The 144,179-nt window shown below is 38.3% G+C and overlaps 1 protein-coding gene across 1 annotated transcript; it reads left to right on the top strand.

The window, feature by feature from the left end:
* Positions 1-6,569: 6,569 nt before the first annotated feature.
* Positions 6,570-67,502, top strand: LOC138064654 (fibroblast growth factor 10-like). Its single transcript, XM_068928234.1, has 4 exons — positions 6,570-7,188; positions 7,310-8,040; positions 62,854-62,957; positions 66,847-67,502. Exons 2-4 carry the CDS (start codon positions 7,707-7,709, stop codon positions 67,042-67,044), a joined length of 636 nt encoding a protein of 211 aa, XP_068784335.1. The 5' UTR covers positions 6,570-7,188; positions 7,310-7,706; the 3' UTR covers positions 67,045-67,502.
* Positions 67,503-144,179: the final 76,677 nt, after the last annotated feature.

Consider the following 144,179-nt stretch of genomic DNA (forward strand, 5'->3'; position numbering starts at 1 on the left):
TAAATCTAATTAAGCTGCATTTCCAAAACCATATTCAGCTGCTAGAGAGTACATTCTAACATAAGAAAGTCATCTTTAAAAAGATCACAACTCCACAATAAGCTCTCTTTGAGGAACTTAGTCTTTGATAGAGAGCCTAGCACAGCAATAAAGCCTTACTTGTTCTTCCTGAAATCCAAGACTAAATAATAAGAAGGTTGTATCTAGGTGAGCAATTATAGTCATGTGTCATGATGTTCTTAGTAATAATATTAAGGGTACTAGTCTACCGCAAGCTGTAAAGTACTTAGAAAAAAAAACAAACAAACACATATTTCAACAGTCCATTCACTTTTTTTTTTCTTCAAGGTATCCCCCATGAAACATGTTTGTTTTATATAAATGCAAAAAGGCATAGTTAAAGTCTTTGGAAAGGTGGTGGTCAACCCTGTACAGCACTCCTGTAGAGACACGAATAGAATGCGTTGTACTAAGACATAATATGCTACATATCTCAAGGCGTATGACTGTATAGAAGAAGGCTGACAGGTGCCTAGCCTGCCCTGCAGGGACTTCCGAGGTGCATGCTCAGCACAGGCTAAATAGGGAGCTGTCCGATGCTTACCGACTCTTAGGCACGTTTCTTAGCTCGCAAAGGGCTCAGTTCCATTACCCGTCCTGTTGCTGAGAGGTGCTTCCTCACAGAAGTAATTTTAGTGACTGTGACAAATTAAGTGACAAAGAAGAGGCAATGTGTGAGCTATTAACCAGCTCAGAGGGAGCCCAGCTGGCTACCCTGGTTGCCTGTGGTGAGGCGAGCATGTTCAGCTGTTGGGCTGATGTTCCTAGCTGTCAGCTCAGTTTCAAATAGCTCCACAAGTAATGCCTAGAAGTGACTTCTTCGCCCCCTTCCAGTAGCACTCAAGAAGGACAGAGCCTCACAGAGCTGTAGCTTTTTGGTTTGGCTTTGTTGCCTTTGTAAAAGGGATCTTGCTTGGATCCAGAAAGCGTATTGAATAGTTAGCACCTATTACGGTATGCGCCCCCACTTATAAAAAAGCCTGTGTAACTGTTCTGTTTTTGTCTAAGTTGCACCCCATTACAAACACTTTTCCCAACAATTTAATAGATACAATTCAAAGATATAAAGATAATTGTATACATTTAAGTATCAAATTATCTCTGCTTCTGGGAAAGCCTCATCCAGGGAACAGGAGTTTTGATGTCACTAATGCACCAACTGCTTCTTTCAGTGGAAGATTTGATTCTTGGGAATGATTAGAGAAAATCTTTACAGTGGAGCTTCAGAAGTTATAAACAGTTGGAATAACCAAAATGAAGGGAAAAAAAAAAGAATTTACTGCCATCACACCTTCTATCAGAAAGGGTCAGTTTGTCTTTTTCAAGTATTAGCATGGCACACAAGCTCATTTCAAATGATAATTCAAGACCAGATCCACCAAATCAGTTGAGTTCTCAAGACAGTGTGAGAGAAACCCATCAGTAAAAGGATACATATTCACAAAGAGCTTCAGTGGATGACAGCATTAGCATTATCCATTTCAAAGAAAACCCACAGGTGTATTGGCTTATGTGGCAGGAGATGTCTCTGAGAATGCACAAAGTATTCCCCCTGCAGCCCTGATAGGTTCCTCTGTGAGAAGTGTAGCTCAGATTAGATAGGATGGGAAAAAAGTAGGAATCCTGAAAAGACCTAACTGACATTTGCTCCTTCCTGGCAGTTCCTGGCAGTTTTATTCTCACGTGCTCATATTAGTAGAAGGTATTTAAGTGACCTGTATTCATGGTTGTTCTGTATGAAATGAGGAAGAAAAACAGATCTTCTAAGATTAAAGTAACTCCTTGAAAATATTGCCTTTTAATTTTTTTTTGTGCCATAGAGTATGCAAAACTGCCTGCCAGCAGACCATTACTAAACGTTGTCAGAGTCTAACCCATGCACAAAGCTATTTATGGGACTCCGGTTCAATATCTGGAGGTCTGTAGTCTCCGCTAGCTGACCTCTGTAGAAAGCTTTTTTTTTACCAATTTCTTTTTCTTTTGTAACTAGCTCTATTTATCAAACAAAAATCATATAGATATTTTTGAATTTGGCATGCATACATTATTTACAAATCTTTTCTTAATTTCTTTCCAGACATAGCATATCCATAAACATATCCTAAGAGAGTAGACATAATTAGCATTTTAAGAAGAATAAACTATTTTCTTAATTGTCTGTTTGAAGTGCAGCATTCAAACAGCTTTGCCAATACATCCACAACAAATAAACATGCCCTACTAATCTAAGTAATGGGGCAAATCCTGATGACCAAATCCTGCCTAGTCCTACAAGGTATATGTCTATTCACAAGAAGATGATCTGCGTAGTCCTAAGAGCTGCAATACTTTGCGTTTGTTTCTTAAAAGGAAAACATAAAACACAATATATGCCAGGTAATCATTATTTATCTCCAGTGGAAGTAGTAACCCAGCCAAACCTTTATTCTTCCACCAGATCTCAGAGCGTAGAAAACATTTTACTCTTCCTGAGGACTAGGCTCTCTCTGGGCAAGGCACACAGCCACTCTCACTAGCAGGGTGCAGCAAGGTCTGGCCAAATTAAATTTTGTTTATTTCAGAATCGGTTTCCACGTGTGTGTTGTTATGTCTGACCTAGAAAGGCAAGTGGTTTTGAAGTAAAAAAAGAAACATTGAAACAAACATTTTATTAACTTTTACTAAACTCTGATTTTTAAAGGGCAGTATTGGTCTACTGGAGTCACCATGAAAATCAAAATACTTGAATTCTTTTCCAGTTTTGCACAGTTAGTTTGAAAGGAATGTGCAGAGAGGAGCTAGGAACATGTTTCATACACTGCTAAATCCCATTACAGGCACTAAAATAGTACTCTGGGTTTATATGTCTTATTCCAGGCTTATATAGCATAAGGATGAGTTTCACTTCTTTCAGTCTTGATCTTTGACAACTTAAGGGCTTGTTTAATACCTCTTTCTATATGTAAAATGTGAATAATAGCAGTATTTGGACTTTTTTAAAAATGACATGGAGGTCCATGAAAAGGTAATAGATAAAGACAAATGCAGTGGTGGTGATTTTGCAGATTACTCGAAAGAGAACCAAAGTAATGAAGCTTTTTCAAGCTTTAAGCCATGCTTAATTCAGATAAAATTCAGTGGCTTTCAGTCCCTACTCTTCATTTGCCCAGACTCCAGAGTGCAGAAATTTCAGCAAACAGTATTTCACCTTCAGTCAAATGGCTTGTGTCATTGCTGGCTGGTATTTGTGGACATTATGTGCCATACCATCTTTTTTTCAGAACCAAGATTAGTGTTTTACAACACTGCCAAATTCTGCACTTTGTAACTGACATATAGATGGAGGCATCTGAGCCATCACTGTCATCTAGCATTCCCTGCCTCCTTTCTGGCAGCACTGCCTCTCTGACAGTGACATTCCCAGCCCAAGTCTCTCTCAATCAAATCACTGGCAAATTTCCCAACACCTTGAATAGGAACAGAATTGGGTCCCATGACCACAAGATGCATGTGCATCTCTAATCACACTGTAATCAGCAAGTGGTCATGATTACTATCTAGCAATCCAAACTGAGGGGCTGGTGACATCTGAGAGAGAGCTGATTATATTAACACTCAAAGGCGAAGACAGAACTTATGTACACCACCCGAAAAGATAATGCGTTGCCTAAGGGAAATCATACAAGGCAAAATCTATGCCAACTACCCTGAAATACTCCTCTGATTCAAGTCATCTGTTTACCAAGGAAAAGAAAACAGAAGATCCGTCCTTGCTGATCAAATGACAAAAATATGATACAAGCAATTGCTTATATCATATCGTTTGGACTATTTTTCATTAAAACTTACCTAAGCAATTCATTTCCCTGAACATTCCTTGCAAAGAAAATAGCCCCCAAAGAATCCTTAAAATATATTCTTGACTCTTTGCACATTTTTTAGAAAGGTTTTTGTTTATTTCATTGTGGATGGGTCAATGTTATTCAGCACTTATAAGACCCCAGTGAAAGAAGCCTCTCACAAAATCTTAGAGCAGTAAGAGGCAAAACAGAAACACTGTTTTAGAAGCAGCAGGTACCATTTCTGGTCTAGGACCTGTACTGAAGGTAGTCGCTTTTCAAACTTAGCAATGGAACAATTAATAAAGGAACCCATTAAGGTCTGATTGTTGCTGCTAAAAAGGAAGGTTGAATTTCAGTCCTTTGAAGTAACTGAGAATGATTCAGGCCTCATTACAGAGATATAATCTACATTCATACATTTATGTTAGTGATTCAAATCTATTGGGACAGATTGAATTCCGTTAAATAGTGCATCTTTCCTGCGGAACTTTTCTCAGGCTTTCTCAGGCTAACCTAAGAGGTGACCTAACAATACAAAGTAGTGGGGTATTTAGGGATTCAACTGTGCTATAAAAGAAAGGCTATACAGAAAGTAGAAAAAAGAATGAGATATAATCTAAAAAGCTATGTCAGCTTTTCATTCGGACTCTGTTTTGTAAATGCCCTCCCTGTCATCACATGGGATAGAAAAGGACTCTGTGTTGTAGCAGCTTTAAGTACTGCACTGATTATTGCACCTGCCAGAACCAGATTTAATATGAAATTCAGGAGATCTAGCCTTTGTTCTTAACTCATACAACCAACCAGAAGCTAAAATTAGGTCTAAGCAGAACTCTTTGAGAAGAGTAAATTCAAGAGGCTTTTTTTTTTAAGCAGTAGGGGTTAAATATATATGTTTGAGCTCTGACTGCTATTTTCTCTTGCCACTACAGAGAACCTAAAACGTCAGTTTACTGTATTATCCAACATTTGACAGGAAAAAGAGCAAAAACAAAAGGTTTCTTCAAATGTACAAATTTAAGACATATTGTGATTGCTTATGGTTTAAGATGTTGGAATTGAAAGAACCTGAGTTTCAGAAATCTTACATTGTACCCTTCATGACCTAGACAGCAAGCAAACATTGAAATTAGCTTTGTAGACACTCACGTAAGCTCTCCGGCATTCACCACAGAGTAGGCTTTTGCTTTTCATTTTGTTTTTATTTCTTTTTTTATTAGTTGCCACAAAAGGAAAGCCTAAATCACAGTCACCAAAATTTTTTCTGAAATGCTTTGCACTCAGTGCAAATACATGCAGAATAAATACTCTGAAGTACCATAAACAACATCATAAAACATATTGATTCTAACATTAAATGGTTACATTTTTAAGGCTGTTTAAATGTCACCCCCAGAAGCTGAACACATAAATTTAAGAGCCAACTCTTTCCAGAATAAACACCATAATTGGAGAAAATCATTTCTAATTTCTGTTGTGAAGTTAACAATATATTTAACATCCTAATCTAATGAATCAGCCTAATTTTAGAACTATTTGTCTTTTTCTGCGTTCTCTGTTGTTTAAATTAAGATTGACTCCAAATGGCAAATGTAATTGCATAGGCAGTTTTCCATTGCATTCCACTGATCTGCATTATTAAACTGTGTCTATTTCTAAACGTTCTGGTTTTACCTTTTCAGGAACTCACTTTGTTTCTGCGTCACTTCACTTCTCCGCTACTCCCTTCTCTCAGCCACTGTTCCACCTACTTGCATTCCAGTCCCGTTATTTTACAATAGTAAATGGTGACCCAAAATCAAATGTTTTGCATGCTGCCCAGATCCTGTCAGTCCTGGATCCCTTATTGTGGCGTTAAAACATAGTACATCATATGGAAGATGCCTGTTAATTACTGGCTAGGTTGACAGTTCAGTGCTGGGATGGAAATATGAATCTGTTATAGCGTTCAGTATGTGAAATGACAAATCTATTAGGAGAGATGGAATCAAAGGAAAACCTAACAACATATTCCTCTCCACGAAAACAATAGCTTGAAAAATCGCTTTAAAATAGCCTTGAAAATAGAGAATTTGTTTCTTTCCGGCAAAGGAAACTGCATTAGTTTAAAAAAAAAAAAAGAAAGCAAAACATTCAGACAGATTTTATGGGGAAACCTTTGCAATCCTAATAAAGCCCCTTTTGCTTTGAAGTCAGATGCTGATTCAGTAAATGACTCATGTTAGCAATTAGAAAATGGTCATTTAGGGCCCTGATTTCATTTGAGACAAGGAGGGTGAGGGTGGGGAAAGAGACACAATAAATCTTGAGAGGCTTAAAAGGAAGAGCAGGCTAAAGTGTGAACTTTTTATTTCAGCAACGGAAGCGAGAAATCAGTGATTCATTAAAGGAGGGAGAAAGACCTCCATGGAAGCTGGCAAAGAAGAAGGAAAAGGAGCTAATTATGTTTCTTCCCTTTTTACTCTCTCTGACCAGCATATAATCTGCTTTTCCAGGGTCTGCCTGTAGTATATACTTCTTTCCAGCCTCCCCACCCAACCCCTCCTCCAGCGGGGGGGAGGGGGAGTTCTAGCAGGCAACAAGCTCCAGGTGGCTTTCTCAAGCACTTCACTGCCAAAAAAATAAAATAAAATCCTGCGCTAGAAAACAAGTTTATTGGGGGGGGGGGGGGGGGGGGGAGAAGGAAAAGAAGGAAGGCCTCCCTTGAAGGGATTGGTTCGGTCGGGAAGACAGGGAAATTAGTAAAGCATGAGTCTCCAAGCCATGCTGGTGGCCAGCGCTCCGAGGAGAAGGACGCTTTAGGAGCAATTAGCAGCGAGCTGAAGGCGGCGGCGGCTGCCGCTGCTGCCGCCGCCCGGGAGGAAGCCAGGGCAGCTCCTGGGGCTCCCTCCGCAGCAGGCATTTGCTCACTCCAACTGCAAAAGGGTTTCAGATGTCCCACCGCTGCTTGACCCCCTGCAAATAAGGGTTGACCACCAGAGGCACATCCCACCTCTGACTTGTAATCGCTGACATTTAGGCTACAGCTTCCAACCTGTTTACAACCAAAGGGGGAGGGAGAGTGAAGGGAAAGGGGGGGAGACAAGTTGGGATTTTTCCCCTCTCTCTCTCTCTCTCTCTCTTTCTTTCTCCTCTCTCTCTCTCTCTCTCTGGATTTTTTTTAATACTGTTCTGGAGAATTCAAAGCAAAACAAAGAAACTGCCTCCTCTGGGGTTGTCAGTGAGAAAGGACGAGTTGTGCAACTGGTTTGGGATTTGCAAAAAAGCAAGGGGGTGGGGATCAGAAGAAGGTGCAAAGCCACAAAGTGTGAGTGCGTGTGTGTGTATGTGTGTGTAAAGGGGGGTGTGTGTGAAAAATCCCTTCCAGCACCCCTTTCTGCTGGTTATTATTGCTGTTGTTGTTCACTTTGCTGTCATCTATTTTTCAGACCTTTCTGCATCTAAGATGGTGAAGAAAGGAGTGAGGAAGAGAACAAAATAACTACTGGGAAGTCTCAAACCAGGTTGGGGAGTGTGTGTGTATGTGGGGGGGGTGGGGTGGGGAAGAGAAAAAGGAAAGAGGATTAACCACAGCAACCCCCCCAAAAAAAACCAACAGCTCTTTTTTCTGAGGGAGGACTCGAAGGATTAAAAGGCAGCAACTTCTGAGGCGATTTGTCCCCTGAGTTATGGATGTTGGTGCACTTACTTCAGGTCAGATCAGAGCTCAGAGGGATCTAACCAGAAGCAGCAACCACCGGCTCTCCACTTGCCTTTTACCAGGTTTTACCCTTCCAGTATGTTTCTTTCGATAAGACATTTTCCAGCGCCCAGAGTTTCAGTACAATGTGCAAATGGATACTGACAAATGGTGCCTCAGCCTTTTCCCACCTGCCTTGTTGCTGCTTGCTGCTGCTCTTCTTGGTGTCTTCTGTGCCTGTCACCTGCCATGACCTCGGCCAGGACATGCTGTCCCCGGAGGCCACCAACTCTTCTTCATCATCCTCCTCCTTCCCCTCGTCCTTCTCCTCTCCTTCCAGTGCGGGGAGACACGTGCGGAGCTACAATCACCTCCAAGGAGACGTGCGCAAGAGGAAGCTCTACTCTTACAACAAGTACTTTCTCAAGATCGAGAAGAACGGCAAGGTCAGCGGCACCAAGAAGGAGAACTGCCCCTTCAGTAAGTACGGCTCTGCCGCCCCGGCGCCCCGCCGCCGCCGCCCAAACCTCCGGGCGCCCGAGCCCCCGTGCTGGGGAGGGACGGCGACGCCTCACCGGGCAGAGGGAGAGGGCAAGAGGTGGGGTGGGTGCCTCTCTGACGCGGCTCCCTGCAATCCCGTATCTGCAAATCTCTCCGGATAAATTTGTTTTGCAAATGGCTTCGCCGAGCACAGTTTGTTTCTTTGCCTGGCAGAAGAGCAAATTAGAAAGATTTGTAAGGATGTGGCGCGGAGTGTGTGTCTGGGGCGGGGGGGGGGGGGGGCATTGTCTCCCGAATCTGAAAATAATTATCCCCTGTCATTAAAGTGCCTTGATGAGAACGCTATATTAAAACAATGCATCGGCTTCCCCCCACGCGCACGCTCTTCTCTCTGAGCCGCACAAGAGCTCCGGGCACCCCGAGCCCTAAAAAGCGCGTTTTGCTCTGGGCTGGGTTTTGTTCCTGGGTTTCCTCCGTGCCATGGGGATGCCCCCCGCCCCCGGGGGCCGGCCGGCGGCCGCTGGCAGCCGGTGCGCGGCCGCGCTGCCGCGCCGCCGCCCGCCGGTGCGCGGCCGCGCTGCCGCCCGCCCGCCCGGCCGCCCGCGGTAACGCGATGCTCGTGCCTGCCGCGTCCCTGGCATATGTGCTGCGCCCTGCCGCCGCGGAGCTCTCGGGTTGCAGCGCCGCTATACTACTACTCACTCCATTGTAAACATCTGGGGCTGGGGATTCGCACAGACCTCACACACATTTCATTGTCCCTTTTTTTTTTTTTTTAAGAAATAATTTCAAAGTAAAAGTCATAAGGCTGTTTCCATGGCTGTAGTTTTGAGCTTTTTTGTAGTACTAATTAGGCTTCTAGTAACAGCAGGCTTCTGGTAATGCATTTTTGGCTGTCAGTGCTAGAAATGTAACCTTTATTTGATTTTTCCTGCCTGTGCAATCTCAAATTGAAGTAACTGTAGTAAATCACGATATATTGCGTTGTAACTCTTCAGTGACTGCATCCCACTATAGCAGCATGCTGAAAAAGTAAGCTCCGTTATGCAAGTGTTTGAGTAAGCTTTCTTGTTTCACTGGTGGAGAACAGCTCTTTTGGTTCTTGGGTTGTTTTTTGCAAATCCAGATAAACCTAGGGACATATCCGCTGTTAAATTAAGACAAATTAAAGAGATATAAGTAGCTCCCTTATTAGCTGATACGTAAAGTATGGAATACTTTAGCAGGTTGCCATGCTGTATAATAAATATTACCGTTAATTCCTCTGTATTTCTATTAAATACCCATAATATGCGCTTACAAACAGGGAGGAGAGGGCTGCTGTATCATATGTCACTATTTCACTTGCTCCACCTTGCAACTTCACACTTTATCACGCGCTTAATGTTTATAAAGGCTTTAGATGTCAAAGCAGCTGAATCTTACCACCTCACTTTTATATTTCATAGAAAGCCAGTTTCTGGAAAAACAGAGCCATAATGAAGGCTTCATTTTGATGAATTTGTGTTTAACTAGGTCTTTGCACTGTATGTCTTACATTACCTTTGTTTATAGAGCAGTATAGTGAGATTCCCCTAAAATGGGATTCTGAAAGCTTTGCATGCATCTCCAAAAAGAGCAAGCCATTTGGTTCAGAATATTGCTGCAGAAAAGGATATAAGGAGCCCGATCCTTCAGTAGTGCATTCCGATAAGTAACTACTTATCCGAGCAGCCCCACTTAGCCAGCAAAACAGTTCAGTAAGTAAAGCTGTGTACAAGCATGAATTCCTGCAGAATCTTGCCGTGAGGAGGTAGAATAAACTGAGATGCCTATATACATCTTTCAAGGCCCAATCTGTCAGTCTGCACTCAAGAAGAATTCCCTTTAACTATAGGGTATGATTCTTTCTCCTAGTTTTCTAGTTGGCGCATCAGAAAGAGAACCGACATTATATCATGGTTATTTTCACATCTGCAGAATATCTACTGAAAGAGAGAAGAATTCTTTTGCATATAATACAAACCAATGGCTTTATTATACATAATTGTATCCTGTCCCTCAAGTTTATGTGCAATGGAGAAAGGAGTCCCATCTTCTCAAAACTACTAGCTTGCTCGCTAGCTCCATTTGCATCACTAAATCAGGCACAGTGTAAAACATCTTTAAAATGCAAGCGATCAGGATTTTGCTAGCAGAAGAAGAGTCAAAGTTATATGCTCTTCTTTACTGCTCATTATAATTGGTGGAATGATTCTTTTTATGTAAAAGCACATAGGCTGAGACTATTTGAATACTGTTACTGCCTCTTAGTTTCAAAGGTGTCAGTATCAAAATGTTGCAAGTGATTTGCAAAATCTATGCTTTTTGTAACTTCACATGTAACTGATCAGAATGCCGCCATAATCCCCAGCTAGACTGATTCCATGCAAATACATGGTATTATTAAGATATTCTAAAATGTGTAGTTACATGCGAACAAATTTCTGCCATGCGTAAAGAGTTAGCAAGCCGGTCCATTAAATTGTAGCCTGTTAAACATTAAAACTATTCAATCTCTAATATATGTTCCTCTTTCATATTAAGTTCCTCTTTCAAAACCACACTTTCCTAAGCAAATAATAATTACTATTGTTACATAAGACTCTGTTTGAAATATTCTAATTTAGGGATTAATTTTCTTTTCTCATATGATAATGTTTAAAATCCATTTATGCTGCAGTAAAACCTTATCTGTAGGGCTGTAAGATCATGATATGTTGTGTAATTAGACAACAGCTTTCATGGCTGGCTGCCAGTTAAGCGCTGTCAAGCATGGGGAACAGTTGGAGAGAGTCAGAATAAACATTCAGAAAACGCAGTTTAGTCCCTAGCCTTTAAAATGGCTCACGCAGCATTCATAGATTTTCTCTATAAATATTGTGTAGCGTGCACTAAATAAAAGTTTACTTTGGCAGATGTTTTCCAACTTGATTGCATGTAATTATTACATCAGCCTTACTCTACCTATAGGATAATGGGAACAGAGGTGGCTTCTGACTGTTTTGTCAGAAGGCTGGGGAGCTTGCATAATTTAGCAGAGCTGGAGTGCGTCTGTCACTAGATATATATATGCTAGACAGTTTAGGTTTTGTTTTATTATTCCTTACATACAGAGTTTTGTCCTTGAAATGCAACCACTCAATACTAGCTCATACCTCAGCACCACGGCTGTGAAGCCCCTTGCCACCGCATAGGTCCGTTTGCATATGTGAATAAGGACAGCTGTACTGCTTTCTGGTTACTTAAGTACTTGCAGTGGAAAACAAAACCAAAAAAAACTCCAAAGATTAGTTGCAAAAGCATTAGCTATAACTTGACATCGGAGATGACCAAGAGGAGCTTCCACCATATGTAAAAATGGAGAAACAACTGCAAGCGGGCAGATTCTGACCTTACCTGTGCCCAGAAAACTTTTCTGAAGTCAGTGAATCTCTTTGGGTTTAGTGGGCAGTATGGTTTGGCCTACAAGATATATGATAAGCTGGTTCACAAAAGCTTGAACTTATTTTGGAGTGTTATGCTGTCAAAATACATTTTTAGTTGAATTGTAAGGCAACCATTAACCGTGCTATGAAGAAGTACCTGGACTTCAAACATAGTTACAGCAGAGAAACTGTGATACAATATGTAATGCTTAATTAGCATTAACCTGCATTTTGTAGTAGGAGTTCTGCCTGAGCAAGGACTGCAGGATAAGGCCAACAATTAGGTGCATGTTTATGGAGAGGAGTCTATGTTAATATACGACCAGATGTTAGTAGGAAGAACTAATGGGGCGATTCTTACAGGCTTTGGACCAAGCCCTGCTTGCAGTGCTATGCAAAACCTACAGTAGATGGCGGCACAGCCACTGTCTGGTGTCACCTCCACTCAAAGTAGGTGGACAAGAAGGGACCAGATCCTCAGCTGTATGAGCCTATTTTGTTCCAGTAAAGCTGCAAGGGCTTACGCTAGCTAGCCAAGAGGCTATTAATTGACCTTCTGAACGTTCAAAATGGATTAATCCAAACAGTAGAAAGGCACTGTAAGTGCAGAATAAGAGTGTTCACTGGTAGCTAGCATGAAATAATTAGCTACTCTTCACAAGCTAACCTATTCCAGGCTTTTCCCCTGAGTACGCAATTGTCTTTAATACACATCTTTAGAATCTGCTGAAGTCTCTGGTAGTTCTTGGTTATGCTGTAGTGAGTGTGGGATCAGATTAGCAACATAGTGACTCATAGCAAGAAAGTTTCTAGTCTAAATTCTGTAGCCCAAATGATTATAATTGAACTAACTGTTAGAAACAACAAATATTACTATTGAGGGTTTTAAGTGTGTGCATGTATATGTAACATATAAATACATTTGCATGTTGATTTGTATGCATGCAAATAGCATTAAAGGGTAGTGTTCTGATTAAGTATGTGTAGTTTGATACTTAGTTTTGGAACATAAACTAAATCTCAAGCCATAAACAGTCTGCATCATTAGCATATAGATTTAACTGTCTACAAATCAAAGTTTTCACCTATTCAGGAGTTATTTCCTGTGACTGAATTTGTACCTATAATCAATGTTCTCTGGTGTAATAAAATCATAAAGCTTGATAGCTATCTTAACTTCAGAGACACAGCTTCAAACAAATTAGAATATTTGCTAAAATAGATTCTCTTGCTCTTGAACTCTTTTTCAATTGGCTGTTTGAGGTTATGAGCTCTTCACGTGCTGGTGTTTGTAAATTAATGTGAGACTTTTCTTTATTTTTCTAAAGGCTGCTTACTAGGCATATGTGCTTCATTGTTTTACTCTCTATAGCAATCTATTATATTTGTTACCAATTAAAAAGACTGAAATAGGAAATAATACTGTTTCAGTGAACTATTTGAATCTTGGGGGTTTAACAGGGAGTGTATATGTTCTTATGTAGATAGTTTCTCATTTTTAGTCTTGATTTTATTGATTTATTTTTTTTCTCCAGAACTCAGTTACATAATTTATAACCAGCAGTGTACACATCAGGCACGTAGGATTTATGACTGTGGAAAGAATTGTACTATTTAATGTCTACATGACACTCTCCTGTTGCCCTTACTGCATTCCTGCCTTGTGGACCCTCTGTGCTGATACTGTAGCCCTGTCATAAATCTGTTTAAAATATACAGTTGTAAGAAGTCTTTTTGTCTTCATAAATCTAACTTATAACCACTTGCACAAAAGAAAGAATTAGGGACATTTGAAGGTTCTTTCTTCTGAAAACCTCAGAAGAACGAGACCAAGGGGCGTACAAGCTTGTGGATTCCACGCTGCTGTTACAACAGGATGATTCTCAGGTATTGGCTTGGCCAAAACCTCCACTGAAACTGGTGTCAGCTGAGTGAGCGCTACAGAATGTGCTTACGGTTTTGAAACATCTTGCATGCATTCAGTTGTAGGATAAGATCCTCTGTTTTGAAATAAGTCATTTTAAGATGACTTTCAGATGTCTTTGGGCTGTGTGTGTGAATAGGGGCCTTTTCACTTCAAATGGGTGTTAGGTCAGATTCTGCAACAGGAGAGTTCTCATTTCTTCAACAGAGCCTTTCGTTTTGGAAAAGGACAAGCCCTTGTATGAGCAAATCTTGTTAACTTGTGTGTCTCGAGGGAAAAACAGCAGGTACCTGTATGAATAGTGCAACATTTCCTCTCATGGAGGATTCCTGACTTTTTCTCTGAGTGAATAATATAACCACACAGGGAGGGTTCTTAATAGGAAAAACATCTTTGTAAACAATACTCTATTTTTATTCATAAGCTTAGTGCTTGGGATGATAGAAATTGTGTCAATAAAGTAGAGAAACAATTCAGTCAACGAGGGGTTTGTTATAATGCTCTCTTTGTGGATTGTCTTTGTTAGTCTGTTTTCTCAGTTTTCTGAAGAGTTTTGTGAATCAAGCTCTTATCGTCCTCACCTCCCCAAAATAGCAGAGTTGAAATTTCAGTTTGCACATATTGAATACTTGCTGCCTTTGCATATATTGAACGCTTGTGACCATTCCTTATAGCTGCCATAAAACACTGAAATACTTTATTCTAATATTCTAGGTTTTGTCTTCTAGTGGTTTCTTTGCCACTTTAAACAGCACAACTGCAAAGAAATACTTCCAACATTCATCAGCGTTAACAACCAGTGTCAGCTTGATAAGACTGAATAGAAAAGTAAGCTTTGCTTTCTTCAGGCTAAGAAAACCAAGCTAGCAGATCAGAAATGGAGGATGCATTTAGTAATGTGAGCACACATACGTTTTTTGACTGATGTGTTTACTAGTACTAGTCTGACTGTATGTACGTACCAAAAGATTTTCCCTCTTTTGCTTCAACAGTTTATTTTGATGCAATATTTTAATATCTTATAGCCTTTCATTGTTCAGATGCTTTGGACACAAAAAAAGTAGTTGATGGTACTTAGGACCATTAGTTCTGTGAACTGGAAAGATCCTTTCTTAACAGTATTAATTGCTTTTCTTGCAAGTGCCAACTTGTTGTAAAACATCTCTATTAGCTACAACATAGTAAAAATGAGACAGGAAATACTGTTACATGACATTTTCAAAAAGTCAGCCTGGGAAAGTTCTCTGTGTGTATGAAGAAAATCAAAATCTTAAGGGGAGGGCTGAGGAAGAAGAGACCTGCTCTTTAATCATTGGATGAATATTAAAACTGAATTGATTAGCTGAATAGATTATTAAAACTGATTGTGCTACTTCATGAGTACAGTGCAACAAATGGAAGTTGCAGGGGAAAGAAATGGTTACAAGTGAGCCAGGTCACACGCTAAATAATGGCTTTAAAGGCACTCTTTGCTTTTAAATTAGGTCACTTGTGTTCTTTCTTTGAACATTCAGTTCTAATTGCGACAGTAAATCATAGAATACACTCAAAGTAGATTCCCATGTAAGGTGGACAACTGGACAGTGCCTTTTTACTGCTACTAACACGTGCATCCAATTACTGGGTTGATATACTCACAGTGTCAGCTGTAAAGCATTCTCCTATTTTATAGTTAGCCTAAAGAATTATTAGCCTGTCCCCTTTCACATTTACCTCTAAATAATCTGTCAGTAGTGTATATCTTCTACAGTTAAAGAGGAATTTTCACACGCATTGAGGCTGACTTTCAAGAAAAAGGAAATGCTGAAACTTATAGCAAAAAGTTTCATTCCTTTTCTCTCTCTCCCCTTGCATAGTTTCTGATGTTGTGCAAGAGAGGAAAAAGCTACAAATGCTAGAAACATGAATGCTCGTGAACTTTATGTAAAAGCAAAGATCAGATCTTTCATATACCTTCATTTAGTAAAACAATATAGTGCCTACTCCTTTCATGGTGAAAAACTTGGTTTTTGCAGTTCCTGACTCCTCCTACATGGGGAGCAGAGGTGAAAATGGGGGACCTGAGGAGTCCAGTTGCTTTCTTCTGCTGCTGGTATTAGAGGTTCAAAAGATAGCATAGAAATAAAGGAATAAGCTTTCTTTTTGGTTCTTAATGCACATCGGTGCAGCTGTAGTCAGTGTATGTGGGAGTTGGGGAAAGGCTGCTGAAGCATTTTGGAAGCATTCAGGATGTTGCTTAATCAAGGTATGGTGCTAAGCAGGAGCTGGGAATAAATGAGTGATACTATGCCCACATTAGAGGAAGGGGATGGGAAGTGTGACGAGTGCCAGAGCAACACTAGAAAGGATGACAAGAAAGAAATAGGGGAAGCATGTGTGACAAGTGGGAGAGAAGTGGTGAGAGGGGGAGCATGGCCTACCCGTTTTGGCAGCAGTGAACTGCTAGTGACAGTGATTTATCCTATCTGATCTGATTGTATCCTCGGTTTGCTCACAGCCTGAACCTATGAAACCATGGATTCATTAAGGTACCTAATAATTTTCCCTAGAAGTATATAATCAGTGTTGGGATGTTAAGTCACCCATGTCCCCCATCCCCAACTGCCAGCTTCACTGTACCTTGTCTGACCCCATTCTGTAGATAGTACTCAGTACCTGCTCCGGGATTCTCTTCTTCAGCTTATCTTGCTCTCCAAGAGGCTTAATAACATGCTTTATTCCTCATGTCAAAGTTGGTGCTGACTACTTGCAAGCTGAAAGGTGGGGGGAAAAAATCACATCAAGATAACCCCAGACTTCTAAGTTTCTTACTCTTTAGGGGTTGGAATAGGGTGTTTTTTTATGACCGATATGTTTATTATTATCAAATATGTCATATTTTACAAGCTTATCTTTAAGATTTGAAGCAGTTATACAGCTACAAGCTCATCTATTAACTGTTTGTTACTATAGTGAGAGAAGGAATTTACGCTCTAGAATAGAATATGGGATGGCTGCATTACTTTAATATGAAGTGGATTTCATAAGACTGCAGTTTTAGTGCCTCCTTTTCATATGTTTTTGAAAAACATTCCCCCCTACTCAGTCCTGGTGAGGCCTCACTGGGAGTACTGTGCCCAGTGCTGGGCTCCCCAGTACAAGAGAGACATGCCACTACTGGAGAGAGTCCAGCGGAGGGCTACAAAGATGATGAGGACATTGGAGCATCTCTCCTATGAAGAAAGATTGCGAGAGCTGGGCCTCTTTAGCCTGGAGAAGAGAAGATTGAGAGGGGATCTCATCAACGTGTACAAGTATCTGAAGGGGGAGTGTCAAGAGGATGAGGCCAGACTCTTCTCCGTGGTGCCCAGCAACAGGACAAGAGGCAATGGGCAGAAACTGAAGCACAGGCAGTTCCATCTGAACCTCAGGCAAAACTTCACTGTGAGGGTGACAGAGCATTGGAACAGGTTGCCCAGAGGGGTAGTGGAGTCTCCTTCGCTGGAGATATTCAAAACCCGCCTGGATGTGATCCTGGGCAATATGCTCTAGAGGACCCTGCCTTGAGCAGGAGGGTTGGACTAGATGATCTCCAGAGGTCCCTTCCAAACTCAACCATTCTGTGCTTTTGTGAAAATTTTAGAATATGCTGTCAAAGCTCCTCACTGAAATAATCTTTTGACTTTGATAAAACAAAATTTATTCCCATGTATTTCCCAGATACTTATTCTCTCCCACCATGGCTTCCATGGAGGTAAACACTAAAAGTGCAGATCATGTTGATCTGGAAGTTCTTCTTTCATCTTTATTGTGGTACTTGTGGCACCTGTCTTTTGGAGGTAGAACAAGTAACAAAAACCTTCCCCTGAAATTCATCCTCAACTAATTTCACTGAATTTTTCTCCCCTATTTTAGGGGAAACAGAATGGTACCCATGACTCACATCCTGATGATGGGACACCTTTCCTTTCTCAGAAAGCTAATGCTTATAATTACAGTACAGAAATGAATTCTGTTGTGTATTCACTGAGAACCCAGAGCTGCAAAACTGACTGTAATATGAAAAGAAGATGACTTATGGCCACTTTTTGCTACTCTGCTTCAAAGCCTGAGCCTGGATGCTCAGCTGGATGTTTATATGCTGAAAAGGTAGCCTCCTTGCACAAGAGGTGCACGTGTGGTTTTGGTGGTACCCTTATTGGTGAATCTGGGTCAGCAGTAGACTATTTGGCCAGGGGCTGGGCTAAGACACAACTATATGTAAATTGGAGCACAAAGTTAGCACGAGCTGCAATTTCACTAGATGCTCTGAGCTGCAACCAGGCATGAAAACCATTGCAAACTCTTTAAACTGACAGTTTACATGGGTTCTCAGAGAAATAGCTTGACAGTGAGTAGTATATAAGATATGGAAGGAAATGATAAATTGTTTCGGCTTTTTTTGCTTATAGGTGAAGATGCTGGGTGAAAGCATATATTTTGGAAGTATGTTGAATTTTGCAAACAGTAATATTTCCTGCTCAAGTGTCTCTCTTAGATTGATTCACAGAAGACCATCACCTCTGCTTCCATAGAGCCATGAGTCCACACAAGCAATGATTTGCTTCCTGGGGCAGTGCATGTTTTAAACCACTTAAGCGGTCAAACCCAGATTTACTGAAGTTAGCAGTGGAAGGTGCAAATGGTGCCCCTTCTAAGTCCCAGAAGTGGGTTCAAGCAGTTTTGCTACTTCCCCTGGGTTTTGCTTTGTGGGTAGCCCTCCTCCTGGGCTAAGGAAGATGGAGCGTGATGCTGAGATCATGCAGGCTGGTAGTCTGTCTATCCTGGCAATGATGATGTTTCCTATTGCCAACATACTGTGGGACGTTTCTCTCACAGCTTCCCATGCCCAAATGTTCTGAGTGGGAATTAGAATCCTATACATCCTGTGGCATTTAGACTATGTGACAACTGTATATGGATTTGTGGTACTTCTGTGATAGTTTCTTCTCTCGCATGGCATAAACCAATCAAGAACATTGATTGTCATTTGCTTTAAGGCTGATAATAATTGTGTATTAAGCAGCTACAAGAATTGAACCCACTGACATAACTAAAAACATTTTAAGATCACTATGTGGAAGACAGAAAGATTATTATTAGTACATGGAGTGTGTAAAATGCATTTCTATAGTGCTTTGGATGAGGAAATGCATTTCAGCTAGGTGCTATACCTTACAACAGCTACTCCTTCAAGGTTACAACTAAATGGGTTGGGAAAGAAAAGGTCCAACACCAGCATTTTTTGTAGAAGTACTTTTAAATTAAACTTTAAAAAGGCTCTTAAAGACTATGATGGAATTTTTGATCAAAATAGGCTGAAATGCGCAAGGGCTGGAATAATAAATAACCTAGGAATGTGCAGAAATAAAGGGTCATGTCCTTTGTCACAGATAAGCTGTGAAGAAGATACAGAGAGCACAAAAGGGTTGGGGTACAAGCTTTTTTGAGTCCCCAGTGCTCCTCCTGCTGAAAGTTAAGCAACACAGAGGAAGAATCTGCCTACTTCACAGGGAGAGGGAAGAAGACTGAACAACTTGGCACAAGGATAGTCTGTGGGAACTAAACTTTGAGTGTATGAAGTGCCATAAAGTATTAGGTACTGTGAAATATCAGGCCCTATATATGTTTGTTATCCACTGTACCCCAAAATTTATAAATGTATTTGACTCTAATCTCTGTTTGGCTCCTTGCTGTGTATAAAACCAGGATAATAATACTGGCTACATTAGCAAGGGTGTTGTGAAAACAAATTATTTGTGAAACACGCCAGTAACACTGTGATGAGTGCCAGAAAAAAAGCCCACCAGGAAGGTAATAATTCTCTTCTTACAGTAAAGTTTGTTATAAGGAATAGTGAGGGCAGTATGCTGTAGGACCATTATAAACATGAGAGATGTCAAACTTGATTTTACTTAAAAGGCCTGAACGTTAGGATGTTTCATCTCAAGGATCTGTATCATTTCCATGATTATTATTAAAACAGTTAAAATGTAGATGACATTTCACTCTCCTCTCTGAACCTTTATGCCTTTCATTTACAGGAATTTGAGCATGATCTCTGCCTAATATTTTTAGCATTTGGCATCATTATACATTTTTGGGACTGCCTTCACTTCCCTGAAATGCTGTGTATGTGTTGGAGTTAAGCTACCGGAATTTTATTTGTTTTTTTTCTTTTCCTAACATTTTTTTCATTCTTGGTACCTCCCCTTTGGTGTCACAGGCATTATTCTTTCAGATTAATTTATTACAGTTACTTTTACATGTCACAGCTTCTCTTTGAAATGACAGCCATCCAAGTTAAAGTCTTTTCAACTTTAGTGAAAATGCATATAATGAGGCTGACACTTGGCTCATGTGGTATTAATCTGGTCCCTTGGTCATTTCTTCTGTGTCTCCCGCTGCAGTCTGCTCTGGAAAAGACATATCTGCAGCTGGGGAGTACATAAGATTAACTTCCGCCTCTCTGTGGCTTCTTGCCTCAGACCACACACCAAATAATTCCTCAAAGCATTATCCAGATTTGCTCAAAATTCACCATGCTTGCTTTATTCCTTCAGTTCTGCCACACATGCATTTGTGGACTCTGCTTGCAGCTGATTCTGCTTATGAAACAGGAAACATTTTGCAAAGATGAGGATTTGGAGACAAACGCTTTGTAAAATATCTATAATAATCTTTCTGTGGAACTCTTCCCCTTTTGGTTTTGCTGATTTTATAAATGTACACAATAGGCCATAAGGATCAGCAAGATGTAACCTTTTTGTTTTCAATTGTGCTATGGGCATAACAAAGCCTGATCCAGCTTTTCAATACAGATTAAGTTGCAATAACTCCTGTGCTCCAAAGGAAACAAATAAATAACCTCACAGTGCTTATATTCAGAAAGATCTTTAGTGCTGTCTGAATTATTTAATTCAATAATGCAACAAAAATATTGCTGCTCTGCTGATGAAGGGAGCGTTAGCTCAGCTCTCTTATCCAAAGACCTCCAAACGTTAACCACAGTTTAAAGTCCTTGAAAAGGGAGCCACAGATGTGGTGTATGAACACCTGTGCTCATACACCAATGCAGACTCAAAAAATATATTTTAATGATGAATGGGAAAACCACTACATATGAACATCTCACTACTCCCTGTTACTTTGTGGTTAATGCAGGATGTTAGAGCTGAGGTTGCCAGACACTTTCTATTAAGTGCCTGATGGGGATGGGAACATATTTTTGCTAGTTGAGTAATATTTGTAATGTTGGCTTTTCAATTAAACGTTTTGTAATTATAGTTTCAGAATCTTTCTTTTCCTCAGTGCATGACATCTAATTGTTATAAGAAACATTTCAGGGTGAGACCACCGGTTGGATCACACTTTCTGCCTTTCACAGCAGTCTGTTGAATGCATCTAACTACATGTAACCTCTTTGTTTTTAGATGTGTTTTGTGTGTCAAACTATGGAAGTTCTGAATGCAGAACTCCTGTTACCCACTCACAGAAATGTACTGGTGATGCACCAATAGATTGCACACTGATGCAACCAGTGTTCCTCATATAAGATGAAATTTCCAAAGAATCTCTAAAGGCCCTAACAACTGATGAGCACACTTGTATTTTCAGGTGTAATCCTTGTGTAGTTATTGCTGTGAGTACCTCTCTGAGAGTTTTCTCTATCAAGCTTGTGATATAAAACCTCTTGTGATATAAACCGTTCTGAGAATAAGTAGAAATCCGTAATATTATTCCGTTATTTGTGTCCATTAGATTAATGCCTTCAAAAGGACCATTGTATATGCTTTTCTCTGCCCAGCAAAGGGTGACAAATGTTGCAAAAACTTCTGTATATCTAGTAATAATCCTAAAGTTTAGTCAGTTAAAGAATTTATCTCATTCTCCTGTTCCAGTAAATACCTTGATAATGAATTCTAGTTACCATGACCTTGTAGCAGGGGGGTTGAGTGGTTTTTTGTTGTTTTTGTTGGGTTTTTTTTCCCATTCCTCATCCAAATGCTAGATTTGTTTTCTGATTTTTGAAGGAGAGCTGATATTCACAAGTCATATGTCACAAGCCACTAAAAGTGTCAAAATCTTACAGCGGGCCCTTGGTGGCTTGTTAAGCTCTCCTTTTTTTTTCCCCCTTCTTTTTTTAAAGGAAACAGACTAATTCACTTAAATATAATGAGAGCCATGCCTGCCATAGCCTAGTTTTTAAACAGTGTCAGCCCAAGTAAGATCTGTCTTATTTCTTCACCTTCTTTTCTTGACTCCGACAATTAAATGCAAAGCTGAAAAACACAGGTTTTTATGGCTGAGCTATTTCATATGTCAAGTGAGAAATGAAGGCTGCAGTTCTCATAACAGAAAAATATACAAATGCTAGGGTGGGGAAGTGTTTTTCTCTTCTGTTGTGCCCCCTCGCTTCCAAATTATTTTCAGCAACATGCAAAAGATAAACCTCTATGTTAAGTTGAGAGACCAGATGCATGTCTAACCTCTTGCCCTCATTATTCTAATTGGCTTCCATTAGGAGCAAAAAGTTAAAATACCTCTAAACAAAAATAACTGATATGGTAAGGTGACCTTTTCAACTGGATAAGAGGTCTTTATATCAAGAGAGTACCACAAGTCCTGTGTTAGGGCCAACAGATTGTTTTACCATAGTGATACTTCTGTACTTGGGAATGTTTACTTTTTTGATAGGTAGTGGTGGAAAGTTCCCCAGTTGCAGTAAAAATGAAGGATATCGGAAAAGTAGGCAAAATATCCACTTGTTAAAGAAGATCTAGAAAGATCATACTATAGATCTTTGAGCTTTCCTGTATGTTTGCTGTTCTGTGTTAGACTCTCTCATCCCTACAAACATTAGCTGACTAAGCCTCAAAATAGGATTGTGTTATTTCCCTTATTTCCCCTTTTTCAGAAAGAGTAACTAAGGAAGAGAGTTTAAAGACTTGGATTCTATCTTTTACATTTATTCAGCCTTATTCCACATACATCCTAGTGATTAGCTTTTGAAAATCCTTGATGAGTCTCGTCTGTTCCCTATTTTGTGTTCACAGTTCAAGCAATGGCATTCATGTTTTTGATAGAAATGAGAATTGAAGTATAAGGTGTTATTATACTTAGTTTATATGGCAAATCTATCTAAAGACAGAAGTATCAGAAGGTGGATCCTGCATCTAAAGCAAGTGTATACTGGAGTGTTTGGAGAGCAGCTAAGCCCAATCTGAGAACAGTGATCAGCAGCTGCAGACAGGAGGCTTTTCTGCCAGCACTGGAAAGGATATCTTTTATCCTGCTGAAATCAGTGATGTTCGAATTTCTGGATTTCTTAGCAATCCAGACCTACAAGTTTCTAGAGACACTGCAATCAGACCATATCCAAGGTCTAGGTAGGAAAAATTTTACAGCAGACTTTATCATTCCGTTCTCTGAAATATCTGGTACGGCCATTGGCAGAAGTAGGACTTGAAATCACGTAATGACTGGCTTGTATAGAACTTTTTTCTTCCTTAATTGTGATTCATAACAGAGATGCAGGTTGTTGTAGAAGGAAAAAGTAACTCTGCTAAGAGGAGTTCTGTTTGATATAAGCTCACTAGATTCAGTCTCTTTGAACAGAGAGGACAGAGTTTTGGCCGTATCTATAAGTGCAGCAGTCCAGGATCTCAGTTATGCATTCCTCATATTCCTTTCAAGTTGGCAATATTAAGTAGCCAGTTTTTTTCACACCGTGATTTCAATTTCTATCAATCAAGAGTATCATTCCAGCACCTTATAAAAGTAATAATGCCCTAGTATTACGGAGAGAGACCAGGAGAAAATACCAATTGATTTTATGGGTTGTGCCAATCCTGGGAAAGGTTGCAGATGTCAGCTTTACAAACAGCTGAAGTAGCCAAAGGAAAAGGTCAGTCATGGGATAAAGAGGAAAAGGAAATTAAAAAAGAATTCTTTGTACTGAAAACTTCAGAATAGCTGGTGCGGAGGCAGGAGCACTCTGAATTCACACAATAAGCTTCTCATCGTTTGTGCCCTGCAACTACCTTAGAACCTCTATCTTCTCTTTTTCTGCGTAAATTTCAAAGTTGAACTCCTAATACTGGAACCATTCCTACTGGATAGCTTCAGCAGACAGTTTCTATGAAACAACAGTCTATAAGCTGTATCAACAGTATTTTAACTGTATTTACCTCCAGATTGCTCCCTCATCCACAAGATCGGTACCTTCCAGATGGCTTCTCCCACCTACAAATATCCAGTGTGGGTAGAAGTTTGAGAGCTGTAGTCAGGCAGGGAGTGGTTTGTGAACAGGGAAGTCCTGCAAAGCAAGGTAATATGTAATCAGTGAACTTACAGTGTCAAAAAAATCTCTGCTTTTCTTTCTCTAGCTTCATTTTTTTACATGAGCTTTTGGTAGGTCACTTTAAAAGTGGTCAGACAGGCCACGTGTCCTAGTATCAGGAGGCAGTCAATGCTGTTGTGTGGCTTGCAGTGACTGGGGAGTCCTGCTGTGTGCACAGCCTAGCCGTGGGCGTTCATTAGTTAGTGCATCTCCATTAATTAAAAACGTGTTAAGGCACAGAAGGAAACCTCCTGCAAATCCTAGTCTAGCCCCTGTTATCACAAGCATTCATATCACGCAATTTTGTTCAGAAGTTTATACAAGGTAGGTCTTGCTCATGTTACTCCTGAGCTCCGGGTTGTTCCAGAATCTCACTCCTCTAAAGGTTACAAACACCTCCCATTTTCAGTCAAAATACATACATAGCCAGTGGTACTCCTCCCATTCTTATGCCAACAGTGTTTTTCATTGTCCCACCATTCACCTCCACAATGTACGCATGGGGAGCAGTAGCATCTCTGGTTTTCCTCTGCTAAGCTTACTATGCCAAAAGCATTGCTGAACGGACAACAGCGTACTGAGACCTAGCCTCACCAGCCTCCTGCTAATTCTGGGCAGGAAGCAGGATAGCTACATCCTCACAGGCTGCTAAGCTATGTGTTTCATCCATCTGTGTGTGGTGCCCTGTAAAAAGCTGTCTTGTTTTCCAGATCTGAGTTAGTATCTTTCGTGGGGCAGTTTATTTTGAAGTATTTTTGCTGGATTTTCCAGCTCTGGGTGGTTCTGTGTAGGCACGACCTTCTCTTGTAAGATAATGCTTTCATTCTCCTGTGTTTCTAGAACCACTTCTATATGCCTGGTCTCGAGCACACACAACCAAAATTGCACACCATGTGCCAGGTGAGGTTCTACCCTCCGTGCTCAGTACTGGCAATAATAATTTCCCACCTCTAGAGGAAATACCTCATAAGAAGAACTGTAAGACTGCCAAAACCAACAAACCCCGCGAGCAAACCCTACATCTGTCACTTGGCAAAGGCTGCCCTAGTGCCCAATAGTTAAAGGAGACGTGGGCTAGAGAAACTGAACTTGTTTACAGTGTATTTAGCAGCTCAGAGGGCTGCAGTGGTAGAAGCACTGTATAAAGAGTGGTGGTCAGAGGAGACCTGGTGTAGACAAAGGTGAACTGAGACAATTTATCACAGAACATACTATTCTAATTGATGTGGTTGGTATATGAGGCTTCTCCCTAAATTTGAAATTAGTGTATTGGTTTATGGCTGATTTTAGGAAGGAACTCATGTTTCCCTCTTTCTGAAAGATATTTGAAATGCCAAAGTATTTTCCATTCTGAGTGAATATGGAGTAGTAAAACAAACTTTTTTTTTCAAAATTTAAGTCCAAAATAATGTCAGTTTAGATTAGGCATGGCATTCTATTGAAATTTTTTAGAAATATATCATGAAAACTGCCAATATTGAAATAGTTTTTCCTATAGTAAGCTTAAATTAGAAATAAAATGCTTCTATTTTTCTTTTAGAAGTGTAATAATTATTTTACTATAATTTCTAGAATATTTGATTGGAAATGTCGTTGAAACCTATTCTTTCTATGGGAAAAATGAAATGAATTTAGTGGTATTTTCAGATTAAATAATGTTTGGTCAGAAAACTCCCATGCGAATTCTATAAATAGCTACTAATTTCAAAATAAGAAAGGAATTGGAAAGTAACAAAATAAATGCTCAGAAGAGAGTTGTAGTTTTCTTTGCCAAAAATAATCAGGCTCTTCATTGAACTTACGTTAAACACAGAGAATGAGTATGCTGTATTTCACATAGGCCTGTGCCCAAGGCTTTGGTCCAGCAAGCAGTTTGACCTCCTGTAAAATGTCTGAGTTATTCCTCGAGGCTTGCTGCACTCATGTCCATACAACTGAAGGAAGAGGCAATTCGAGCCAGTCCTTCAGTAGCTTCCGTCCCTAACAGCAGCACCTATAACAGCTTATTGAAGGAAATACTACAGAATTAGGGGAGCTACAAGTAACAGCTTAATGCTGCACGCAGAACTATTGCTTTCCATGTAGAAACCAGTGCATAGGTACTTGTCTGTGTCACACACACACTCAAGGGAACAGGTAGAGCTGTACCTTCACTTCTTTAGCCTCATCCCTATTACTATCAGTGGTTTTGGGCTAAACATCAGCAAATAGGCTTGTTTACTCCCTCCCAAACAAAGCATTGCCTCCCCTCACTTTTTTCAGGAGTAGCAAAACAACTGACATTTGTTGTCAGTTGTGGATACAAAGCAAGCTGAGGAACCAAGACTTTATTTCATGAAGTTATCTGTTTTCCATGGTGCGTACACATTTGTATTCAAAACATCCCTCTAGGAAACAGTGTGCTTTATGTTGCTATGTATTTGCATTTGATATAACCCATATTGGTCTCTTGCTTCTGTGTTGGGGAGGGGTGAGGAGGATGTGTTGATGGGGTTTTTTTTCATATTGTGACAGATCTTTTCAATATAGTGTTTCCTGAAGCCATTAGATATAATTTCACTTGTTCCTGACGTTCCAAGATAGATATATCAACCAAAGCTATTCTTAGCGCTCCCCTGATGCTTCAGGATGTCACAGAAGAAGTGTGGACCATTGCAGCTGATATATGGAGATAATGGGCACCACATGACAATTTTTTTTTGTTTTCCTTTTCTTTTACTGTCTGTATGTCTGGCTTTAATCAGTGACTTCTCTGTGAAATGTTGCAATTGGGCCTGAACAAGCTCCTTGCTCTTCTCTGATATGGAACTGTGGATTATAGGTGAAACTGCATTAAGAGGCTACAAAGGTTAATTATGCCTGAAAGTTTCCAGCACTACCCACATCAGTTGCCACTCTCAGCACACTACATAAACAATCTGGGAGAAACTATCATTAGCAAAGCAGGCGAACTGCAGTTGCCCATCCCCTGCACTATATGCTTGGATTTTGAAGCTTTCACACATGGCTGTGTACTTTCGATTGGCCAGTTTTGCATCCAAAAAAGTTTGTTGGTCAGCTCCACCTACTGTGTGTGGTATTTCTTTCGTATGTACAAGGGAAAAGATTCCTACCTATCCTCAAAATATTTAAACCTAAATAACTTTCCAAAAGTTTTCTTTTTATTTGAAGTGCCTAACCTTTTTTTCTTTTAATAATAGTTTGAATTGATTTTGGTAGAACACCTGCACATCCTGTGCTTATCAACAATTTTTGAGGTGCCGTGATCACATTCACTAGTTTAAAGATCACTTATTCTCTGTTGTTCCATGAAAATTTCACATCAACTCAGAAACTAACTTATATAGGGAAAATATTAAAACTGATTAAACAAAAAGTGTTAAGAGTGCAGTGTGAACAGACTGATACATCGTTGTTAACTTTTGAACAGAATCATTTTAGGTGTCAGTTTAAAAAGAGAAATATGAGCTTTTCAGACAAAGAGGGCAATTCTCTGAACAATCATATCTCATTGAAGATTGTTTTATTTCAGTCCAAACTCCAGTGAAATCATTTATCTCCTGTGTAAGACAGAGAAATAAATGTGCAAGTACCTGCTCCCCTCTAATATATTACTCCATCTCTTGTTAAGGAGTTTTCTTACATTCTAACACCATTTTCTTTATTCCTTTTTAAGAGAAGAGGCAGCTTTATGCCTTGGAGTATGGAGGAACAAGTTGAGGAAGGGTTGGAAGGTCAGCCAGTGAGCTTAAAGTGTGGCAATTCACTTCTGTCTCACCTCATTCCTGCTTCTTCAGAGCAGCAGCTCAATAATCTTTTAAATCTGTTTGATATGGCTCGTATGCTTGAAGCAACTTGGACCCTGCTTGCATGGGAGCTGTCTTGAATTTGCCTATATGAGATCACAGCAAAAAAAATCATGGGACACTCAAGGAATTCTCCAGGTTGCTAGATTTAATTACTAGAATTTCTAAGGAATTCTTTTGTACCAAAAATAATTGGATCATCATTTTTTTAAAGTGGATTAGATACAAAAATATAATGTAAAACAGCCATTACATTGAGATATGATGTGGGACATTTTTAGCTGTCAAAATGTGCTTAGAAATGTATAACAAATGCCAGCATGATACTGTGAATTGTGAAAAGGAAAAGACACAAGTTCTGTTGTTTGCTGTTGCCAGTAAATGTCTACTTTTGTTTAGACATCGTTACTACAAAAGCCAAGATAAGACTGTCATTTGCCAAATGTTGTATTGTGCTGTCCAACTCAGTTTTTGAATTAAAATGCACATATGCCAAAAATTATGTTTATATCATCTAGTGTGTTGTGTAATAAAGGAGTGTTAGGTAGTCCAGTTAATGAAATTATTAAATTTTGGCAGAGTGGTATTAAACTGAGTTTATATTTAATATTGTTCATGGGGAGAGTGGGTGGAAGAACAGTTGAATTCTACATTTTAACTGAAATGGACTAAGCTGTTGTTGATACAATAATGCCTGTAAATAGCAATTAGCTGCTATTTGATGGTTGGCTCTTCTATGAAGACAGCTTGGAAAGAGTTTGCTTTATAAGAGAAGTGTCTAAAGCGGAGCTATGGAACTCTGTAAGCGGTAATGTGTGTAGGCATTTTCCCTTTCGTACAGAGGAGAAAGTTGCTGGTCCCAGGAGAACAGTGCACTGAGTAAAGGGTCTTTTAGCACACGGTGCATGTTAAAAAATAAAAGTATTCAGTGGTACAAGCGTACCCATGGGAGTTAATGCATATATTATCTTTTGTCAAATGAGATCTTGGTCCTCAGAATGGGTGCCACCTTCTCCATAAATTAGAGTACATGTACAATTTAAAGGGTCATCATTATTTATATCACAGCCCTATTGTAACCCCTTGGAAAATTCTCATGACTATGGAAGAGTTTGCGGGATCAGCTTTGGTCTCCTTGCAAGTTGCCAAAACACTTTCAGTTGAGCAAAATCTGCACACTCCAGCTTTTATGAGTTATGTTTATTGTTTATTTTTCCATTATCAAGATGACCAGGCATACGTTTCATAAGTAGTTTTTTGATTAAGAGTGTGGTAAACAAGCTCCATTCGTCCCTTGTTTGGTTTGACACCCTTCCTGGATGCTAACACTTAATTATTCATTCTCCGATCTGGGGAATTTGAGTAGCTTGCTGGTTTTGTGTGTTTATTCCATCCCATCAGTAAGTAGGGTAGCGTAAGATGTATCCTGAAATGGAACATGATGTGAAATGTCCATGTTGAAAAATTACTCCTCATGGGTAAAAGAAGTGACACCATTGCACTATTATTACATTCATACCGATTGTGCAATGACAGACAACAGCTTTCTAAACAGCATATCAGAAAAAGAGATGGTCAGACTAGAATTGTAGCTAGGAATGTCTTTGAGGTTTGAAGGTAAAATTAAACTCTCTCTTCTACAAAAATAGTAAGTATGTCAAAATTTAAGAAGACAATGCGTTTTAGCCAGTTTCAAAGAAAGCCATCCGAAAATCAAGAACTGCAGTTGTAAAGGGCTCATGTAACTGTTTCCTGTAATTCTGGTCTAGGTGTATGCTGCCTGTTTTAAGCATTAGCTTTTTATTTTGGGTTTCACTGAATACAAATGTAAAATGAAGATTCAAGTTTTGGTAAGATTTCCCCATAAATAAGAATACTGCCCCTGTTCCCTTTTGAATGATTTGTATAAATGTTTGCTCAGTCCTAAAATGTTCATTAAAGTCAATGTCTGGTAAGCGTCACAATTTCTAATTTTGCTGTGAATATTTCCAGTTGTTGCAAACTAGATAATGTTTTTTTCCCTTTCACTTAGCATATTTTGCTGTAGCATAAGCAAGGAGGTAGTTAAAGATGTTTAAAGCAGTATTTAGTTTAGACCTATCCAAGTAAAATCTTGACTGCTTGTGTTTTTATTAAATCTTACCTTTTATATTTACTTTAAATTAAAAGAACTTTAAAATCTTTCACAGTGGAAGCTAAGCCTCTGGGTATCCACTAAAAGTGTCCAAACGCGCATAGTTTTTCACACATTCAAGCATTCATAGCTGCCGTCTGGAAAGATACACCAAATAATTTCACTCTGCTCACATATATTGTAACAAAGTAGGAGTAGATAAGAAAGGGAAGACAAGGAAAGAACAATAAGATAAGAGATGAGAGATCTGGTTGTTTAAAATTATAAACAAAAATGTCATTGTTGACATACTTTTCATGAGTGTTTTCTTAGTTCTTCATTTATACAAGATGACCAGGTCTGACTGCCCAGCTGTAAAAGGATAGTAGGTGTCTTGTAGTATTACGGGTGTAGTGAAACCACAAGAATTAGAAAGAGGATGTGTGTGCGCACGCTCATACATGAAATTACAGAAAGAATAGGTCAAGCAGCAGCTATTACCTTACTCAAGGTGGTTTGCTGCAAAATAGCTTTCTTCATTTTTTCTTAACTAACCCTTTGGCTTATTATCTAGCTGCATGGTTGTTCTTATGGCTGCACTTGTTTTGCCTAGATACATAGATGCATTAATAGATATTGCAGGTGATTTGTGGAACAAGGACTTACAGTAATTTACAGAAGTTAGCCGCATGAAATAAGAGGAAGGGCACTCCTGTTAGAAACCTGGCTGCAGCTAGTGTCTGCCTAAACGCGGTTGCGTCTAATGATTAGCAGTGGAGCCTGGTATTACGAAGTGCAGGGAATCATCAAAGGTAATAAAACTGAGATCAGACCAAAGCACTATCTGGGAGTGAAGTTTTAAGTAGCAGACAGGAATGTGTACTAATTATTGGATTGTTAATATGTTGCATGTGTTGGCTGAGTAGAGATGGTGTGACTAAGGGCAAGCAGTAGCATAGCCAGTAGCCCTGGATTTTATCCATCACAGATTCTGTATTAAATCTCCAGCTGCTTTATAACTTTCCTCATACGACATATTCCCATGCAAAACCTGTCTGTCCAACTGAGCACACCACTTCTTTCAGATGTCACCAAATTTATGTAACAGCCTAGGACCGTTTGGCTTCCTGCTAAACTGGATTGAAAGCTTAGAAGAGACAGCTGGACAATGTTTCACTGCTACTAAAGTATTTGCATTGTATACATCAGACACTGTGGGGTACTCAAGTTCATCAGTGTGCTTTGATGGCTTCTCTCCTATATACACAGGAGGAACGTTTAGTTGAGTCGACGGTGCGCTATTGCCTTCAAACACAGCATTCCAAGGTGTCTTTTGGCCTTGGAGAAGACTGTCAATCTGTTCTGCCTTTTTACAGATAAAGAAGCTATGGAGCAAGGATTGCTTAGTTCTGTACAAAGGGAGCCAGAGAAATACAGGGCAAGCACTGCACACTTCCTCAGCTTAAAAAAGAAAGAAAACTTCTTTATCCTGAATTTTACATATATTTTATTCAAAGCATGAAAGCTGTAAAGTTAAATGTAATACTAATCACCCTGTTGAACAGAAGAATATTTAGCCCTTGTATTTTACATTTTCAAAGCTGTAGCAACATAAGCTAATTAATGTTCTGGAAGCACAGGAAGCAATAAAAGTCTTGCAGTGCTTTGCATGTGATGGAGCAGGATAACAGAATCAGCTTACATGTCTGTGTGAGAAATAAACTTGATTATTAGCTGGACTAGTAGTGTGGTAAGTGAAGGTATCTTTTTTTTTCCCTACGCAATGTTCGTAGTTTCAGTATTTTGCCATTAACAACTGTTCAAAAACACAAAAAATTCACCTGTTATCATCACTGAGGTTAGCGTTGTTCTAAACTTATCTTCTCCTTCTGTTCTCCTCCCAAACTTCCTCAGGCTATCCATGAAAAGTCATAGGATTGTGCTAGATGTTAAGAGAATTTCTCTCTCACACCTAGTAGTCTTGTGAAGCTTTTATGGAAAACTTACATTTCTCATGTCAGTCTGAATGCTATCTTCATCTCAGGGGAACATTTCAATGGTTTTTCGGTATCTCTGAGTTTTATGCCGTTGTAGATTTTCTAGGCTGTAAGTGATTTTTTTCCGTCAAGAGTATTTGCTAGGATGCAGTATCAAATACTTCACGGGCAGTCTGCTAATGTGGTTGTCAGTCCACTGAAAACTTTCGGTTGAGTGAGTCAAAAGTATAGGGGCACTGAGGGCCTTCACATCACAATCCCTTTGCCATGGGAGTGGAATTAGATCTATGCTTTAATCAAGATCATGCTTTTTGTTGCTTTTTGTTTTTGTGACAGGGTTTCTCCTGTCACGGTGCCATTAAAAAAACAAAAAGGCAGCAGGGAGAAGGCCACCAGCTGGATTCTGGTGGTCTCTGGATCAAGGCTATGCACTAGGGGTTGTCTCATCCCACTCTTAAACTGTCTGACGACCAGATATTATCACACTAAAGAATTCACCTTTGAAAACAGAAAGGGGAAGTGTGTCGCAGCTCTTCCAGGCTTTGTCTGTTCTCCTGTACATTATTCTTAACCGTACCAACAGGATCTGATTAGGTTTTTCCTATTCTCAGTTTGGTCTCAGACTCCAGTGGTAAGAAAATCCAATTTTTTTCCCAGCGCTGTTGATTTTGAAGCATATCCTGTTCCTGTCTGTTCTGCTTTGTAACATAGCTTACTTTGAACACAAATGTGCTCACCTATCTGATTCCAGTGGTAGCAGCAGCTTGGTCAGCCTGCATGATGCAGAATGAGAACACTTTTGCAATCTTGAAATATTTCCTGGGCTAGGGAAATGGTTTCCCACCCAGCTCTTGCTAGCAAACACATATTTATCCATGGAATCCCCATATGGCTTTGTGGGTGGTAATGTGTAGAGGACAGCTTCCCACCACAGCAGTTTTCCTCAACAGAGATTTATTTCTCTTTGCACTGCAGAGTTTTCGATCTTAATCACCGTTAAACTTAGGCCTGGTGTGTGTAGGCCAATATCAACTATATGAGGAAATAGCCTATGTTGAGCCTTACAGCCCCTTGGATACTCATTTGTTACTTTTTGTCTTTAAAATTGGATAATTACTTTTAAAGGTTTCCTCATCCTGACTAGAGGCAGAATAGAATGTACAAAATCCTGGCACCAAGACTTTCATTACAAACTCCAGCCTGGAGGCAAATTGGTGACTCTCTAAGGGTTGAAAACCTCAGCCGTGCAGAAAGCAGAGAAGAACCAACAAAAGCAGAGTCCTCTGGCTGACTCCTGTAGATGAGAGCACCGCAGTGCTCTGTGTACATAGCAGGGGGGAGGTAGCAGTCAACATCCAGCATCTTTGTCATCTCTGAAGTCTGAACTCCTCAGAAACTCATGGCACAAAAGTATCAGAGCAGCAGGGTCATCCAGATATTGATAAATACCAGTTTGAAAGTGTCTTCCGTTACATAAATATTGGCCTGAGCTGGACTGAGCATCTTGCATCTTGCCTTGTTAGCTTGTGAGTATGAATCCAGGAATTTGAGCTGTGTGCCTGCCTTTTGTTATTAATATGCACCAAGAGTTTGAAAAGTCTTTTGGTCCTGGTCCAGTAGATATGGATCTTACCTTAGTTAGGAGATACTTCTCTGGCAAAATACCACATATTCTCTTACTCTGAGGAAATACTGTCTTTGTTATATTGGAGGGGAAGAAGGGAAAGAATAAAGCATGATATACACATCCTATCCCCCCTGGGAATTCTCAAAATGAGACTTAAGGTGTGAAAAGCATTTGTGCCTACTGAGGGCTTCCATTAAGGCCTGGTACAATGGCAAATGCCGTGGCTGGAGATAGCCAGCAATCACGTTTTCGTCTCTTTGCAAAGTGCATAAAGCATTGCTACCCCGCTCCCATCACACTCATGGGTCCTAAGTAGGCTACAGGCAGCACCGTGTAAAAAGCTACCCTTTATTTCATGAAGCTCATTGGATGTCTCCTCCCTGCAGGCCAAAATGCTTTCTAAAGCAGTAGTTTTTAACAAAACTATATGAAGAGCTCACCTGATATGTGAAACCTGTTAGAGGTGTGGGTGTCCATGCAAAATCCTCACAATGGCATGCCAGTTTATATGATCTGCCTCAAGTTGGCTTTTATTTTTAATTTCAGGAATACTTTCAAAATATTTTTAACTATTTAAAATTACATGGTCATCTATCTACCTTGAGGATGGACCTAAGTTGCCATCTCAACATGTTTTATTATTTCATAAATGCTACTGCCTAGCATAACGAAAGTGCAAACAAAACAAGAGGAAGTATTATTTAAGTCTAGACTCTGTAAGGAAGTGATAAACATTGTCATTCACATAGTGCCATTCATTCATCTTTCTCTAACGGATACTGTTTCAGCAAAAAAGCAAATAAATAGGGCCGGTTACAAATACATACTGAAGCAAGTAAATCAGTTCATAATCACTTTTACTTGGTTCAAGTCAGTAGGCTATCCCTACATTTCCAACCATACGAATAATCAAAGTTGTGAATTAGAACTAAGTGCGAGTATGTATGTAAACAAGCACGTAATGAATGAGACTTCCTTTTCCCTAGTAAAATACCCGGTAAGAGTTTCGTTTTGCACTGCTTCAATCAAAAGAAAAATTGCCCTAAATTGTGTATATTGTTTGCAAGCTAGGGACCCCAGACAGGTTCTCTTTTGCAGTAGTTGTCCTGATTTAGTCTTCTCATAAAAAGAAGTATTGAATATCTTTAAAAGATCACCTAAAAGACGTCAAGCTGTTCTTTCATTGTTGCTAGTTGTTAGCTGGTTTTTTTAGATTTTTTTTTTTTAATTAAGGAATTGGATTTCAGTACTACAAGGGTCATTTTGCCAGGAGCTGTGCAAGCACTTAACAAAGCATTATCTGAACTCCAGAAGCCTTTCACTTCTGTCTTAGGGAGCAGTGAGCAAAAAAGGGGCAGAAAGAGGGAATGTGAGGAACTGTCATCCAACCAGGAATTTCAGGATTTCTTGTAATCACTGTAAGGACCTTCACGTTGCAAAATGAGACATTTGCTCCTGGGTGAAGAATCACAAAATGTTTCCTTGTCTAGTTGTGCCTGTAGTTTGAGAGAAGATTAGGTAGAACAATGGGAATGTGTTCTGGGGCAAGCTGTGCTCTGGGCACGTTTGCCGAGTTGAATGAAAGGAATGAGAGGAGACAGACTATCTTGGTGCAGACTCATAGAATTAGAATGAACTCAGGGAGCTGAGCACTGAAAAGCACTAGAAAGGGCCCTTGCCCCATATTTGCGAGAATAGCTTAGTGGCAATAGACTAGAAACAACTTTGATGACCAAGGAGACCGAATGTTCAAGGGTTAATATTTGAATACCTGCTGATCACTCTTCTTTAGAAGGAAAACTCTCAGACTAAACCTTAAAAGAGAACAAGTTTCTTTGATTTCAAACAGTTTACAAAGTTCTGATTTACCCTCTTGCTTCTTCGGTGGAAAGCATCAAAGAACTCTTGCTTAAATCCAAGGCAAACTTTTTCTTTAGAGGCTAAATTAATATTAACTTCCCATGACACTGTGATGCAATCTCTTATCAGTGATAGGTACATAGTAACAAAATACACTGCTTTCATTTTCTTTCCAAAATTGGTGAAAGTTAATTTTCTGACAAAGACAGCCAGTATCCTCAGGGGATTTTGTGCAGCTGTTCATTGTATTACACCAGAGAAAGAAAGCAGCAGCTGGAATTGCAGGAGTTGATGTTGCTCTCTTTCAAGTCAGCAGTAGTTTTGCCATTGACTTCATTAGGAGTCAAGCCAGGAGCATGGGTTGTATCGCACTAAAATGTAAACCCCTGATTTCTGAAAAGGAATGGCACTTCGAAAGGAACCTTGAACTAGCTTTCACGGTCTTCAGGTGTTGAGGTCCATACAAACCTGATGTCATACAAAATACTCCGCTGAAAAAATACTGCCCTAGATAGAAGTCACCGACAGAGACATTCCCAAAGGTCTTCCTGGTATGAAACAAAACTTAGTAGAGAGATTACCTCATTTGCAGCAGGGCAAACCTTCACCTTTTTGTCTTACAGTGTCATTATATTTTATGCAGTCATAGTAATAGCATTGCGGTATACAAACTAACAGTAATTTGGGGCAGATTCTTGGGTACTATAGCTCCATTGCAATTGCTGAGATCTTTTTTTAATGTGATGTTGCCTCTTAATTTGTTGTTATAGATAGAGACAGAGAAGAAAAACATTTTCTGGGCATTAGTTCTTTGGGGACTATGAGCAAGTGTTCAGTGGGTGACAAAAGCTCTGAGCATCCCCATTTGAAAGACACTAAATCACTGAAATTCCAGAAACCAAAACCTCATTAGGCTGTTATGTGACACTGGTGCCTTTACCTATCATCCTGCTTGCAAAATCCAAACAATTTGATTTCCGAGAAACTAATTAAAAGCTTGTATGCTGCCCAAATAATCAGTATGGGTACACAGAATAAGACAGAATAATATTGAGGGGTAAAAGCAGGTACTGTGTTGACTTCAGTGAGCAGCTTTGATTTTAAGTGGGTGAGGATTTGATCCTTTTGTTTTACTGAATTACACAAGTTTTTGTTTGTCTTTGAGAGTGGGAAAGGCTTGGTAGTGTTTTTGCTATTTTGATTTTGGTATTCAAATATTTCCCTTTCAAAGGTCAAATAGGAAATGCCCCCTTACATATGTTTGCTGAGAGCTGTTGATAGAGTGATTGTAACTACTGTTTTTTGAAGAAAAATCCATCCTTCATTGTAGAGTGATTAAAAAACAACTATTGGCTGTATCTGGCACAGACGTAGCTGATCAGCAAGAGACATTAACATGAACTTTTGGTACATTTTATTTTACAGAAGTTTTCTGCTTTGTGTGTATATTTTCAGACTTGATAACATAATATTTATTCTGATTGAGAGTTGAGTTTGAGCTGTGAGGAAATGGACTTCACTGAGACATGTGCAATTAAAAGGCCCAGACTAAAGTTAAAGGAATATTACCCTGCACTTCTGGTTCATAATTGGAGGATAACAATGGTTAATTTCAACACAGGAATTTCAGTTCTTACACGTAGATTCTTTCGTAAAAGAGAGGTCAGTCCCTAAATTGTTAAAATGCAGTGTTAAAAAGCGGGTACGTCTTTGTGCCTAGCTGTAACCTTTATGAGAAGGAAAACCTTGTCAAACATGCAGTTGATTTTTCTATTTTGTTTTTAAATTGCTTGTCTTCGAGAGCTACTCTCTACCTTAACTTTTAAATGGAGTTTTTGAATCAGGTTTTTAACTGCAGTTCCAGATAAATCAACTTCTAACATGGCTGTCTTGGCAGAATATTTGTTAGAAGTAGAGCTAAGAATTAAAATGTGTTTTAGCTTAGATAAAAAGGTTGGAAAGGCCAGAGACTGTTGTATTCCTGCTTCTCAGAGTACTCTAGAAGATTTCCATTCTGTGTTTCCAAACTTTAATGATCCATAAAAATTATTGTATGCTTGGGATGGATGATAAAGGGTCAAATTTCTTCCTTTGCCTCAGAGACAAGCATATATCCTCCTGAAAAATGATCCTGGATAGCAATTGCAACGTGACTTTGAACTCGTCCTTGACAGCATCTTATTCTGAATACAGTCTTGTCTCTAAGGGCCTTACTGGGCACATGGCTGCCCTCAAAGATTTAGGTCTCATTGACATCTGGAGATGATCTCACTGTGATTGCTCTCTCTCATCTCCCACCAATCTCCCTCAAACAATTTCCAACTCATTTTTCTCACACAGGCATTATTATGCCTAGAGTTTATCTTTGGAATATTTTTATCTGCACAAAGAAATAGTCTTAGTACGAAGCTATGAGTCATTGAGCAAAGTCCATTGATACGAATTCTGAAGACTGTTATCTCCAGAAAGCTTTATCTGGGCTTTGCTAGCCTTGTTAGTCTTTATTGACCATTATTGCAACTGTTGCAACTGCTATCGCTATTTCTCATCTGCTCCTTCTCACCTAGGAGAAGAGGTCTTCTTTTTAAAAGTCTGTAGAAACCAATATACCACAACACACACAGAAAACTGTTCCTAATTGACCTCCTCACACTATCACAATGTTATGTGCTCACTTTGGTGCTCGCTTTGGTATTTGCTGCATCTTGTCAATGCATGTTTAGGGTGGAAACCCTTCAGACAAATAAGAGTCATTTCAATAATGAGTGTGAATACAAAGCTCTGCAGGATGAGACATTAGATCCTGAATGAGATCCTGAAGTGCCATTGCAGCTAAGTGGAAATACTAAATAAATAATTTGTTTTCTTATCTTGACAAGAAAAAACGAAATTAATTAAATATAATTAGTAATGCCCTAGTCTCTTTCTGCACACACACACCTACACACACATGCAGCCTTAGCTTTCCATACTAGGAAAACTCTTCTTGTAATTGTAAAGTAGCAAGGCACATGCTTTTGATGGTTTGTATAAGACCACATACAGATATGGTCATAGACAAAGGGCTGGTATAATTCACTCCTCTGTACAGAGCCTTGTGTAAATGTGTATAATAATTTCAGTTTAAGCACGTTTACAAACCAAGAGTAATCATGTTATCTGATTTTTCCCTTACTTTTCTCATCCCCTACTTGTATGTGCTTTCACTCCTTGCAATTGCATGAAGAGAGCAAGGTTGTATTTTCACTTCCATTTGTCCATAAAGGAGAAGAGACTGTGATTCTTTACAGTGCCATACTGTTTGATTAGGATATAAACCTTTTTTTCAAAGAGGTTGATTCAAGCATTTTTTAAGATAAACACCATTTGGTGAGGCATTTTTCAAAGGACATAAGGTGTTAAAAAAGGATTTTAGTAAAAAAGGAGAGCAGTTCTCATAAGATGAAACATTTCAGTCCGTCACACAGACTTCTATCCCCTGGCAGTTGGCCACACTGGTCCATTACTACTCCTTACTCAGTAGCATTAAAAAGGGAATGGGATGCTTCGCCACTGGCCATTAACAGGCAGAAAAATTCAGTAGTCGTGGGATCTGTTCATGATTGAGGAAGAGGTAGAATGCTCTTAGTGATCAGACTCTTTTGCTCTTTCCTTTCAGATTTTTCGTTTGTTCTATCCACATAACTAAAAATCAGATTATCTAAAAATTGTAAAATATTCTCTTATTCAACATGAGTTCTAAATGAATGAAAATAAATGGAAAATGGGATAACATTCAAAATGGATTTTTCAAAGGGGCGTCATGTCAGGGTGATATCTTTCCCTGATGATTGTTTTTTCTGGACAGGGGAAATAGATTAGATCTCATTTATCTGGCTGGACTTCAGCAGAGTCAGTATATTTTCAGTGCTTTCAGTAGTAACTTGGACAACAAAACAAATTAAATGTGGTGGTGTGACACTGGGAAGTCTTGTTAATATAAAGCAGTAGTATATATTGGAAATACTTGATGAGCTAGATGAGTGGAGAGGTGGAAGGAAATGTAATAGCATAAAGAACAAGATATGCCCATGCAGACTAATAACAAGAATATGTATTATAGGGCAACTATAAATCATCCAGAAAGAAGGATTTCAGTGTACTGCCTCATCACAGAATGAATAAGAATTGCTAATGTGATGCAGCTATGAAAAATATAAATGCAAGCCTCCAGTGCTCTATATTAGAAATTTCCTATAGAGGAGGAGAAATTGCAATTCATTGTACAAAGCACTTTTAAGACATAATCTGAAATAAAATGTACAATTCTCATAAAATAAAAAAAAATTGAAATGGGAGGTGGTGCAGACAAGAATCTTTGGATAGTCCTGTAATGCAGAGCCACAAGTTTTACTAGGGAGACTGACAAAACCTGACTTGTTTAACCAAGCAAAAAGACTGAAAGAGGATGTAAGTGTTCTCTATTCACACATCGAAGCAGGAAGATATAGAGCAGTAACACTACAGATATGAAAAAACGCAAGATGCCTGCTTACACTGAGAGAGTAATGATACAGAAACAAATAGGCTGGAATTTATGTGTTTAAACTATACAATAAGGGAGATTTTTGAAATGCACTTTTAACAGAAATTTAAACCGATATTAAGGCTTATCAGTTTTTGAATAGAGTATATGATGTGGTTGCTTGACATACGAAGTAGCTTAAGTCAGCTTCACTTCCCAACTTAACATTATCATGATGTAAAGCATCCAATAGAAAAATTTAATTTGAAAATAATCATTTTGCATCTTAATTTTTTCCTCTTTTGTTTGCTAGAAAATGGTGGATGATAAGTTAGTTATTTACAAGCTAATCATTTGCATATGGCTTTTATCAAGCCACATTTGGAAAGAAATTAGCATGTAACTAAGAGAATTCAAAACCAACAATTTTATATTGTTTTGTTAGTTACATTACATTAAATATGTTGGATAGATAAAGAATAATTTGTCAAAACATGCTTTGCATTTAGTCTGGACTAATTTATTAAGCAAAAGAAGTATATGCGGTTAGTGAACTGCACTGATTGTTTCTGGTTGCCATGCCCTTTAGGTTTTTAACATAGTAGATCTGATCTTCTGACACCTTATTTGTCACCACTGATTTTTTCCTTTTGCAAATGTTACTTTCTTACAAAATCGCAAACATTTCTTAGCTTTGAATGAATGAGTTGCTCACATGAATAAGTTGAATAAATCATAATGAAGAAGTCATTTTCTCTGTTCAAACTCTGACGCAAGGGGCTTCATCAATGTCCTTTACTATTTCAGTAGTTTAACATCATTAGGATTCATTAGCATGCATTAGCAAATGTACTGTTTCACTTAATTTGCATGATTTTAGTGTCAGCCTTAGTATATGTTGTCACACACCTGAACTTTCTCATTAAATATTTGTGAAATGAAAAATAAAGTAGATATTTAAATTAGATTTGTTTTAATTAAAAATAATCAGTGTTAAAGTGCCACATATTTGTGTGTTTCCAACTACATAATATAAAGAAGTAGTGAACACTTAATAATGGGGAGTGCTGTAACGTTGTTTAAGCAAATTCCCTGATGCAAAGTGAATATTGAATTCAGATTTCTGTACAGCCCAATGAAATCAAAAGAGTGTCTGTTTATATAGCTAAAAGATCCACAGTATATGGATGGCATGGATGTCCGAGTAGCTTGAATATATTTGAAAGTCACAGCAAATTCTTTATAAAGTTGTATCTGAGAGAGGCAGCTGCTCCCATCCTTAGTTCACAGCATTTTGAACTTGCGCAGAGACAAGATACTGGCAATAAGGTGAGCTGGAGCTGAGAGCCCTTGTCTTATATCAGTGAAAAATAGCATCTGCTTGTTGTTACTGATGGCGTGCTTAGCCCCTAATCTGGCAAAGCGAAATAGGATGACTACAAACCACCCTTCAAAAGTTACTTAGTGCTTGATACACGCATTGAGTCCTTCAAGGCCAAACCTTCAATAAACGGACACTGACGAAACTATGTTATACGTAGCAGGTGAGGGGTTGAAAGAAAGTCAACAGGGAACTTTAATGGGAGCAGAGCTAGCACAGAAAAGAACTTTTTAGGTTGATGCCAATCCTATGTGTTACTGTGCATTTCTCACTTACCAACTCTACTACAAAAAAATAAAATGTTACTGCAATGAACACAGCAAAGTAATGTTGCTTTGGAAGTTGTATGACGGGCTGTAAATGTCCATGGGTATTGCAATATCTACTACTAATTCTGCAATGTCTGCTAAGTTCTGATCTTTATTATTCATGATATTTTAAGAGACCTACCTAAGCCTTTTTTCAGGTGGTAGATTGTTTCCAATGTTGGCCAGACTTGCAGGCTATAAAGAGAATATATTTCATGTGGCGAAGTAGGAGAGCAAACTTGAAACTCAACTATGGTAGACATACATCTATGAAAACCGCTATCTCTACTGTATTTGCCACCCTTGAACATGGCTCACAGGAAGAAAAAACTATAAACTCTAGCCATTTCATAGACTCATTTTCAGACATGACATTTCATAATTACATTTCACAATTGCTTTTCAGCAAAGCCAGCCAAATGTTTCATTGTGATCTCCTTTTTATTAATGAAGTGTCCACGTACAGACCAATTTTTTGATGATGCATTTTTGATGTACCTGCAGTAAGTCTGCGAACATGTTACATGAACACATTTCAGCCCCGTGCTGAGCTAGCAATCTAGAGCCTCAATTTCAGTTTTCGTCATTTATTCTCTATTTTTGTCACTTGATGATGATGTTTCTGCTTAGTGATGAGATGGCTGAAAAATCATGCATTGGGATAGCTGACGAAGAATATTTCTGTAGCATTGAAAATGAAACAAACCGGTATTAGTGAGCCTAATACTAATTAATTAGCTTATTATAAATAGATATTAGTATCTTTAAGGATATATGGATTTAAGCATATGTGCTATCTGTTACCAAAACATCTTTTTCATGTTTGTTTGCTGAAAGTTAAACACAGCTGAGCTGAAAAGAATTGCTAATCCTAATTGCTGAAAACCTTCATATACTTTTTAAAAGGCATCCTCCTCTGGTTCTAGCTGTTACTTCTTTTGTTTGGCCTGCCTCCAGATGGGAAATAGCTTAGATCTATCCATTAGACAACATTGACATGTGTCTTGTGAGTAGAAATATGAGAAGGGAAGATGAATGGTGCCTCTCGCCTGTGCAGAAATATGTCAAATTTTAAGAGAAGCAAATTCAGTCTGACTACATGAAGTATTTAGAAGAGGTCATTGTAATTTTGTCTGCATGGGTGATGTAACTTTTCTCTTTCTTTGTCATTTTCAGTATCAGAAATATTCATTGCTAGCTAGTGTGCTTTATAAGTGTTCAGAATAATTTGAAAGCATGAAAAAATTGGTAGCTATGTAGTGATTTGACTTCTAATGTGAAATATACCAGGGATTTCACAGCCAGTTGTATAGACTTGTGATTTTAGGAACACATTTCTAAATAGTTATAGAATTTATGTGAAATATTTCCTGTGTGAAATAATGTGAAGGATTTCTAAAAGTGTTCATGAACTGAATTTCAGTAGCTAACACTGACATTGTTAGAGATATATTTTTACATCACAAATATAGTAATGTACATGTATACAGTGATATATTTAACACATATGCACCAATATACATGTGAAAGAGCTCATACTTTAATGTTATGAACAAGATGAATGAAGATATTTGAAGGTTCAAAGTTAGATAAAAGTTTGACTTCCAACCGTTCACTTTTGCTGTTGAACCTAAAAGTCATTTGGGTTTGGGGCTGCTTTTAAGTAAAAGGACATGTAAAACTGTTCATGGCAGGTGTTTACAAGCACATACCAGTTTCTAAATACCATCTGAAGACACAATAACACAGGAATGAAAACGGAAAGACCACTGGTCACCCAAACCAGTGGACCGCATAAAGATAGGATGCAACAGAATGCATAGCACAGAGCACATAGATAATGCAGCAGAATGACTAAGCACAGAGGAGCAGAAAGACTCAGACAGAATGGGTGGTTTTTATTCTGGAGTAGAGACAATATATTTCTTCACCACAGTGTTTCAGAGCTGTTCAGAGTAGCTTCAAACCAGCTAGCCTGAGCACCAGTAGCAGTGGAGCCACCGGGCTGAATCACCCTGCTGAGCTAACTCCAGAACATCTAACAGGAAATGGAGGGTACAGGAAGCCAGTGAAGTCCAGAGGTTAATGCCCTGGAACTATCCAGCAGGAATTGCCAGTGATGTGCTGTTTCTCAAGACAGTGTGGCTTTGGGACAAATTGTGTGCATTTTACTTATCCTATGTATCACATTGGAATATTAGTGGAATATATTGGAATATTAGCTGAGCATTTAAATTACAAGAATATCAATTTTGTAGCTTACTTAAGCAATAATCTCTAGCAAAATGATTGGCAGTTATCTATCTGTATTGTGGCAGCTCCTAGAAATCTCTGATGCTAATCCCACTTTGCTAAGCACTGTGCAAATACAAAAGAGGAGACAGTTCCTGTGAAGAATGTGGTGGCAGTAATCACCATATTTGTTTAGGGTTTTTCTATCAGATACAGTTTTATTAAGTAGAGAAAGTGTAAAGTAGGCTAAGTGGAAAGAGTAACTAAGGAAAAGCAGTCCCTCTTAGAAAAGAAAATCAGAAAAAAGGCAGAGAAAGGAAAGGCATGGAATCGAGTGAGATGGAATAGACAGAGGGTCTGCAAAAGGAAATTAAGGACAATCTGGCCTTATCTGCAGAGGCAACCTCCAAAGGTGTTATATTCGAATCAAATGATTTAGATGAATCAGTGCAATCTCCTAGCCTGCTCAGGAATTCATCACACAAACAGTGCTGCTTTCTCAGATTCTTAGCTGTTCTAAGATGATAAATCATGTTTCCCTTTCTAAAAGTCTTTGCACTCTCTCAAAACCTTTACAGTGCTGTTTCAGTTGTTCTGGTAAGTGATATTTCTGAAGTTTCTCTACTCATAAGCACTAGTGGATTCTAAGGATTTCAGAAGAGCTGTTTTGAGTTTACACTGCAGTATTTTTCCTTCCTCTCTAGCATTCAAATTTCTACCTCCGGTACCTATACATGCAATTTTACATGTTGTTTCTGCACATCATACATATGTAGCACGTTGAATTTTATTGTCACAGATGTTCAAAATCTGTATTTCAATCAGCTGCTTGTTGGAAGGAAATTAACGCCAAGGTTACTTTAAACATAAGTCACTATTCACTATTTTAGCCACATGCACCTGAACTAATTGTAGACTGGCTCTTTTTGTCGGTTTAGGGTATAATGCTGTTTTATCCTGTAGTTCCAGGCAAAGCAACACGGTAAGGATGAAGGAGAATCTTGATGGGTAAAGATGGCAGAACTGGACCCACTTTATCTTGAAATGAAAAATATGCTAACTTTTGATATTAAAGTTTAACACAGCATGTACTGACTGCCTAGTTAAATCTGGTAATTTATCAAAAGTTCCATAAATTAATTTAAAAATAAGTATACTTTGGGAAGGAGACTGTGAAAATGCCATATTCCTTGGATTTTGCAGGTTGTGTTCCTCCTTCCCCCTCCACCTCCTTTTTGGGGTGTGATATTTGCCAGTGGCTTCTGTGTGTCTACATTTACCCTTTCTAGAGAGTTACCTATATTTAGTAGTACCTTCATACATAGGTGGATACATGTGTATCACTTTTGTGAGGAGCAATGATTTTCAAATCTGGCGTTAGGTAAAATCATTATTTTTATCTTGACACAAATTCCTTGATGCTTAGGGTTTTCTACTTTTTACTGGCTGAACTTGCTCGTTACACATGATTTATATAGCTGAATTTTTCACAATAAATCCTATAGCCAGTATACAGGCTATATAGTCCTGATGTCGCCCAAGCAGATATATTTTGTTTCCACTACCCTCAATTATTTTGTCTGCAGTAGATAAACGGTCAAAAATTAACAAAAAATGATAGTGTATTTGACTTAGATATTATAGCAATTCTGATCAATAAAGTTACACTAAAACTTCATGTTGCAGTTCAAAGCTGTTAGGAAGCTTTTGTTACAATTCAGCCTTTTCATAATATCTTTTTCTTTGAACTTGCACTGCAAAGGGGAAGGTGAGGAGAAGACTCTACTGATATTTGAAACACATCAAAGGCTTAAGAAACTAAACATGTAGGACAGATGCTGTTGTTAACCTCTGCTGTATCTCATTTCACCATCTTTAACAGCATATACAGCTTCATGATTTAAGAGAACTATTATTTTTCTATTTATTGTTGGGAAAATTTGATACAGTAGGAAACACTTGTTTCTGAAGGGAAATTTCATTTTCACAATAACTCTAACCTGAAGGTGCAGCTTTGAAGAGAAGGAGCAAAGAAATAAACAGACTATAAATTGGTAATACACAGCAGATTTTTAGAATACTTAACTATATGAAAAGGCCAAAAAGGTGTCAGTCTTTGTTTAGACACATCAAGATAAGGAGAATCTTCAGTTTACTTTGATAGCTGGTACCAAAGGCTGATCAACATTTTTCATTAAAATGTTGTTCTTTATATCCTGATGAATTTTCCTGACTTCAGGTCCCATAGATTGATCTCTGCTCAGTCTTTATGTATTTTACATTAGGCAGTCATTGCTTTTTAAAAAAAATGAACAGAAGCCCTAACACAGAAATAATCCTGGAAGTAAGGAAGGTTTGCCAGTATTACCCTAACAGCAAATTTTTCCTAACATAGGCCCAGCCTTGGATCTGAGATCTAAGGATTGATTTGGAAGTGGAAGGGGAAAGGAAGTTTGGAATCTCCCTGTTCCTGCAAGTGGATATCCCCAGCTCCCTAAAGTTTAAGGTCACCTTAAACTCCTGTATGTACCAATATCTGACTTTCAGTATTTTTTCTTGAAATAAAACAATAATGATGGTGATCATGGCCTAAGAAATTGGCTGATGAATATGAAATAAATTGGTTAATGAGTGCTGCCCTCTACAGCAGAGACTTTAGAGTATGCCTAGAGTATGCCAGGTCTAGCCTGTTTACAGTTAAAGACAATTCTTGTTAAGTTCAAGTGATAGAGGGGCCTGTTATAGCAGGAAGATCTGGGTCCTATCCCCACTTCTGCTGGGTAACCATAAATTTGTTACAGTACTTTACAAATACTGCTTTTCATTTGTAGACCTCATGGAAAATACTCATCTTTAAATACTCCCAGCTTTCCCCCTCTTTCAGAATATGATATACCCCACTGGAATTTCCTTGTCTTGTTTCAACTTAAAATGGGCATGGACTAAGACTGTCAGTTTTGGTTTATCCCATTATAGTAAAAGTAGCGGCCTTTAATCATTACCAGTAATATTAGTGCCACAACAGTGTTTACATCTCAAATATGCTTCTAATTTTCCCAGTCAAAGGCAAATTGTTGGTGATATCTTAATGTTTTTTTAGGTAGCTAATGCCAAAATGCAAGGTTATGATCTTGATCTGAATATTTCCCAGATGTGTGGTAAGGTGAAAGGTGGAACAGCTAACAGAACTTGACTTCCTATGTGCGTTAGTCTAAGTTAAGTGAATTCTAAGTCAGACATAATTAGAGAATGAGACCCCCAGAAGCCTTCACCTTCACAACTGTTTGAGATGAAAGCTTAGTGCTTGGGTGGACGTAACCTAATCCACATGTTGGAAGAGAAATCAGAATCAGCTGTCACTGTCTTCTTGCGTATGTTTTACAGTGCCCATTAGCCACCTTCTTGTCAAAAGTCCGTGATCTTCTCCAAGCTTAATGCTTCTAATTCATTTACAGTGGAATCAGGACCAGATTCTGAATCTGATGCCAGTTCTATCCTGTGACTTCCATTGGTTTCAGTTTGCACATGGCAGATCCAGTTTTGGAAGAGATTGTTGATGAAGATGGATTCTAAGGATCCTCAGTCATGCAATTCACTTCACTCTTTTCTGGGATAGCTGCATGAGAGATGACATAGATACCAAAAAGAAGAAACTGAGCAACTTAATAGAACTCTGAAGTTGTCCCTGTTGAGCAGGGGGTTTGGACCAGATGACTTCCAAAGGCCTTTTCCGACCTAAATTATTGTACGGTTTCATGAATCAAAAAGGGATCTGGAAATCTTTTATATGTTCCATAACACTTCGTTTATTATGGTGGAAATCAGAGTTTGATATTTAAATCAGTTACGATCAATTAGAAAAGTTTGCTCTTAATGAACATTGTGGCCTAAATGGATAAAACATTGAAGTGGAACTCAGAGTGACTACTGCAAAATTATCAGTTCCCTTAAGCAATGAGACTCACTAGCTTGTAAAAATGATCCTACTGGCTGTTACCTGGCCATGCCAGAATGAGGGTCACACTCCTTCAGGGCATTCTGATATATTGCAATATGTATAGAAACATATTCTACATATAGTATGTATATAAAGGGAAATGGCATTCAGAGGTAGGTCTATTAATAGTAAATAGGTGAGAGTCTTATTTTAAAGTACACCGTAATAAATGTTAGGGTTAAGTAGGAAGACAATATAGAATGGTTCTGTGACAAATCCACCAGAGATTTGCCTTAGCCCAGTTGCTATTTCTTAGTCAGATTTCTTAAGGAAGCAAGGTTTATGCACTCATGCTAGTTGTCTTCTCCTTTTACATCTTCTGGAAATTTTCATTCAGGTCTGATAACAAATGGCTTGGAGATGTTATGTAAACTAAGCTCTAGCAGTTTTGAGATACTAGGCAAGCAAGCAGAACAGAGACAAATTATTAGTTCCTATGCTAGGACAAATGCTAGATTTAATCCACCACAGGACACAGATCTGTAAGAATTCTTTTTGTTAATTTTCAGATCTATGTATATTTGGTTAGAGGCAGCATAACAATAAGGAATTGCTGAAGTATCAACTGATGTTTACAGTATATTATGGGACAGTGCTGATTGCTGGCTCTACAAATGTCATGTTAACTAAGAAGACGAGATGAGGCTTCATCAATTAGAACATACTGCTCATGAGATTTTTCTATTTCCGAGCATTGGATTCGGAGTGTTTTCAAAGAAATAACGGTGAACCAGCAGAGAATTGTGCCAGTCTGGTCAAGTATAGACTGACCTGACATCTCCTGTAGAAATGGGATTTGAGGAGGAAGGACAGATTTTAGATAAACTAGGTCAGTCTTTGGAATCTTACAATCCGCTTGACTGTGTTTGGGAACTGCCTCAATTTGGGAATGTGGCCATGAATCTCTCTTTCATATGTCCCACAACACTGGAATTGTTATGATGGAAATCACAGATTGATATTCAAAAGTTTAGGTCATATAGAAAACTCCAAGTGATTGTTGAGGGCAGCGTGCACTGGGTCTTGTCAGCTGACATTTGCAGTAGCGGCACTGACAGCTTTGAGATATTTGGGTCAAAGTACTAGAATTTCTTGTATCATTCTATTTTGATACTAGAGAACTGAGAAGATGATTTGTCAAACCAGGATTTCTTCGTCTCTGTCTTACTAAGGATTCTACAGAGTACAAGCTGTTGTTCAGTATGTACATGAAACATAAGGAACATGAAAATTACTAATAACTTGTAAATAGTTTCTGTAGTATATCGGTGTTGCTCTGTTGTCATAAAGAAGGAAATATTGGCAATATAATTTCTATGCTGGTACGGAGTTTTCCCCTCTCCTTTTATAATCAGAGGCTAGATTTGTTACTTTCTGCTTTAGGGGCTCTCATTTTTTCATAGACACTTGATAACACAACTCGTTGGTCTGAGTGGGGTCAGGCAGTCCTATTGCTTTGTAGTGCCATGGAAGTGAATTATGATTGTGCAGATGCATGACAAGACATTTAGCGGTGTCTTGTAACTCTTGATTACTGTGTGATTTTATACACAGCAAGGAGCTCCCAGAGCATGGTCTTTGCACACACAGATTTCAAAACAGCAAAATAAATAAAGTAAATAAATAGACTGACATTTTAAAGGCAGCCACTGTGATTCTTAGTCGTATGTTTCAACTTGTTCTTTTTCTATGAAACTGTTTTGTTGGTGGCAACCAGAAGGAGAGAGGAGGGAGATTACAATGCTGGTTTGAGGGAAGAAGAGGCAGGCCACAAAAATGATGACTAGAAAGAAAATAATTCACCAGAGGGGAGAAAAAAGACATGGACATTGAGAACCGTATTTTCAGAAGTGGTTCTGAAATCTTTGTGTAGGACACTTGCTCTCGCTGAGCCTGCTTTGTGAAAGGAGCCCTACACATTTGTAAGTCTTGTATGAAGTACAGATGGGAGTCCAGCTTTCAGAGATGCTGAATGCCCAACTTCCATAGGATTTACAAGTAGAACAGAGAAGAGCAGAACAAGCATATCGTCATGACTCCCTCTTATATTTTCCTAGTGTCCATTAGTATGCAATTCAGAAACTGAAGATATCTTTTTATTTACTTGTCCTAGGAAGATATTTTTTGCCATAACTGCTCTAGCTATTTTTCAGTCTGTTTGAACTGACAGCCACAATGTCCCATCTGCAATCTAACAAGCGGAAGGTGAAAAAATATCTTCTTTTGTTTTATAAATCTTGCTGAATAATTTCACTTGAGAGACAATGTATAGTTGTTCCTTCTTCATTTTCTCAAGGTTGCGCACAGTTTTATAGATTTTTCTCTTCCCCAAGTCATTTCTGTTACACCCTGAAAAGGCCTAGATTTTAGTCATTCCACAAAAAATAGCTGCTCCTTATTTTTGATCATGCACATTGTCTTTTCCTGAAGCTTTTCCAGTTCTGCTCTGTCCTTTTTGATATGACCGACTAGAGGAGTCCATGGTGTTCAAAGTGCAAGCACAGATGGATTTAAATATTGTTGATACATTTTCCTTTTCCTAAATGTTCTCTGTTCCTTTCCTGTGCGTTTGTAACTTCAATTTTGCTTTTTTGACCACTGCTTAGTAGTGATCTGAAGGACTATTTATTATTATAAGACTAAGAAGTGATAGCTAGGCCATAGGCCATTCCATGTTTATAAAATTGTCATTACTCTTCCTCATATGCACCACTTTACATTCATCTACCTTGAATTTCACCCAGTATTTTATCGCCCTATTAGCTGGTATCCTGATATTCTTCTGCATTCTTCCCAGTTCCCTTTCAAATTTACTACCCTGAGTAGTTTAGTATAATCAGCAGGCTTTGTCATGTCAGGATTTATCCGTTCATGTGGATCATTAATGGGTATGTTGAACATAGACATCTCTAGAACTATACTGGTTACTTTCATGATAAAACTAGTTACTTTTGTTTCCTATTTTTAGCCTGTTATTTATTTTATTTACTGCTCTCTGTACATCAGCTACGCAGCATGGGTACTATAAAGCTGGTATAGAGTTGATTCATACACAAGCAGTAAGTCACTGTGCATAGAAAGTGTTAAATTTGTTGTATGTGCACAGATTGCATGTGCAGCACATGCATTGTAGCTCTGAAATTTCTCAGGAGCCTCTGTCTCCACATGCAAAATCCCAGACAGAAACATGACAGCTCTGCTCTTCAACTGCTCATCTCCATAGTTGTCTAAGGCTAAGTCTACGCTGTCAAATGACTTAGCTCCCCAAGTGGCTTTTGGATACGGCGCTGCTGATCATTCACACTGCACATATGTTAGTTTACTCTTAGCTTCTTTTGGGATGAGCTATTTCCTTCTGGGACAAAACCTCCACAAAATTCTGGGGATAGTTCACTGCAGACACCACTCCTGGGAGGCACTGCGGACAAGAGCAACCCAGCTGCCGACAAAGGCAATGTTTCTTTTGTCTTAGACACCTTAATGCCAGGATCTGCAAGAGGATGTACCCATGCCCTTGGCATGAAACTATAGAGACAGCACACTGGCAGGCTGCCACATAGTCTTTGCAGTGTGTCAGACACTTAGAACTGAAAAATGACAAAGCAAGTCTTACAGCCATGGGGTAAAGTCTGTAGAGGCAATAATCAGAGGAAACTTGAACCGAGAGCCAGGTACCAGCCCATCTCACAAGGTGTGAATGTGACTGTTAGCCAGTTTTCACCAGCTGGCCTCAGGGCTAGATGTCTTGTACAGTGTTGCACAGTAGCCTAAGTGAAGTTATCACCGAGTCTGACATAAAAGTAGATAGAGAAGAGAGAAGGTTCTGTGCATGCCTGCCCTCTACGTATTCCCTAATAAGGATTCTGCTGGGATCACAACAGAGATTACACTCCATTTAAGGTTTGGTTGGTTGATTAGGATTTCTTGCCCCATTTTAAATATGGAAGATTGACTAGAAAAGGTGGAAAGACTATATGAAACCTTCTTTATCATATTGTCCCTTAATTGTGTCCCAAGCATAGTTTTGTGAGTATTGTGCAAAAGAATCATATATTTTGAGCAAAGGGAGAGAAAAGAAAAGACTTCAGGAACCCAGGCTAGGGAGCAGAGTTTGCATAAAAAGACAACATGTGAGGCACAGGCATGTGCAATTAGATCACATAATCCTGCGTGCAAAACATGCTTGTTAGCTGCTATCTGAGGATGTCGGCAGGCAAGATGGGCAACAATGAAGAAGGAGATGAGGATAATGAAAGCAGAAGGGTGTGAAGTGATTGTCCTCTGCAGATCAGCCTTTTAAGTTTCTGTGCAAGATCGACGATTTTGTCATCCTGCTTTTTGATGAGGTGTTGAATAAATGTTTAAGAAGACAGCACTTACCACTGCTCATCAGAGTTTAAAAAAAAACTGTTTGTACTAGAAGACTGAAGATACCAGGCCCAGCCAGGTTAGGAGGCAGTCAAGTATTAAAGATGAAAACACTGTGAAAGACATACGTCAGGTGCTCACACTATAGCAGGCAATAGTTTACATCTGTGTGCAAGAATACAGATCTTGTTACTTGCTTTAGTGTTTCTGCATACCTTTGATGATGAAGAAAGCATACAGGATATGTTTGACAAAGTACAAATCTAGAATTAAAAAATGAGAAGCTGATCATAAGGCAGTATAACAAGAATAATATATGCAGTTATTGAATGGTGTCTTTTTGGTAGGTTATAACATAGGATGAATTAAGTACATAGATTTATTTGTGACAGAGAAAACAAGGAATGGAGGGGGAAAGAGATGAACTGATAATCAGAGGTCATCTAGTTCTTTTCAGTTACTAAACTGTTGGCCTTAACATCTTATGAAATAACAACTCACAATTTCTTACTCACTCACTTTATCTTTTTATTTACTCCAAGATGATCCAACAACAAGTGCTGATATTGGTTGTCTCTTTCAATAAATATTTTGTCTGAAAAAGTTTAGACAGTAGTTTGCAAGGTACCCATCAGGGTTATTAACACTCTATGACTGGTCATCTTAACTCATACACAGCACTGATCCAAACACTGTAAATAAAGCAAGTATCAGAATCAAAACCACCTGCCTTTTGTTTGATTAGATCCATGTTAGTCAAGAAAATGGGTGTTTAGGGGGTGGTGGGAGGAAGCTGCAAAGGATAACCAACCAGTTAGGAATCTTAAGATATACTGAAAGGCTGTTTGCAGTCATTTTCTTAATATTGATTACCCTTAATGTAAATCTGCCCTAATCTATGCTTCTAAACTATTCATTCTGTGCCCACAATCATTATGAAGTTTCCTTTCAAAAAATTGTTATGATTGAGCAATAGTAGGAATAGTTGTGGCATTGTAGAAGAAAAATGCTGAAAGTGCTGGTGAGTACCTGCTGCCTAAGATAATCATGCAAAGAAGAGTGACCGTTATGGCTGTCCAGTGGTTGTTGGTCTTGTATTATAAACACGTGGATCCCATATTTTAAAATGTCATGGATTCCTTTTTCCTGTGTGAGGCAGAGACGAATAAAAACCGTTAGAACCAAAAATTAATTGATGCAGTGGAGAGCGTGTCTGGCAAGTTTCTGATTGCATGGAAAACAATATCATATCCTTTTCAGAGAAAGCCGGGAGTAGCAGGATAGTGCCAGGAACTGTACCTAGCCACAGTACCTAGCCACAGTCCCTTCAAGAGGAGCCTACAACACTTTGAGATTTTCTGTTTTACCTCACAGCTTTTTACAGCAGTTCAGCTGAACTTACCTCCATATAGGTAACTGCTGCTATGCAGGATGAAAACACTATCATAATTGCAAACAAGAGACTCTACCTATAGGTGAAGAAATACCTGCATTGGACCCTGCTGTGTGTAATTATGCAGTATGTACTTTTTGCCCCTAAAGTGTGAATACCAGTCCACAGGCCATGAGCTGAGCCTATTTGTAAAAATAGGCACTTATTTTCTGTGCAACTATCATACAAGCACGCTTGATTAACAGTAGCAAATGTAGAAGAGGAGGAGGATAACACGGATGAAGCCTCCAACCATTAAGCTGGTTGGTACCAGCTTATTTATATGGTCTTTTGTGAAACCTTCTGGCAATGATCTTCCTTTCCCACACTTAATCTTTCTTTTCTGAATAACTTTTGCCTGCCTATAAGACAAAGTTATCATGCAAAGTTCTATATTTCTTCATTTTCTGTATGAGATACGAACATTTTCACAACATTTGATTCGCACACACTCAGATGCTGATTCTCAAACATCTTTTTGCGTTTATCTAATCTGTTTTATTTGTTTGCTATTTTCAGAAAGAGAGTCCAGAGAAAAGCAATGAGGAAGAGAAGAGGTTTGAAAAACATGACCTGTTAGGATAGATTAAAAAGGGGATCTGTTAGTCTTGAAAAGATAAAATGTTGAGGAACATAATAAAAGTCTTTGGGGTGAGAAAGAATTTATGAAAATAATATGATGATCTGTTTTGTTTGTTTCTCTCCTCCAGGAGAAAGAAGTGTACTCCATGCAGTACGTTTAGTGTCTGCAGAAAGGAAAACTTTCCAGCTATAAGGATAATGGAGTATTCTGTCAGAAGCTATCTTACAGAATTTCAAGAATAAATTGTCTAAAGTGCTCAGTAGAGAAGGTCTAGCATCCTACGTACAAGAGTAGATAATATCTGGAAATATATTCTGGCTTTTTACATCCAGGATTCCATGATTTATTTCTCGTGCATTACTTGTCAGTTTCCAGTTCTGAGTTTATCTATCGCTAATTGCCATTAATTGCTATGAGAGAAGATTTTGTTTTTAACTAAAAACTTTTTATCCTGATGTTTTCAAAATCGGTTTCAAACCTTCCAACTTTTGTTAAGTAATTACAGTATGACGTAAGAACATTTTCCTTAAAATTTCAAAATCTGTTTTGAACAGGTATGGAATTCAGTTTTCTTTGACAAACAAATCTGAAAGCATACTGGCTCTTATACCTAGAGTGAGTTACTGGCAGATAACACAGACATGCTCTACCTGCAGTGCCACTGTCTGTTTCAGTCTGCAGCCTTTGCCTAGGTTATTTTTCTCACACAGATTTACCAGAGGACCTAGCTGGCACAGGCAGTGCAGTGCACATTCACAGCTTTGTGGTGCAACGAGTCTCCCTCTGACTCCCACCTCCCACAATATTGCAAGCATTTGAGACTAGCAAATGAGAGACTGTATTTTCACAGTGCTGTTGTTTTACAGAGGAGGAACTCAAGTTGAGATCCATCATAAGAATACATGAGACCTAAAATTAAACAGAACTGCTGAATGAAACTCTTGTCTCATTTTGACAGGCAGTTGAGCAGCCCTAGCCACAGTATGTGTCAGATATTTGCAGGAGGAGGCAACAGACCTGTCATTTGGATAAAGACTGTTGAGAGACAAGCAGCAGAGGCTATCTGCAGCACACTGAGTTTCATAAGTTATGTACCTTCCTTACAACATCCCATAAGGATGCTTTTTTTTCATCTGTTTGTACATACTCTCTCTGACTACTGTAGCATCCAGGCTCCCTTCACTCTGCTCGTACCTGTTAGCGCCTCTCTGACAACTGACTCCATTTAATTCTAATTTGGGCCCTGTTTGCGAATGTATGTACCGCATCTGCTAGGAACTGCTGACAACCCTATAGTCCTCCAGACTGCCCTGTCACAGCAGTGAAGGCCTGTCTTTCCTGAGATTGCAGATGATGGACAGGTACTTCCAGCAGTCTCTATGCCTTTTGACTGTTTATTGTGCAGTGCTACTGCCTATATGTTATCCCTTCATTGTGTGTTAGGATGGGCAATAAATGGCATAGCCTTAACTCCATCCAGTTATTTTCAATTTGCTGTCTTATTCATATTGAAACTTATACAAATAATAAAATGCAGGGGGGTGAACACAATGATCATGAATGTGAAAGATGACTCAGGATTCCACCCAGGTTACAAATAGGCAGCTCCATACCCCCCTGGGAAAACTTACTGAGCTCTACTGATCTCTTATAAGGTCTACACTCCCCTGTGTATTTCTGTGGAGACCTAGAAATTTAAGATTTGGCAGAAATCCTGAATGCATGGCCCTGTATACTAAATGGAAATATATATGAGCTGCCAAGTTTCGATTAGGGTTTGGATTGGGATCCAATTTTCCTTATAAACACATGAAGTAATCTTTCTGCTCTATTCGGTACCCATCAGGCCTTAGTTAGAATACTGGTCCAGTCTTGGGCACCTCACTTCAACAAAATCAGCCAATTGGAAATAATCCATAAAGAGAGCAACAGGAGGTCTAGCAAACATATACCACTAGGAATGACTGCAAAAACTTGGATTGTTTAGTCCTTAGTGTTTTACGTTGATTTGTTTTCTATTGAGAGTTATTTCCAAGCCAGCTCGTTCCAATGATTTTGTTTATAGTGCTGCTCCACAAACAGTTGTATTTGAAGGGCTGGTGAACTTCATCACAGGGACAGGAAGAGCAGGGAGGCTGAGAAGCCTTCAGCCATCTTTGTCACCAGACCTGACAAATCAGGTACCTACAGCCCTGTATCTAATTACATATATCAGGTGTGGGGTGGTTGTTTGGTTTCCTTTTTTTTCTCTTGGCTTGTGAATAGCTATCATGCCTTGGCTTAGTATAAATTGTCAGTTATAACTCCTGTGTCCCAATAACAATTCACATAATGAATTCTGACACTCTCTCTGTGTCTGTTCCACAAGGTACCTAATCCTGCAATATTGGGGTCAAGCATGCTGAGATTTTCAGATCCTTATATTTTCCATCAACGTTCATGCAGCAATTGTTTGTGTTAGTTCAGTACTTTCACTTCTGATCTAGAACAGGATGGGTGAAGGTCTAGGCAAATATTAAATAGTAATGAAAATAAAAAGCACTGAACAGATTTCAACTTTACATAAAGCTTTAGTTTTAAGTCAAAGATCAGGCTGTGGTTCAGGATGGTTCTTATTTGGGATTTCTGTCCATATTTATGGCATAGTGGGTTTTACTGGATACGTCAGGTTGTAGGGAAGTACATTTGATATGAGATTTGTGTTTGAAGTTGCCTTACAAAGACTACCTCAAAATCAGTAAGTTTATAAATCAGTGAAACTGCTTTGATTTATTAAAAATGCTTCCAAAAGGCAAGTCTTCCTCACCTCAGTTTCAGTTTCCTAGGTTTGTTCCGTCTTCTAAGCCACCACCTTCCTTTATCTTGTCAGCAGCTTTTGTGTAAAACGAATTAAAAATGGGAATAGTGGCATTCCTTCCAGTTTGGGGATGTTTTTCAACTTACTTTGCACAGGCATAAATGATGAAGCAGAAAGGCAACAGACTCAGTGGCCTCGGTAGCTTCTCTTTTCTCTTTCATGACAATATCCAACCAATCTTCTCACTTCCTCAGACCAGCCTCTTTTTAAGCCATCTACTAAGAACAGCTTTTTGGACTATCACATCCTTAATGTTACGTGTTATCACCAACTGCATTTGACCTAAGCCACTGCCAGTCAAAGGAACCCCTCCAGAGAAGCTCACTGGAGGGTAAACAAATCAAAGTTCTGAAAACTTAGCTTGGAGGAATGCTACCCAAGTTCTCCCTCTCCAATTATCCAAGAGTAGCAGCTGCCTTCACAGGCCCAGCAGCTTCTTGTCACCATTTGGGAAACTGGAAGGTTTCAGAAGCTCTCAGTCATCACATTCCATCCAACTGAACTCGCTCTTCATCTGTGGTATTTCTGCAGGCAGAAGAAAAGGCAAAGGAAGGAGAGACTGCCTGTGCATTGCCACATCTATCTAGATTGGATCATCTCTGAAAGCAGAAGGCTTTCAGAGGGGAGAGGAAGATGGAAAGTGGTCCTGTTCCTCTACATTAAGTCTAGGGTTTCAGGCATTTAAAGTCCGTTCTAAGAACTCATTATACAAATGACAGCTACAGCTGAATAGGTCGCTGTTTCACAATGCAAAGAAATTGAATTTGGTCCCAGTATCAAATGGTTCTTCTTGCAGGGCATGTTTGGATCCATTGTAGTAGTTTCTTGACAAAATATCTGATACTGTGTCAAGTTGTCTGTTTTCTAACAACTTGCTTGACATAATTTCACACAAGTTGCAGGATTTTCTGTAAATTTTTTTGCCTCATATTACCATTATATGTATAACAACCTAAGACATTTGGAAAGAGTGTACAGAATTATGTAAGAGCTTTTTTTTTTCACTTTTATATTTTTTATAACCCCTCTGTGTGAAGTGAGACAGCCAGTCAGTTTTCTGTTGCCTTGTCATTTATATAATGATCACTTTTATAAACTATAAAAATACAGTTTATTTAAGTTAAATATATTTGGTTTCTATGGGGAACATGTTTCTAGCCTTTGGGACCTGTAAAGAGAACACATGCATGGCTACAGGGCACATCTCAAGCTGATATTTAAAATGTTTCTAATTATAATGAGTTGGAAATGGTTTGGGTATTGAAAACCATGCTTATACAGTGGATGTGGTCAAAGGGGATTAGCTGTAATTGTTAAAGTTTACAGAGTTGTGACTGTAAAATAATAGTGTGCTATCTATCTTAAAACCATAATGGAGGCCACAGCATTTTTGTTTTTTATTATTTTATTATCCTTTCCAAGTTTCTAAAGAACATGGAAACATGGAACAGGAATGAGCAGCTACTAATGGGAATTTCCCCCCTGCAGAATATTAATTTTTTGTAGTGCTCATTATCAAGCCTAATTACAAGTCAAATTATTCCATGGAAATTATTTTTTTTACATATTTTGTTAGACTGATGAAGCTGAAGCCATGAAAATGCTAGAGCTCAAGCCATGGCATAAAATTACATACAAGGAAAATACAAGGTAGTATTTTATCAGTACATTAATGTAAAGAGAAGAGCAAGGACAAAGTGGTCCAATACTCAAAAGAAGGAAAGAAACAGGTGATGCTGAGAGGACCAAAGTTTGACATGTCTTTGGTGCTTCATTCTTCAGAGAGAAGTAACACAAGCTCCAAAGAGGAGCTAACATAGAATAGGAAAAGAGCAAGATGAGAATTAGTTGGATGATTTATCTTTTTTTTTTTTCACTAGATAAAATTTACTCTCTGTACTGAGTGGGTTCGCCAAGTCTCTAGAGATTCATTTTGAAAATGTGAAGAAAAGAATGACTCCCCAGATGACTGAGGAAGCAGTAAATGTAATGCCTATTTTTAAAAAGGGGAAAACCAAAGAACTAGAGACAAGTCATTCTATCATGAATTTTTGGAAAAAAACACGGGAAAAGTAATTTTTAAATATATTTATAAACACCTACCCAGGAAATTAGTAACCAGATGAATTTATCAAAGATAAGGAATGGCACACCAACCTTATTTTCATCTGTGACAGGATAAAAAGCTTCATGTATAGGAAAGAAGCAGCAGATATCATAGATTTTGAAAAGATTTTTAAACCAATTTTTCTAATGACAGTCTCTTAGCGACGATAAGCAAGCAGAATCTAAGTGAAAATATTACAGTATGGAAAGCCATATATAGGAATTATCAGTTTTTTGCTGCCAATTGAACAGAGGCATCAAGTTCCTCAAGAGTCTCTTTGAGGTATCCCCTAATGAATAATTCACTATTAACTTGGATGAAAGAATAGAAAATATGGTTATAAAACTTGCAGACAATATCAAACTTGGAATAGTTGCAGGTGTTTTGAGGACTAAATAAGAACTCAAAGTGACCTTGATAAATTAGAGAAATAATTAAAAAATAAATAAGAGGCCACTCAGCTGAAGCAGGTGTAGAGCATGATAAAATGAAATTATATAAATGAAATTTAATTAGGAGTAATCAACTTCACAAATAGAGGATAAGGAATGGTTGGTTACATTTCTTTCAGGCATCCCAGGATGATGGATTAGAAATGGAACATGAATCAATATTATCACATTATTGTGAAAAAATAAAGTATTCATAAGTCTATGCATATATGTATGAGTATGTGTATGTCCTCTGTAGGAAATATGAAATATGAAATGTTCCTTCCTGTTTCAACACTGATAAGGCTTTGTTAAGAGTATTATGTTCCGGGGACACAGAACAGGAGTGTTCAAAGGTCTAGAAACTCTGAAAGTTTTAAGGCACGCTTTGAAAACTGAGCTTGTTTAAAAAGTTGGTAGGTACACGTGATAATAGTCCTTGATCATGTAAAACGTCTCTATAGAGAAAAATAATCTTTTTCATTACACTTGTAGTTAGAACAAGAGTTAATGGGCTAAAATTACTGCAAGGTCATTTAACTTAACTCTTAGGAAAATCTTTCTATGGTAGATAGTGGAATAGGGTAGCTGGGAGGTTGTAGAAGCTCAGTTTTTGCAAGTCCCTAAGAACAGCTATCTGTCAAGAACAGTTACCCTAACTCAGGCAATGGAATAGACTTGATGATCTCCTGGCATCCTTTCAGACATACGGTCTGTGATTATGTATAAGCCCTTATCTTCAAGCCCATAGCACCTGAAGAATATGAAACTACTTTAATTTATGGAGTCTTATCCTCTGAGCCCAATACAAATTATCTATTATTCTTATTGCAGTAGTAAGCCCAATCATGGCCCATGGCTCTACTATATAAAACTTAGGTAAATAAAGCATAATTTCTTCTGCCCTCAAAGAAGTCAGTTTCATCAGATGGTAAAAACACTATTTACAGCTTTGAGCTTCATAGTGTAGGCCTCAATCTATTTTCTTTATATTTTCTTGGTGAATTTAATTATAACTGAAGTGTAACAGAAACGTATTTTCACCCTTACATCGAAGACTCTTGATTTAAATCCAATCTGGTTCAAAGTTCTGGAAAGATGTTAGGGCTTCTGCTTGTAGATCCATGTCAAATGAGTTGGTGCCCTCATTCTAAACTCTGGAACTTGTGCCTACATCCCGGCCCCCCTGAAAAGATTTCCATTGCCTTCGATAGATTTCTGTCAAACTCATGAGCAAATCTCCTCCAGAGTGAAATCTATAACTAATGCTGGATAATTTGCAAACTAGACAAAAGCTGTAGTTCCATGCTTGTAACAAGCATGTAACTCCAGTAAAGTCTCTGGGGTTTATAGTAGCAGGGTAGATAAGTACCAAATTAGATCCCTTGCACCCAGGGGTAATAGATCAAGAGTATTACCTTTATTTGGAATGAAAACATCAGTTGAAATCCCCTTCTCCCCGAAAAGATTGCAGAGGTTAGAATTTGCATAGTTATCTCTGAAAGTTACATAACATTTTTCAACTACAATTCCAAATACATGAAACAGTGAAAATATATCCAGGATCATTGGTGATGAGATCAAACTGATAATAGTTCTGAAGAACGCAGCTACATTTGGCTCCAGTAAAACAGCGTAACAGGGTATAACCAGACTAATTCCTGTGGTATATAACGTAAATGCAACAACATTTCTCCTCATGATCTCCTCTCAGCTGGCCATTGGGGATATAATGGAGTATGAGATTGTGACCAAAGTATACTAGAAGAGTTTCATGCATTTTCATGAATTATACAGATACTTTTGTTGCATTGACTTAGGTATTATATTGAGAAGCAGTATATCAAGATCATTCAAGCACAAAACATTCAAAACAGTTTAACTCAGTGACAGTTTCCTATTTAAGCATTGTTCTACTTCAGCTGCACTCAAAATTTTCACAAGTGCATTATTCAGTGGAATTGGTCTAAAATAGTGTTATTGTTACAAGGATAATATGACAAAATATAACTCCATTTAATCTGTTTCCACATAAAACAAATGATAAGGCCCCATGTAATGCCAGTATCAGATTTTTTTTGGTTGCTGTTGTTGTTAGAGAAGGACCCAGCCTAGTTTTACTGGTGTCACAGTTAGTTAGGATTGCAGCAATTAATTTCATGTAGAAGGAATTGACTGAATTCTTCTCGTCATTTTTTACCATGGAAAAGAGAAAAAACATCAGTCGCACAAAAAGAAGGGGTTGTTGTGGTAATGTTCACCCCACATTTTCACCTTCCAATAGCTTGTAATCCACTTAAGGCATTCCACTTAACTGTGCTTGATTTTGAGCACAAATACTTTAGGGCATGACTGAACGCTCCTGCAGAAAATCAAGGAAGACAAAAGCCGTAGCACATATTTGGAAGGAAATTACTATGGATACTATTTTTTTAAACTTGCTGGCAATTTATCACTGTTCCAACTGATCTATTCCTCGTATTATTTGTTGGCCTTGTCTAGGGTGTTTTTCTCTAAAATTTCTCACAAGTTCTACCTCTCCTGTAATTTCTCCAGTGGTAAAAACTGTGTGACCACGGGGTTAGATGGGCTATTATTCTGACTACTACAACTTTAATATCAGGAGAAAAGGTGGAGCCAGGCATCCCATCTGGATAAACCATTTTGGAAGTTATTTGGTTGGAGCTATATTTATCCTATATTAAACATGGTGCCCAAACAACATAGCCCTGCAGTTGCTCTACTTATAACTGAAAAGGGAGCTCTAAAGTCACTGTATAAGTTATAAGTGGTCATGACTTCCACTGCTCCCAAAGCACTGTGCACTTGGACTGAAAACAGAGATGAAAAGTTCTGTCTCCCATTACTGGCCCCTTGAGCCATCCAGTATCCCAGAAGGAGTTTGTTTTCAAGAAAAAAGCTTAATCATATTTATTACAAACAGAGCAAAATGTTTCTGATATCTGAAAGACAAAGATAATGTGGCCGTTAGGGTTAGTCTTACTATATCCCAAAACGTCAACACACTTGCCAAAAATGAATTTATCAGCACAACTCAGCCAAGAGATTTAGTTTATCTAAATGCCCTACAAGGAATAAATAGTTTACCACTGGTTTTGAAGACTGAGATAAATCTAACATTCTATTGACATATGCTATAGATTTAATTTAATGCTGTGGTTCAGATGTCTCTTCTGATAAATTTTAGTAAAATCTATGCTAAGAAGAATGGAGCTGTTTCAGTATTTATGGGGTTTAAAATGCGGGGTTAGCAAAGGAAACATGTTAATTAAAACAATGTTTGTGTATGTTCTTGTAATGTTTTGCAGAAGAATGTTGCTAAAGTTTGTTGGTCAGTTTATTAGAAGTTCAGTATTTTTCAGGTTTATTACTCTTTTTCTATGGTGAAAAAATCCTTTAAGGGATTGAGATTAAATATCTCAATTTTTATTTTTTTAGGCATATTGGAGATAACATCTGTGGAAATTGGAGTTGTGGCAGTTAAGTCCATTAAAAGCAACTATTATTTAGCCATGAACAAAAAAGGAAAAGTCTATGGCTCCGTAAGTATTCTTTTTTTCCTTTAAAATGGTTTGTAGTAGTCAGCAGAGTCCCCTCTCTTACCTACCGAAAAGCTCACTTATCTGCGTATTACTACTAATTAGAGCTGAAATTAGCTGTTCATCAAAATTTCATCCTTTGGTAAACCAGCAGCCCCCCTCTCTACAAACTCCCCATTGTTTGTTAGGCTCCTACCATACCCAGGCAGCTGCTGGTGTTTGGCATGCTGAGTGCTCCAGGCAGGTCTCCTATTAAGTAATAGCCAATGGGGAAGGACCTACAAAATGTAATCTTTAGGCCTCTTTTCCCCCTTTTTCTGCAGTAAAGCCACATTTATCAATAATTGGCGGGGGGGAAGGGGATGAGGAGTACCTCAAAACTTGTAAACTTTAGCTGATGGAGCAGACACACTAAATTCTCAGACTGAGAGCACAGAGATTTCCGGAGTAGTCAGCTTTACATGAACTGTACTAATTAACACATAAGATTACAGGGAGTACTGCAAAACAGAGAGCTTTATATCAGCAGGCCTATAGACTTACGGTTGAGCAGAATTTTGGGATCATTTGAAAACTATCCGTATGTATGTGTATTTGTGTAAGTTTAGGTTTACTGATCTTTTCAGTAAAAAACACAGTAGCCATCCAAATATTTTTAATAGCAAGCAACGTGATCTAGTAAATCAGACTACTGAACTCTGTTTTATACTCACACATGCACACGATGGCACGGACACCAGATTGATCTGGTATTACAGCTAAGTTTGGTTTCTGGTTTTGCAGCCTTTTGCCAGTTCCAGTGAGTTTGAGCCCGCATAAATCTAAACTTGTTCAAGTCATTTACAAAGATTATGAGCCAGTCTTCTGACTGCTCAGTGTTCAGAACATCTACAGGCCTTAGTGGGAGCACTTCACAAATAGGTATTGACGCTGGGTTTAGTCTCAGGCAGTGCAGCTAAGCTACCTCTGCTGGAAATGATGAAGCAATGCCAGTTTGAGACTACCAGACTCACCACTGAGACTGAATCAATTGATGCTCAGGTGGGTTGAAGTCACTGGTCCTTTTTTTTTTAAGAAAGCTTTTATACTGGGTGGATTTAGTTCATATAAACTATATAAACTTTGTTTTCCCTCATCTGTATTGCGGCTAGTCATTTATCATTCACAAGGTTACTTCAAACCTCCTAAACACCCGAGTCATATTAAGGAAGCGCATTAACGAAAGAAAGACTGGAATAGAGAAGTCTTTCTTAATTTCCCCCTAAATGTTGATTTTACTTTCTAAAATTACAAAGGACAGAAAAGCAGGATGATCACTGCTCAGTTCCGCATCACTGAGAGGGATAAGGGTATACTGAGTAGCTGTCAAAGTACTGTAAGTCACCACTAAGCCTCATTCATTGATTGTGCATATACTCCTGGGCATATGTGAAGGTGTTAGCATAAATCATCACAGTAAATTCATGTGTCTCAGTTGGTTTTGCAGAAACGATTCCATTAACTTACATTAACTTAGTCATTTGTGACTATCTATCTGCCCTAAAGCCTAAGACAAGTTTTTCTATCCAAGTTGTTTGCCAGTGCTGGTGTCATGGAAGTTCATCCCAACTCTATACACACACAAAAGAAGGCAAGGCAATTTTCATGTACAATAGGTGGAAACTGCTGTCATAAGATTCAGTAATTCACAGTGTATTAGGAATAGTGTTGACAGGGGGATACGAATGTGGAAAGCCTTTTTTTTAATTCCAGCTGAGATAATTTTTCAATATTCACATCCTAAAATCACAACATAATGACGTATCAAAACCTATTCTATAATACTTCAGAGATTTTGAGAATGCTTCTGTTATTATTTTTCCCATCCTCTCAAGACTTGCAGTTAGACTCATTTTGCTACAGTGTGGCAGCTTGCAGATGGATATGAAAAGCAGAACCAATAAAAATTTTAAAAACACTCTTAAGCATGTGCGCAATACACACTCGTGCTGCATTATACTGAAATTGGTTTGAAATGAGAAAAGCAGTCCTGGGCTGATACTCAGGCCCCTGCCAATGAGACTTTTTAACCATGTCACAACACCATCTGTTCTCTCTGTATCACCTAAGAATAGAGATAAAAGTTTGGATTCCAGAGTGATTCTGCATCTGGGAAAACAAGCCAAGTAAGACGGTTTCTATATTCATCAAATACGTTGCCATTTGACTGACTTCGGTGAGGATGAGGGAGCAAAGGAAGACTCGCTATTTGATTTCTTCAACAAAGTAAAGTGTTAGCAGATAGAAGAAAATGAATGCAAGGAGTATTAAGAGTCATTTTGGAGAGCACCTTCCCTTCACAGTGTTTTTCCTAACATTCATTTTTCAATGGATTACTAATTCCAAAACTAAAGAGGATGTTGGGAGTCAAATTGAGCTTGAATGATACATACAATCCTATTAAGAAAATATACGTATGTGTTCTGTGGTCTTAACAGAAACTAAGTAAAATATGAAAATTCTTACTGTACCAAAATACTGACCATTAACTGGATTAAAAATTCTAATTTAAATGAATAGTGGAGATTTTTTTTTTTTAAGATTCTTTTTGTCCTCCATGTTCCACTTTGAAACAATGCCAGTCAGCTGAACAATGTTCATATTATTAATATAGATACTTTCTATAACTTTATTAGCTGAGTATCTAAAGACTTGGATCATCTAAAATACTCCTGGAATTCTTATCTGCAGCATGGAAAATATTTTATTATTTAGACATTTTTAGACACTATGTAGACATTAATTATTATTTCTGCTAACTTCATAGTAGACATCTTAAAAATACTACAAGTACTTAGGTAGATTACACTGCGATTCTGACATGCTTCTGGCTGTGAGCTGTAAAATAACTTCTTGTTTTCTGAAATGCAGGAACAGCAGAAATGCTAATTTTTCATAGTTATTTAAATAGTTGAAACTGTCCTACTTTCAGAGACTTTCTAAATGAAATATGAGTAACTTAGTCAAACCGATTCTTTCCTATATAGGAATTATTTGTGAGAACAAGCATTCTTGTCTTCATTATAGAGATGCAGATCTGTGTAAGTGTATTTAACACCATAGAAAAAGAAAGTCTCCCCCATATGCTTCCTACATGCTTGTATTTTATGTCCTTCCAAATAAACTGACAACTGATTCTCATGAAAAAATAGAAAACCTTAGTCGTTGGTGCCGTAAACAAAATTGCTTACAGGATTACTGTGAAGATTTTCTCAAGAAGATAAAGGTTGATTATTTGATAATCAATCAAATATTTGATTCCTTTTTCAGGCTAAGGCCCTCTCGAGGTCAGCAAAGTAAACGGGCCTCACAAGTACTGTAAGAACAGCACAACAGTGATTTGTACCCATTCAAAAGGCCCTTTTTCAAAGGCACTGTGGTGTAAAGGATCTTACTTTCAATAAGAAGTAGGCTTACGCCGTGCAGATTTACTTAACATATGGTATTAATAATCTTGTTTGAGATATTTAAGGGTTGTTAGAGCTGAAATATGATGAGTGATTCCAAGATTGCTACCTCATACTTTGAGCCCTTATGACTGCCCTATTCCAACATAGAGGAGTTTCATTTCAATTGAAAGTGAATTATATCATTCTATTACTTTAATTATATCCTGCATAATTGATTATATCTTTCATTGATTACACTTTTTACAGTGGAACTGCTGTTGCTTTAAACGCTACGGACACAGTGAAATATTTCTGTAAATGGATTGTAGAATCCTAAAAGGATGTCTTGTATAAAACACTGAAATCATCCAAAACATTTTAGAAGCTATTTAACTTCAGTATGCTGCAACTCTGAAACATTATTTATATTCTGAATTTATGTATTTGTTTCCCTCTTTCAACAGAAAGAGTTTAACAGTGATTGCAAACTGAAGGAAAGAATAGAAGAAAATGGATATAACACATATGCATCCTTAAATTGGAAGCACAATGGAAGGCAAATGTTTGTGGCCTTGAATGGACGGGGAGCCACAAAGAGAGGACAGAAAACAAGAAGGAAAAACACTTCAGCTCACTTTCTTCCAATGGTAGTAATGTCATAGATGAAGGAACTGTTTTATCAATGCAGTTGAACCAAAGGCTCTTTGTCAACAATATTTGGTAATCCTCTTGAAGAATAAATGCAAAGAAATAGTGCAGACATTAAATGCAAAGAAATAGTACAGACATTTGCTTGTTTGAAAAGAGAGCAGGGGAAGCCTTCGAAGGGTTTTATACTCATTACTGGCACATGAAATACGTTTAATTAGTTTGGTGTCATATGTTATAATCAAGATACAAGCTGGAGCAAATGGGATAAAAGCTGTTGCCAGCGTGAACAATGTTTCTTTTTTATCTCTGCGCTAGAACTTAAGGGACGAGAGACAATATCTGTTGAATGATCTTCGGGGGGAAAGTTATTTATGGAATACTAACTCATATCAAAGACCTTAATTACTCATTCAAGCCTAATGATCCAATGAACAGTTAGACACGCAAGCATTTACTGGAAGCACTTGGATCATAGGCACAAATGAAGACGTTTCTGGAGAAGCCTTGTGGAAGAATGGATAGGATTAAGGAACATAAGCAAAGTAGTGTAAAACTGTTCTAACAAAACGGATAGTATGGTTTGCTTGTATATTCTAACTTCATTCCTTTTTATTTCTCTCTAAGTTATTTATTTAATAGGATGTTAAATATCTTTTCGATTTTGAAGTGTTTTCCTCATTTGCTTCTTTGTTATTTTCCCTTTTTCTCTGTACTTCACACAGAGGTTGTTAGGTTAAAATGTCAAAACCTCATAAGTACTCTGAGAATAGGTAATGGACAAGGCTTTAAAGGCAGAATTTAATGTGTATAATCCATTTTTTCCTAAACTGTCTTGCACTTAAGCAAAAAGACCAAACAAGCAGTGCTTGGATTTATGGTACTGGATGTCTCTATGTTGGAGAGGGTTTCAGCACTCAAGAACAAACTTCAAGAAATACTTTGTTCAAAGGGTCTTTCTGCTGTTTTGAAATTTAGAGAAGGGGCCACATCTGTACTTGGGTATCAATGCATCTGTGCGTATATTCACCTGCCTTTGATTTCAGTGTGGTTCTAAGACCTAGTACACTGCAGTCAGTGAGAGATCTTGCAGCAAGCATTGGGCTGGAACCTAGATGTGGGCAGCCCTGTTAAAATCACTGAAATCACAAATGTTAGAATTAAGCAGGATGTAATGCCCAAGTGTAAAATTTGGGCTCTGAAAGGTAAGTGAGAAGGCAACACAGTCCTGTATTCCTTAGTTAATACACCCATTTGTCCTTGTTACCAGCTTGTAGAGTCACCGGCATATAGTGGGAGCAATACCTAAATAAGGACTGAGGGGTAGGATCCAAAATCATTCTCATGCATTTATCAGAGATTATTACTCACATGTATATTATAAATGAGAGCCAACCAAAAAGCCGTGCTGGTGTCCAGCTTTAGCATGCCTTTCATATCCATCATAGTAACTGAAGGCTCAAAATACATAATATCCAGCACATTGTTATGAAGTGTTACTAGTCCCATGGCTTAACTTGAGCAAGTGCAGTATAACGAAGTTAAGCATAATATGAAGTCTGTTCAATTAAAGGTACATAAGGTTTGTTTTATGTTTTGCTTTACTCTGTAATTTTAGAGAGCTCTGGATAGCTCATCAGTGTAACCATATTGAGATTCATTTTGTTAGAGCAGGTAAATAGAAAGCAGTACATCAACCAACTTGTACCACTGTCTTCACATTGTATTCCACTAAATAAATAAATAAGCCTTTGCAGTGTCTGTAGTAAGAAACAAAAGTAGTATAATATTATTTTGTTCTAAATACTTTAAGTGATAACTATGAGATTATATTGATGCTGCAGTTTTATCTTCGATATTTCTTGTTGTGAAAAAGTTGATTTTATTTTTATTGTTTGGAAACTGTATTTTGGTACAAAGGAGAGCCTTGCTTAATGTGTCTTTTTGAGAATGTTTAACCTCTATAAAGGCTGATGTTGTTGGGATCTTCTATAACTTATTTAAGTCAATGTTTAACCAGCACTTCAATCTTAATCTGTTATTTAAATATTAGCTGTTTTAAAAAAGCAAAAAAGTAATTTTCCCATAAAATACAAAATGGTCAGATTGTATTTCCTGTCCTTAAATAAAGTCAACTATTTTAAAACCAGAAAGTCATTTGAGACACATTTTAGCTGATAGCTAACGTTATATTTCGTGGACTTTATCTCCAGCTTGCTTCTTAACAAATGAGATTTTTCAAAAAAGGGAAATGAGAATTTCAGATTTGAAGTGTAATTGTAGATGATTAGCAAAACTTCACCACCATAATAAAAGGGAGTTTCTGTTGTTTAAAATTTGTACTCGATAATTAAAAATGACAAGACACAGTGGACCACCCACAGTGAACATTTAATGTCTGCTTGGGCAAATGTAGCATTGGATGACCACTCCAAGAACATTTAGGGTATAAATGAGGTTCCTTTTGACAGAAATACCAAGATTACTTGGTCAGGGGAGCAATTATACATAAACAGGATTGATTCAGTTTCAGGACTGAAAACACTGTGCTGCTCAGAGGCCAAAAAAGGAAAACGTGAGCAGCCATTTGCGATGTGAATAGTGATTTCTGAGAATTAACCAAAATAAAAAATCCATGAAGAAACTGATAATTCCTGCATAACTGACATAATATACTACCCACTATGCTGGAAGCAAACTGCAGATAGTCTATCCAGAGTATCACGGATCCTAAATCGTAAGCTCTGTTTTCTGGTACCCTCAGCAGAAGAGACTGCTGAGCAAAAGGAAAACAGGGAGAGGGATTTGAAAAAGAAAAGGGAAACAAAAATCACTGAGCAACAATGTATAGTATGTTATATTTAAATAAAAATAATAAAATGCTGGGAATAGAGAATATTCTCCTTGTTTGTTTTATTAACCTGAAATACTGCACAACAAAAAGGGAAAAGATCTGTTGTACTACAGGATGTGGTTTGGTGCTGTAGAGCCCCAAAACAAAACAAAAATCACTTGAACATTTGTAAAGTTTCTTTAATTTTTTGCATGTGTGAGTCAGCTATCTCCACTCTAATAACAACCAAATGCTTTAAATTCTTCCCATAAGTATTCAGGTCCACCTAGTTTATACAGTGGAAAAAGCAATGAATTTAAAACAAGCACATTCGATGAAAGAATGAAGGGCTTTAGGAAGAAGAACATGTACTCACATTTTTGAGTAAACTTTAGATAAAGACAAATAGTTGCATTTTATATAAGACTTCACTCAAGACGTTTCAGGTTGTAAAGTTCACTAAAGGTTAGTAAGCTTTAGTAAGATAAAAATACCCGCGTACGAGCACAAATTTGTAATTCAGGCCTCTTCTGAAACTGATCATCTATATTCACACAATCAGTCATAACTGCTTCAAGGAGTGATCTTGAAACTAATGCAGGAAGACATCACATGCTTTGAAGTATCAAGTGTCATTATTCACTTAAGTTAGACTGTGGGACAGAATTTCTTATGCCATTGGAGAAGGAAAAGTAAAGTATAACATACAAACACACATTTTATGCTGCAACTAGCCATGGTGTGATTACTGATTCAGAAAAAAATGATTCAGTTTTTTCAGAAAAAGCTCATTGGCTGAAGCAATTTCAGTGCAACTGCCAGTAACAGACAAATATAGGCAAAAAAATGGCAGTTTCCTATGCATGATGGGCAAGAAATGGAATATGAAAAAAATTGGGTTTTAACCTAAGATATTATTGTTTATAGTTGCATTTACTCACTCAGAATATTTGAACCTCATGTTTTAACAGTCTGGGAACTTTCTGGGAATAAATTTTGGTATTAACCATTGGAACTTTCAATTTCTAATGAAGCACAGTGAATCACAAATACCTGACTGATGTCTTTATATTCACTCATCCCAGAATAAAAAATGTTGTATGTCCTTTGCCCACCCCAACAACATAAAGAGGGTATGTAACTGTGAAAGGTAAATTAGGGGAACCTTGAATGAGCCTCAATTAATTGATTAGGGAGTACATTTATACTGCAGCACCCTGGGTTGCTGCAGCACTCCAGGCTATTGCAGTTTAAATGAAGAGAATTCGGACTCCTGAAACTCCTCATCAGAACCTTTAATGAAATTGTATACACTGGTGTCACTAATGGAAAATACTAACTCATGCAATTGAATAAATGGATATGCTGGTGGTGACATAAGAAATGCATGTTGGATCATTCCATTGTCCAGATACAAGGCTGAGCCACACAATACCTGAAGAAAAGCACGTGGAGTACCTCAGTGCATAATTCTATGCTAAATATGTAGAGCACCGATAGTATATAGATAATAGACTACAGAGAGAGAAAAAAAAGAGCCTATATTTACATCAAAACTCATATTCTATGTGTATCTCGAAATAAAGTAGTAAATGAAGAATTAAGATATTGCAGGTTTTTTATTACTGTTGAAATGTAAAGTTCAGCATAGCCATTCATCCAAGCTCCAGATATACTATTTTGCCATTCAAATTAATCAGTGGCTTGCTTTTAATAATTTTTTTTGATGATGGAACTCGTGTACTAATTGCTAAACTAACTAACTTCTTTAACCATTTCATCTGTTAAAAGTCTTCATAAAAGTCTGGGAAAAGGCCAAATGCAGGTCTACACCTGAATCTGACCTTTTCATCTAGCTCTAAATATGAAAAACAGATTCCATTCAATATACAACATGCAGAAACTTACCTTATTCAATGAGGTGTATCTGAGTGGGAGGAAATATGGCAGACCCAAAAAATAAATAAAAATCGTAGCATAAGTGTTCATATGATGCATTTTAGAATTTTTACTAAAAAAGTGAAAAATGTAGTTTCTCTTTTCCCCAGCTCTATACGCTCTTCACTTAATCTTTTTGAAAAACATAGTTTTCAGCTTACTCTTACCCTACTACCTATTTGCAGTATATTTCTTGTCCAGTGTTTGTATGGCAATTTTCTATTAATTCTTACTTCTTTTGCGTGTAGATATGCCCCAAACAGCAAGACTGATAAATGGTTCACTGAGGTAGCTTGCCTGGCTGATGACTGCACTATGCTGTCGTTACTGCCACAAACATACCACTCTCATTTTTGGTTCCATATAGAATGTGATTCATAGACCAATTGATGGTATTGTGCTTTTTATAACCATTGGCTCCTCTGAAACTACCCATATACTTAATATTAAACATGCAAATATAGGTTCAAAAGCTAATTGTGCATTCTGATGATAGCTTTGCTTTTAAACAACCCCCACGCACAACAAATGTTACAAATTAATTAAAAAGTATCATGCTTGTTCTTTTCCTTTTCAAGGTTTACTCAAGAACTAGGGGACAGAAGGAAAAGATATTATGTTGTTATTGTTCTTTACGATCTTGATTGATTGCTTTCCTCAACTGGTAGCCAGTACACGGCCTGTGCTGGTCTTTCACTGGATCTTATTTCAGTGATGAAATAGAATAGAGATATCAGCAATCTTGTTAAAGGGGGGGTCAGTCTCTGTCTCTTCCTTATGGTCAGCCAGTCTGACTTACTGAGCACTACTGATACAACATAAAGTTTATGTTCATAAATATGGGTTACTATTTTGCTTTGCTAAAAAGATTCCAGCTTTAAAAGAAGAGATATGGCCCTGCTTATCCTATTAAATGAGCATCGTGTCCTCTGCTTGACAGAGACGGATAAGAGGTAATTCATTCATTTATTTAATTGATTGTTAAATGCTCAGAGATGAATGATATAGTGTGAGATAAAAGTCTTACTAATAGACGTAATTATTACATTTCTGTAATAATTGGGAGGTGCAGTGACAGGGCAGTTGGAGTGCTTTGATACAGAATCCTGCAGCCAGGTTCAGCCTATATTCATTCTGAAAGCCATCATCAAGCTGTAAGTGAACACCTGGGCCTCCAGACTGAGGAAGTCAGTTATCCAGAAGAAAAGGTAGGGCCCTCACCCTTCTAACTGCTCTAGTGTCTCTTCTTAAAGTCACACCAAACTTGACTCTGACTAGGCGTAGAGATGTGGAATGTGCAGCAAATTCTATTCACAGTCAAAGGAGACGGCTACTGACTTTTTAAGTCACTGTGGCAATAATGTGATCTTTTTCCCTTCAGTCTTGCAGCATTTGTCCAGGACGTCTTGTCAGAGTAATGTAGTAATGTAGGTTTTTTTCATTATACTCGGAAGAGAATACAGCCTGAGCTTTCCAGCACCAAGTCCTGTGTATACCAAGTAGTAAGGATTGAAGTTCACATGTGAAAAAATACCATATAAAAAATGTCATGTGGAAGATTGCATAGCATTACCATTGCTGAAAATTGCCAGTGACGCAAGGACCCGATGTAAGAAAACACACTACTGTGCAGCACATCTGTGACAGCTATTTTGCATTAGGCTAAGACTTACACATATTATATTTTCCCCAAATTTGCCATATTTTTTGCCAAAAAGGACTTAGAGAGCTTTGTATAGTTGTCTTAGCTTGTCCACTGAGGTCTATTAATACAAGACACCGATTTTAGCCCAGGAAGTCCTTGAGCTTCTCTGTGCTGGAGTCTAGAAGAGTACTCTAAGCAAATATAAAGTTACTCCATTCTTTTGCTCTCTCCTTTTGCTATACTTTTATGCTCACTATTGGGGATACAATATTTTAGAGGATAGTTTTTAGTCTGGCACAATATGGCTGTTCTCGTATTCAGTAATTCCTGCTTCTAGGCTAACAAAAATACCCATGTAGCTACTGCTCTTATGCAGATCTGCTCATCAGCAGTACTGCAGTAGCTGGGCATGTCGAGTGCCTTTCAGGCTGACTGCAAGTACATAGGTCATTTGTGAAACATAGACGTAGTACATACAGCATACCCCAGAAAGCCAGAGCCTCAGCATCTAATCTGCATGTAATTTCTGTGTCCAAGAAAATCAAGACGGTGTGTGGAGTAGTAGATTCTAATCTCTATTTACAGCACGTATAAAATACTATGACGCCATGCTAGAAATATTTAAACATTTCTGCTCCAAAATTTGGTATTACTAAATTAAACTCCAGTAAAAGAGGCATCCAGTAACAAGTTCTGCAAAATAATCCTGTACTGATAATCATGGAGAATGAGCTCTTCCCAAAAGCCACAATGCTTGTAACCATCATACGGCAGCATTTCCATACTGGCCTTTACATCTATGCCTCATCTAACTTTGAGGTAGAACCCTATTGCTAAGGAAGCTGCTCAGTTCCCAGAACCATTAAATTAGCACTTCAAATCTGTGGAGACCAGTCAAAACTCCCAGTGCTGATTTTGGTACCTGTCTAGTTAGACTACTCTGTTACACTGAGGAATGCTCAGTACTTGAGGGGAGCCATAGTAACTGTTCCAAGATATATAAAAGGATTTTGCAAGTAGGAAAGGAATACTTTGCTCCCTGTTTCCACCACAGACAGGACAAGAACAAAAGGTCTAAACTGAAGCAAGCAAAATGTAAGATCAAATATTTGAAAAAAAGCTTCCTAACACTGAAGACACTGAATGAATTTGCTTAGGAAGGTTCTAAAATTTCCTTTCAGAGATTTAAGGATGTGGTAGCCATTGGGAACAGTTTAGATAGCTGATTCTGTTACTGATAGGAGGATGGACTAGCTCTTTTCCAATATCCCTCACATTGCTATTTTCTATGTTTCTGTGAAGCCATTGACTGAATCTATACAAAATATTAGGCAGTCAACAGCGGTAGTAACTTTCGGTTATTACCAACAGGGTCAAGCTCAAGACAGTAATATGTAGAATCCTATTAAAAATCCCCAGAGCCATCCAGTCCCCCAAAATGACTTTACACGAGTGTGTTTGTAGTGGCAAACAGGAAGGAAACATAGGCAGCTAACATATTTCTAACTATAAGAAATTAGAGTGACTAAAAGCACCATAAGTGTAAATTTTTCCAGCAGAGCCCAAACTCAGATGGGAAACTTCAGCCAGACGATATTTTGTTCTTTTTGCTAATCATTATAGAGAGATGCAATCTGGGTTTGACTCAAGCTTCCATTGCACATGACTGCAGGAAACGAGACTGACCCTGGCAGTTATGATATGCAAAGGTCAATATCTACCTCCTTTTGACATTTGGTAACTTGCACGAAAACACCAGATAATTTTCAGAGATAATTGCTATATTTTTCAGTGGTCCTTGAAAGGATAATGCTGCAGCAAATAAATGTCTCCATTAAACCACTACTCCTCAAGATGTGCTATGTCCTAACACCTGTTGAAGAACCTTTATTCATTTTAGCTATCACTAATAGCAGTATAAATTAACCAGTAAATCAGTTTGTTCTATATAAAGCAAGTCTTTGATCTGATTGTAGCTTAATCATTCCTAGAGCTCATTTCATGTTTATTATCTTTTGTTCATTTTTAAAATGTGTGGTAGTTGATCAAGTGATAGACTGACCCTGCATTATATATATAGCTCTCTACTTGTACTGGGGACAGTTCAGCTACTCACAGTTTCTTCTTCTCATACTCACTATCACCATTTTACACAAGCACTGAAAAGAATGATGCTTGTAAGGAAAAGGGAAATATTCAACATTTATGACTGTTCTGTTACTGCTTAGGTTCTATGCAAGGGTAGCAGGGGTTCAGAATAATTAAAATCTAGGGAGAAGAGGGAAAAATTATTTTTTCAATTAATAGTTGTACACCTAACAAGGCATGGATATATCAGAAAATATATTATGCCGCACATCCCAAACTCCATTTTCTTAAATTTATTCAATGGTAAGGTATAAGACATGTGAAAATATTTATATCTTATGGTCATAAATACCACACACATATACCACTGGCAGTTTCTTGCCAAGCTCATTATGCTGTTTTCATTTTTTCATCCCATAGGAGCGCTGATGTCATCACCTGCCGTTACTTTCCTCTTAGGTAGGAAGTTAGCTTGATTAGCATCCATGAAAGATATGCCCATCTTTAAAATTCACAGCTCTTATAAACCTATACTACTATAGGCTCCAACCTATACTTGGAGCCTTGCATCTCCAAGTCATACTATTAATAGCAAAAGTATAGTCGTTAGCTTTAGCTACTGCTGCTGTCAGAACTCCATTGTTTTGGGTACCATTTAGAACGGTTAGAGAGAAGACATGTTTCTACGCCAATACGATTACAAACCACTTTTCTGATAGGGTAGAATAACACAGAGAAAGAGAAATAAATGGAAGACTGTTATTATGGAAATCTCAATATTGCTATGCATATCTCTAACCTATAAGGGAAAGGATGAGGTTGTGGTCCTCACTGAAGAGGTGGATTTCAAGGTATCGATTATAAGAAAATAAAGTAGCAGCTGTGCTATATTTTTTCCTCAGTCCAATGGCAGGAACGTGAAAGAAAACACAGACATACTGAAGGGAGCGGCAACTACCAGTGCTGGTATTATGAGACCAGTATATCATACAAGGCATATCAGAGAAAGCCTCAATGGGGCCCTCTTCTTCAAAGGTGGTCAAAAATGGAATGAGAATGAAAGCATGCAAAGCCCTGTGACTGTAGAATGATCCTAGCAACAGTGTCCTTAATAGTCATAGTGAAGGACACAACGCAACTGGCATCCGGGGCAAACAGCAAAAGGACATAGTGTTCAAAGCACATAATTATGATGGTCTTCTCAGAATACAACACATCTTTCTAACTTAATAAGGTCAGGAAGGTATTAGAAATAAATGGATATTTGCCTTTTTGAAATATTGTCTCTATATAGGACTTCATTATTTTAACTTAGAAAATAAAATTACTGAGAAAACCATAGCAATCATGAAAACACACCTGTGCTTTAGAAGAAAATACTACTACTATTTCAGAGGAGGAAAAGATGAACCTTGCCACTGTAATGATCAACATAATGATCAATGCTGTTCATAAGTGTAATGATCACCTGTGTCAGGCTGAGAACTGGAGGAAAGGGATAGTGGTAGATCTAGAGCCACAGATCTTTGGTTGAAAATGCTTTTCCTCTAGTCACTCCCTTTTTAAAAAAGGAGCTAGCTCAGAGCGATGGTATAACATGAGAGTAAAATGGATCATATCAGCCTTGTAGAGTTAAATTAGAGCCTTAAACTTTACTTGGAAGGCACATCCTAAATCCACCCAGGTGATGTAAGTGAGGTTTCATGCATAGGGGATCACTGAAAGAAACCACTGGGCAAATGCAGACATCATATCACAAAAGCAGCAGAAGAATTTAAGCTTGGCTACACCAGGAAGCACAGGAATAGAAATAAGGAGTACTGGGAAGAAGGAGTTAAATTAACCTTGCAGAACCTCACAGAAAAGGTTCATTTTACATTTTAGGCAGTGCCTGAGCCTAGGGAAGAAGTTCAAATTTTCTTCAATCCCAGTCCTAGAAGCAAGCTGCTACTTGGTTCTAGCTATTAAATTAAATGTGATTTTTGTTTGTTTCAGTCTCTCCCAGATACTCCATGCTGTAAACATTTTGCTGGTAACATTACTGTGTTTTAAATAAATACGGAGAATTTTCTTAACTTGATTCAGATTACACTTAAAACAGCACCATATAACTCAGACAGCCCTAATTAAACAGAGGACAGCTGGCAGTACTATTGCAATACATAGAAATCTTGTGCCGTTTCCTGTCTTTTTTTTTATTGAGCGTGAAATCCACAACAGATTTCTTGCCACCTAGGTAGAACTGAACAAGATACTCTCACTCTTTTTTTTCCTGCAGAGGCGTATAGCCAGTACTGTATGCACAACCACAGCATTGACTGGGACTGTGCATCACTTTGTGTCTCCCCAGGCACAGGATACGGAGCACGTGCCAACCCAGGCACTACTGATGGGAGCAGCGAGCCAGGTTAGCCTGCATGGTAAACCAGATCTCTATTGTTGAAAATACTTTGGAAAATCCATTAGGAAAGAAGCTTTTCACTTTTGCAGCTTTTCTCATCTAATACAACATCGGAGTTCACTCTTTGGAGGAATGGCTGCATAAAGCAAGTGCAAACATACTTCACCAAGTGGAAAAACAGCAAATAGAGCTGATAATAGCCAGTGTTTTCTGTGACATGTTTGGGTGAGGATTCCACCATGCTGTAAATATTGCTTCCTGCAAGACCAATCTAAGCAAAAAGTAAGAAAGAAGATCAGAAAAACTGAATGAAGACAAGATGACAGAAAAGAAAGGCTGTAAGCAGAAAATGCAGGAAGCAGACTGACCTTCATTGGTACAATTATCTGTACTTGCACATATTATCTACAATGACCACAAGAACTTCGTCAGTACAAGAAATAGTCTAAGCATTCACTGCAAGCACTGCATGATTTAATGATAAATGATTTGTCTCCACATTCTCATGACTGTTGTGCCTTTGATCATGAGTCATTGATCATGATATGACCAATATTTTTACACACCTATTTAGAAACATAATTTTTCGAGAACAGTTCATGCAAACTATTGTTGACAATATTTCTCTCATGCATCTAAAGAGTATGAAACCAGAAGGGAATATCCTTTCTTCAAGCCTGATTTTCTTCACAGATTCCTCAGTAATAGCTATATTTCACTCAATAAGTTTGTAGCTGATTACAGTGTAAATTATTTTTCACTAAAGCATAACTTCTTGGAACAGATCTTGTCTTGACAGCAGTGCTCAAAGAGACAGAGAGCCCAGTTTTGTTCCAGATATGTACTTTATTTACACTTTATATTTGTCTAGCTTTAATGCTAATCCTCCATTTCAATTACACCTTTTTTCACTGGAGTGAAAAGGCATTCATAGCCAGTGTTATACTTTCTGTGACTAACTGGAATCAAGTCACTCTCAACCTTTCTGAATAGTAAATAAGACAAATTTTTTGGTTGTTCAGCATAAGGTACAGCTCTTCTCCTCTGATTACTTTCAAGATTCTTTTTGCTTATCAGCATCTGTAGGGTTTAAAGTATCCTACTGTGCAAAACAAGACTTTCTAGTTTTATCACCCTTACTTACTGAGGATGAGATTAGTCCATTTTTGCCACAAAATGCTTTTTATGAACTTAGTTTATATGGATGTGTGAGAAATTTATGTTTATTTCCAGGTCATTAATCAAAATTTTGAATAGCATCAGGCCAATATGAATATTTCTGGGACGCCTGTCTAAGCCCTCTCTTCAGTTGCTTTTCTCTGCTGATGGCTACTTTTTGTCAATTGGTAAATCGTAACATGTTTTACTGCTATTTCACGGTGTTGATTTTTATAACTGCAAAATGATATGACCCTAAATGGAATGTTTATAAAATATAGTATATCTAGACAGTTACTTTTATCTATCAAGCTTATCTTATTAAAGAAAATCTAATTTACTTCATAAATTCTAAATTCCCTTTGAGGCCTCTTAGCTATTACTAAGCTTTAGTTCTCTAGCTCACAAATCCTGCAGCTGGAATTATATAATGCTTGTAGATCCTCAAGTATATCCACATGCCTTTGTGATAGGAATTACAATTTTGCATGCATACAATTGCAATCTTGTATGTGTAAGGAATATGATTTAATTCAGTAATTTTGGACGTGCTGTGTGTGGATGGCTCCCAAAGGGCCGAAAGGGGATTAAGAAAATAAAACCATCATCAACATGCCCAACTTACTGAACATAGGTTTGCATCTCCATTTCCACTGATGGGCTAAATGGGCTAAAAATGGGCTAAAAATTGTTCATCTAATCATTAAACCCATGATTTTCTGTATTAACTCATAACAAATATGAAGCTCCATGCTGTTCTCATTGTTTATAATCATTAATAATGTCATGTAAAAAATTTTGCAGCTTTCAGAAAAACTACCAAGTGATGAATTTCTGAATCTCTACAAAAATCAGAATTCATTTTCTGTTGGCCTAGTTCCTATTACTTTTCTTTATCAGAGAGATGGAGATCTACAACTTGTCAAGTTTTCTATTCCAGTTCTTTTGTCTTAAGGTAGAATAAATTACCTATACCACCCCTGACAGAAGTGTACCTGACAGTTTAAACACCTCTAATTATGGAAATTCTACCTGCTTCCGTAGGTAGCCTACTTTGGTGTTGAACTATCCTTTTGACGAGAAAGTTTGTTCTAATATCTAATATAAATTTCCCTTGCTGACTAAGCTGATTAATTCATGTTCTACCTTCTACAGGGAGGAAAAAATTGATCATCATCTTCTTTGTAATAATTTCTTATGCATTTGAAGGTTGTTATCATGCCCCTTTTTCATTCTTCTCTTTTCCAGTCTAAATAAACTAAATTCTTTCATACTTGCTTTAGAGGTCATATTTTCTAAACTGCTTATCATACTTATCATTCATGATAAGTTATCCCCGGTCTCTATGTCTTTCAGAAAATGTGTCCTTTTCTCCAAAGTCCTCATCAATACCAGGTAGCATGAAGTAATCAGATCCAAACTCTTAAAAGTGATGCTGCTTTTAATAACTTTCTGGAATGACTTTTGCCTTTTTTTATAAATGAACGTTTACTTGCATCTGTGTCCCCATCTGTTTCCTGTGTTTGCCAAGCCGGTTCTTGTCCAGTCCAAACATGCATTCATGTAATCTTGACAGTGAAAGACAGTTTTCTACCAGCTATGACCTGACTTTATAATAATTTCACTGAGAGCCTAGTTTGCTTGAGAATGGCAGAGAGGACTGCATGGATAGTATCCAGTCACTGCAGATAAATATTAACCCAGACTATGATAATTCCAGTCCAGAGCCAAAACTCATAAACTGAGCATCTCATCTCTCTGCCTTCCACCTTTGCTATCTACCAGCTGCTACTCCCGCTCTAAGAATTTAGAAACAGGTTTGTTCCTTGAGGTCCAGGAAGGCGAGGTCAAGATGAATTGCCTGAGTTTTCTCATAAACCCCATAGAGGCAAGAGTTTAGTTTAGTTAGTTTACTCAAACGGGTGCCAGCTAGGATTAACTCACCATCCTGAGGGTCTAACAGACAGCTAACAGCATCTGTAATAATCTAAAGCGATCCCACACATCCCAGGTATCGTGTTTTTAACGTCTGGAAATAACTCATTATCTCATCTTCAGTAACACACCACTTTCTGAAACAGCTGTACATGGTCAGACCAGAAAACAGCTGTACCTGCTGTACTCAGTCAGACCACAGAAGTTCTTCTAGCACAGCGTCTTCTCTCTGGTAGTGGCTAAGGAAAAAAAATGCTAAGGCAAAAAAAATAAGAACACAGCAAGTATAAAGTGATGATTCAGTCTGTATCACCTTGCCCCTCTGCCCCTTCTCCAGCTAATCAGGCCCCCTCGATATGCAGCTTTTTAGAACCGCAGTTTAGGAACTTCCTGACCTTGGGAAGTAGGGGTCAGGGGTAGCTATATCATCATGTTTAATAGTGCTCAACAAATTTACCTTTCTTGAATCTATTTAATAACTTTCTGCATCCACCTGTGCTCTTGGCATCCAAACACTGCATGACATTGACTTCCACAATTTCATTAAGTGTAGTAAAAAGTAATCTTTTCATATTTTAAATCACGCATTCCTCTGTGTGCTACCTAGTTATTATATGATAAGAAATAGTTCAGTTACTCTTCTCGAAGCCATTGATGATTTTCTATCCCAATACGGTTTCTCTTCCATCTTTTCCAGCTCTTTTAAGAAGGTGTCAACTAGGCCCCAGCACTGATCCCGGTGGAAACTGACATTTATTTCTACCTTTAACAACGGGAACCCACCTTTTCTTGTATCCAACAGCAGTGTTAGCCTTCTGTGAGAAAGCTCATCAAAAAGCTTTTCGGAAACGCACGTACACCATACCATACAGGTACTGTACATCAATTAAATCTCATTATTCAGAGGTTTGTCATAAAGGCACAACTTTCTTTTTACAGAATATCTGTTGGTTCTCCTCCACTCTTATTATTTTTCCATATGTGTCTACTAATCCTGCTTATCAGTACAGTTATAACAATTTGCCTTGCATGGTTCTTCTGGAACCTTTTTATAGAAAAAAACTGGTGTCACATTTGCAACCTTCCAACCCTCTGGCACAAGTGTTACTTTAAACAAGAGGTTACACAGCCCAGTTGGTCAGTTAGAAATGTCAAATATCAGTCCTTCAGAAAATCTATGCGAATTCTGGCTCATTGTGAAAACTGTTTTCTATTCATTCTATCAATTTTTTCTAAACTGCTTCTACTAACACTTCAACTTGAGAAAATTTCACAGAGCTTCCTCTGTAAAGAAAGGTGTAGACACGGATGCCTATTCTGAACTTCTCAAAAGAGAATAGCGATGCAGAAAGTTTTCATCACTGCACATCACTCAAAAGTTTTGTCTGAAAACATTTTTCTGCTAATTTTTTTCATCAAAGTGCAAACAGCCTTTCATTAGACTTAATAAACCACAAGTCAAATGTCAGAGGTGAAAAAAACATTACTCAAACAATCTTCCTTGTTTAAAACGTGCTATCTTAAAAAGACGTTATAGATGCTTGCTTTGAGCAGCTTTAGCACCATTGTCCTTTGAGGAAGTGACCTGAAGATTGGCAAGAAGTTTCATAATCAGAATATCCTGCCATTCTCCCTATGAAGATTTGCCTAAGTTGGGCCAATTTGTAGCTGCTATTTATGTTTACATCAAGATGTTTTTTAATGCAAAGAATGTCCTGGAACCAAGGAGGAGAACCTAGGACTCCCTCTGTCCCTGAAAGCATCCTCATCCCTGGCAGTAGAGACATGTGTTTCCACTTCCTTCCTTCTTCTCTGGCTACACTAGTTTGGTCACTTGGCTCTATAGTGGCAATTCTCAAGGAGATATGGGAGAGTTGAACCCTCCAGTTTCTTAGGAACTGGAGAATGGTAAATGCCCTCAAATTATTATACAAAAGGTGATTGGTGGTACTATTTTCTTCTCCCTTCTTTCTTCACCTTCAAAGAAAAATTAATTCCAAGCTCAATAAAATTTGAAGTGGAAATCACTTGGCCAAACTTTAATTCTATAAGGGATTTATTCTACCCTTTGAACCCCACTCTCATATTCCCATTCAGGGCAGAGGATATGTATGTATGGTCAGGAGAGTAATGGGATCAGGGACACCCCTTTCTTGGGTCAGCTTGGGCTCCACCAGATTGATATACAGGCCATCAAGAATCTCATTGCCTCCCAAATTCTTCTGATTAACTTTTAGGGAACTCATATCGTTAACTCAGGCTTTGAACTCTGCTCCCAGGGTCAGTGTGAAGAAGATGCTATGCTTAGCCATTCTCCAGAACTGATCACTATGAGGCTACCAGATAAGCTTTGTAAGTAATTTATGACTCAGTTTTCTTTATTATATGCTCAAACCTCACACTCTTCTGCATCTGTGCCCTGCAGTGTCAATCCCCTATTTGTAGAGTCAAAGTTTGATTATCTGTTTACATTATTCAGCAAAATCAACAAAATAAATATTATTTTTCATGAAAATGTTTTTTTCATTTTCTGTTTTTAGTGATGGACTACTATTTTTTACTGGAATACTTGGAGGGTTCAGTTATCCTATTGACTAAAAGCAGTAAGTGATCAGGTGTAAGCTCTGTAACTTTTTAATGATTTGTAGATAAATAGGAGGCAGCCTTTAGTTTTGCAGGTCATGCACTTTAGAAATCACTGTAAAAATGTCTGCCTACATTTCCACTGCACACCACTAGGGTTGTTCTTCTGGTACAGGGGCCAGGAGGGACTAGAGGTGAGCTAGATCTTTAAAACACATTGGATTGTGCTTGATGGTAAGGGAGCAGCATGTAGATAAGCTGATCTTTGAAATTAGAAACATATACAGGCTTTGATACTACAGTGCATCCTATGAGCAGGCTGCTGAATGTAAGTGGTGCCTCACTGAAACCTGCTTGATGCTGAAATAGATCCTGAGGCAGGTACCCTGATGTGACCAGACAGGATCTGACTTTTCAGACTAAGTAGTCATTTTGCAATTATTTAATGCTGAACTTGAGGACCTCAAACAAGTCTGTTTTTCAACTGTTCTTCAGCATGTTCTTACAGTCTTCTTTAAAGTTGCTTTAGCCAGAGCACTGACCGGCTAAAGTACCTAAAATGAGGAAAGGAGATTAAATAATATGCAGCTTCTATTTTATTTGGCTCTGATAGAACGAAATTTTCTTTACAGACTAAGCTGAGGAGAAGAGGAGAAAAGCCATAGTAAATTTGTTATTACAGCCCTGTGCTTCACTTTTGAAGGCCAATTGTTGAGTGCTAGATCCTCGTGTCACCTCCAACCAAAAGCTATCCTTCTTTGAAATGTTTACTGTAGAAGACAGGAAATCTGTTTGCAATCTTAACCACAGACCAAACTTTTCAAAGATATCTTTAGTGTCTAAGAGTAAAGATAATCATCTGGTGGGTAAGGCCCTGGACTGGAATTCTGACCTCATATCTCAGCTGCCAGAGGGGCTATATGTGACCTTGGCAAGGCATGTAGGGCCAAATATAAATAAAAATACCTAAATAGAGATTCCAAAGTAGGTCTGTGGCAGATGATAAGTGAATCAAAAATCAAAATTTTCAATCTGACAACCTTCATTTGGCTGCTGCTGAAATTCTTAAGCAATTCTTAGGCAAATTCCTTTTTCATGTCAAGATTCTCTAAACTGTATGTGTTGTATCTCTTATCAGGATTCCCCACCTCAGGTTTGAGCTTCCTCCTAAATAAGTATGGCGTTCTTCTGGGTGAGGTGCTCAGGGGGGCTGAGGATCTGGCTAGCTGATCTGACATCAACAAAACCACATCTATAAAAAGACACGGATGCTTCCAGCACTTTCTTTCACAATATACAACTGGCAGAGAAAGAGGTTTTCTTTCAGAACAGTGTTCGTCAGAACAGTGTTTGTTTCTCAGACTTTTGGCAAGTCCCTTGTCAAAGGATGATGAGTCCCTTTTAGCAATTCATCCACCGTTGTGTGACAAAATCCCTTCTCACTGTCCATCACATCACAGTTGCAATTACTAGGGAAAGAACTAAGTACTTCTAATTTATCTGGCAAAAGCTCAGGCCCCCTAGGAAAAGAGAATGACAACTGGCTGTAAATATTTGCTTCTGATATTTAATAGTAGTTAGCTCTCCTTGGATAGTATAAAACCTCTACAACACACTTAGACCCACCTATGGCCCATTTGGTGATTGGGTTACTGCTTGGACTAGAATGAAGGTTAGACCATCTGCCAAGGAAGTAGGAAAATTTCTGTGGTTTAACACTAAGTTCATCAGAAAATTCTCTCAGCCTGAAACGGGTATCATGAGAAGTTAGCTGTCTCCTCACTGGCTATAAAAGAAGCCTAGGTCCCCAGCTTAAACCAGATGCTAACTTGCATAAGGTTAAAGGTCGGCCATCTTAAGACTTTAAGCTCTTTAGGCAAAGGACTGTCTGTGCTGCTTTCTTCTACAAAATGTTCACAATCCTGATAGAAGCTTCTGTGGAAATAAACAGCAATTAGGGTATTATTATTAAAAAGTATGACTTCTCTAAGTTTATCCATGCATTTTGATAACAAAAAGCACTCATGGGCATCTTCTACTGTTTCAACAGTAGAACAGTATTCAACACCAAAATAGTCAGATACTTTACACTTCAGAAACCAAGTAGCTGCTCATTTTTTATTTCTTTGGTCCAGCTGGACCCACTGGCATGAATTAAATGCTCAGGTCAAGACCAAATTAGTAAAACTAAACACAGTTATGCATAATTCATGAATCTGATACCAAAGTTTTAAAGTACAGCTCCTCCAGTCGGACACAAGTGGGTCTGTACGGGTTTTATAAGCCCTAGTGTTTTACAAGCCCCTCTTTAAAGCTGTCTTTGATAGCTGTTCATTGCTTGGGAACAGTACATTGTTACTGGATGTTCTTCCCAATTCAAAATACCACGACATTGAACATTTTCAGCAAAACATAACTTCTAGAGAGTGTTCCATATGTTTGGCCCACAGAGAAGAGGTTATAACACTATTGCAATTACATCCTCTACAGATGGCACATGCTGTACGGATTACAGCGTTGCTTATTCTGTTGCTGTGGACTTGGTTTGAATTGTCTGCGAAACATTGGAACCATAAATCAATTCTTCTCCCTCTCAAAAAAAAAAAAAAAATTCAAAGGGAATTTTGGGCAAAATGGCAAGCACCAAGGAGGCTAGGGCAGCCTTCCACTTCATATCAAGAAGAAATTTTCTGAATAAAACAACTTTCTTCTCCTGACCTCATACATCAGAAAAGAAAATCTCCACTGGAACAACTTAAAATGGAAGGCAATCTAAATTCACCCATACCTTGTATAGATCTCCAGGGCTGGCAACTGTTCTCAAGAAAAGATTTCCATAAGTAGAAGATTGAGCTGAATTCCATATCTAACATATATTCCTTAGAGCTGAACATCCTCATAGGCAAGCTCAGGAAGTGTAGGCTGGATGAGTGGACAGTGATGTGGATTGAGAACTGGCAGGGCTCTGAGTGCTGTGATCAGTGGCAGTCTAGTTGGAGGCCTGCAGCTAGCACTGTCCCCCAGGGGTCAATACTGGGTCTAGTATTGTTCAACTTATTCATCAGTGACCTGGATTAGGGGACAGAATGCACCCTCAGCAAGTTTGCTGATAATACTAAACTGGGAGGAGCAGCTGACACATCAGAGGGCTGTGCTGCCATTCAGAGAGACTTCAACAGACTGGAGAGATGGGCAGGGAGGAACCTCCTGAAGTTCAACAAAGGCAAATGCAGGGTCCCACACCTAGGGAGGAATAACCCCATGCACCAGTACAGGCTGGGGGTTGACCTGCTGGAAAGCAGCTCTGCAGAGAAGGACCTGGGAGTCCTGGGGGGCAACAAGTTAAGCATGAGCCAGCAATGTGCCCCTGTGGCCAAGAAGGCCAATGGGATCCTGAGCTGTATTAGGCAGAGTGTTGCCAGCAGGTGGAGGGAGGTGATCCTGCCCCTCTCCTCAGCCCTGGGGAGGCCTCACTGGGAGTACTGTGCCCAGTGCTGGGCTCCCCAGTACAAGAGAGACATGCCACTACTGGAGAAAGTCCAGCGGAGGGCTACCAAGATGATGAGGGCACTGGAGCATCTCTCCTCTGAAGAAAGGCTGAGAGAGCTGGGCCTCTTTAGCCTGGAGAAGAGAAGACTGAGGGGGGATCTGCTCAATGTGTACAAGTATCTGAAGGGAGGGTGTCAAGAGGATGGGGCCAGACTCTTCTCCGTGGTGCCCAGCGACAGGACAAGAGGCAATAAGCACTAACCAAAACATAGGAAGTTCCATCTGAATATGAGGAAAAACTTCTTTCCTGTGAGGGTGACTGAGCATGCGAAGAGGTTGCCCAGAGAGGCTGTGGAGTCTCCTTCCCTGGAGATATTCAAAAGCCATCTGGACACAATCCTAGGCAATGTGCTCTAGGTGACCCTGCCTTGAGCAGGGGGGTTGGACTAGAAGATCTCTAGAGGTCCCTTCCAACTTCCAGCATTCTGTGATTCTGTGGTTCTGTGTTCGTGGCTAGAAGGATTGTAAAATATTGTAACAAAATGGTTTTCCAGCTCAGTGTTAAACCAGATAACAAGGTAACGTCATGCCTTGATTAAGCCTTATATAACTGTTTTGGTGTGTGGCAACATTAAATGTCAATTACTCTTGCTAGAATTTATCTCTGTATATGAACTTATCATTAGAATTGCCGTATTTAAATAAGCCCTTTTGATAAAAATGCCAAATGATTTTTGCAAAATTCTATCTTTTAATCTTAATGTTTTGTTGCAATTATTCCCAGACCTTATTGTGGTTTCCTGCACAAATTATATCCTTAAGCACACCAGTGCAGCATTTACTACAGACACAGGACAATAAAAAGTCAGCAGCAGGAGACAATATATTTTATATGAGTAGTTAACTTAACATAGTGCTGGAAAATATTGGCAAGTGGCACTTAATTGTGGTACCCCTGGATTCTTAAAACGTATCACAAAGAATGCAAAGACACAAAGCACTTATTTACTATAGTTACTTTTAGGGACTAGTTTTCAGGGGCACAGACGTTACATAGTAGAAAACAATTTCAAGATATTGTTTCTAATTTTGCTAATATAATTATTCTTCCTTGTTCATGCTCTTTGTTTAGTTTTAAATCACTTCCAACTAATAATTCTGTGGAAAGTGGTTTCATTTGAGAAATCTAAAAAATAACTCCAAACAGATGCAATTCCAACTTATTTACCATGTTGGCTTTGGGTTTGTAAGTTTTAAACAACACCAAAGTTAGAGGATTTTCTGCTGGACTGCAGAATATTTAGATCTGGAAATAAGACCAGTAATGCAAAAAAGTCCTATGAAAGGAGAGAGAGGGTAAAGAGATCCTTACAGTATGACGTTTCTGTTAGTGGCTCATTGATACTCCCTCCTAATATGAAACTGCTAGAAAAGCTGGGCTGAATGTTCTTAGGAAAAATAAATGATCTGATGGTCAAACCTTCCTATTTTCTACTCAGTGGCAGTGCTTCTCTACTCTGATTTACCATCACCAGCGCAATATTGACCAAATCTGCCGGCAGAAACCCCATTCCATTTATTTCACATCCAAAAAAAATGTTCTAACAAGGAATGAAAAACTAGTTTAACATGCTCATATCTCTAACTAAATCCAACAAGAGCAAAAGCTTACCAGCTGACAGTAATCTGCTGCTTTAGCACAAGTGACAGGAGCTCGTGCAGGAGTGACTGTACATGCCAACCTAAAGGAGAAGACTTAGGACAGTAAACACCTTCTGAAACTTGTAAATACTACCTAACTTGTAGCTTGCCGATGTACGTTGTACTCCCTGACAGTCTGAAACAGGCTACTCTAGGACATGATGCAAAGGCCTTCAGAGATGTTAAAAGAACTTCCAGAAATTTTTTGATCATAAATTTTCAGCTAAATATGAAAAAGATAAAAAAGGGGGGGCTGTAAATTACCTGATTGTCCTAGTCTGTTAAAGATGTTCCCACCTATAAAAAATCATCTAAAGGAATTGATTTACCTTCCTGTAGATTGCTTCATAAGACTGACAACTTTCTCATAATTTCTTTTCATTCGGAAAGTAAATCCATAAAATGCTAATATTATGGATTCTGCGAATGTGGATAATGCTGTATTTCCAATAGCATGAATGCATCTTTTATCTTAACAAATACCGCCTTTACTTTCAGTGACTGCTACAGACAGCAGCTCAAACACTGTGTTTAGTAAACAACCATTTTTGTTGCTACTCTAGGAGAAATGAGCTATTAAGTTATTGTTAGATTCAACACTGCTAACTTTTGAATTACTCATGAAGGAAGAGGCCAACATATTTTCTTAGCAGTCCCATTTCAGCTCCTAAAACAGACTTCCATACATAGTTTTACTTTATAGACAATATTTTAGTTTTGCCAGCTTGATTTAAAAATAATAACATTTATGTCATTGCAAAAACTTCAGAAAAACAGCCATTCCTGCCATTCTCTTTTTAATTTTTTTATTACAACCAGGACTGCACGTAGCCACAAAATTGCCGTCAGCAGTTCAGAAGCACATCCTTTCCCTCCATCTGGAGACATGGAGTGTGCACAACTCCAGGTCACACTGAAGAGGGGTCTACAGCTCTGTTAGCCCCTCCTGCTAACTCCATCCTGGCTAGTAGAATAGAAAGTACTGGGATTTGTTTTATGTTTGGAGGTTTTTCAGTAAATTGACATTTGGTTTCAGTTCCAAAAGAAATAAGAGAAAACTTTGACCAGACCCTCTTCTGACCTGGAATACTGTTCTGCTTGCTTTAGTGGCACCTGTGCTGATTTATACCTGCTGAGGATCTGGCTCAGCATGTCTGTGTTAACTCCCAGTCAGGATCTGAATCTATGTTGGGTTCTCCTGCACAACGGAAGATGCAAAATGAGCCTAACGAAAATGACATCGCCATGTGAGAAACTGGGTATATGTATTTTGTCTTCTATACTCATTCAAAGAAAAATGGCTGTTGTCTTTGTGCACAGGAAGGTGCTTTCAAGTGTAAAAAAGCAGTTCTCAGGAAATAAAGATGTCACAGATTTAAAGGTACATAAACCAAATGCCTTTTTAGAAGATTTAGATTTTTCATCCAGAAAAAAAGTAATGAAAAGTTCTTTGTGATAATCTTCACTAAAAAATTGGAGGAACAAAAGGAATTCTGTCCTGTCTCAACCTGCTAGGAACTTCCTGATGTGAATTTGCACTCACAGCAGGTTATGGCTCAAAGAAAATTCACCCTTCTACACACTCAGGCACCTTCATGTGAAAAGAAAAAATATAATGAAAAATATGATACTATTGGGCATTCTCTGTCTTTATAAAGTAAACAGCACATGCTGAGCCAGGTATTTTACAAAGAATTTGCAGTCAGGCTGGCGGCCCAGACAAATCTTCGCTTTGTTTTCCAGAAGTTAGTATAGTAGAGTACGGCACATTAAAAATTATTCCTTTGTTGTTGCTGTTGTTTATACTTTGCCTAAAGTGACTGCAGTTTATACTTCTCTTTATCCATTTAGAAGAACCACTGCAATATAACCTGTTAGCTGAATTTCACACTACTGGGATAGCAAGATGCAAATATTGATCCTTCCCATATGAAATGATATTAGCCAGTCTGGCATTTGTTTACGACATCTGGAAGAACGGTATTCTCCTTTGTTGGAATGATACTGTAATGCTGTGGTTTAATCTTACTTTAATTACAATGGACAGTCTGTCAAACCGCAAAGATGTAAATAGTTATACTTTACTTTGATCCTTTAACATGGTTCTATCTCATTAAGTAGATATATTTGCGGTTTCCACTTCCTTTTCAGCAACAATATAGCTTTTTTTTTCTACATGTTAATTAAATAAAAAGTATGCTAGTTAGGAAATTCTTTCCTGAAGTACATTTTTTAACCTGCTAGTTCAGATTATATACATTCATGTATAAACAGTGGCCAAGGTTCATCTGACTCATTTTCAGTTGTCTAAAAGGTGACTGGGACCCTCTTTAGTCAGTGGATAAATTTCCATTTTAGGATAGTAGGAGTCCCTCTCCACAGGCAACAACCTCTATTCATTGACCGTCAGAGGAAGTCACTAAGACTAAGTGAGTAGATGAGAAAAATCTCACCTTCAGTTTTCTAGCAAAATCACAGATAATAGTGACAGGTATTCTTTGGACACAGATCGTGTCTGTGTTACCACACAAAACTAAACAGATAATCATTAAACCAAATAAACAATCATTAAACTAAACAAATAATCATTAAAACTAAGCCTAAAGTATGATTTAAACACTGTACAGCTTCAGTGTGAAGCATCTTATAGAAACAATGTACTGTACGGCTTCTCAGCAAAATTTATAATTCTTTTCCTGAGCATAAAGAGAATGAGAAGCCTCTGATATGTCCATATTTTGGATATTCTTACTGAAGGCATTTCTAACTATATAGCTATTGTGAAAATTAAAATCTTGATCCTACTACTTCATATGTACAGTCTTAAAAAACAGAGTACTGTCTTAAAAACAGGCGAGGAGTTCTGTTCTGCCTGGGAAGTCATATGACATGTGCATTTGCAGCAAGTTAAATCTACCTGAAGCATTTGCAGGGCCTTAAATGTAAAGTAGTTTTAAGTCTGTAACATTTGGAAATTACACTGAAATATATAAAAGTCATCATAAGAGTGAGCATTAATAGACAGTTAAATCGACACAAGTAAAACTGAAGTAAATTTCCTCAATATTCCAAACTCACTGTTGATTTTTTGCTAATAATAGCTGCTGCATCTCAAACTACTACTGGGAGGACAGCCCAACTTATTGGGTGAATGCAATTAATCAAAAAGAGTCTGAATAGTCCAAGAAGGCTGAGAAGAAGAATGGTTAAAAATGAGAGAATGTATTCAAAATCACAGGTAATTTTTCTCTCATTCTTCTACTGACCATTATTTTTCACAGTGAAAAGATATAGTAAATGAAACTCCAAAAGAGATTAATGAAATACGCTAGCAGCAAGCTGCACTTAAGACCAATTAATCATGTCAAGATGTACAGCACACAGCACACAGCAGTGTGCTATTAACCCACTTCTGAAGATATTGAAGTCTCTCAGCCTTTGGTGTCCAGGCTCACAGCACATCCAGGAACTATACCAGCAATCTGCCAATGTGCACCCTTGTTGTGGCTTATTTTTATATATGTCATTGCAACTTCCACATGTTCCAATTTTAAAATTGTCTAACATTTTTGATTGAGTAAGTTGTGGCTAAACATGTGCAGGAGCAGTTTTTCCAAAATGATGCATTTAGTTATTTTAAAATGTTTATTACCCTGAGTAGGCCAAAAGTACCAGTCTGCAACCACTAAAGGGTGGATTGGGAGGGTTTGCAAAATTTCATTTTGAAAAACAAAGCAATGTTTGAATTAGAGAAGCGTGGAAGAACATCTGAAAGCAGTAACTCACTTTATTTAGTTTTATTTGCTTTTTGCACTTGCACTACTGTAATTTGACAAAGAACCAAATGGGTTTCTCAAATATTATGAAAACAAATGTGCTGCGGAAATGAATACCTAAGTGTCAGACCGGGAAAATATTTTTACAATCACGTTATAGTTCCCTGAAAGTAAGGATTTATAGGGGAAACAGTGAAAGTATTAACTATTACCAAACTCCACAAATGACAAATTTCATGCTTGACAAAGTGACCTATTGGATAGTGGAAGCACAGTAGATTGGATAAAACTTGGCTTTGATAAGTTTTTTGACATGCTCCTACATGACATTCTCAGTTGAAAACTCAAAAACTACAGCCAGGGTGCAATAGCTATATTGATACTCTACACCACACATATATTATTCTCATTGAAAAATATTACTCAAGACTACCGACCACTGAAGCAGAAAGGAGATTTCAAGTGATGTCACACAAGGGGTATGTCCTGAGCTTGTTACTATATATTTTTTATTAATGATCTTAACACTGCACTACAAAGTACGCTTCAAAACTCAGAGATTTCTCCATATACCCCAGTCTGTGGGGCACAGGAATACAGGCAATGATGTGGAGGACAGGATTAGAATTCAATCTGAACATGATAATAGGATAAATTCTTGGAAATCAGTTAGGTAACATTCAATAGAGGTCAATGCAAAGGAAGTAGGAAACAAAAATTCCCAAATGGGGAATAGCTCAGGTTATAAAGAGACGCTACTCTGCTTCGCATTGGTGACTTCCTGTCCAGAACTTCCACACTGTTTCAGTGCTTCCAGAGGCAAATATATTAGGAGCCCATCAAAGCTTGTGGGACTTCTCAGTTATCTGAATGGAAAAGGGTCTCTGACTCTTGGCTGACTTTTTTTTATATATTCCTATCACATTTTACAGCCAGTTTTACTCTGTACTTTGAGAATGGGATATCTGATTTTTTTGCGTGCCTTCAGATTTCTCTTCTTTTCTCACCCTTCCTAGTTTGTTCCAGTTTTCTTCATCCATTTAGGGTGTTCCTACCCAAAGGCTCACTTTCCAATAGAAATCAAACAGAATTGTTTGGCAGACAATAATGACCTCTATAAAACGTCCCTTGCATCTCTTTCCCACTTTCACGGTTTTCTTGCTTCTCCCCTCCTGCCACATAACTTCAGGCTGTTTAAGTACATCTAATTCTTATTCTCATTTTTCAAGATTTTCTTTACTTGTATTCAAAGATCCCTATTTCCTCCCTTTTGATCTTATCTTAGTCCTTACTGCAACCAAATTAGTTCTGACTGCTTTCTTCCCCACCTACTCACCTTTATAGATTTGCTCAGAAAGCAGTTGACGTGCTGTCAGATGCAGATGCAGTGAAGCTGCAGTGTGTTGTATGAACTGAGGAGAACATTGCTGAACTGCAGTGGGTCAAGACCGTATCAGATCGCACAGTCATTTACCACCAAAAGACACCCCATTCCCTGGCTATTCTTTGCTTTAAAACTGGACTTTCCTCTTTCTTCTAACTACTTAGGTATGGCCTTCATACCCTGTATTCTCCCTGTAAAAGTGTCAGCCGACCCACAAGAAACACAGATGATAGAAGACTGGAGTCCATATTCTTACGGCCATTCCTCGATCCATAAAAACTGAAAAAGAGCACCACTGAATTCAGTTTATGTTGGATGATTTACCCTTCTGAAGGATTTGGTTAGTCAATAAAGGAATGGAAGAATAAATCCCAAACACTGTAGTTGATTTTAGTGCAATAAAACAGCATTGTAGTATTAAATTAGTAAAAAAAGTATAATCAAATGTTGCATTCCATTTGCCTAAAAATATAAACAAAGAAGTAGATGAATAATAAAGGCGCTTATCTGAAGAATATATAGCTGTTAACCAGGGCTAAATGTTTTAAATGAAGCACTGCCTAGAGAGTAATATTTTGGTTTTTGCACTGATCTATATAAACTACAAAATAATCTGCAAATTTTCTTAAAAAATGGGTCAATATTAAAGGGCAGGCATCGTTCTGCAGGCACAGTTCAAGCAAGCAACGACGTAACCTGAAATTAGATTGCCACACACAAAATAGAGCACCCTTATTCGGTTTCTGAAACTGTGGAGCTTCAAAAAGGAAAGGGTTCAGAGAATGAAAAGGCCTGAACAATGTTAACATGTACTTGTGAAAATATATTTGCATGTAGTATTTGTGATTCATTATACACACCTTGAGATAAAATCATTAGCCTCATTATAGCAACTTACAGTTACAGTCCAAAAGGCCTCATGGGGACTTCTAGCCTATGCCCTTGCCAAAGTCAGAATCAACCCTTACCTTTATCATTCCTGAATGATGCCTTTTGGACCTGATTTTTAAAACTCTCCATAACAGAAATCCCAGAAGCTCCAGAAAATGTCCTGTAGGATTTAGCTACCTTTAGAAAGTGTAAGAGGCTTTTTTCTGCTCCCCTTACATCTCCTCTACTGTGGCACAGACATCTTACCTACTTAAGGGAAGAGTTTATTTCCTTATTCTTAAACAGCTTTTAAATGTTTAAAGAGCATGGTCATGTTTTTCTGCTGTGTCTTCTAGGTAAGTCTAAACAATCCCAATTACTCAGTCTTTCCTTATGGAGTGTCCCCAGACCTGGGTGAGTGCAAAAACTTTGGTCCACTATCTAATGCCGACCAACTGTACTAGGGGAACAATGGAATGACGTTAAACAGAATCACATTTCTTACTGAACTCTGCAGTTATTAGCACAATTTCCATGGAGTCCTATGAAATTTTTTTATGTAGGATCATTAAAAATTCTAGTGTAGTATAAAATTAGTATGCTATTTCTCTTTCAAAATAAAGGAACTGCGAAAGCGTGTTTAGCAAAATGGTAGACAGATATGGACTGTAAGCCATTACATTAACATCTATTACTTATTTCCATCTTAAAGTAATTAAATTACTTAATTAATTACTTACACTGCTGATAGTCTGCAAAATGTCTACCTCAGACTGAAGCTAATTAAGCAAAGGACACTATTACTGGTTTTTACCCCATTCTGCTTTTTCAATGACAAGGCAAAGTTTTGCCTCCATTAAACTGCTGGATGACTCACTGCTGGGCTTACATCCTATATAATAATATAATCACCAGGTTTGGCTAAGGTAAAAACTACGTATCATGAAGTGACGTTAATGGGTCATCAGCTTGCACTGCGGTTTCAACACTGCAGCATTTGAGTTTTTAACTACTAAGAAACTATTAGCATAATAACATATGAAAGCATCAACCCATTATTTCCATCAGTTGCATTCTTGCACTGAAAACATCATTAGCTTTAATCTCTACTCAGTGGCTTACTTCTATTATTCTTATCTCACACTTCTCAGAGTGAGAGGAGAAAACCACAGACTAAGAATGGAAAGAAGCGATTGCATAAGATTTAAACGTGCACATAACTTAGCCTGGGTGGGAATGGAAAAGGTTAAGATCGAAACGAGTTAAGCTGCTAACCATTGTTGAATCTGGAGACTGTCAGTGTTCAGTGACCACTGGCAAGTCTCAATACTGCAAACAGCATGACCAAGATCAGTGAGTCCAGTATTTTGTGCTTTGTCAAAAGATGGAAGGACTCTTTATTTAATTGTGAGCCCACTCAAACATTGTGGTTATCATGTTTGTTTTCTTTCTAAGAGAATGAGAGTGTGAGACAATCCTGCTAGAAAAGCAAGTTAAAAATGACTCAGGCAGAACAAGAAAACAAACGTAAAATGATGCGGAGCAAAGAAAGGAATAAAGAAAATTTGAATGGAAAACAACTAGGTGGTAAGGCAGGAAGCTTCTGCTTTTGCTAGCCCTGGGATGTCCCTCACACCTTATACGATGACCAGCATTTTATTTAGCTAGCAAACCTTCCATATTTTAAGCAATAAATTGATTATCAGGTTTTCTAAAATGTGTAAATTCGCAATGCTTGCCTTCTCAAGTGTCCTAAGGTACAAACAATACAAATGTAGCTCTTCTATTCAGCGCAGCTTCATAAATTTGAACAGTGAGTTCATGTAACTGGAGTCGCTTTGCAACTTGATTTAGAAAACTTTTTTGGTTTTGGCATACAACCAAGAAACTGAAGCTACAGACACTGTACTAAGACTGTGCCTGAGCCACCTGCTAAACACTGTATTTTTTATAAAAAGGCAAAATGTGGACTCAAAGTCACAGTGCAGTACTACACCAAGTCAGAAATTACATGTCATAATTCAAGATTGTTTCTGCAAGTATGGATGATATGATAATATACAAAATTCTCAAAGCAAACTGCTCAATTTTAAATAAGCTGTCTTACTCCCACATTCTTAAAGGAAAATTGTGAATAGGAGTTGCTGAAAACTTACACTGCATATCTCACAAGTAGAAAACAGCTAATTAGCCTAAGAATTGATAAATACCAAGAGCTGGTCTGCTGAAACCTGTCAGTGTTGTGTGTGAGCACTTTACAGCAACACATTAAGAAATATGATTGTCTCATGTCTGTTGCCCTATCTTCTCCTGCAAGCAGTACGCATAGTGCAGTGTTCTGGTTTGAAACTGTTTATGTGTTATACTATATTATATAGGTACATATATCTTGGTCTATGCTAGAAAAGTCAAAGTCAAAGAAAAGTGTCGTGTATTTAAATGAGAAGGCAGTGAGTTTTGTGATGGTTGTTAGATCACACATATTTCCTGCACAAAGTTTGTTCCTCTATCGCAAACAAAGTTTTTATAATAATACTTAAAGACGACAACCAGAGTCTTCATTCTGGAGCTTTCAGTGTTCATCAGCTATCGCAGCCCCTGTCACTGAGGTTGCGCCTATAGAAGTAAAGTCACTGGAGCACACTCTCTGTGCTAGTACACTCTTAGTATGTTCCCTGCCATGAACGGACTCATTCCAATAGCTTTCTCCCAAGTAACTCCTGAGCACAACGTGGCACCAAGAGCAATGCAGAGATCACTCCCCACAGACAGCTTGCAGGCCACCGCCCTGTTTTCAGGGTTAAGGCAGTTTACTAGTATAGACAAGGGTCACACCATGCTGGTTGGGAACTGCCTCAGGGCCTGGAAACGTTCCTGGTTAGGCTTAATTTACTAGGTTAAATGTAGCCAGAGCGTCCTGAAGCTTCTGCCCAAAGAGTGCTGCTTGATTTTAAATTATCTAGGAAAAAGATTAAGGAGGGCAGGATCAGTCTGGTGATGACATGTAATGATGTGTGTTTGTAATAATCAGCATTGCTGAGGGAGACAAGCAGTTCATACGCATTGGATATTGCTAAGTGGTTAAGATTTCCTGGTAAGATATATTGTGTTGCTGCATCACAGCCACTAAATGGGGATGGAGGGGGGTGGGGGAGAAACAGGGATGGAAACATGGCAACTATAAAGTCATACAGCAAACATGTGGTGTCATGCCAGTCTGCAAAATACCCTTGCCATAAGCTAACAAATCACTGGAAACAAGACAGTGGAGAGAGCTTAGTACATCAAGCTCAAGAAATTCAGCACTGATCAGAGGTTACATACCATTTTCTTTTCTTAAAGAGCATTTCTTTTCAACTGTAAATTAAACAAAGGAAGTTCCACTACAGAATAATAGAAATATGATTAACCTGTCATGTTCAGCAGCTGACTTTGTCCATATGGAAAGGACCGAATGTAACATTTTGAGCTCTACCTCTTCCTCCACACCTTTGCCAAAACCAGGTCAGTTTCTGAGACATTTGTTACTATGCCTGATCCCACACATTAGAAAAGCCTCACTGATTTTAACAGATTTGCTCACATCTTATGCATAAAGTCGGATATAAGCACATTGCCAGGATTAGATATGACTTGACGAGGATTGTTCACTTTTGCTTAATATGCATAAGGCAAATTAAATCAGAAGGCCATCAAATATAAAAAAGGGAGGATAGACATAAAATAAGAAAGAAAAGGAACAGAAAGTCACTGCTGGAGGTAGTATGTGACTTTGGAGTTTCATCTAAAAATATAGACAGAGGATACTTTTCATTGCCAGGCTCACACATCTGAAAACTTGGTTCTTTTTCAATTCCTGTGGCATAACTCTGCAAAGTACTACAGAAATAGAAAAAAATATATATATCAATAAATATAGAGGCACTTGCTCCTCTGGAAATAGCAGCACAGATCAGATAAAGTAGTAGTAAATCCAAACTGCCATCTAAAATATGAACTTTTTCAAACCTTAAGAGGTTTGAGTAGCAGGCTTGCTAATCTGTTTTCTATTGCTGTGTATTTCTAAAATTCATTTCCTTCTAAGGTCTCATTCTAAAAATCACATGAAGCCAAGCTTTCTCTGAAGATTTTGCATGTCTTTGATTCTGGAGAGACAGACAAAAATAACTTATTTCCTTGTGATCTGTTGGCACATCTGATTTTAATATTTCACAAGTTTGTTTTTAGCCTAAATCAGAAAATACAAAGATGAGATGATATGTCAGAAAGCACAGCCCTCTTGTTATTTTAGGTATGACTTATGACTATGGTATCCAAGGTGCTTTTAATACTGAAGACATCCCTTAGGTGTTCTGAACACAGGACTATCTGTCTTTTGCCCTGTACCAGGAAATGGGTAGGGAGAAGCAGATATACTCCATGAAAGATAACGTTAAATGCAAGGGAACATGGTGCCTCTGTTCTCTGTCAAGAGAGTCCCCAATAACCGTTACCAGTATTCTAGCTTTTGGTCTCATTTTGTCTTAAGTGTAGCAAATACTCCCAAGATCTCCTGACTCCCAGCACTTTAATCATGCTTGTCACAACCTACTCTCACAGGCTATGAGACAGTACATATATATGTACACAGGTATATATGCACACATGGATATGTACATAAGGTGCACATCTACCTCCAACACTGCCATTAACATTACTTGTTAATGTTTCATTACATCAAAGAGATACTAAAAAATTAACAATGTCAGAAAAAAGTTATGGGATCTACAGGTTAACGGTCATAGTCCTCAACTAGGATAAATTAGCCTATTAGTATATAAGTCAGAACTTCACTGATTTACACCGGCCAAAGACAGCTCTAAATGCTTGTAAAAAGCACTCTGTATGCAAATCACCCAGTTTCATATCACTGCTATATTCGATCAATGAATTTTACAGTTATTTCTATTCTCCTAAAGGCAATTGCAGTCATTAATAGCACCGTTATGACTTTTGTGGGTTCTTAATAAAAGCAGCTGAGTTAAAACAGCTAAATATTTTTCTCCATTCCCAAACCATTCCTTATTATTGCCTAAGACATTCATACCTAGAGTAACTTGCGTAATAGGTCAGATTCTAGCTTTAATTTCTTCTTTCCTGTGTTCTCTGCATTGACAGGTAGTTTTCTTACTTAGCTTGGAAGTTAAAAAGGGAGTTTTCCTCCGAGGCCCAAATAGGAACCAGTAATAATCCACTTAAGAAAAGCCAATGTAACAGAAAGAAAATCTTAAAGGAGCTGTAACAGACAGTGACCATTTATGGGACAGGACCAAGCCTTTGTCTTTTCTCCCTTCAGAAGTAAGGCTGTTAATAGTCACCTCTGATTATTACCTATAATTTGCTCCCTGTATTTGTTTATGAAGACAGAAGAAAAGGAGGCTGATTCCTTTTGAGGCTGCACCAGAACAGATTAGGTGTAAATCCATCAGCTGGAACTTATGGAATATGACTGGGTCAATTCCTGACATTTTCTTAGGGAAACTGTTCTATATTTAAGTATGTAAGGGAAGGTTCTTTTCCTGAGACAGCTGAAAACACTGCCACCTAGGTATCCGCTGCTGGGGATGTAACAAACTAACAGCAACGTAGCTAATGCTATATGTAAAAGCTTTTAAAAAAGCACAATTTTAAACTGCACAGCTATAAAGTAGCAAAAAGAAATAATTATAGGAACGTGTTTAAAGGATTTGTCCATCTAATTTAGTTCAGATGCAAGATATGCAGCTAAAGAGAAAAAATTTGAAAAAGGGAGGGATTCAGCTTAAGTGTACCTCTTACAGATTCTAGTGCTAAAAAGTACAGATTGTCATTAGCTCACCAACGAAGTAACACCAATGAACTTTGCAGACAGTGGCACTCTGTTACACAAACAATTTGTAGAGAAAAGACACACAAAGTCTGTGAGCAATATCTACACGTACATGAACTCTTCTAGACCAAAAACCTGAAACTTTCTCCAGTAGATAATAGGATGAGCAAATGCTTGTGTGATGATTTGTGTTGAACAGCAGTGAGATAGTATTTGTTTTTAAATGTACCTATATGTTGGTATTAAATTCATCAGTAGTTTTTAAATCCATGCTAGTAACTATGGGATAAAAAACAGTCAGCTCACTTCATCACCACTCTCTGTTCAGTGTATATAGTTATTATCTACATATGCAAATACAGCTTCAAATTTGCATTAAGAATTAAGATTTTAGCACAGAATTGTCACATTATGTCCCAAATACAAGTCTATTGTTAGTTTTGCAATACTGATTACCACTTTTTCAGGCATATAGTCAGCTAGAGGAGTCAAAGGAAGAGGAGAGAACCTCGGTTTTGCCTTAAGAATCAAGTTCATTCTAGCGTTTGTACCTTCACAGAAAAATCTTGAACATGTAAAGTCAGAAGACTCATGCATCAAAAGATATGTAAAATTGCACAAGGCATTTTATTAAATTCTGTAATTCTGAGATAATCTTATATTTTAATGAGAGATTTATGGGTTCTGAGCGTCTGAAAGAATATTGCATGTCTAATTTTTACAAGAATTGTGTTTAAGGTATTGAAACAGAAATCCAAGTTGAACAGCAGCTGTATTTATGCTTGTCCAAATGCCTCAAACACTTGTTAACACAACTGAAGCTGCCGTACTGAAACATATCTTCAGAGACAAGGATTTGCTATTCAAGGCACCTGTATAACTGTTCTGTATTACAAACATATTTTTCAAAGAAAAATAATGATCAGAATAAACTAGAAACTGGAGACCTAGGTTCCAGTCAAGGCAATTACCCTCTTAAGTTTTAAAGTAAAGGTTAGGTTTCAAAGTTGTGTAATCAAAGACATAATGAAATGTATCTGTTTCATAAGTAATTTAAAAGCACTTGTCATTAATTTCCATGATCACTCATATTCTAGCAAGTATTCTGTGCATTCAGTAAGTAACAATGATAACAAAGGATAAAGCAATATGAAGCATTATCTCCTTGTGTTCTGGCACTTGGCTGACCGGAACGCAATTTCCAATTCAGACTTTCTACATAGCCAAAGGCAATTCTCTCACTCTACTGCATGCCTCAGTTTTCGCCAAAAATGAGACAATACCTCCAACTTCATAGAAGCTTGCTGAGGATAAGATTCATTCATATGAAATGATCTAACACTACAAAAGTGAGGGCTGTGTAGCTAGTTTGCCTCTATAGTGAAGGGACGCAAAGGTCATTTTGTGAGGGGTTGAAACACCAGCTATGTATCAATATCACACTAGCATGTTATGAGGACAAGCCATTTTGTTTGGTGCCACTACAACACTGGCATGCCGTTATGACAAGCTATTTTGTTTGATTACGCTTCTAAAACAAGAAAGAAGTGGCTACAAAAGGAGTCTCTAGAGTGACTCCTATGCCATCTGCCATGAAAAGCCCTAACCAGTATGATCCTATTAAAGCACAACACAATTCTCTTATAGCCAGAATCCTCTCTGAGTGCATTTACAGTACTTGAGTAAGAAAGAGCTGGTCGTGTTGAAAAGCTAAGAGAATGATCACAATACTTCAATTTTCTGCATTGCACCTACTTGTCTAGAATAACTTGACTCAATGACTTAATGTGAATAATGCCTTCTCCTTCTAATTCACTAAGCAAATGCCAAAAGGTACATCCTATTCTAAATCAGAATGAAATTGTTAAAACCAGCAAGGTTCTATAGCTAGATACTATCCACTCCTGTAGATCACTTCCTCTCCCCTCCCCTGACATTGTATCTTCTTACAGTCCAAAGATAAAATAAGCTATGCAGAACTCCAGACTATTCCATGTGTTAGAGAGTCATCAGAAAAAAACAGAAATCTGCCCTGTGTCTGTGTCAGCAGGCATGAGATTGGAAAGAAAAATGTTGTCATAACCTCCACCCACTGGAATCTGGTTGTTGGTTTAGTTAACACATCCTCTGGCTATTTGAACTGGTCACTCGAGAAGTCAACAGTAAGTCAAGTTGCCATGCATTCCTTATTAGTCATTTCCTCCCACAGCTGGATCTTCTGCATTCATGTTTACAAATCAGCTGAAATCTTGTTTGTGCTTTGAGGACGAACTGAAGACATCAGAGGAATATCCACTCTTCAACTCTGCAAGCTGAATAGATTTAAGTTCCCCTACAAAAGCAAAATGCATCAAGTGATTTGCTGTTTGCCAGCTGTCTTGCTGCTGCTGAGTCGCCTGGGTTTTTCAGTATATCTGATTTTTTTTCTCTTGGAAGGGACCTTCTCATCTTTCTGATCCCTTCCACATAAAGTACCCAGGCAGGAATGTCAGCGATTATCAGTGAAGGAAATGCATGAGTTATTTCATGTAGTTTTTGCTTGACGTACTAGTGCAGAGAGATTATGTTTGTTCATGGAAAGAAATATGTGTATATAATGACTTTTTTTGTCTTAATGCATCAGCTATTCCTGGGCAATATTTCCAGCTATCCAGGCAACTACTGAGGTTGTAAGACAACTTAAGTGCTTACTTTTGTTGACTTCTATAGAAGAGGATAGAAATTTTCCCTTTAGGTATTTTTTTCTGTCTGCTCAATGCAAAACAGGCAGCATCTGAAAACAGACAAAATGGCTAAGATACACAAGAGGAATCTCGTAAGTTCTAGTCAAACTCCAACTCATTGTCAAAGTTATTTGTCTTGGGTGTACTCTCTGTTCTATGGCAATGTTGCACTTTATCTTCCCCCTGAAGAGAGTTACCTGTTTTACTATGTCCCCATCATGACATATCTGCCTACTTTGTACAACTATTGCACAAAGGTCTTTGTTCATTAAACATGGAAGACTTCACTCAATTAGTAATTTTTTTTCCCTTAAATATTCTCATCGGACCTATCTGTTTTTTGATGTGCAGTTAAGAATCGCCCGAACAGGTGCAAAAAAAAAAAAGTAGAATATATTTGAGGAAAAGTAAAAGCAGAAACAAGAAGAGAGTCCCACAGATAACTCTGCTTAATGTATTCTGAAAGGTGTACTGCTTCCGCATTGAAGTCAGAACATTTTAATAAATATATCCTTTAAACAGTTAAAGTCGTTCCTTATTAATACCGCCTGATCATCCTCTTTTTGGAGATGGATTTGTATTCTACTTTTATTTTTTATAACATTCACAGAAGAGGACTGGCTTTATTATCTCCATTCCAAAGAGGTGAATATCTCAGAATTCACCAGCTGTGAAGGTGAAACATGTCTACTGATTTGGAACAACTGAATCAGAGAAGGTTCACACTTTATTTTATGGAATAGTTACCATTATATTGCCCTTTGACTTTAGCAGCAGATAGAAATGCCAAGACCTGCTGTTCCTAAGTTGAGCACTCAGAAAACGAGAAATCCAAGCTTATTATCCATGTGGAAAATCTGACTTATGCCCAGAGTCTACAGCACGTACTATTAGCAGAAGCAGGGACAGTTCTCCAGAACAGCATCCCAGTGCTTACACCATACAACAATCTTTTTCTCCCTATGGTCCCCTCAGTACCTTCAAGGACTAATTATATACATACTAACTCCAATAGGTTCTATAAGCAAGCTAGTAGATGCACACTAACTCACACCACCATGCAACCATTATACATCTCCAAGGTCAAGACCCAACAACAACCTGAAGACAAGTTTCCTATAACCACCATGCAGAAACTTTAGTGACTGTCTCCACTTCAGCATGAAAAGTGATATCCTATACTATTACTTTATGAAAAAGCTCCTCAACAGGCTTTCTCCAGGAGGCTCCAAAGTACTGTCACCATTACAGTAGAGATAGTGGACAATGTCATGGGCCCCAGAGGTGGAAAATCTTCCCTGGAAGTTTTCTGTAATGGTGAAGAGTCTTATATAATGTTTAACGTATTTCCTACCAGGACTCTTCAGTCTTTTCTGATGAGTAAGACGTCTGATGCAAAGTAATTCCATTGCTTGCAATGACACAAATGCAGCAAAATAAATGTTAATTTCATTTGTCTATATTCTGATGAGATAACTGCGTTTTACAAAAGCATCTGTTTGCACTTTAAGGACTATAATTTTTATATCAGAGTTCATCTCACAACAACCATTTTCTTAGTTCCAGATGAGATTTGTCTGGAGTCAATCAAATATATATTATGCAGATATTCCTCCATCAATATGAAGACAGATTAACTGCTTGACACTGGATGTTTTCTTGTAAGCTTGTTGCTAGTAACTAAATGTCACACAAAACTATGTCTTTTGGCACAAAGAAGTTTTTCACCTTGACAATAGAGGGTTATGCTCACACACACGAGATCCATTTTGTTCAAATTCACTTTTTGCGCTAATGATCTCACAGCTGCTGCTGCTGCTGCTGCTGCTGCTGCTGCTGCTGCTGCTGCTGCTGTGCTTAAGCGGTTACCTTTCTTGCGGTCCACTGTACTCTTAGGCTTATTTCCAGTGATTAATACAGACTGAGTCATGGGATGTACTTGGCCAGCAGATGGAAACAAGCAGAAGGAGGAGGGAGATATGGCTTCTAGTGCTTTGTTTATGAGAACATCCTTCCTGTCATCAATATCCGCATTCCATTAACGTATGGTTTCAATTCTGCCTTTGCAATGTGGTTCAAGCTCTGTAGTTAAAGCGTATATGTTCCAGTCAAGCACATTTCACTTTATATTTAATCAAATAAGAAGGGGTACTCTAGCAGTTTCTGTGAAAGCTCTAGCTGTTTACTAACACGCTGCTCCTAATCATTCTCAATGGTACTGCAAAGCACTTTTCCATTACGTAAGTGAAAATTCAACCTCTGGGTGACACATCATGGGTTCTATACATGGAAAATAAGATGTACTCCAAAATGGTTGAGGTTTTAGTTATTTATCTAGTTGTTTAAAATTTACGTGATTTAAACTAGCATTCTGTCAAAAAATTGTTTGAAAGAGCAAGAGCTGAGGAAGAAAGCCTGAGACAGAACTATTAAGCATTAATAAATCAAAACCACTATATATGTCCCTTTATTTCCATAGCATATACACTGTATCCAGTTTCACAGCCCGAGAAGAGCCACAGGAAAATTTTTGGAGCATGGGCTGAAATTGCAGAGGAGCTGAGGAATCTATTACAAGGAAATTTGAAGAGTATGAGCTACACTGTGTATTGAATTGCTGATGGTCAGCTGAACAGCACTCTAGCGTATGCTCTAGGTTAGCTAGATCCCTGTTGGCAGTGATATGAGTGCAGACGTATAGTTTGCATGCAAACACCAATATAAACCCACCCAAATTTAGGTGTCTCAATCTGTAAGATGAATTCCATATTAAAGTTCTGAAGATCCAACTTTCATTCTCCTGGAGATGCAACAATAGAATTCCATTTACGTCAACAAAGTGATGCTTGCATATTCCCTTTACACTTACATCACCAGCCAGGCATAGTAGCAAAGTTTACTGCTTATATTAATTCCCTATGTTAAGACGTAGCTCTCTGATCAAGCTGCTTTAGGTATCTCTGCACAGCACTGCATCATCACATGCAGACATAACTCCAGCTGCAAATAAGGGTTGAATCAGAACCAGAGACTGGATCTGCTAGATCTTTTTCTGAACTTATGATATTGGCACTATCTGTGGCCAAGCAAATAAAATCATCTTGATCTGCAGCTCTCATCTCTTTTCTAAATATTAGACGTTCTTGACTGATGTGCAACATTTCCAGTGGATAGCCAGTTATAACAGGTGTTATAACTAAAAGGGTGATTCCTGAACATCCCACTATATGTGTAACTGTGTGACTCCTTTAGGCTGCCAAAGTCCAGTCTCTGCTGCTATTCCAGCAGCTGCTATAGATTCCTCTGTGGCAAAAGACTTGGTAGGGTCCAAGTAATAGACAGATACCTTTGTGATGATAGGAATTACTAAAGACACAGGACAACTTTAATGTTGGGAAGGGATAGTAACATGCGAACTACAGAAGGTCCACCTCTAATTCCTGTTATCTTTTCTGAGGCTTCCTATGACTTCTCCTGAAGAAGTTTTTTCTCTCTACAGGTGATAGGATCAGACTGTTGGCTGATCTAGTATTGCAAAGCTATAAGATAGGAACTGCATCTTCCCTAACTTAGAGAGAGGGATTCTGCATTACAAGGATGAAATGTCTTTGACTTTTGAGTTGCCGTTTCCCTTGATTACAGCAAGTGCTGTGTCTAATTTAAATGTTTGTTAGAATGTCTTCCCTATTTGTTAAAATGGCTTCTCTAGTCAATATTCAGTGTAACCTATTTCTCCTTTTCTATAAATGAACGTACTCAAGGTCAAATCATTGGCTCCAGTGGAATTACTCCTGATTCACAAAGCTGAACCGTCCGACAGCACAGCTTCCTGATGAAAGCCAGTCCAATGACTACTGGGGAAAGGGTCTAAAATAAAGCAACTTCCACATTCTTAAGAACAAAATCTCAAAGTAAGTGAAGAAGCAGACATAAAAAGAGGAAAAAGTCATGTTTGCATTCGGTAAGTTCAGTTGTTCTAGAGATTCAAGCATTTTGGAATACAGGCGAAACTGTTTTAAATAAGCATGTCATCTGAGAGTTTCTTGTGGGCAAAATAGCTATCATTTTCTGGAGTGGAGCCTAACTTCACTCTAATAAAAATGACTCCAATACTATGAGAAAGAACTGGAGGCTGAAAACTAAAAAAATAAACATTTGACCACATTTCTATCTTGTGGTGCAGGAAGTGATGGGGAGACACAAAATTACCTGAACCCCTGCCAAGGCTTGCAGAAGATCTGTTGGTTCCTAAAGAACAGGGTGTGCCTCAAAACCATTTGCATGGTTCTTTAGTTACCGAACAATGGGCTTCATTAATACGAACGAGGTATGCAGGGGTGGGGAGGGGGGGCAGGGTTATTATTTCCACAGTTCAACTTCTTGGAAGTAGTCAGGCAACTGACTCCTAAACAAATATTCCAGCAATATGCGTCACAACTGAGACTTTGTAATTGATACAATTTATGAGGATGTATCGTTTGCTAATACTTCTTAGACTTCTCTTTACATGGAGATGAAAACACATATCTATATTTCCCCTGCAGGAATTCAGACATTGTCACTCTAATACCAAGGACAATGCAAAGAAGCTGTATTCCCACATTGACTCTATTAATTTGATTTGATTTGCTGATTATTGAATTTGGATTAGGTTCTCAGTGGTAGTAGCCGAGTTATAATGTTTCAACACAGGTCTTAGTTTATATTCATAGGTAAAAGAAAAAATGACTTTCAACAAATGCTTATTCATAATAGTTTTCTAGAGCAAATATTTGAAATCTCCCTGACAGCACTGGAAGTGATGTAAGTTTATTTCACGGGAATGGAGGTTATAGGCACTAGGATACAGATGTCAGGATACAAAAGTCAGGGCTTCATAGACCAAAATTTATGGTGGGCTGGGCAGTAACTGGGTAATGTATACTCATCATGAAAACCAGGGCAGAAAATAGCTGTTAGAACTACTGCAGCTTCAGGGTTTCTTTTCACATTATCTATTAGTTTTTAATTTAATTAGTTATTTTTTTAAAATTAATTTGAGATAATAGAGTACAATAGACCTCTGAGGGATTTTCTAGATTTGTAAAGGCCTGCTGTTTCATTCCTTTAACTAGAGCCCCAATTGCTTGCAGTCCAGCAGGCTAGCTGAGAAAAACATACAGTAAAGCAAGGCAAATTAAAATAGATGTGACCTTTACTCCAAATTTTGCACCAAGAGAACTATGGAATCAATGGCTGAACCTGAACAAATGCTAATTCCCATAAAAGTTTTGTCTATTGTTCCAGAATTGTAAGTCATAAAAAATAAAACAGAGATGGAGGCTAGGAGTCACTGGTGGAAGAAAGAAGGCAGAAATACTAGTAGGACAAAAATGCAACTATTCTTAAGAAACTCCTAGATAAAAGAATGATATCCAAGTGATAAGAGCTGGCCCAGAGAATCTGCAATCAGATGTTACACAGATAGAGATTCACCAGAGTCACAGATACACAAAGATGACCATATTAGTGTAACCACAACTGATCATGAAGATATAGTTTGTGATTCTGAATCACCAAATGAGGACATTAATTATCCTTCAAATCCTCCCACAGAATAAAGAACACTAATAGAGTTACAAGCCATACAGTCAGTACCATTCATCAGATGATACAACAGCTGTACCCAGAAATTCAAAAAAAATCGAATGAAAGAACATTGTAATGACACATGATGTACGACATATCCTGTTGCTATTATTAAGCAATGAACGTCCTATTACTAGTATTGAGCAATGAACTGAACAGGCACATTAGCAATTTCTACTCAAAACTTAATTTGTTTGCAGAGAACATGTACTTTATTCATTAGCAGTCAGGTAACTGGTCAATGATCACGAATTTTTATAAACAGCTTAATTAGCAGCATCACATTCTTCTCCACCGTGTGCCAGCATGGTGATGATTCTTACTCAGCTCACTGTTTCCAAGGATGTCCTTTCTGCAGGCAATATACCACAGGACATTGTTTAAAAGTATCTTTCAGACAGAGACAGAGGGGTTAATATTTCATACTTAGACTACATTTATGTCTCCTCCCGCCTCCAAGCACTTCTTTCTCCCTGCAACAATACATTTCATGTGTTTTCTTCTTTTTTTTTTTAACTCCCTGGTGACCACATTGAGCGTGAAATAGTTGATTTTGCCAGTTTTCTCAAACTTAATGAATACTGCATATTTTTTTCCTTCCCAATTCTCTCCAAAGAAGGCTGGCATCCACATCTCCTTTTCTCTGGCTCTGCAGTGCATTCAGTCTCAAACTCTACATCAATCCTGCAAGCCAGTGCTTAGTGTAATATCACCATTTCCACCTCATCAGTTCTGGCTTTAATTGTCCCCCACCGAGCCTAAGGTCTGCTCCTCCTGCAAGTTCTTCTAGTCTGGTGAGTTGCTGCACATGTGTCTTGCCCCTCATACTTGAGGTGGGGCAGCTCCAGTTCTTCACATTCTCATCACCATTCCCCATAAGCATACAGGAAAAGTCATCTATGTTATTTTGGTCTTTCCACTCTTTTATCCCCATCTACAAAAAATTTTCAGTGGAGCAGAAGAGAATGCTCAGCTTCCTGAAGCATCCAAATTTGGCTGCCAAAGTCCTAGAGGTGGCCAGGCAGAGCAGATAACCAATCTTCCCCAGTAGGCAGAAGTTGCAACAGTGAGGGGGAGAGGACTTTCTGCAGTGTTTTGGAGGTTGGCCACACACCAAGCCATCTTCCCTCACTTTAAAAAAAAAAAAATCAGGAAAATCTTATCAGAAAAAATGGTTTATTCAAGAAGGTACTCAACTAAGAATCAAAAATGGAATTCCCAAACAAATAAGTAAATGCCAAGGAGATTATTTAATTGTATACTCTGGTTTTTATTCTAATTCATTATGCCATGCGTCAACAACTAAGTTAAGTTTTAATTTATACCTTCCAGTGTAAGATACAAGGTAGAGGTTCTCCTCAGGTAATCTCTTTCAATTTTGCTTAATTCTTCCAAAAAATTTATTTATTTGGTTTACTTTTATGGGAAAAGCAGCCTTCATATCACAGACTTGTGTTGGCACAGCCAATACAGTCTATTTCCTCAAAGGCTTTGAGGGATTTTCATCCAACTGATTTCCACAGGAAATTAATTTACCTGTAGATAAATCTCTTAACAAAGCATAAATCACCATTCTAAGGTGCAAGTGAACTACTGAGAAGTAAGATACTCATAATTTTTGACTCCTCAGATGCTGCATACAGAGGAAAATGTGCAGTGATGTTACAATTATGATTATTGATTATACTTATCAAAAATAAAAATGGTCTAAATTATATGTTGACTTAAATTTCTAGGCAAAGAAACTCAGTTGGGTCACTTTATCTGGAACCATCTGCAAAGACTGTAAGCCAGATGAAATCAGCAAAGCCCTAGAGATGGAAAATTCAGCTGTGTAAAAGTTTTTACAGTCTTGCACTGAACAATACTGTCTGCAAATTACTGATCTCTTTTCCAGGGTCTCCAGAGGCATAAGATGCAGGGAACTACATCTCCAGGCTTTTAGCAAGCGTCAGATTCATCTCGGCCATATTTAGATGTCCAATTTTTAAATACATAAAGTCATAGATAGTCAGCCTTTAGGCTCTTTCTTCAGTCAATGAATGAAGTACTCATAATGCCTTGCATAACCAAATTCATATCCTCCTGAGACAGTGCCTAAAAATGACCTAGAAAGGCTACCAAAAAGGCTAGAAAAAGTCTTTGCACTCCACTGACTCTGAAATAAGCCACTGGATGTCTATCAGTTACATGGCTAAATTAGACAAATTAATCTCTCCTTCACTTTCCTAAACCCCACTAAAACACTTAAAGGCCTATTAGGTACTTACTTATACATGTTGTGCTTAATTTTATTTAGAATACAGCTCTTAAAACCTAGGTTTCATGCTATTCGCTTACTTCATGCAAGTGCAAGATTCTCCCTACTGTGCAGTCTTCTGCAGTCTTAAGACTAATCACTAGTGCTCTGAGGGAAAACTGAGTTCCCTTGAGGAAAGGTGATTCACCTCATTAATTTAATTTTTAGGACTTTCTTTTTCCTGTAGCAGATGGTGACCTTCTCTAACTGCCAGCATGTCAAGCATGTGTTGACCTGTAGCTAGTCATTTATTCCAGGGAAAGTGTGCAATAGTTTGACTCTCCACTTTATACTGGCTGACCTACAAGGTTTCTCCTAATGTTTCTACTCACAGCAAACTGTACTTTTCACCATATGACAGTGCCCTGAGAAGGCAACAGTATAATCTGCTATATAAACAATATGTTTTCAAGATAAACATAATGGTGGACCAAAGTATGATGAGCTTTTCCAAAAAGAGGCATGTTAACTTCATATCTGTTATGCAACCATCCTGAGATTGTTGCCTCAGTAATTTTCTTTCTCCTGTATTATTTTATATTCTCATTAAAAACACTATTTTTCTTGCCAGTATAGGTTAAATGTCACAAAGATAGAGGTAAGTGCACAATCTCTCCTACTTCTATACATTGTCTTCTGTTACTTTACTGCTCTCAAAATAACTCCTCAGCTCCCCACTCCTGAACTTCTGCAGGGTATAGGAATTCAGCTGAAGAGAGCTCAGGTTAAACAAGACTCTGGACCAAAGGAAATTAGTCACTTTCCCAAAAGATGATAATGGATAGGCACCAGATGGCCAACTGAGGACCAAACAAACTCTCCCAGTATGTGCCAAGAGAAGAAAAGAAAAGAGAAGAAAAGAGAAGAGAAGAAAAGAAAAGATTGGTATCCAAGGAAAGTAGTAAAACCAGCAGTAGTTATGTGTATCTGCAGTTTGAGTTATCACAACACAGTAAACAGCAGTTTCATTTGTCGGATTCAGCCAAAACTTTTGTGCTACTCTTATTAACATACATCAGTGAAGCAAAATAAGCATAAATCATGCTTCAGGTCAGCCATACAGTCATAAGTAGATGAAGTTGAAAGGCTTATGATGTGCAAGAGGTCAGGCAGATCAGCAGTTCCTTTCTAGCCTGAAACCCCAGGAGCCTGTGAAACCCAGGCTGTCTCTCCAAGTCAGTTCTCACAAGCACTTTCATGTAGATCCTCATCTGGATTGGCCATTTGTTTCATCTACTCTTTCAGCCCTGTAATACAGAGTTAATCAGCAGCTCTGGGTATGGGAGTCCTACGCCAGACTACAACAGGACCAACAACAGCAGGACACGGCCTCCTGCCTCCCCTCTGTGTTTGCCAGGAGCCGACTTTCCTTCCGTGGCTCCCCAGAGGGATCAGAGCAATGGGGAGGTCAGAGGAGCAGTGGGGAGAGAGGGAGACCTCAAAATCCTCAAAATCCTAATGACAGCTCCCAGCCCCTGCCCTTTCTCCCTCAAACCAGCCCCCCCAGGTGCCTGGGGAGCTGGGGCGCTGCCACTGCAAAACTGAATTTGGCAGCCTTGGGGCAGCAAAACTCAGTGCTGACAGTACAGAGAAGCCTCAACAGGCTCTGCCCCAACCAGCCAGCCATTTCCGTGTACCCTGGGAAGCTCTCCATAGCCTGGAGTCATTCACCTCGCTCCCTGAACTTGCTTACGCTAGGTGCGTAGCTCCAAAAGCTACAAGCACAGAGAGACATCCAGTCAAACACCGAGGAGACAGACAGACATGGTCTCCACAGGAACGTAGTGGAATGTAAGGCAAATCTCTGGCCAGAGCTGCCTTGTAGCTAGAACAAGCCAGGTATGGAGGCTAAAGACAACTGGATGCATGAGCTCCCAAGCAAGGCTGCGAGGAACGGGGCCAGCTTTTGGCTGCGGTGTGTAGTCAGGCACGTAGCTGGGAAGCAAAACGGAAAGTGTCCCCGGGGCCCTGACCTGGCGCTGGCAGCAGCAGCGCTCCAGGCCCCAAGGAACCTTCCAGAAGAAGGAGGAAGCCATGTCCCAGCCCACCCAGGCAGCGCTTGCAGGTGCCCCAGGAAAACAGGGAGGGCTGCAATGTGGGGGAGGCCGAGGGGGCATGGGGAGGAGCCGGGAGCAGGAGCAAAGCCGACCATTAGCAGAAAGGGGCTTTTGCCAGGGGTGCCAAGGAGGCTGGGCAACAACTGCTGCAACCTGGGAAGCCACTACGGGATTCTGGGGTGGGAACAAGATGGAGGAAAGCCGTCCTCCCTCTCCTCCCCGCAGGCAGGCACTGCGCCTCCTGGGCAGGGTTGTTCCGTCTCCTCCAGCACAGCTGTATCTTTTAAAAGCTCACGATTCTTGTTTTTTTTAATTGCGTGGCTTTAGTCTAAAACTCCCCTTTAGAGTATAAAGCTCTGCTGGTGTTTGTTCGCTTTAAGGAAAAGGTGCGAACTGAGTTACCTCAGAGCTCAGCTTGACCGGGATTTCAGCAGGAGAGAGAGGATGGGCTAGAACAAGTGGTAACCCATTGTCTCATCTGGGGATGAGACAATACCACTATTACAACAAACCGAGCTGCCAGGAATATCACCCTTAGATACCCTCTAAATACCCAGTGCATATCATTCAGAAAAGGTATAATATCCATGGGCTATGCTCACTCCCGGTGCAACAACAGGTGAATTTAATGGACTCTGTGGCATTTCTGTAAAGGCAAATTAACTCCATTCCAACAAGTTCAAGACAGTTACATAAACAGAGCAAAAGTGGAGTTGGTGAAATTTCTGATCCCACAAAATAACTGAGTTGAATATGCTTAAATGCTCCACATTAAATACACGACGGCAGATCCCTATCCTGATATGGAAATCAAATTCTGCAAGTGAATAGAAGCTCAAGACAATGCACAAATCCTGGCATATCTCAGAGACCATCTTCCTATTTCCACTCAGATTAAAGAATTTTAGTGAACTTGCTGGATTTTTTAAATGAAAGGCAAATTAATACAGTATTCCCTCCCTATAGATTTTGAAATTTTCAGCTTAAAGCAGCATTGGCTGTCACTTTAAACAAAGGAGACTGTACATTTTAAAGACAAACTGATCTAGCAGTTCTGGCGTGTTCATTGCTCACCAAAAATGTGTGCGCAGTAAGTTTAAAATCTAAGTATCACTAGCCCTCAGAATTGGAAGGTGCCAAAATACAGAATTTTCACAGCTGTAAACAGTAAATACCTGAAATGGGGGGAGTAAGAATTTGTGAAACTTCCAGTAGAGTGTGTTTCGCATTAATGTACACAAATCAAATGTTTTGTGAACAATTTAAGTAAGTGGACGAAATGTCAGGAATGAAGCAATATAATCCAGTAAAGTAAAGCATGCATACCCTGAGGCAGAAGTGTTTTTAGTTTTCTTTGTCAGAGCACAGCATTTTGTTGCGTATATATGTGTTCATGGAATGAGATGGAGGACACTTGAAAAAAAGAGTTGAGCAAAATCCTAGGAGACTTTTTTGCAAATATTTCTGATGCTAAAAAGGATGTCTCTGTTTAGGGTCAAAAACCATTCTCTGAAGTGCCTTGAAAAAGTTCTGCTTTCTCTCATATAGGTTTTCACTCTTTCCTCTCTGTTCTATGTTTCTGCCGAGTAATATCTCCTACATCGGATGCTACACTAATCTCTTCCCCTGCCTTTCACGTGTGCAAATATAATGCATACTTTAGACAATGTATACTTCTAATATTGCTTTTTGATTTTTTTTTTATATACTCAAAGTTCCATTTTCATTTTGAATTACTTTTATCTTTATTTTCTTTTCCCCTAGGTCTGTAGCTAAAGAATTTAGCAAATGTAAAACCTCAGTGTTCCAGGGCTGGGAGTTGTCTATAGGTCCAGTCATGTCCTTCCCAAACCATCAGTCCAATGAGAAACCAAACACCTTGCAGATTTTTTAACCCATTGCAAGATCAGGTTTCATTAGACAAAGAAAAAAAATGCTTCTACAAACAACCTGCCACCCACTGACTGAGCTTTGCCAAGTTCAGGCATTTGCTACAAAGTGCTGTCTTCAGAACGACTGTTTTTAATTAAATCTTCACTTCCTATCTTTGTCTTTTGGATTACATATCCATGTATTTGTTCCTTTCACAGATCATCTCTGTGTTTCATTTCAGGTTCATACATTGTCTATTACTCTAATTACCAGTAGTAAAATAAGCAGCTGGAGTTACGTCTTTTAGGGGGGAGTTTAAAGTTACAGCACATTATAGCATCCTCAGACACAAGAGAAGGTCCTTTCCAAACCTTTGCCTGGGCTGGTCACCTCTTCACTAAAAGCTTGATCTTCAGCTGCTCTTAGTTGGAGAAGGAAAAAACACTGTGCTCCATTAATTTTCCTTGTAATTTTTTTCAGTTTTTCTGAGAATATATATCAGTAAAAAGTGGTTGTATGAAGAACAAACCCTCAAATATATTTCTGCATTCTTTAATTTCAGGGTATTCGATACTTCATTAGAAACCCCTCATGGGGGGAATAAATTGTAAGAATTTTCTGTCTGTTTATGTAGTAATATATTTAAAAGAAATAGGCATACTTCTCTTTATGCTTTACCTTTCTTAAGTCAAATAGCTTATTCATGACATTTTCATCCTTGTCACAGCACTATGTTCTCCCCTCTTACGGGTTGATAAGTAACTGCACTACCGAGAGGTGTCCACATCTGGAAACAATTTTTCCACATTATTTGTGGGCAAGAGGATTGAACTCCTTGTGCATCTTCATGCAAGATTGCTTTGAGCTGCACTACCCAGAGTTGGGCTGGCCAGAAGATAACCCCTGATGTTATGGGGCATGCTTTGCTGATGAGTTTGCTGGTGAGTTTCCATGCTGTCGTGGTGCTTCTCACAGTTCAGAGTGATTTTGTTGAAAGACTGTTATCTTTGATCTTTCATAGCTCTGCCTTTCAATGGCATGTATTTTTAGACCCTATGGAAGTAAACCCTTGACATTTTTCTCCTTTTTTCGAACAGAACTTCTCACATGTTGTTTACCCTTCTCCATCACTATGAGCTCTACTGGATTGTTCCTTCTCCACTGAGAGGAACATGCTACTCACGTGCACTCTTTCTCCTGCTCATGTTTGTGTTGCCTGGAAAAGACCAATTTTCCCTAACTGCATCATGCTACGCACTATAAATCACATTTGTGTCCCATTTAAAATATAAACCACAACAGACACAGAAGAACAAAAGGAACCACACTCCCAGCTCTTTTGACAAAACTCCCACACATTGATAATTAGAAGCACATAAAACCATACACAGACTAGGAGAGCTCAAGCGTCTGTCATGCCTCATGCTGTCTGTCTCAGCCTCCTCCACTTTCAATTCTGCCACAAAATAGCCTGGAACAGTAAAAAGGGCAGGAGAAGATTAACATAAACAATCTGCAAAACAATAGAGATTAAAATAATAGTAAAGATTGACTGACAAGTGTGCTTTCATGAAACGCTGGGAAGTCTTAGCTTTAATTAAATATCTGCACTTCTCCAAGTGGTATCCGAAGCACTCAAACACTAAAAGGAGAAAAATTAATTTTAGAAGACATCTTTTATACAAATAGTATAAATGACTTACTGTGTAGGCAATGCAGACTAGGGATTCTGGTTGCATGTTTGTTTTATATTTTGCAGTCAGACTTATTGGCTCTACAGACTCAAACCATAATCCTACGAACTTGCATGTATTCCCACTAGACTTAATAGAACTATTCAAAGGACTGGATTTGCCCAGTTTGGTAAATACATAGTACCAAATACAATGAATAGTGCTTATTGTATTCACTAGTACTGCTACTATTGTTGCAAGGTTCCATACATTTGTTCTGGAACTGTATTAGGCATGGTGAATCCCCATGTCCCGTATACCGCTTACCCATTAGCATTTAAAACACCTAAGGAGTGGACTGAGTAGATTGGCAAAGTGTGGGAAGAGAGAAATAATGGTATGAAGGGCTAAAGGATTTTACCTGAAGACATACAACAATCAAAGGCAAAGCTCAATTGAAAAAGGGAAGGGGGGAAAGGGAAGGGGGGAAAGAGGAACATCTATGGACTGAGTGGATGAAAATATTCAACGACTGTGTGTTGATTTTCCTGGGTTATACCATCAACCTCCACCAAAAAAAAGTCTAAAATAGATGAAATATTTCAATTTGCACATTGATTTTCTAATCTGAATTAATGATGCATTAAGAAATGTTATCCTTTCTAAAGTTTTCACTTTTTTTAAAAGCACAAAAACACATGCATACATCTTTAGCTTACTAAAAAAATATGCTGCATGATCAGAAATGTTCTTTTTCCTCTTGAGCTGTCTAAAAAAAAGATTTATACTTTAGCTTCAATACCACTGAAGCCATCATGAGTTCTGCCACTAACTTCAATAGAATATTCTCTCCTCTTCCTAATAGTACCTTCAATTCCCCCGTCTTTACTTTCAAATATTAACAAAGTTGAAGATTATGAAGAGATCTTATACAATGTTGCTCATCATTTTTCAGATTTTTAAATTATAAATTAAAGGTTTATTTCATCTAATTTTTATTTCCAACAAAAAAGAAAAAGGCAGGAAATCAATTTTACTTTGAGATACTATGATCTAAGTTTTCAAATTGTGTGTTATCTGATACAGCCTAGAAATTGATCAGAAAAAATGATGCTATATTAAAATTGTTGTATAACTTTCTGATTTAACGTACAAGAAACTGAGCCAGGATATTTCATCCTCTATTTTTTAAGAATTCTGTGTGGGAGAAGAAGAAAGCTAAGGAAAGAGAAAGTAGAAACATCTCTGTTCTGCTTTTCCTTACCTGTTGGAAAAGGGTATGTTGGAAAAGGGTATGAGAACTAAAAATCAACATTTTAAATGTTTCATAGTGACTTTCTTTGAAGTTACAAATACTGAGCACAATACTGAAAATATTTTTAACCAAGTTTTTATGATTTTTTTGGAAAAAAAATCAAACTTACCTTACTTGCTATTATTCCACCTGTGCTATGAACAGTATTTTGTTTTTACATACTTAATTGTAAGCTTATTAACATAGGTATCTTATTCTTTCTCTGGTGTATTGTTGAACTTTAAATGAATTATAACAACTGAATTACCCTGGTAAATAAATATTATATGCGGCATCTATCTCACAACACTTCACTGTTCTTGCACAAAGCAAGAATGCGCTCAGGAGAGAATCTTGAGTGACAAGTCTTGGTTCTTTCATATAAGCCATTTCCAAAGTACAGTGTTGCTTGCATTTTTTTTTCTACTTTTCCTTTAAAAAATCCTAAGCTAAGTGGATGCCTGTGAAAGTAGCTACCTTCAAAATCCTTGCAAATGAGACAAATTTGCTCAGTTCCTCAAATAACTAGTTTCACTTGCAACTGGAAAAAGAAATTCCTCCCCAAATCATTTGCATTCTTGCATGTTCTGAACAGAGAAAATCATAAACAGTCTTCTGTGAGACATTAATTAGAAACCTTACTTGGGCATTAAGAAAAGATCATTTTAAATGGTCTTACAGTAACCCCTAGGCATGAAGCTTTATATGAATTAATTTATTTATGGAATTTGTTCCTAAATTCCAAACTGAACTGGATCTTTCCATATTTTACTTGACACAGAATGCGACTCAGAGTCCTAGCCCAAGAAAAGGTGTCTTGGAAGTTGTGGTCAGTTGATGGTTTACGGGGAAAAAAAAAAATTCAAAGGACATGTAAACTACATATAAAGCAGACATTTCTAACCACTAAAATTGTTCACGAAAGGCACCCACATGGATACACAAAATTCTACAAAATTCTACATTCAACCTAGGAACTGGTCTGAAAATAATGATGCTATATTGATTTTTTTTTAATAACTTTCAATTTAAATTTAATAGAAAACTGAGCTGGGATATTTGGACCTATGCTTTTTTAATAATAATTTTGAGGACAGAAGGGAAGAGAAAGATTTTGCACGTTTTACTTAAAATGATGGGAAAGAGGGGAATTAAAAAGCCTAAGGAAGTGGAGATCATATACACTTAAAAAACAGAACCGCTCATCTTGTTTGGCTCACTGCCAGGAAGAAAAACCTAGCGAGACATCTTGAAGCCTTTAAAATCGCAATTTTCAGCTCTGAGGAATTCTTCTTATATTATCCATGTTAAAAAAATAAAAAGGAGCATAGGTCCTTTTTCGCTATACATTTCCAGATCACAGTTAAAATGTATTATACATACTGTAGATGTTATTTTTAGGTTTGCCTGGTACTGTATTCTAGGTACTTAATGTATGGGTCACAGAGAGTTCAGTAGTAGACCTACTCTGTTGTTTTGCTGCATGGATAGAGTGTGTCCTACTAAGGCCTTTTACTCACAGAAACAAACACTTGACCTTTACAAGACATCTAAAAGTGTTGGGCTATTTTTAATTTGTAACATGCCCCTTAGGAAGGCTTTTGTTGTCCCTGGTTTGTTTGCTTGCATTTGTAAGCTGCGAAGCCATGTTGGCTAGGAATTAATTAGCAAAACTTCCCAAGTCAAAAGTAATTGACCTTTGGAAACTAATTTAAAAACACTAGTCCGGCAGAGAACCCGTGCATCAGGACTGTTTCAGTTTAAGAGTTTCTCACCCTTCACAAGCACAAAGACCACATGAGGCGATGGAAAGCCTCTGCACATGTTTCATAGTCCTGCCAAAATTATTCAGCTGAAAACTTTGTAATTACATGTAACTATTTCTGGCCATTTAAGCAGAGGCCTCATGCAAACAGTCAAAATTTCATTGTTCCCCAGCCTAGATTACCAATGACACATCCTCTTAACCAGAATTTTCCTTCTTCTCTGTACTCTCTATTATATACTTTGGCAAGGTAAAGCATCCCTCTCAAATTCTCTCTTGATCAAAGCTGCTGTAGCCACAACAGAGAAATTAGTATGACTACCTGGTGTGGCTGCTGCTCCCTGAACCCAAATATGCACCTTGTAGTTGATATCTCCTGTCCGCCTATGCTATCTGTGAGTTCTGTTCGTCAGCATTAGAATCACTTTGATTAGAGGTCTTCAGCTACGCACGGATTAGGAAAAGCATTAACAACTGCTCCATTTCAAGTGCCATGTCTTTTGAAAGCAGCCCAATCGTTCCATCTAGGCAGGATTAAGAGCCAGTCACAAGTAAGCCAAGCAAATGGTAGCCAAAACATAAATCATCATTACACGCTGGCAGCTGGCTGCAACTACATGACAACTATTCACAAACAGGATGCTTGGTGCCCTTTTATGTGGATCTTGTGTTCTTTGCACATGTTTGTTCCACATGAATTGTTCCCTTGGAAATACAGGGCAAGACCTAAGGTGCTGAGAGAATAATAAAATACCTCATTGTCTGCTGCTGTCTTTTATTCTTGGACAAAAGACTCTTTTATTCATGGACAAAAGAAGATTTCAGAGCTGATGCCAGGATAGATAAGCAAAATCTGCAATGCATTCTTCAGACATGACACAGAAAACATATATGTTCTCAGGACTTTTCCACTGGCATAAAGAAACTCTGACCTGCAAAGCTATACTAACTGCAATCTCTGTCCCCAAGACTTCCATCCAGCCACAGTCTTAGCATCCCTTCACCAGTGCTTAGAGCTCTCTAGGTAAATGATATTTCCCCCACACATTACAGACCCTTTAGTCTGGGAAACATAAAAAACATCAGTGACAATCCAGGGTGATATTTATAAACGTTCCTTTCCTCTCAGGATGATCGCACTAGTGTTATCAGACACATGGAGACCATACTCTCTTTCAGAAAGATGATTGTATGTTTCAGCGACTCCATTTTTAAAAGTCCCATTCAGGAATTCAGTATGATTCAATATGACTTCGGTGGCAGGTTTTTTTACATATTTGTTTTACTGTCTTTTCAGCATTTCTAATTGCTTTTCATGTAAAAGTCAAGGATACAAATATTTCGGTTACATGCATACATAAAAATGTATAATTATGCCGAGAAGAATGAGCAAAAGGAAACTCCACTAGCTTACAAATATATATATTTTTCCTCGTAATCAAAAAAAAGCTTTGGAGAACAGTGTGTGACTTGATTCCATGCCAAATAATATTCTTTATGGCATTATCTCAGTTAATCCAAGACAAAGACCCAATACCCACTAATTGTGGGGGATATTACATCAAATCTCAAAAATCAACAGAATAATAGCCAAGTAACACACTCTTTTCTTTACCTATTTGCACTTCCCAGTATGGTAATTACTTTTCAAAAGCATAATCATTATAAACTATCTCGAAGCAATCCCAGTATCTGCCGCTTAGTTGTTCTGACATTCAGACCTAGAGGTCAATACGTTATCTGTAACTGTTGTAAATACCACATGTTTCAGAGAAAGGTGTAAGAATTTCACCATAGGCAGGTGTTGGGTAATCATCTGTCATGTCAGCTTTCATCTTGAATCCTAATCTTAGACAATGGCTTATGCATCAAAACATGATACCAATTCCTTTAAAAATGTGTTAGCTTTAGCACGTGTAACTGTGAAGTTCTTGTTCCTTGTGTAAAGGACCAGGATTTTTCAGACCTTACTGAGTGCTTTTTCTTGTTGACTTTCACTGGAAAAGAGCTGCATGGACCTTCCGGTTATTGCTGAAGTCTGGGAGTGCTCTCCAAAACACAGGAATATATTGCTGTGCTGCTGTTTTCTATATAATGCTCATTTAGCTAGACCAAGAAAATACAGAAATCACAGATTTTGAATTTCACAAATCTTTCAGCCAGAAGGGACAAAAGAAATGAACATAGCAACCTCAGAAGAAATTTATATCCACAATGAAAATCAAAAACCCAGTAAAGCCTGTTACTATATAGCGCTATGAAAATGGCTTGAAATACTATGAACATCTCTTCAAACAGTTTATGCAGCTTTTCTGATTAAGACAAATCCTACATGACTTTGTGAGACAGTGGTTGCTTTTTTGCACAGGCATGAGCATCACTCTTATCCTCCTTAGATTTCTTCATGAAAACTATAAAGACCTTCCAAATAGCCTTGATTATTAAATACGGCATTGGCATGTTAATCCACTAATTTCTCCCTGCGGAGTATTTTATTTTATCCGTATATTACATCCAACAGACCAAATTTGAATACCTGAATGCTAAACTCACTAATATAAATTGCTGTAATTGTCAGTAGCTTCATATGCTGATAACATATTAAGTAATATGAGAGTTGCTAATTATTCTAGAACTGGAACTTATTAAAAATACCAGAAAGCTAAACCAGAGAAGGGTGCTTTCTATTAAATTCCCAGCAGGAGTGAAAAGTCTATGAATCCAATTAAGTGACCTCATAATTTTGCTTGAAACCAAGGCCTTGCCAGGCCTGCACAAACATTTTGTCCTGAGATAGCTTTTCAAATTAATGTGACTATTTTAACAGAAAGTTGCATTGATCCCACCAGTAGGGATCCTTTCATATCAGTAAGCTTATTTGCTTCTTAGAAGGAATAAATCAACGGTAACACTTTTATATTTGTACAAATGAATGCACAATAGTAACCGTTATGTGTCTGTATGTGTCGGTAAGACAAAGGCAGCGCGTTAGTACAACAAAGTAACTTAAAATAAGCATCTGGGAAAAGCTGGCTGAGGGTCACGTAACCTTCGTAAAACTCTTCAGAGAAAGATGGTGTCTACTGGCTTAGGCTTAGCTTGCAAGAGATCTTACAGGTGTGTTTAAAAGCCACTGAAGGTGAAAGACTTTAAAACACATGCTAAATATTAGACTAAGCTTAAGCATCATTTCTGAATACAAATGTTTTCCTCAGTCAGGGCCATAGACAGGCTCAGAACTTCTTTTCATGGCCCAGTATCCCATGCTGGTTGCTGTAAGTGTAGCCCTCAGGAACTGGATATTCCACACCATGATTCAACTCTCAATATTTTTCCAATCTGTGCTAGTCCTTTACATTTCCAAGAATGGGTGGTCCCAATTGGCATTTCCCCAGTGTTAAATAAGGTAAAGGTGTGTTGAATAACAAGCCTCGGGAAGAATTACTATTATACTTACTTGTATGGCTTGTAAAAGTAGTTTTCTTGCCAGCAGCAACAACGGTAGTAAGTAACTGGAATTGCTTTATTTCAGAGGCTAATGGCAAATGCAAAGAAAGTGGTCTTTGCTCTGAAAAGACGAACAGTCCTGTGAGTTAACAGAAAACAGATTAACATTTAACTTACCCTCAACATAAGAAATGCAATTTAACAACAACCCAAATATATATGTCCTTAAGGAATCTTTCTTCTACAAAAGTCCCCCTGGCCCAAATATAATCTACTGGGATACTGTCTTAGGTCTGCTATCCAGAACTGCTCCAGCAACTGCCAGGACAAACGTACGTTACAGAGAAGGACTAAGCAGCTTCCTTCAGCAGTAAGTGCACTGCTTTAAAACATCAGCTTTAACTACAGCCCTTTCTGCACCATAGAATGAGTAGGAGCACTTAGCAATGCTACTGAAACACTTTTCCCATGGCTGATGATCAGTTCAAGAAACTATCGAAAAACGGGTTTTAAAGAAAGTTTTGAAGCCTCCTTTAACCTGAGATCCTCATTTTGGTGTACATGAATGAGAAAGTCATAAGGGATGACTTACAGGATGCTTTGGGAAAAAATGAATTTGTGAATGGAAACTATGGAAAAAGGTATGTTGTTTTCAAGGTGGAAAAAGCCTATTACAAGCAGTCCACTCCCCTGTGGATTTTTAATACAATGCCATTATGTAGAAGCAATATGAAGGTTTTCCATTTAATGGTGTCCACTCCCCTTCCTACTGGCATAAGCTTTTGTGATGCTCTCTCTCTAAAATAACATTAATTTATTTTCTGTAACATTCTTGTCATAAGACTGTAGTAAACAACTATTTCCATCTGTTCTGGGAGAGGAATGATTAAGGATTTGCCAATAATGGTAGTGAGCATGGATGCAATCCAACCTAAACCCAACCCAGCCCAATTGCTAGTCTTAATATCAATAATTAGACGGGCAACGCACACACAAAAGATGACAGGAGACAAACTAAAACCCTCGATATAAATGATTCAGAACTGGGGAACAGATGAGCTAAAATATCATTCCAAAGTTAGTGACTTGATCTCATCTGTATGTGGACTGAAGCTAGGGCCATAACTGCACTCCCTTACTAAGTGAGAACAGAGCTGTGCCACAGCTCTGTGTCTGGTTTGAGAATAAGAGAATTCATTGTTGCAGTCTCGATAACTTAAATATTAAATGCAGATTGAGCTAGTAAATTCAGGGTCTGAGTTTTGAGCAATATGGGAGGTGTATGAATCCAACACTGAGTCAGGCCTCAGGCTCTCTTGCTGTTTAGCCAAAGCTATACGTCTAGCTGTCTAGTATGCATTTCCAAATTCTATATATAATGGTTCTCTCTCCTTCACATATTGCTTGTGCTGAAAACCCTCCCCCCTAAGTTTCTGATTCTTTCCTTCTTTTTCTCTCAATTGTTTTTAGTTTTCTTCTGCTGTTTTTTCCCCCTGTTCTGCCCTTTGATTTGCCCTTTTCTTTATGGTCCCTTTATTGCTCATTCTTTTTTCCTCTGTACTATGTTTCTCTTCTATTACCATTGATTGACTGACCATAACTGTGTGGGAAGTGACTGGAAATAAATCAGTAATCTGGCAAATAGCATAAAATGAGTGAGCCCTCATTATCTGAAACATGATGAATCCCTACTTTTCCTTTTATATTCGTGTCAGAACAGGTGGTCAGCATCTTTAGGAATCAGCCAGAGATTCCTTCTCTATACATCTTATACTCCACTGACCTCACAAAGCATGGTAATAATGATAGCAAGAATGGCAGAGGGCGGGGGGAACAGTTCTGAGTAGAAATTCAGGCAAAGAAAGCAGACTCCATACCTTGGATGTTGAAGCTCAACTTACAGAGATAGGCACTTACGGATGGAAGGGACTAGTAAAAGGCATTAGAAATGAGGAACGTGATGATTTGATTTTGTCTTCCACAAAAGCAGATCCAGAGATAGAAAAAATAAAACATTTAATTATTTTTTTACGGGGATATTTCTGGAAGAAGTATTGAAAATTATCTTTTTCTTATTAACCAGAAGCTGTGTTCCAGAAATGTCTGTGCTATATTACACAAAGGAAGAATTTACGGAACCTTCCATGTGAAGTCTTTAAGCCCTTCATGCAATGGTTAAATGTGCTTCTACTCTGAAAAGGAAACCAATATGACATTTCATGGCTTCATTTTATTTTCTGATTTTTGCATAAAGTGCTAGTTTTCTCGTATCATTAATCTGGAATTTTAAACATCCTGAACCATCCATGACCTTTTTATCCCCAAATTCGTTCTTTTAAGTCAATGAAACTAACAAAATGTCTCATTATTTTTTTCTTATCTTTACCTTTGAAAACCCTCTAAACTGTTTTGTTTTCTATAGCACCCACTCATAGATTTTTCTGTTTACTTAGACTTCCAGTAGATTTGAAACATTAGCTTGGTGGACATTAGTTCATTTTTTCAGCTCTAGCAGTCTGAGATGTATTCTCAATGGATGGACAGGGATATGTGTCACACACCCACACATTGCAGAGGTAGGCCTATAGCACAGCTCGCAAGGAGGGAAGTGAGCTGAGCAAGCTTCTCCACACCTACTATATTGACTCAAGACCTGTCAGAAAGTAACTGTTAATCACAGCTCAGGCCAGGTGTTTCAGGCACCCTAATTTCCACGTAGGCCACAGAGTCACCCAGAGCCAGTGCTGCACCATGCAGTCATACCAAAGCAGGCTCCTTGGTCCCAGCTCCCTACCAGCATGCTTCTTGCATCAGGACTTGCAAAAGGATCTTCAGAGTCTTTAAAGCAGACTACCACAATGCCTATGCTATGGAAAATAGTATCTCAAGGGCCCCTTTAAAGAAGCTAGATTACTAGTGAGATTCTGACACAGTGCTTTTTACAGAACATCTAAATCATTACATCGTATACGCTATTTTCCACTGACAGCTTATAATTGGTCTGTTTCCACTACTCATGTGAAAAAACCCAAGTCTCATCTTGCCACTGACTTGCTACTGTGTACAAACAACTATTTTTCTTTGTTTTTCCTCAAAAAAACATAAGTAATTGTGTGTGTTTTTCATATAATGATTGCTAAAGTCATTTTAAGGGATGTGATGCAAAATGTCATCTGCCCCTACCAGCTGAAACTCTAGTAAGCTTAAAATAACAACGTGGGAGAAGGTTTGGCTGCTAATCTAGACAGAATGTAAGGGCTCAGAGAATGCCCATACTGGACGTTTCACTGGAAAACTGTGAGAACTACATTCCACATGGCTTCCAAAAAATCCCACAGCATCTACAAACAGAAATAGGGATTCTTTTAGAAATCAACCTCAGAATTCTTCCTTTGTCTGTCTCCCTGGAAATTGGGTTCCACAATTAGCACTAGAAAACAGAAACTAAAATTGCTTGACATGAATAGAACTACTTTTCTATCATTCAAGAAGATATTTTATCAAATCATAGTTTTTCCATAGGTTTCTAAAAAACATAATGTCCTAGTGTGTGTGCTCTCATAAGCAAAGCAATGGATTTGTAATCAGGAAGGGAGAAATTGCACACTTGCAGATTTGACCTCCGTAAAGGCCAAGATGTTTTATCAGCTGTAGGAATGACTCAGGTACAGAGCGTTTCCACAGAGAGGCATGAATGCCTGCTTAATCCTTTCTTTCTGCAAGATAGGCAGTAGTATGTAGTAAGACCAGGCTGTAGTGGCTCAGCTGTGCTAGCTGGAAGAGTGAGGCTGTGTCCAGACTGCAGCACAGGTGAAAAGCCCCTGCAGGGACACGCTCCTGGGTCCCTCCTGACCTGCATGCCCGGATTGTCTTCCTATGGAATACAGGACAGGAGGAAAATACAGCTGCTTGGGTCCCAGGTTGAGGGCAGGCTTCTGACAAGAAACAGTGTGGATGCAAGTTGCCAGGTTCCTGGGGGCATCCTGAAATTTGGAGTGCTACGAAGCATATGCTAGCAATGATCTCCACCTGAAGATTTTATTCTTCTTAGTTATCATTGCCTAAATTTCCACTACCAACTGATTTTTTGCCTACCATGAGTATATGTATATATTACCTGCATTATCTACAATATAAAGAGTGAGAAAGAGATTTAGAGATGATTATTCACCCTACTTCATGATGAGCAGTGTGCATAATTCTAGTTATTGTTCATGGTAATTGTGTGTACATAGTACTGTACCACAAAAGAAATGTAATTCTTCTTCACCGGTGAAAAAATAGTGCTGGTATACCATAGGCTATGATTTGCTAAATTCTGGAAATCATACGGCTATTGTAACTCCAATAGGCCTAAAGAAAACTTTTCACTGAACAAACAGCCACATTTAACTTCAGTGCAAATTCATAAAAATTGCACATTTAAAAAAAATTACTGCAGTGCTATTCATAGTATAAAGCAATAGAGAATTTGACCAAATAACTAAAACATCACAACCTCACATATACGATCTAGAGTGGAGCACAGTACCTCTGCTTCGGAAACCACAAAAAGATCGAAATCAAGCCACATTCATCCTGAAAAGAACATATTCCAGACACAAACACTAACAGAGCCACCAAGTCTTCTAATTCAAATAAACTAGCACCTTTTGTATTATATAAATCACTGGTATGAACACGTGTTAAAACTAAATACAGACGAACACACTACAATAATTTTTTCCAAGTGCAACTCCTGGAATCATATAAGTCACTGTGGTTTCCAGGAAGACAAATGACCTGGAAAATGAAAAATAAATTAGTTCTGTGACTAATTGGAGTCAGAGATTGTAGGTCAGACTTGGTTCTGCAGTTGACCCTGGTGACCAGTAAAAGTCCAGCTTGGCTCACAGTACAACTTTCTGTATTTAAGAGTTGTTTACAGTAGAGAAACACTGAAAGTGTACATTAGAAAACTTCCTCTAACAAATCTAAACCACATGCCAGTTCATAGGCAAGTAATAAACTTATAAGGGGCCATGTTGACAGTTTCAAAGCCTTTTGGTAGGACCCTGCAACTTAAGATTGGAAACATTATAATAAACATCTCTGCTTTTAAATTTTTGTGCTTGTCTAAGATGCCTGAAAAATGTATCAGCTTCAGAAAGGGTTTTGTCTACCCCAGTCTTTCTTGTCATGCAAGTAAAAATATCATTCAACTTTGAACATATTTTGTCTCAGGTGTAAATCTCATGCAACTCTGTTAAGGTCAAGAGAGTACCACTGGTGAGAGTACCAATAAGTTGCTTCAGAATCAGGCCTCTTATTTTTCACAAAGAGAACAATATGATATTAATTTAGCCCTTTGGCTTGGACTTGTAATAGCTGATATTTTCATTGTGTTGCTCAAAGTATTTTGCAGCCTTCAAAAGTGTTAAAACTGTTTATACAACACATCTGTTTCCTTGCATCATGTAATCATTGAACACAAACTCTGTTTATAAAGCACCACACATACAACAGGTTATAAAATTCCTCAAACCTCTGATGAGTATGAAACTCCATAATCAGAGAAAAGTCAGACTCTTCATGCACCCAGAAATATTATTATTTTAATCCAATGTTAGCCAGAATAGAGAAAACTGTTTTCCAGCAGAAAGATTTTACTTAATTCATTAGGATCAAATCTTCCACTGCCCCCCAAATCCCAAGTCCCATCTCTTTAGATGTTGTGGCAGATGGAAGAGCAGACTTGGAAGGAAAGGAAGCCTCCAACGTCATTCAGCAACCTGCCTCATGAGCTTGGGTAGGAGCAGATGCTACTCTAACTGTATGAAGGGGAAAGGGGAAGCTGCACAGTCATCAAGCTGCTATCACTTTTCCTAATACAGAAGCATGTGGCATGCTAACCCAGGCTAGCTTATGGGCTGAGGTCTTCTTAGTTTTTTGGGTAGATCTGTGCTTGTCTTGAGCAGCTGTACTTGCAGTTTGGGATTTCTTGCTACTCTTCTAAATCTTTTCTCAGATCTGATCCATTTTCTTCCTTTACACCTCTTTAAACCTTTCTGCACTTCCTCACTTTTCCCATGATAGGCTCAAAAGAGAGCAAGGCATTGTCTCTTTTATCAGCCTGCAAAAGGGAAGGTCACCACAATAGGTCCCAAGCTATGGGTCGTTTAAGAGAACTGTAGAAGCACTTTTTTAAAACTGCCTCTATTCCTAACGCTAATCTATAATAGTTTGAATGCATTTGCTGGTCTCACCTCCAGATAATTCTCAAAGTATTGTGGATTCCATTTTAAAGTCAATTATATCACGAAAATAACTTTCCAGAAATTGCCTCCTTAAGTGCTAGAAGCTGTGATTTTTCCATGAGTAATACATTCCATATCTGTTTAATCTATTTTAATTACATTGATGCATCCATTTTTCCTCTTCCATTGTTGAACATGCCACTACCAGCACTTAAATAGGGACTGTCCTTGTTTGTCTCTTGCTTGTGAATGTCAAAAGGCAAGAAACCTTTTGCTCTGACTGCTTGACCACAGAATAAAGTAGGCTTTGACTTCTCCTGTGAATCTTGGTAGTATCCTTATCCATCCAATAACCCAGAAGTCATTAAAAAAATTTTCAGCGTAAAACATGTTTATTTTTTGAGCACTACCATGGGCAGAACACTCCTCTGTAAATTTGTGGCAATAGTATGAAACGACAAACGGCCTATAAAAATTCCTCATACTTCATAAACTATTTTCCTAATTTATCTAAACAAACGTTCTGGAAATATATGCATCCAGTGTTTTTTGTTTGTTTGTTTCCTAACAGTGATGTGAAAGATGCAGAAGGGCATGCAACAGAGATACAGACTTTGTATCTATGGATCAGAAATAAACCAGCCCTTATGAGTCAGAAAAGTTTCTTACAAGCCTTCCAAGTTTCCACCAGAAAACCAAGCATGGTTCATTTACAGAAGCCTATGAGGGACCTACCAAAACCCATCATATTTGTAGCACAATATGCATGGAATTAAAGGGGACACTTGCCCAGCATCAGCTTTGGAAGCAATAGCATGAATTTGCACCCAAAGAGATCTTAAGACAATTGGTAAATTGACAGGGAAGCAGTGTGGGTTGGCCATCTCCAAAGAAGCTTAAACTTGCACAGCAATTAGTCAACAGACCCTACAAAATGTTAGGTTGTATGGCAGAGATGAGACAGGCAGGAACTGAGCTTTATCCTTTGATATGCTACGCTATATATAATATGCTTTGCAGTTGTTCTCTATGGCAGTGGATGGAGAGACCACACAGTGAAAAACAAGCCCCATCTCTGGCTGCAATGAATGAATGTGTCCCGGGGCACAGAGGCTGCAGGAGTGGCTGTCCAGCCTGGCTATTCTCAGCACTGGATGTAAGCATTCAACACACTGCCAGACCCCCAAACTCCTGCCCGTCTCAGGCCTTTGAATAGTCCTACCCTTGCTTCCAAGTCCCCCTCTGGGATGTAGAGCAGAGGAGATTGCCAGCAGGCAGGAGAGACCTGTCCCAGTCAAGAACTGGGAGAAGACCTCATCCACTAACTGAATCTGCTGTTTAATCACCCCAGGAAAAACACAGCAGCTAGCCCACTATTTTTCTGCACTTGGGACTCAGAAACCAAAACGCTTATAGGATATTCTTAAATAAATAGCTCAGCCTTTGGTAGGTCCCAGAAGAAAAAGACCTAATAAGAAAGAAAAACATTTATTTTTTTTCATTTTCCTAGATCCTTCTTGAACTCCTATTACAAGACTTGAATTTCTCCCCAGAGAAGTCACCACCTCAGCGGTGAAAAACACTGATTTAAAATAGTTCTCTCAGCTAACTCCCATACACTCTACTACTGTGGATTAATAGATCTCACAGGTAATCTAAAAAACATACTGCTTTGGATTAAGTTAAAACAGTATCATTTTAATAATAAAAGGGAACAGAATAAATAAGGTTTGGCATGCAAGTGAAAAAGGCATGAGGTGTTTTAATGTACCCACCATAGGTGATGATATTAAAACACTAAGTTTAGGTTATGGTTAAGGAAAATAATACGCCTGTCATCAGATATCATCCACTTACATTTTATTAATGTTATAAAATACTTTTTGACTAGCAGTTGATGAGATGTGAAAGGAAACCCCCTTACAAAATATGCCACATAAAAAGAGTTCAACTTGCACACTATTATTTTTTCCTAGTTACTAAAGCTAAAATTTTCATTTATGAATGTCCCCAGAGGATGGGTTTCTAATATCAATTAATTGTGAATAAAAAAAGTAATTCAACTACATTGCCAATACATTGTGCAATGTTGATATAAGCGTAGTAACTTACAAAAACAGTGAGAAATAATATAATAGAAGGGAAATGGATAAGAATATGCACTTGAAGTTTATGCCTTTTCTTCTTTGTACTGTGAACTCATAAGCTAAGTCCTGGCCTCAGGCCAATTAAAATTTAGATAAGACAACCTGGGAGTTACAGGAAGATGTATTTTTCTCTTTGTTAATGTCATCCTATTGCCATAAGTAGAAATATAGGACTGCTGGAAGCACCATATCTCATCTGTGATATAATACCAACATAACGCTTATTTGTGTGATGAAAAATGTCACACCACAATTCCAATTTGGAATACACATTAGCCTTGCTGTGTTGGTCAAACTCTCTGCAGAGATGATCACAGTATGTCTAGCTAAAAGATCTCCCCATACTTCGAAGGGCTAGAATGTTCTTATTAGAATTTAATTTTAATTTGTTTGATTAAAATTATACCTATATCCATTAAAAAGACATATATGTTCACAAGAAATTAAAAGCAAGTAACCTTTAAAACATTTCTTTATCTCTGATTCTTTAACCCATCCTAGAAATAAATAGTCTTAACAGTGGTACATAATCAAAAAAGTAAAAAGCAATAGCTAGTTTTTGGTAATCCATGTTCTCATTTATTACCACTAATGTGGATATTACCGTGACAAAAGCAGAGTCAATACCATTAAACGTCAAGAACTAAGTTCGAGTTATAGTTTCCTGTGTTATCTGAGCTCCTCTCATAAATTCTCCAGACCTTGTTTTCCTGCTCTGTAACATGGTGGTCGTGCGGGAAGCTAAGCTTTTTAATAAAAGTTTGTGAGCCACTTGGTATCGCCAAAGACTATTTAGACCCCAACATGTACATATTAAAGGCTTATAGCCAATAAAGAATTTAAGCTTGCAGTTAACTTTAAGCCTTCCAACCTGAATTATCCTATGATCCTATGATCCTATGTTGAAATTCCACTGAAGCTAATGGTAAGATATGTCCGTTCAAAATGAAGATTATTGGCATTCACTATACCTTGTCTTTGAAAGTTGTCAGTCACATGTGCAATGAAGAGCTGGATAAATGGGCAGATTACGCTGAAAGTTCTGCTGAGCTTATCACCGGAGCTGATCAAAAAACACCAATGATTTTCTGTAAAATTTTTGTTGAAAGATATTTCAAAACCTGTCAGTGAGATTCAGTTATCAATTAGGATTTGCACCACAGTATCTGCCAGTTAAATCAATCTTCAGGCCTGAGTTAAAAGCCAGGAACAGTGAGTGTTAGGCACACAACATTAGACTACCCTCACTGACAAGGAGCTAAATTAGGAAATGCAAAGAAAGGCACTTCTGGGCTTCATCTTCCTCAAGAGGCCACACACTTAACCTTGTACCTGGCTACACGTTTGCAGAAATGAACTTTTTCCCCATGTTAGGCAGTATAAATCAGATCCAGCTTGACTGTAAAAAGAAGATAGCTCCCCTCATGGCTACAAGGACATCTGAGATTTCAGGGCAAACCTTTCCGCTGCTTGGTTTGGAAAGATATTTCAGTGCACATCTGCCAGCTGAATGTCTGCATCACCACAACAACCACAGTCATCACCACAGTCCTCCTGGCCCAACTAATGCTTGTCTAACTTCAGAGAAGTATAAGAACTTCACCAGGAGAGACTTTTATATTTCTAAAAGTTGTTTTTCAATTCAGAGGCACAGATGATGTCTTCAAATATGGGAGGTCCAGCACCAAAATTTCTCTTCCAAGTCAGAGAGATCTTAATCCATATCACTGATATCACAGATCAGTGTAATGAGTTAGTGTAACTGTAACTCCTGGGCTACTGCTGTAGCGACAGTTGTTACGGTAGCCTCAATTTGTACAGTAATTTATATTCCAACATGTTATACATGCCATTCGTTATTGGAAATCTTTGCACTGAACTGAAATCACTTCTGGGATAAATAGCAATTGTAAAACTGACTAACAGCTAAAAAAATTGTTTAAAAGGAATTATTTTGATCTATGCTTCATTTCCCCTCCTGTAATATCTGTTCATATTAAAACTAATAAACTAGATCTCATCAAAGCCTGGGAAAGTACTGAATTGCACAGTATATTTTAAAACTCTTTCTAAATAAGGGTTTTTTCCTATATATAATATGAATGAATATGAATGAAACCCTGGGTACATAACTTTGTTAGAGTACATTAAAGCCAGTTGTCTCCAGTACATTCTTTCCAAATATGTTTGCAGGAGGCAGGTATCTCAAATCATAGTCTCTTACTACATCTTGATCTGGTATTTCCAAAAAAGTGAAGTTTTACCTCAACAATAGAAAAGATGCTCCATTAACTCACAGAACTCGGACAACTGGACACAATTTTAGCCTCATATTATTGACGATATGACTCTACTGTTGTCATGAATACCAACCAGTTTGGCATGATCTGCCCTGTGTGAAACAGGCACATGGTTGCACAGCTCCTGCATTCAGAGAGGGACTGCATCTTTCCATTTCCGTCATGCCTGGTGGACGTTGTTCAAATTTTTACCGTATTCTTTTCATGGGAAAATCCCTACTTTATTTATACTGTGAAACTACCTTCAATATGGAAACTATTAGTCCAATCGAATTTGGAATTTTGAAATTGAAAAAATAAGTCAAAAATTGAGTAGACTATTTGACAATGAGATTAATAGCTGAAATCCTGAAACAATGCGATTTGCTTCTCTATGTAGTGTATATATAGCTTATGAAAACAGTTCTTGGAAAGCTCTCATGGCTGTTTATGTGTTTGATCTAATTTTCCTGATAGTGACAATCAGTTTTTTCAAATAACAGTTAGTAACAAAAGAGTAAAAAAAAAACAGGGTTCTATCAAAAGATTGATACTATCCAGGTGTTCAGCTATCTTGGAAAAAGGCATTTGAGATATACCCTGTCTGCTGTAAATATCATTAGGAGACAGATTAGGCAGTGCTATACAAAACTTTAGTAAAAGACAAGGATAATGAAAAAAACATTGTTCAAGTTCACTAGAATAAATTGCCAGACATGTGACCTCCAGCATGCCAGAGTGTCCATACAGCCAGCAGCAGGCTTATAATGTCTCATGCAGAGTCAAACACAATATTAGGTTCTTCTAGCATAGGCACACTACAAACATTAACAGCTACTCTGATACTATAAGATATTCTGAATTAGTCGCATAAAAAATATACTTCACTTACTCCTTCAGGAAACAGAGTCCTTAAATATCTTGGTAGTTGTCTTTAAATCACAGAACTGATGTGTTAACCCTAACTTGTTGCATTACATAATTCTGATGTGGAAAATAATAGTAATTAGAGATCTCCAGCAGAAGAAAACTAGTGTACACTCTCTAAAGATCTGGCCCTTGGGATCAAGCTCACTTGCATCAAGTTTGGTTTATAGAATATAACCACTGAGCTATTTAAAAACAAAACAAAACAGAAAATACGTCCCTTTTCATGGGCTACTAGGAGAAAATGTAACCTCAGGGTTAAAGAATACAATCATTCACAGGTGGGATTGTCTGGGGGGTTGTAAGTTTTCCGTAAGAGAATTTACATACAGCCAAAAGAAGCCACTGCATAACAATTCAGGGGCAGCAGGGGGAGAGTTTTAACTAAGCAGTAAAATAACTGCATCTGTTTGTAGTTATTGGGCTGTTGTGCTTTTTGCTTAGTAGGTCAACACACTGTCGTCTTATTAGTGCCTGGGCCTATCACGCAAGGGCTGTTGCTTCACAGACGGTTTCAATCAGAGCAGTCAAACCAGCAAAATAGGACATCCTGATCAGAATTACTTTCTCAACCTCATTTTGAACTGTTGCTTTTTCAATCAGTCTTGGCAGATTTCATTATAAGCTATTTATTACAGCATGCACATTTAATGGGACATAACATTTTTATGTAAGAAAAGTGGGCCTCTGTCACAGAATATACCAGGATACAAATATACTATTAAAGAAAGAAAAGGCCTTAATCAAATGTCACATTCCATGAGACAAAAGTAGCTAGTGCACTTCTGTGAGAGGCTTTTTTTTTTCTTATTTTATTCCATATATAACCACATTCTATAATAATTACAATATCCACTCCATACCTCTCAGAGGGTGAGCGGTGTGGCAAGCTGACTTTTCAGTTCCCTGGCCAAACTGGACAAAAAATATAAAAAATATATATGTGAAGCAGCCCAAAATAAAAAAAGACTTTTCTTCTCCTTTAAACAGACTCCCTCTCTGAAAAAGAAACCAAAGAACTTTTATTTTGTGTTTTTAGTTTTCAATTTTTACAAGGAAACTTTAAAACAAATGACTTTCCAAAAAGAAAACTAAGACATTTCATTTGGAAAATGTTGAAATGAAGCATGGAGCTTTTCCAGAAAAAAAGTAACAACCTTTCAAGCAAAATTATTCATCAATTGTTGCATGAATTCTCAAGTAGTTCCAACTGGAACTGATTCTATATTTTTCGGTGAATGAAATATCCATCAAAAAATATTTTCCCAGCTACATCTTTTAGCCTTCCACTCCTTTCCTTTGGCTATTTCAGGCAAAGCATTCTTCACATCTCAGCAAGCACTAGTAGAGATTAATCATCCCTAAATTTCAGTATTTTATATGACTGTTTGTTAAGCCAAAGTAAAACTTATTTCTGCAAAAGCTTAAGGTTTCCTTTCAACTAAATAAGAATTATTAATAGCAATACTTTTAATATCATAAATAAGCAGTTTTTAAATCCTTAATAAAGCAAGTGTGTGTATGTGTATGTCAGCCTGAAAAGGGAACAGGAACATGAAGATGGCTGAACATAAATAAATTGGTTTCTAGGTCTGTTTTTGCTCAAGTGTTATTTTCAGTTGTTAAATAGGTTGCTGAGCACTGGAACTTAAAAATGAATGATAATGATGTGGACATATGACAAGACATGATTTGACTTTGTTGTGTAATATTACACCACTCAAAGTATGATCATGATGCAGTTACACCTGAAAGCATAGTAAAGGCAATTTATACTGTAGTATCCGTACTGAGGACTAGTCATTAAATGAGTGAATTTTTTTTTTTAGCTATTGATAATGGAATATATTAAATGTATTATGTTTATTTGCAATGGAAGTAATAATGTCATTCAGATGGGAAAAAAATTTTAATTAACCATTTTCTCTTAAATATATGAAACTGGATTTAAACAGTTATACCTACATCAAGTTCCTGCACACATGCAGCTGGGTATTTTATGCCAGGCCATATAAGCTGTAGGCACCATTCCTCAGTGGCTCAGGAACCAGCTTTATTGCAGATAAAGGTAACAGGCTACTTAAGAAATGCCAAATCTCTCTATTTTTCTCACAGTTTATGTCAACAGGCAATCAAAATATATCAGCACAACTCAAACTGAGACTGCGTTACTGGTGGTGTCTTGCTTGCTAGCTGCTATGGATACTGTGGTTACATAATTGGCATAGTCTCAGTTGTTAGCTACTGTGGTTACATTTAACGATGTTGTCTTAGTTGCTAGCTACCGGGCAGCTTTGGTGCCTTCTCAGTTTATTAGGAAGAGTTACTGTTTGCTTCTGCTGTACTTTTTCATTGTTGAGCTACTAACAGGATACTGCTGTGGTCCAAATCTTGGGATTTCTTCTCAGTTGGATGCTTGTTATTGCAAAGTTTGCCTTAATTTAGAGTTTTCAGGATTCTATCCAACATCAATATGCTGTCGACGGATACAACTGGAATATACAGGTTATATGAGAGAGAAAAGGTATTTGGGAGTTTCAAAGGTACATACAGAAATTAGACACCCTATTTTTTTGGAATTTCCTCAGGAAATAACCACTCTCTAATTATCTGTGGCTTGTCTGAAGCCAAAGGGTTTTCACTATAACCATTTCTGGTTACAGCAGAAACAGCTTACCAGTGTAACCTATTTAATTCAAACTTTCCGAATGTATACCTCTTCAGATTGGAATTTGCAGGCAACTAGGTTGAAACCATTCTGCCAATTTGGGTGTTTCTGAGCTAGAAGTTCTTAGAGAGACCAGTGGAAGATCACACTGCTCACTGTCTTCCTGGATCCACCTTCTTCACAAGTGCCTTTCACACAGATTTAAGAAGCTGTCTCTTCTTTTCTTGACCATTTTGCAGCAATGCAGCTCAGTAGTCAGTGACCACATCAGGGTGGTGAGCAAGGAATAGATATGACATAAAAAAGCTGCCTTTGTAGTATCTGAATTATGTAAGGGCGTAATTCACTAGTTACTTCCCCAATTTTTTTCTTTGTAGGCTCTTACGGAAAAGAGAACAAGGATGGTCAGATGAAAGCGTGCATAAATGCTTTTCAGAAACAGAGCTTTCTGACATAGTGGTGGTCACATAACAACTATATTTCCCCACTTTCCGCACTCCCCGTATTTTCCCTATTTAGTCTTTGATTTCATGTTAGAAATTTATACCTTATAAAAGAGACAGCTCCTGTGCTTCATTACACTGCAAGTTCGAAAGAAAAAAGAGAGAAAACTCTAAGTGTTTCTCTAAACTTCCCTGGATTCTTACAGTGGGACTGGCAAATGCAGAGGGATAAAGACAGAAATGAAAGATTAACAAAGAAAACATCTGAAAGAGGCAACAAATGAACATATAAAATATAAGGTCTACTACAATGAGCTGCTGAGGGCCAGCATTACTCCTATGTTTTTGCTTTAGAAAGCCTGTTTCATTCAAAAAATAAAAGCTGTATTATTAAACGGATAACTTGGGTTTAAAAGAAATAAAGAAGAATAAAGAAGAGGACAGTCAACTAAGAATCTAGTTGTTCCTCTTACTTCAGGATCATACCATATTAGAAGCATTCTCTTCTTCCTAGCTCAGACCAACATCACAACACTCCCTTTCAGAGATATGCCACTTGACATCTTTCATTTCTCTTTTCCTGTTCTCTCACATATCTTCCTATTCATCTGACTTTAGATTCTGACAACAGCTTCATGCCACATATTCTTGCTTTTCTTCCACCAGAATTCACATTTGCCAAATATCCTTTTTTTTCCCTCCCAAGTTTTTCTTGGCCCACTTTTCTCAGTGACTGCAGTGCCAGTTAGCACTGCTTCTGGGTCCTCTTGCTCATTATGCACTTACTTTTTTCCTTGTTCCCTTGTGCTTCTCATTTTTAAAATTTAATTTGGGGTTCATGAAATCACTGACACCACATGTCTTAGCACTTTCTTCACATTTTCTGCTGAGAGCAAGAATGATAGTATTTGTTTGTTTTTATAACATATAACCATGATTAGTATGCTTAAAACTGACCAGTTGCCTCTTTAGAATAATCTTTTCCAAATGCCCATGTCACTTTTTGTGACATGGGGTCATAATGTTTTAAAAAACAAAAATTAAGAAAGAGAACAGATAGCTGATGTCAGCTCTGCAGTAACGACTCGGTTTTTCTTTAGAATTTCAGATAAGTTCACAGGGCAAGCATATATATAACCTCTCCCAGTTATTTGAGAAATTTACTGCAATAATCAAGTGCTGTCCGTCCACTGCATATTTTAGTATACAAGCTTCATATGAAGTAGATGGAGTGATGATAGACAAAAAGCAGCGCGTGTTGGATGTACATGCCATCAACCCCAATGTGCTTCCCTCCACTACGTGTCTCTGCCACATAAACTCAGTGTTAGTCCTCCTTCCACAAGAAGAACAGATTTTATTTTCTGTATGGTTACCTATATGGAAAATGGAAACTGTGTGAAATTGATTTGTCCTATTCAACATGCACATTGCCAGTATACCTGGTCCAACATGTCATTGTCCAATAGCCCACTTGAATGACATCTTATCTTGTGCAAATAAAATTAGAAGGCACTTATGCAGAAGTCAACCTGATAGCAATGTACAGATGAAAATAAATCAAAACAGCAAACAGGAGTGAAATATGTAGCTGGTACATGAACTTCACGCTTAAAGCAAAATACCATTTTTGCTTCTCCAAGTCATCCATGAATCCCACCAGCCATTTTTTTAATACAGTCTTACCTCTCCCCATGGAGTGACATACCCACTGTCATCAAAGAACATAACTTTATCAGAGGTCCATCTTCCATCCTGGGTATTTGCCCACCCAGTGCAGCACCCTGAGAACATGGGCCACAAAGAAAGAGTCTAACTCAAAAGGCAGTCTCCAGCTACTGATGCTAAGGTGCTTCATATCACTCCCTGCCCTTCCCCACCCTCCTGTGATCTCTTCTCTCTCCCTTAACTGTATACGGAACATGGGGTCCAGTAAGTTATGTATCTAAAGTGATTTCTCCAACCTAAAGAAATATAAAGAAAAGCAGAAGAAAGGTGTGTAAAGGCCATGCACATCTCAATGGATCTATCCCATGGATATGAGGGCCTAAGAATAAGCAGGTACCTAAATATGAAGGTGTCTCTGTGTGCCAGTCTTCTGTTAAAAAAAACTATTTTGACCCTTAAGTCACTTATTGTATTGTACTTACATTCTATTGCATACAAGTAATGGTGAAGCCCATTCAGAGCTCTAGTCAGGGAAATGGCTAGTGTAGAGGTAGTTCAGCTATCCAGACAGTAAACTGCTGTCATTGTGGTTAAATGCAGCTGGGGCATCCCTCTCCAGAACCAGGAGTGAATCCAGTGAAGTTCATGGAGTTACTGAGATGTGACAGATAGCTCTATAGGTGGCTACTAAATTTTACTCTCTGACGCAGCCTCCAAAAGGCCCAAACTTGGGCCCAAGTTCCTGCAAAGATCTGTATAAATATGTAGAAGGAAAGAGACCTCTTTTAGCATGATGTTTCTTACACTCTTTTTAAACATGAATTACTGGTCACTTTTGGAGACAAGAGACTTAGCTGGTTTGATTTTTGCTCTAATCCACTGCAATAGTTCTTATGTTATGAAGTGAAAGCAAGAGTAAAATCTGGTCCAGCGAGTCCACAGCTTTTTAGCCTTCTGACTTTAAACAGAAGTAGAGCAGCTATATTGTTTTCATTAGCTCCAGCAACAAGCTGCCCTTCTGGGTCCAATCTAATGCTGCTATGAAAAGAATTAATTATTTTACCAAGCTCTCAGTTTGGAGGAATGAAGATTACATAATTCCAGCCTGGCCCTCTTAATTAATTTAATATAGGAATGTTATTTGCCCACAGTCTGTCTCCTATTGTCCAGTGTAACGTTACACAAACTAAAGAGCAATTGGTAAAAATAAAAGCTTATGTTTATTATCTAATCACCAAGAAAAACTAAGCAGTGAACTTTGGACTATTTCCTCATTGAGCTATATTGGCACCCAAAAGTTAATCTACATATTTATTTAGGCTAGTGAATTCCTTGATACTTCCCTTCCCTAGTGCCAAAAGGTAGAGGGCAGATGTGCATTGTGCCTTTTATCCGCAAACCCAGCCAGCTAGAGGAGGAGCCCTGGGTAGAGGAGGATGCCCAGCCAGCTCCTGCTCCACAGCAACAAACTCCTGTTAGCGCGACCGCAGGCTGCAGGTGGGACTTGGTCAGCTAGGACACAGCTGCTCTGCCACAGTGGCAGATAGCTGGGTAGTACTGACAAAAGGCGACACCTCCCTCGCGCTATCCAGCGTACTATGCCAAAACCACTAAGACACTTATATGCATGCCAACCTCTCTGCTTGCACTGAGGCACACATCTACCGCCCGCTGAGCTGGCAGGATCCTTTCCACTGGCAGTGGGATGTAGATGAGGCCTGTTAGTCCAGTAGCAGCCACTGGGACTCCAGCACACGCTGTTGCCTCTTGCTAAGGAAAGGTGGGTTTAAACTCAAATGTCGAGCTAAGCACTGTGAATTGGGCCCGATTCTGTACCTAAGGAAACACTTCCCACTTATTTCAAGGAGCTTAACATAGGCCTCTCAGCCACAAGCTGCTCAATAGGCATTAGGGGGGAAAGGCTCCCAGTGCCGCAACCCACCTACTGGGCAGAAACCACAGTGCAGGCCTAAGAAATATTCTTCAACAACCTTCAAGCAAGGTTATTGGAAAACATGGACATTTCTCGACCGTTTATTCTCTTGATTTGCAGATTGCTCAATAAGAAAACATTTCTGATCCTACACAATCCACATTCCAAAAAACTGAGGGGAGAAAAGAAGTATGGAAATAATGGCATAAAAACCTTTGTGCTACTAAGTCTCCAAAACAAATTTAAAACACATGTATTTTTTTTAAGCAATTTTTTTCTACAAATTGGACTATGTTCAAGTCATTGCTTAATTTTTGCCAAACCAGAAAAAATTATGCCAAACACAGAGCTTTGATGAACGCGCAGGTGATGTCATTTCAGAAAGTCCAGGGACATTTAAGGGGGGAAAGCAATTTATGATTTCACCTCTGAATGAGAACAGTCTGCTGTTTACTCAGACTGGATGCTTGAAAACAATACTAATCTGGCCCATAGAAAATGAGATAATTTTATTTATTTCAGCAAAAGAACTGTTTATACCTAAACAAAGCTGTGACATTTTTTCCTTTCATACTGACTGTGCAATATGAAAATATCCTTGCAGTGCCCCTACCCAAACGATCCTTCTTGAATCATTGCAACATTCTGCTCTTTCTTGGCTTTGTAGATCACATCTCCCATACATGAGCTCCATATTTATGGGTAACATTCTCAGGTATACATAGGGAGCAGAACATCAAAACAGAGGTATGATCAGCAGATCTTAGACAAGAATTTTGTCCTCAATAAAATGAAAAAGATAAGAAGAAAATAAAAATCTCCCTGTGTTCCTGTTGCCCCACTGATCATCAGTTCCAACTTTCTTCCCTTTTGGTCAGCCTACAGAGCAGCCTGTGAAAAACAAGTGTATCCACCTCTGCATTCCTAAATGGCTGCTATTTTTATAAACAATGGTACACTGGACATGATCTCTGTCACTGGCTTCTGTACAGAGTGCATATAACACAGAGTGAGCATTGGGATGGTGCTGCCAACTGCTCACTCAGCCGAGCCATGCCCGATCTCCAGGGATGCCACCTTCCAAGTGAACAGAGGAGGGTGGTTTGCAGTAGTAGGAGGGCTGCCACATTCTTTGGAGATATTTGTATAATCAGCCACCACCTACTTTTACATCATTGAAAGGGAAATCTAAAGCTATAAGGTAGCTGGTGACACTTAATGAAATCAGCATAGCTAGAAATGAGGTCTTGATAATTTCTTCAGACTTAATCAGTGTTTCCTGCCAGCTCATTCCGAGTACAATGACTAGCCATCTTCCTTTCCCTGACTTCATATAGCTCTATATTTAATGGTATCTACACCTTAATACTTAGTATCTAAACAGGCTCCCTCTGTTTCAGCACCTGGCGTTCAAGCTTGTCCTGCTTTCACCATCCCTAGTGTGCCTCCACTCTTACCCCACAGCAACTCCACCTTTGCAGACCATTTGTCAGATTTCCTACACAAATACTTTCAAGATAACCCTAAACATAGCCCTAAGACCTGCCTGCCTCTTCCAAGTCCTTAGGAGCATATGATATGTTGGGGAGCATGAGATATTATTTGCACTTATTCTACCTTCTTATCTGCTTCTGTTTATACAAAAATAAGTTCAAGTATAGCCACAGTGGGTCGTTCAAGTATAGCCACAGTGGGTCGCTCTGAACAAAGAATGTGTATGTTTACTTCTTTCTGCCCATACTGTCACATTCAGCTCTATGCCAGTCATCTGAAAATCATAATATTAGGAGGATCTCGCAGGTCAGCAACTCTTGGCCTCTGAGACTGCTGTCAACAGTTATACACATTTATATCTTCATACTCTATAATATGATTACGTAAGAGGATAAAGAAGAAAAACAAAGAATGCCAGTATTCCAGACAGAGCTGACCACAAAGTGCTGGAATTTAACTTTAGAGTGAGCTCCAGAACATAACCAGATACTTGAGAAAGCCAAGAGAGCACTTTAAGAATCTCCCACCAGCTTTGCTGGGATGATTTCTTTAAAAAGCAAAGGGAAATACTAGATAACAGGACTGAAAGAAACCTTGAGAGTTCATTTAATCTATTCCTAAAGGAGGATGAGCTATACATAAATGGTACTTAAACCAAGAAGGATGTGAAGCGTCCTGTGAGCTCACAGCAAACATTAAATGTATTTCTAACTGAGGCTTTCACCCAAGAGCTCACCTGTTGATGAGCCCCATAGTGTGTATATCTGAGTTTCAAGAGCCCACATCATTGTCTGATCTAATGCTGATCAAATACAATGATCTCCTGGGCCTGTTAGTTTATATAGCAGTTCGTACAGGCGTTCCCTGTTGCAAGGTTTAAAGATGGTTTAATCTTCCTCTTTGTTTAAAGGGGTAGGAGGAGAATGAAGAGACTGGTGATGGGGAGA

This window comes from Struthio camelus, chromosome Z (assembly GCF_040807025.1).
Source record: "Struthio camelus isolate bStrCam1 chromosome Z, bStrCam1.hap1, whole genome shotgun sequence".
NCBI classification, from domain to species: Eukaryota; Metazoa; Chordata; class Aves; order Struthioniformes; family Struthionidae; genus Struthio; species Struthio camelus.

What these genes read in the sequence shown, in the direction of transcription:
- LOC138064654 (XM_068928234.1), top strand. Translation starts at nt 7,707, where the DNA reads ATGTGCAAATGGATACTGACAAATGGTGCCTCAGCCTTTTCCCACCTG. An exon ending in GAAGGAGAACTGCCCCTTCA is followed by an intron (nt 8,041 to 62,853) that starts GTAAGTACGGCT and finishes TTATTTTTTTAG; the next exon opens with GCATATTGGAGATAACATCT. An exon ending in AAGGAAAAGTCTATGGCTCC is followed by an intron (nt 62,958 to 66,846) that starts GTAAGTATTCTT and finishes CTCTTTCAACAG; the next exon opens with AAAGAGTTTAACAGTGATTG.